Source organism: Trichosurus vulpecula, chromosome 5, assembly GCF_011100635.1.
Source record: "Trichosurus vulpecula isolate mTriVul1 chromosome 5, mTriVul1.pri, whole genome shotgun sequence".
Taxonomy (NCBI): Eukaryota; Metazoa; Chordata; class Mammalia; order Diprotodontia; family Phalangeridae; genus Trichosurus; species Trichosurus vulpecula.
This window is the reverse complement of record NC_050577.1, coordinates 39,524,055-39,640,937: the sequence shown is the minus strand read 5'-3', so window position 1 is coordinate 39,640,937 and position 116,883 is coordinate 39,524,055. Positions and strand designations below refer to the sequence as shown.

At 40.5% G+C, this 116,883-nt stretch overlaps 1 protein-coding gene across 1 annotated transcript; it reads right to left on the bottom strand.

The window, feature by feature from the left end:
- Positions 1-29,665: 29,665 nt before the first annotated feature.
- On the bottom strand, positions 29,666-115,653 carry COL6A5 (collagen type VI alpha 5 chain). Its single transcript, XM_036760491.1, has 39 exons — positions 115,581-115,653; positions 113,135-113,728; positions 109,219-109,827; positions 106,924-107,481; positions 105,548-106,102; positions 103,068-103,640; positions 100,666-101,244; positions 99,799-100,130; positions 99,601-99,688; positions 97,355-97,500; positions 95,416-95,508; positions 94,691-94,744; positions 93,472-93,543; positions 92,851-92,895; positions 91,549-91,602; positions 88,549-88,611; positions 87,100-87,165; positions 85,732-85,785; positions 82,201-82,236; positions 80,595-80,657; positions 77,008-77,070; positions 75,107-75,169; positions 74,449-74,511; positions 73,220-73,270; positions 73,063-73,098; positions 70,834-70,896; positions 69,112-69,174; positions 67,679-67,714; positions 67,535-67,571; positions 65,818-65,829; positions 59,304-59,779; positions 58,476-58,569; positions 56,005-56,667; positions 53,974-54,064; positions 51,138-51,346; positions 35,977-36,666; positions 33,564-33,660; positions 32,075-32,310; positions 29,666-29,774 (listed from the first exon to the last, which is right to left on the bottom strand). The coding sequence occupies exons 1-39, from the start codon at positions 115,651-115,653 to the stop codon at positions 29,755-29,757; spliced, it is 7,770 nt and encodes a 2,589-aa protein (XP_036616386.1). The 3' UTR covers positions 29,666-29,754.
- Positions 115,654-116,883: the final 1,230 nt, after the last annotated feature.

Below are 116,883 nucleotides of genomic sequence, written 5' to 3'. Positions count from 1 at the left end.
AGATTTGTATGAATTGCTGCAGGACCAAATAGGAGACCAAAGACTATAGGGACTAGAATGATGTCCTGTAAATGAAAGCAACATAAAAAGTCATTCAGTTTCTGATTTGTTATAATAACTGATCTCAGTCCCAGAGAACCAGGATGGGAAAAACACTTCCCCTGTGTGTGGGACGTTGGATGTGGAATGCAGTATACACTATATACAGTAGCTGTAAGTGTTTTTCTTTGTTGCGAGGATTCCCTGAGAGCTGTTGTAAGGGGAGAGGCAGTGATAAACTTTTTTTAAGGAAAAAATTGCAATTCGCTTAATGAGAAAAATAATAAAAATACCACTTAAGAGATAATTCTAGTGTAAGTACTTTAAACCAATATAGAGACTACCTCAGCTTTCAGATCAGCCTTTTGACAAAATGATTTGTAATTTAAAAATTTAAATTAAGATTAATAAATAAAATAAAATTTTAAAATAATGTTTGTCAAACCTGTGTTCTTCATATCATTTCCATTTTAGTGTCCTAAGTGCCAGAATCTGGGGGTGTGTTTTTAATGTTGCATAGGACTCTCTTATGCTACCCTTTGTCCCTAATTGCTTTGAAGAAATCTAGATCCACTGTGCCCAATCCATTCTCCCCGTATCTCCAGGCTCCCTCCCCTTTGTGTTTTGATTCCTGGCAGAAAATAACACACATGCACGCACACACGCCCCATCATGCTGGCTTCCATGTACAGAAATGTAAACACCCACTTTCTTGATTTTCCAACTTTGTCACTTTGACCTCTATAGATTTCTTAGAGATTGTGGGGGTGAGGTGAGAGGAATGGTAAGGAGGAGTGAGTAACTTGATTTTAATGATCTGTACAGTAGTCATTGGAAAACCAATATTTTTGCCCAGTTTGTCATCCAGAAAGCTTATAGAGAAGTGGAACATTCAGGCAGTGCATCCAAGGGGCACAGGCTTTGTTCCCATTATCTAATCTCCATTTTGAAGGGCCTGGCATTTTAGCAGAACTGGGTCTCACTAAAAGCATATCCTCTTAGCTTTAAAAGAAAACCAAAGATGGCCAGCAGAGTTTACTAGCTTATTTCCTCCCTGACTCTTCACAGACTGGTTTTAAACTAATATTTTACCATCAAGATGGGGAATTATATAAAGAAAAGCACATGGGTGAATTTCTTGTAGCCATCTCTGTGGACACTCTGTTTTAAAGGTTTTCTAAAATCAATTGAAGTACAAATCAGAACCAAAATTTGGATGAGATCTTTGGGGCTTTAGAAAATTAAGAGGGTCACTTGTAGCCTTTCAGCATCTATAAACAGTTGGGTTTAGGGCATACTTACAATAATTAATAAATTAACAAGTTTATTAAACACCTACTATGTGCCAAGCACTACCAATACAAATGCAAAGAACAAACCCTGCTCTCCAGGAGTTACCAGATGTCAGGCTTCATCCTTACTTCACCCAGTGTTTGCACCCCATGGAAACTCTTCTGGCCCCTTTGTTCCACCCCCCAAGCTATATACATAGGAGCCACCTTAGAAGTTACCCCATCATGTCCCAAGATATTCTGTCTCCTACAGAATAGCCAAGGTGACTTTGAGGCCAGGCTTCATGCTGCTCACCTGGATGGATCTCTTTTTTTCTTTCTTAATAGTATTTTATTTTCTCCCAATTACATGTAAAGATAGTTTTCAGCATTCATTTTTGTAAGATTTTGAGTTCCAGATTTTTCTTCCTCCCTTCCATTCCCCCTCCCCAAGACAGCAAGCAGTCTAATATAGGTTATACATGTACACTCATGTTGGCCATAGTTCTACATTAGTCACATTGTGAAAGAAGAATCAGAACAAAAGGGAAAACCCTCGAGAAAGAAAAAACAACAAAAAAAGTGAAAATAGTCTGCTTCAATCTGCATTCAGACTCTGTAGTTCTTTCTCTGGATGTGGATAGCATTTTCCATCATGAGTCTTTTGGAATTGTCTTGGATCATTGCATTGCTGAGAAGAGCTAAGTCTATCATAGTCAATCATTGCACAATGTTGCTGTTACTGTGTATAATGTTCTCCTGGTTCGGCTCGCTTCACTCAGCATCAGTTCATGTAAGTCTTCTGAGGTTTTTCTAAAATCTGCCTGCTCATCATTTCTTATAGTACCACAGTATTCCATTATATTCATATGCCACATGTTCAGCCATTCACCGGTTGATGGGCATCCCCTCCATTTCCAATTCTTTGCCACTGAATGCATCTCTTGTCGCTTGTCCCAGGAGCAAAGATTTGTTGTTACGGCTTGCTTTAACAATCTGGCTAGCAGCTGTTGTGGGGGTAAAAGACCAACACAGGCCCAACAACAAGAATGCTACCAGCATACTGCAAAAGCACAGGTTTTTTTGATCTGCTTTAGTAAGGAAAGCAATGTTAAGGGGTTAACAAGCTTATTTTAATTCAGCATACAAATACCATTCACTTAGTACAGAAGAAAGAGCCAGCATCCTGAACTTCAGAACAAAATACAAACAAAGTACAAACATTGACAGACAGACCTTGTCTGATTCAAATCCCAATACAGTTACCAGAGTTTAACAAAGTCCCATCATCCGGGTTTACGAGCTGGAGGGCTCTTAGCTACAGCTGCTCAGAGTCTCCACATCAGCACCACCATGAGTGAGAGCCCTAAACAACTTACAAACATCAACAGACAGACCAAATACAGATTCATAGTTACCAATATCTAGGTTCAGCCCGGGAGCTCATAATGAGGGCAGGCCCAGAGTCAATCCCACCACCACTGCTGTGGGTAAGAGCTCCAAAGAAGAGAAAGTCAGCCCCTGGTTTTATATCTTTTTCAGGGTCAGGGGTGAGTCACACATGCGACTCACCCACGTGACCTAGATTCATCACAAAGAGACGACTTAAACCCACGTGGTCTAAAAGCCTCTGCTGTCCCAGACATGTCACTCAAACTCATGTGTAAACTAGGCCCTTCCCTGAGGCAAGGGGGCACCAAGGACTCCCAATCTAATCAAGGAAACAAAGGCCAAACTCTTCAAGGGCACTTGGTTGAACTAAGTGCTAAGAGCCCATTTTGCTTACCAACACACGGCTCTGCTATGACTATGGTTTAAGGCGTCTTCCTTTACCTCCAGAAAATGAAGGTCTCCTCTTTTAATCTTCTCTCTATTGAACTTCAGAGCAAATGCTGGTATTGCCAAGGAAAGACCTCAGCAGAGACAAATTCCATACTTTGCAAAATGGGCTTCTAGTGAAATTCTTTAGAAGGAGGACTATGCTAGTAAGTATCAGATGGGATGGGACTGGACCCAAGATTTTTTTTTCAGTTAGGGAACTTCCAGTAAGGAAACTCCCCCTGTCAATGCAGATCAGCATTTTGTCTTCAATTTAAGAGAGTAGAGAGTTGCCTCTAACAGAAAGAAGTTACTTATCCAGGGTCACACAGCCAGTTTCCTGCCTCTGAGGCATACTCTTGATATAATCTGCCACATTGTTTCTTGATAGGATGTACAGTGGAATGTAGGCCATGGTGGGGGGCATGGTGCTGGAGTCAAGAAGATTCCTCTTTGTGAGTTCAAATCTGGCCTCAGATGCTTCCTAATTATCTGACCCTGGGCAAATCAGTTAACACTGTTTGCCTCGGTTTCCTCATCTGTAAAATGAGCTGGAGAAGGAAATGGCAAACCACTCCAGAATCTTTGTTAAGAAAACTCCAAATAGGGTTAGGAGTTAGAATAACTGAACAACAGAGGAGTATTTTTTCCCCAGAAGAACAATTTCCATATAAGTGGATTTCTTTTTTGGGGGTAACTGTTTGCATTTTACCAATTGCAATGGACCACAAGCTATTAGGATGTTCCGTTTCATTCCCTTTTTCTCAGACATGGAAATAACATAAATAATGCCTTCATTGGGCAAGTTAGCCTTGCTAGGCAGGTCTCCTTTTCCTTTCTTTCTTTCTTTTCTTTTTTTAGTTTTAATTTAAATTTATTTATTTAACATATTTAGTTTTCAGCATTGATTTTCACAAGAGTTTGAATTACAAATTTTCTCCCCATTTCTACCCTCCCCCACACTCCAAGATGGCATATATTCTGGTTGCCCTGTTCCCCAGTCAGCCCTCCCCTCTATCACCCCCCTCCCCTCTCATCCCCTTTTCCCTTCCTTTCTTGTAGGGCAAGATAAATTTCTATGCCCCATTGCCTGTGTATCTTATTTTTTAGTTGCATGCAAAAACTTTTTTTTTTGTTTTTGAACATCTGTTTTTAAAACTTTTAGTTCCAAATTCTCTCCCCTCTTCCCTTCCCACCCACCCTCCCTAAGAAGTCGAGCAATTCAACCTAGGCCACATGTGTATCATTATGTATAACCCTTCCACAATACTCATGTTGTGAAAGGCTAACTACATTTTGCTCCTTCCCAACCCATCCCGCTTTATTGAATTTTCTCCCTTGACCCTATCCCCTTTCCAAAGGGTTTGTTTTGATTACCTCCACCCCCATCTGCCCTCCCCTCCATCATCCCCCCCCCTTTTATTTTTTTTTATCTTCCTCCCTCTTCTTTCCTGTGGGGTAAGATACCCAACTGAGTATGTATGGTATTCCCTCCTCAGGCCAAATCTGATGAGAGCAAGGTTCACTCATTCCCCCCTCACCTGCCCTCTCCCCTCCTCCCACAGAACTGCTTCCTCTTGCCACCTTTATGCAAGATAATCCATCCCATTCTATCTCTCCCTATCTCCCTCTCTCAGTATGTTGCTCTCTCATCCCTTAATTTCATTTTATTTCTTTTAGATATCTTCCCTTCATCTTCAACTCACCCTGTGTCTGCTCTCTCTCTTTTACATATATATATATATATATCTATACACACACACACACACACACACACACATACATATACACACATATATACATACATACATACATACATATACACATAGATATATACATATGTACACATTCACCCATATATATATACATAAACATATATATATGCATATTCCCTTTAGCTACCCTAATACTGAGGTCTCATGAATCATACATGTCATCTTTCCATGTAGGAATGTAAACAAAACAGTTCAACTTCAGTAAGTCCCTTGCAATTTCTGTTTCTTGATTACCTTTTCATGCTTCTCTTGATTCTTGTGTTTGAAAGTCAAATTTTCTATTCAGTTCTGGTCTTTTCACTGAGAAAGCTTGAAAGTCCTCTATTTTATTGAAAATCCATATTTTGCCTTGGAGCATGATACTCAGTTTTGCTGGGTAGGTGATTCTAGGTTTTAATCCTAGCTCCATTGACCTCCGGAATATCGCATTCCAAGCCCTTCAATCTCTTAATGTAGAAGCTGCCAGATCTTGGGTTATTCTGATTGTGTTTCCACAATACTCAAATTGTTTCTTTCTGGCTGCAGTATTTTCTCCTTGATATAGGAGCTCTGGAATTTGGCGACAATATTCCTAGGAGATTTCTTTTGGGGATCTTTTTGAGGAGGTGATCGATGGATTCTTTCAATTTCTATTTTGCCCTGTGGCTCTAGAATATCAGGGCAGTTCTCCTTGATAATTTCTTGAAAGATGGTATCTAGACTCTTTTTTTGATCATGGCTTTCAGGTAGTCCAATAATTTTTAAATTCTCTCTCCTGGATCTATTTTCCAGGTCAGTGGTTTTTCCAAGGAGATAGTTCACATTGTCTTCCATTTTTTCATTCCTTTGGTTCTGTTTTATAATATCCTGATTTCTCCTAAAGTCACTAGCTTCCACTTGCTCCAATCTAATTTTTAAAGTAGTATTTTCTTCAGTGGTCTTTTGGACCTCCTTTTCCATTTGGCTAATTCTGCCTTTCAAGGCATTCTTCTCCTCATTGGCTTTTTGGAGCTCTTTTGCCATTTGAGTTAGTCTATTTTTTAAGGTGTTGTTTTCTTCAGTGTATTTTTCAGTATTTTTTTGGGTCTCCTTTAGCAAGTCATTGACTTATTTTTCATGGTTTTCTCGCATCCTTCTCATTTCTCTTCCCAATTTTTCCTCTACTTCTCTAACTTGCTTTTCCAACTCCTTTTTGAGTTCTTCTATGGCCTGGGGCCAGTTCATGTTTTTCTTGGAGGCTTTTGTTGTATGCTCTATCACTTTGTTGTCTTCTTTAGGCTGTATGTTTTGGTTTTCTTTGTCACCAAAGAAAGAATCCAATGTCTGAGACTGAATCTGGGTGTGCTTTCGCTGCCTGGCCATATTCCCAACCAACTAACTTGACCCTTGAGTTTTTCAGTGGGGTATGACTGCTTGTAGACTAACGAGTTCTATGTTCCACGTTTGGGGGGGAGGTGCCAGCTCTGTCACACCAGCACTCCTCCTTCCCCAAGAACCCTCAGCCCGGGCTGGGCTTAGATCTTTAGCAGGCTGTGCACTCCTGCTCTGATCCGCCACTTAATTCCTCCCACCAGGTGGGCCTGGGGCCGGAAGCAGCAGCAACTGTAGCTGCCCCACCTCCGCTGCCCCCGGGGCTGGACGCCGAACCCCGAACTCCTTCCACTCCCGCAGCTTTTCCCACTAACCTTCTCCACAGTCTTTGGTGTTTGTGGGTTGAGGAGTCTGGTAAGTGCTGCAGCTCACATAATCAGGGCGCTAGGGGCCCCATCCACCCGACTCCAAGTTTGGTTGTTCCGCGCCGCTCAGGCTGGGCTCTGCTCCACTCTGTTCCCAGCTCCCAGCTCCGTGTGGGATAGACCTCACCCAGAGACCATCCAGGCTGTCCTGGGCTGGAGCCCTGCTTCCCTCTGCTGTTCTGTGGGTTCTGCCATTCTAGAATTGGTTCAGAGCCATGTTTTATAGGTTTTTGGATGGTCTCGGTACGGAGCTCACAGTAGTCCCTGCTTACCAGCTGCCATCTTGGCTCCGCCTTTTTCCTTTCTTTCTAATTAGGATTATCTGTGGTAGGATCAAGTCCTGTCTCTCCAAAAGCAGCAAGACAATAAGTTCTAGGTCCTTAGGCAAAATATTTATTAAGAAAAAGAGTCCTGGATTCAAAGGGTCAGGAGGAAAATCTTGCCTCTGACACCTACTACTAAAGTTGTGTGATCATGGTGTTGCAACAATTGGGCTACAGCTGCTGTGGGGTGAAAAACCAACACAAGCCCAACAACAAAAACTCTTCAAGCCCAGGTTCTTTTGATCTGCTTTACTAAGGAAAGCAACGTCAAGGGTTTAACAATCTTACTTTAATCCAACCTACAAATATCATTCACTCAGTTCAGGGGGAAAAGCCAGCACCCTGAGCTGCAGAGCAAATACAAACAGAGCAAATCAACACGAATCAACAGACAGATTTCTGTCTGACAAAATCACAATATACAGTTACCAGAGAAGCGTCAACATCAAAGCCAGGGAGCTAGTAACAACAGCTGGCCAGAGTCACACACTACTCCTGTTGCAGCTCAGAGCTCCAAAAGAGAAAGCCAACCTCTGTGTTTTTATATCTTGTTCAGGGTCAAAGGTGAGTCACGCATGCGACTCACCCACGTAACCTAAAATCGTCACAAAAATTTGACTTAAACCCATGTGGTCTAAAAGCCTCTGACGTCACAAACATGTCACTCAATCCCATGTAAACTAGGCTTTCCCTTGAAGCAGGGAGGTCATAAAGGACACCTAATTTAATCAAGGAAACAAAGGCCAAGCTCTTCAAGGGCACTTGGTTGAATAAGTGCTAAGAGCCCATCTTGATTCTAGTGAATTACAAAACAAAGGTCTCCTCCTTCTTGGACTGGGGATGCTGCAATGAACTGAGATTTTGAAAGAACATTTGGAAAATTTGGAAGAAGGTACCCATAAACGAAGACACAAATGACTGGCAACAAACTTTAAGAATAATGCCAAGAAGGCGAAAGTCCCCCATGAGCTGAGATAGGGGTTTTTTTTAGTTTGTTTTTCAAAATGCTGAAGACACTAAGGTATAGTGACATTGTTTGTCTTTTTGTTGTTTTGTTAAAAATGGATTTGATAAAGAAGAAGAACTTCTTTGCAGGGGAGGGGAGACAGAAATATTGGATAGAGAGAGACAGAGATGGGGAAGGGGGGGGGAGAGAGAGAGAGAGAGAGAGAGAGAGAGAGAGAGAGAGAGAGACTTTGCTATTTTGTTTCCATTTTTTCACCAAGGAAAATATCCTTAAAATTGGAAAATTAGAACAGAAATCATTAAGTGAGAATTAAATCCCTTGGTAGAAAATAATAGAAAGAAAATACCTAGCCCCCTGAAGGAAGTGCTACCCTCCAGGTGAAGATAGAGTCCATCCTAGGATACTAAACAGACTTGCAGACATGATTACAGACCCCTGTAGATAAGCTCTGAGAAATCATAGAGGAAGGTTAACCTGATAAAAGATTAGAAAGAAGCAAACAGATCCAATTTACACAAAAGAGGATTATGAAAAATAAATTCCCATAAACTTGACAACAATCCCCAGAAAAATTCTAGTGTGAATTACTGAAGATGTGACTCATGAATTCTCAAGAATGTAGATTTTTAGAAAAGAAAGAGGTGATTATTAGGTTCACAAAAAAGCCTTGTCAAAAATAAACATATTTCCTTTTTTGATAGTGGTGAGTTGTTTGGTTTTTTTTTCCCTTTTGATAGTTCATCAAGGGCTGAATGGACAAATGATCTAGCTTGTTGAATTTGGCTTGGAAGATCAGTCAGTAAATGATGTAATAAGGAGGGTTTTTGGTTTCTTATGGGTTCTCAGAGCATGCAGACTTCCAGGAGAGGATGATGTGGCACAAGGCACAAATCCTAGGAGAGGTAGCTTTTGGACTGAGGGGAAAGATCCTGAAATGGATGAGCTGTCTCCAACATTGGAGGTCTTCAAGAGAAGGCTGGATGACAACTTATTGGAAAGGGTGAAGACGAGATCTCTGTTTAGGCATGAGTTGGAAAGATGACCCCCTGGCATCTTTTCAAACTCTGAGATCTGCGACCCTTCACATTAAGCAATGGTATTGACCCTCCAAAATGTGATAAGTAAAAGAATTAATAGCTAAACATAAAAACTGGAGAGTTGCTTATTATGTTAAAATGTTCACCCCTTCCCCTCCAAATCTACTAAATCATATTATCAATAGAGCTAAAATCCAAGAAGCACGAGTCTTTTCTATTATAAGACAAACCTTTAGAAACATCTAGATTTCCAAATGTACTTTTCTCTACATACAGGGTATTGGGGGCCAATATTATGTTTTTCTTTGTAATCAGAGCCTCTAAACTATCAGTGAAATAACATTTCCTTGAACATTAACTAAATTTGGGAAACAAGCAACTTAGCCACAAATTTGGTAATTTATGCTTTCCATTTGGAACCATTATGTAATAAGACAGTCATTCATATATATATGTACACATACATATACGTATATCTGTGTGAGAACCGTTTCTCTGAATCATGAAGGATTTCCTACTATCTTTCTTCTGGGATTTTATGATAAGAATTCTTTTTTGATCAGATTTTGAAATCCATTAAGAATCCATTCTCCCATCAAAACTCTCCTTTTGGATTATATCAAACTTTGGCCAGGGGAAGAGATCGTTTATAGTAGGTATTTGTTCATCTTTTTCTAGTGCAATAATTTATGGACTACTGTCTAGACTGAGCAATTTGGTGGCACGATAGATGACAGTGCTGACCCTGGAGTCAGGAGAACCCGAGTTCCAATGACCTGGAGTAAGTCACTTAGCTCTGCTTGTCTCAGTTTCCTCCTCTTCAGAATGAGCTGGAGAAGGACATGGCAAACCACTCCAGTGTCTTTGCCAAGAAAACCCCAAATGGGGTCACAGGGAGTTGGACATGACTGAAATGATTCCATAACAACAAAACTGTCTAGACAACCATCATAAGGGCCACAGACCAACAGCTAGAAGGGCCATCTAGTTCAATTCCGCCATTTCACAAGGTAGGGAACTGAGACCCAGGTTCAAATGATTTGATTGTAGCCCCAGAGATGGAAAGTACTTTCAAGAGAATTTAGCTCAGGGGTTCTTAACCTTTATTGTGTTTAAAAAAATACATAATATACATAGGATATTGACATAACAATGTAATTTTCCCCCCATCTATGCTCATGGAACCCCCAAAATCTAGCCACTGACCACTTTGGGGGGACGGTGGATTCCAGGTTAAGAACCCCTGAGTTAGTTAAACCTCCTCACTTTACAGATGAGGAAGTAGAGTTGCAGAGAGGGTAAGTGACTCATTGCAGGATCACAGATGTAGAACTGGAAGGAACTCTGAGGCCATCTAGGCTAATCTCCCTTTATAGATGAGAAAACTGAAGGCAGGGTATTTTTTTCTACAGAGAAATACCTGGACCCATAGATGATGAAAGGAACCGGCTGAACCACCATGTTCCATCCCCTCTCTACGGTTCTTGTCACATCTCCCTGGGGTTTTGAGAACCTATTACAACTCCACTCTTTTTTGTTTGTTCCAGGCCATGGGTCAGATCTCTGGGAGTCTAAGGGAAAATAGAGATAAAAGAGACAGAACCAGCATAAGTGTCTTATTATGTCCTTACAGTTCAGCCCCAAACTAGGGAAGCATCCACGTGAAAGAGTACAAGACCATGTTGAACTGATGGTGCATTTTGTCATAGTCTCCTCTTTATCACTTGCATTTCTCCATGTTTTATGTCCTCCCCCCTTCCTCTTTATGTTCTCCATATGATTTTTGGTCTTTCCTCTTACTCCATTTTCTGGGGCTCAGGGCCAGAATACTACATTTCAAGACCCTGGCCAGAATCTTGCTACACCAAGCTGACTTCCTGTCTGGGCCAGAAACCAGGTGGCACAGAGGATAGGGCACTGGGCCTAGAGTCAGGAAGACCCAAGTTCAAATCTGGCCTCAGACACTTATTAGCTGTGTGACCTTGGGCAAGTCATTAAAACCTCGTTTGCCTTAGGTTCCTCAACTGTAAGTGGGAATAGTATGTGACAATTAAGTGAGATACTATTTGTAAAGTGTTTAGCACAGAGGCTATGAATAGAATGACATGTTGTTGTTCAGTTGTCTGAGTCATGTCTCTTTGTGACCCCATTTAGGGTTTTCTTGGCAAAGCTACTGGAGTGGTTCACCATTTCCTTCTTCAGCTTATTTTACAGATGAAGAAACTGAGGCAAACAGGGTTAAGTGACTTGCCCAGGGTCACATAGCTAGGAAGTGTCTGATGCCAGATTTGAACTCACGAAGATGAGTCTTCCTGACTCCCGGCCTGGCGTCCCACACACTGCTTCACCTAATAAATACTGGTTTCTTCTCACTCCCTAGAAATTTTAATCATTTTATCTTTACAACTTCCACTCTGTGGCCCAGCAGCCTCATTAATGGCTGTCTCACCTAGTTTATCATTTCCAACAGATACGAGTCGTGTTTCTTCATTTCCCCACCCATCTTCTCAACAGAAGGGGTCTACCAATCTGCTCTCCTGTATCCTCACTCACCATCCCTGGAACATTCTGAACTGAAATGCCCACTCCTTGGCCCTTAGACCCCTAGCTATACCATCTCCTCCTATCAGAATGTAAGTGCCTGGAGGGCAAGGATAGTCTTTCCTTTTGCACTTTTATATATATACATATATATAATATTTGGTATATGGTATTTCCTTTATAAATAGTTCTTCATTCATTTGTTTACTCCTTAATACCTACGAGTGGTGAAGTCCAAACACCTTTCTTCATTGTTTCATGCATTGAAGAAATGGCTAGAGTTTTCTGCTGTTTGCTTATTTTCCCAGCCAATTACTTGACTTTTTAGCTCTTTGTTAAGGTAGGACTCTGCTTTCAGTGTGGAGCGCATACTGTCCCAAGCTTCAGGGGTTTTGTGCAGCCATTTTCAGAGATACTTCTAGGGACCTGTAAATTTTCAGCTCTTCCAAGGTGGTATGATCAAAGGAGAAGTGTTTACTCCTCCCCTGGCCTGTGCTTTGGTCTGTGAGTGACCACAAGCACTCTTTTCTGCCTTGGAACTGTGAGGAGGATTCCCTCTCCACTGCTGCCACAAGCTCCATGATGCCAGAGCTCCTCCTGACCCCAGGACTGCCACCCAGGACTGTGACTCAGATCCAAGCAGGGCAAAGCAAGAGAATCCTGCCTCAGTGCCAGAAAAGAGATCCCTGTAATCCCCCTATGATCAGCCGCTTGATCCACCCACTGTTGGTGGGTGAAGAGCACCAGAAGCAGCTTCCACCACCACTGCTGCTGCCCCAGGGCTGGGGAGACCACCCTCCTCTCTCACCCAGGTCTGACAGACCTTTCCTACTGACCTTCTAAGTTTTCTTTGGCATTTGTGGGTTGGGAAGTCTGGAAACCGCCATAGCTGCCAGTGCTTCAATCCTCTGAGGCCTGGGGTTTGCTGGGGCCCAGTCTATGCCAACATGGCCCACGCTGGACTGTGCTCTTCTCTCAGACTGGTGCAACAGACCTTTCCTATAGACCTGCTAGGTTGTCTTGGGCTGGAAATTTGTTTCACTCTGTCATTTGTGGGTTTTGCTGCTATAAAATTTATTTAGAGCAATTTTTTACAGGTATTTGGAGGGGTTTGGGGAAGAGTTCCAGCAAGTCCCTGCTTTTACTCCACCATCTTGGCTCCACCCTCTAGAGTTTTCAAAGGTAACAACCATCTTTAAAAAAATGTGACTCCATTACACTCTGACATTTCTCTATTTTCTACCACGGACTAGATTTTTCTGAGAACGGCTACTGACTAAGACATTCCCAGAATTGCCTGAAAAATATGGCAAAAATGTTTTGAACCATGTGTTATAGCAGAGAGACTTGCCACATGTCAGATAAGGAAAGTGTCAGGAATGTTAGCAAGATTTTTTAAAATTGTGTAGATTTCCCTGTGTGAACTTTCAGTACCATGAGCAAAGCCTGGCCCTTGTAGTTACTAAGTAAGTTAGATAGACCTAAGACATTTACTGACATCTTAAGGCCGCTCCATGGTAGTATATTTAGTCATTGTGTTAGAGTGGGTGATCTCCATCGATTAATAATTTTACTGATGAAGAAACAGAAGCTGAGAGGGGCTCAGTGCTTTTCCTAGTGTCACACAGCTAGTACTAGGAAGCCTTCCAAGCTTGGTAGAACTTCCCAGGTTTTGTGTTCCCTTGGAATAGACTTAGAGTACCCACTTAGAACACCCAAGGTCACCTCCATATCACAATGAAACATCAGAACACACTTGGGGGAGGGTTGCCCTACCTGGTCTTGGGTCACCACCCAAGACCTGTTTCTGTGGGGAAATGTCTGATGCTCATGTCCCCTTTTTTCTGTAACCAGGACAGGGCCCTCCACCTCTTTTTCATAGGCCTTCCCATTCTTCCAGGCAGTGAATGTTGGGACTTCTATTCTAGTCCCAAATTAATGGTAGCAGTTTCACAGCTTGGGGTGAGGGGTGGTTGGGGGTTCCACCTGGGTAGGTGAATTGTGGTGTGCTAGGGATTAGAAAATTAATGAGTTAAGCCTTTTGCCAGTGTAAGCCATAGAGGGTACCACTCATTTGTAAATTGTCTCCTCAGTTACCACCCACCCACTCCTTTCTTTTCTTCTTCAAGCCCCAAGGATTGACCTTCTTTTTTGGCATTCAAAGCCCTTCATCACCTGGCCACTTCCATCCTTTCTAGTCTTCATAACTTTACCCCCCTCCACATATTCTGTGATCCAGAGGCACTGACCCCCTTGCTGTTCCTCACGTTCAATGCTCCACCTCCCATCTCCAGGCATTTTTCTGCCAGTGTCCCATGCCTGGAATGCCCTCCCTCCTAATCTCTGCCTCCTGGCTTCCTTCAAGTCTCAGCTAAAATCCTGCCTTCTTCAGGAAGGCTTTCTTTCCCACTTTCCCCTTAATTCTAGTGCCTTTCTTTTAAGATAATCTCCCATTGATCCTGCATATATTTGAATTTTTTATATAGTTGTTTACTTATTTTCCATCCCTCTCCCCCCATTAGATTGTAGGCTCCTTGAGAGCAGGGACTATTTTTGCCTTTCTGTGTATCCCCAGCACTTAACTTTACAAATAGTAGGCGCTTAATAAATGCTTGTTGATTTGATTTGATTTGATTTGACTGGCCTTGACTTTCTGCTTCCTTTTCAATTGCCAAGGGTTAAAATCAGGTTGTGAGATTCAAATCAGCTGATGGATGTAAAGGACCTTGCAAACCTTAAAGTGCTATGTGAATGTCAGTTGGTATTATATATATATTATGTTATGTTAGATTTATTTTATTATATGATATTAATTATATCGTATTATATCATATTACATTACATTATATTATATTATGCTATATTATGTTATATCATGTTATATTATTATATCATATTATATCACATATTATATTAATAATATTATATTATATCATATTAAATCATATCATATATTATATCATATCACAATATATATTATATTATGTTATATTGTGTTATATTATATTACATTACATTATATTATATTTTATTATATTATGTTGTTGTTATTATTATTATCTCCAGTCTGGTCCTAACTTCATTCTCTGAGTGTTCTATTGTTTACAGAGCAGTACAGGGGTGTTCTAGCACATATTTAACAACACACACTTTAAAAGTTTAGTCTCCATTATTACACTTTCTTAAGTCTAGACAATCAATAAAACAATAAAGTCCGGACTTGCAGCATGAAATGTTCATACTGGAAGTTGAATAACTGGGGAGCAGGGTTAGAGCTGGCTCCAGCACACCTGTGGTGAAAAGGTTTCTTTCCCCCCAACCCCTTCTCTCTTTTTAACTTAGACGCAATCGGTAGCATTTTTTGTAGCTGTTGCTATAAGGGTGGGGCAAAGTCCTTTTCGGACCTGGATTGGCCACATTTGCATATGAAGGAGCCAAGACTGTAGTTGAGTCTCTAAACTTTTCTCTACCCACTCATCTACATTGGAGAACTGAAAAAAAATTACAGTTTGAGGATTTGGTTATCCTGAAGTCCAAATCTTTTCAGTAGTTATTGGGCAAATAATCATTACCTGCTTCATAACCTGGTCTTAAGGGATTGAAGATTGAAAAGTGTCTGGAATTGTTATCATTAGCTAGGGTAAAATCTCTGACAGAGAGAGTCAAGACCCTCAATGAAGAGAAGAGTCCAAATAAAAGTCTAGTTCAAAGATAGGGGATCTTAATTTTTGTATCATGGATTCCTTTGGTAATCTGTTGAAGTCTATGGGCTCCTTATTTTTTTTAATTTATTTAATATATTTAGTTTTCAGCATCGTTTTTCACAAAAGTTTGAATTACAAATTTTTTCCCCATTTCTACACTCCCCCCACTCCAAGATGGCATATATTCTGGTTGCCCCGCTCCCCAGTCAGCCCTCCCTTCTGTCACCCCATTCCCCTCCCATCCCCCTTTCCCTTTTTCTCTTGTAGGGCAAGATAAATTTCTATGCCCCATTGCCTATATATCTTATGTCCTAGTTGCATGCAAAAACTTTTTGTTGTTGTTGTTGCTTTTGAATGTCTGTTTTTAAAACTTTGAGTTCCAAATTCTCTCCCCTCTTCCCTCCCCACCAACCCTCCCTAAGAAGGCAAGCAACTCAACATAGGACACATGCGTATCATTATGTAAAACCCTTCCACAATACTCATGTTGTGAAAGATTAACTATGTTTTGCTCCTTCCTAACCTATCCCCCTTTATTGAATTTTCTCCCTTGACCCTGTCGCTTTTCGAAAGTGTTTGTTTTTGATTACCTCCTCCCCCTGTCTGCCCTCCCTTCTATCATCCCCCCTTTTTTATCTTCTTCCTCCTTCTTTCCTATGGGGTAAGATACCCAATTGAGTGTGTATGGTATTCCCTCCTCAGGTCAAATCCAATGAGAGCAAGATTTACTCATTCCCCCTCACCTGCCCCCTCTTCCCTTCCTACAGAACCACTTTTTCTTGACACTTTTATGCTAGATAATTTACCCCATTCTATCTCTCCCTTTCTCCCTCTCTCAATATATTCCTCTCTTATCCCTTAAATTGATTTTTTTTTAGATATCATCCCTTCATATTCAACTCACCCTATGCCCTTTGTGTGTATATACATACATACATACATATATATGTGTGTGTGTGTGTGTGTGTGTTATGGACTCCTTATTAAAGTAATGTTTTTAAATGCTTAAAATAAAATACATATGATTACAAAGGAAACCAAATATTTTGAAATACATTTGTCAAAATTTTTTTTTAAAATAACTAGTTCAGTTTAAGAGCCACGGTCTAAAGACTTTAACTAGTTGGTAGCAACCTCTGCTTTCTTAGGGGGCCATCTTCAGTTGCCCTGATCTATATCTGACCACTGGACCCAGATGGCTCTGGAGGAGGAAGTGAGGCTGGTGACCCTGTACAGCCCTCCCTCACTTAAATCCAATTCACTTGCAAGTTATGGCATGTCTTCCTATTGTCAGGGTCCTCTACAAGAATGAAGGACAAACAGTGACAAGAACAACAACTTCTTTCTTGGAAAAAAAAAACCTGAGGATCTCCTACTGGGAATACTAGGGACCTCAGCAGCCAACACTTTGAAGGGACAAGACAGTGGAGGCTTACTGTTAGTCCTAGGACAAGAATGTTCTGCCTTTTCTAAAAGAGCTAGGAAAAGCTTATAGACGCTAAAGAAGCATGAAAGCCAAGGAAGCCATAGCCAAGGATTTTAGCTGAGTTAGAAGTTGGAGTAAGCCAAGCACAACTGGCAGAAACAAGAGCTGAGCAAGCACCAGAAGAAACTACAAGTTGGGTCAAGTGGAGATGAAATAACTAGAGATAATTGTGTCTGGTAGGAGCAGTGTGACATCACTGAAACAAAGCAACATCAGAGGCATGAGCTGTTTCTCCATATGTATGCCCTGGTACCATGTGCTCTTTACCTATGTACCTTTCCACCTTTGTTCCCTACAGGGGTTGACTCTTCCAACTAGAGCTCTGTGTATGGAAGAGTCTGCCCCAGGTTTATGGGGGAAATGCTTTGTTGCTACTTTTTATTATCATGCCATTTCATTAAGTGATTTTTCTTTGATCTGATTGTATCTTCTGGCTTACTATTAAAGGTCAACATATCAGTTGGGGCGTGTGAGTTATAATTTTGGGGAATGAAGACCCACAGAGTACCTTGAACTTGGGGAAGCCATCTGAAAGTTGAGGGCTGCTCTATACTAATAATAACTCACACTTGAATAGTACTTTGAGACTTTCAAGTGCTTTTCATATCAGTAGCCCTATGTGGTAGCTAATGAAAATGTTATTGTTAATAGCCCCAAAAAGGGCTCACATAGGGAACTTTAAAGGGAGGGCACCTATAGATACAGGACCGGAGAATAATATGGTCTCCATTTCGCAGATAAGGAAACTAAAACTCAGAAAGGTTTTAGTAATTTGCCTAGGGTCCCATAGTCAGCATATATCAGAGGCAAATATATGTATGACCAACAGGTTCGAACACTAGTGTTTTTCCCTTATATCATATTGCCTTTATGTATTCCAAAGAATGATTTATGTACTTTTGAAAAGAAAAGCAAACCTAGAATATCCTATATACCTTATAGGTCAGTCAGTCAATAAATATTTATTAAGCACCTAACTGAGGCGCTATGCTAAGCACTATCACAGGAGCTGGAGGAGTAGGAGGGCTCTGAGAGAAAGAAGATGGTAGAAAAAGAGAAGAGAATATAGGAAAGGGTGTATGGGGGAAAGGTAAAGCAAGGATGCTTCCAGAGGAGAGTTGCTCTGGGCTTTGAAGATTTAAGATTAATGGGGAGGGGAATGTGCCTTTCTTTATCTGTAGCACTTAATTCAATGCCTGGAATATAGTAGATGTTCAATAAATGTTTATTGATTATGTGTATACACACACACATTTATAGATGATATATATTTTACACATACACACATACATATATTATGTATTTAGGAATTATATATATAAATTCCATTATGTAGTAGTTGTAATAATGATAATGATAGCTAACGTTTATAAAGCCCTTACTAGGGACCGGGTACTGTGCTAAGTGCTTTACAATTTTTAACTCACTCGATCCTCACAACAACCCTGGGAGGAAGGGGCTATCATCATGCCCATTTTACAGATGAGGAAACTGAGGCAAACAGAAATTACATCACTTACCAGGGTCATACAGGAAGTAAGTGTCTGAAGCTGGATTTGAACTCTCCTCCAGGCCTGGTGTTCTGTCCATTGTCCCACCCACACTGGAATGGTGTACGTATTTGTTGTTTTAAACATGCTTCCAAACCAGCTTTAATTTTGGAATGCTAGTTAAGTTTCAACAGATTTGGTCACAGCTTTCTCCTTGATAGCTCTATACCTAAAGTGTCTTAGATGGAGGAGAATGAGGTATTTATACATATTGCTTTCATTTCTTGGTTCCATTTGACCTATGGATTCTATCTCGAAACCTTCATTTGCTATTTTTCCCTGGAGTATGTGAAGAATTTTATACTTATCAAATCCAAGTGACATTTGGAGAAAAATAGCGTGAGATAAAGGAGCTGTTTAATGTGCTTTTCATATAGCTTGATGTCACCTATGTATGTCAAGAATCAGAATAATGATAATGGCTACCATTTATATAATGTTTACTCTGTGCCAAGCACTATGCTAAATGCTTTATTATTATTTCATTTGCTACAATAACCTTGGGGGAAAGGTGCTATTATTCTTATTTTATAGGTAAGGAAACGGGTTAAGTGATTTACCCAGGGTCACACAACTAGTGAGTCTCAAGGGTGATTTGAACTCAGGTCTTCCTGACTCCAGAACTGGTGCTCTACCCCCTGCACCACCTAGCTACTTCCTAAGGGGTGGGCCTAGAAAGTAGCCAGCCAAGGAAGGAGATGAATCATATGTTCATAGAGTTTAGATTTAGGGGTGAAAGAGAGTTTAGAGCCTGTCAAGCCAAACCCTCTCATTTTTACATATTTGAGGAAACTGAAGCCCAGGGAGGCTGTGACTTGCCCTGGATCACAAAGCCAGCATCTGAAACTGGATTTGAGCCTAGGTCTTTTCTACTTCAAATCTAACACCCTATGTACTTCGTGCTATGTAAAATTTAGAGGGAGTTCAACCTGCTAACTTTACAAATGAAGAAACAGAGGCACCAAGAGTTTACGTGACTCGCCCGCAATCACAGTTTGTAAACGTTAGAGATGGAATTCAAGCCCTGGTCTTCCTGACTTGCAATCCAACATCCTGTCCACTCCATCATGCTACTCTAAAATGTCAGCACATCCTTCAGGCTGGAGTCACACCAGCAACTTAAGAGAAGAGACAGATGAGATTCTCCTACTAAGTAGCATCAGGAAGGACTCCAGATTTCCTATGGCTGGTGTTTCTGTTCAGGATTGTATATAAAGAATGTTGAGAAGTTGGGGGCAGTCTATAATTTAAAAACAAATCTACACAGATGTTTTCAGAACTTTGAGTGAATTATTCAAGAGGAATCCTGAACTATCAAGCCACGGGCAATTACAATTCACGACGATGATGATGATGACGACCATGATAATGATGTTAGAAAACATACTAACTTTTTTATTTATGAAATGGATGGGTCTCAAGTTTGCATTTTATGAACATTGCACTTTGCTATTGGTCAACAAAAGATGTTGCTCCACCCATACTTCCATCATCCTTGAGTGCTATACACACACTTTCAAAGCTGTTTATAAGCATCTCTTTGTGATGCAGGTCTCTGCACAGCTGGCCCCAAATGTCTGTTGTGGAAAATAAACTGAGGTGGCGCCTTAGACTTGTCTATCAAAAGAGGTCAGATTTGTCATGTCTAGCTGCATTTGTACATTTGTTCTGTACATTTCTTCTCTCATGCACATTAAACTGCTCCTTCATCTCATGGTATTTTTCTCCAAATGTCACTTGGACTTGATAAGTATAAAATTCTTAATATACACCAGAGAAAAATGACAAATGAAGGTTTTGAACTAGAATATATAGGTCAAATTGAACCAATGGGTGAAGGCAATACATATAAATACCCCAGAATACATATAAATAATATTTAGATTCAATTGTATAATGAGCAGAGAAGGAGTGAGGGACAAGCAAGAAAATTGCCCCAGGGAATAATGTCGAAGGGATACAAAGAAGCAAATAATATTGACAGAAGATGTTTATAGAGTGCTTCAGAATTCATCAAGCACTTTCTAAAATCTGAATTGAGTCTGGGGCCTCCTATGTAAAGTCAGGGGTTTGGACTAGATGACGTAACTCCTAAAGTCCTTTCGAGTCTTAAATCTATCACCCTACTCTGGTCATCACTGAAGGCGGCCTCAGGTGGAGGAGGGGAATGGAGAACAGGGATCGGACTAGACAGAAGAAAACAGAGGATTTTAGGACCGTGGCCCTGGAAGCTAAGGTCAGTAGTGGTAGGAAGAGGTTTGGCGTTAGAGACTAGAGGGAAATGGATGAGGAGCGACATTGGGCAACAAAGGGGGAAGAGATTAGGTAGCTAGCTATCAATCAACCACCATTGATTCAGTGCCTACTATGACCACAATCCTCTTGACTCTTTACTCTGACTCTACACATTCAATACATTGTCAAACCTTGTCATTTCTATCTCCCCAGCATCCCTCTTACAAGTCTCCTCTCAGCTCATATGGCTTTCATCTTTGTTCAGACCCTCATTACCTCTCACCTCAATTGGCCTCCCTGACTCAAGCATCTCTCCAGCCCAATCCATCCTCCACTCAGCGGCTAAGGTGATTGTCCTGAAGCACAGTTCTGACCAGGCTCCCTGTTACCTCCAGGATTAAATATAAAATCATCTGTTTAGCTTGTATAGCTATTCACAGCTTGGCACCTTCCTTCCTTTCCAGCCTTTTTATACCATATTATACCTTTGTACCTTTTTATACCATACTCCCTACCATGCATTCTGTTAGCCAACCACATTCTTGCTCTTTCCCACTCAAGTCATTAGATCTACTGACTCCATGACTTTGCACTGTCTGTTCCTCACTCCTGGAAAGTTTTCCCTCCTCATCTCCATTTCATGGCTTCCTTCAAGACTCAGCTCAGATCTCACCTTTTGAAGGAGGTCTTTGCTTCTCTCCATACCCTGCCCCAGTGATTTCCCTTCCAAGATTACCATTTACAATTTATTTTGTATTTGCAGATAGATTTTGTACGTACATAGTTCTTTGCATCTTGTCCCTCCATTAAAATATGAGTTCTTTGGGAACAAGAAACATGGAACCATTTTTTTTGTCTCCTGTTGTATCCCCAGTACTTAGCATGGGTGGCCCTTTATAAATGCATGTTGACCTACCATGTTTCAGTCACCATTTTCCTGGTTGTTTTCTTTTTCATTTTATTTTAGGTAAAAATTGTTGGTTAAGATGGTTTAAGTCAATGTGGTACAGTGGATAGAGCCAGCTTTGAGACCAAGAAGACTTGGGTTCAAGTCTCACTTGTGCCACATGTTGCTAGGCTTCTTGGCTTTCTAGGCACATCATAAGACTATAAATTGGAGAGAATGTGTAGATTTGCATTGTTTCCTCACCTGGGAGTTTCTTATACCAATGAAATCACATGGATGGTCTCCAAACCTGCCTCAATACCCCAAATCCTCTCCCTTCATCTGTACCCTCAGCCCCTTCTCCTCCACATCTCAAATCAGGCATCAGATTGAAAAAAAAGCCAAATCAAATTTACAAAAGAGATCATGTGATTTGTAGTCATCTCTAATTCAGCACATCTGTGCAGTCATAACAATCACTTTACCAAAACATTATCCCAAGCCAGAAAAGCCAACTGTCCAAAAACAATCCTGCATGTAGGAAAGAACAATGGGTAATGTCTATTTTACAATTTTTGAGAAGTCTCCATTTGCAAATAGATTGATTAGGGCTCTCCATATTTGCAGTTTAATGAGCCCGTGTTAAGGTGGAAGTGCTTCAAATGAAAGTTATTTTTATCATTTTCTGGGTTGTATAAACTTGTAACTAAAATTTTATATTTTGTTATTCAGGGCCATGGGGTTGTAGATTTAGAACTGGAAAGTGTTGTTAGAGTCCATCTAGTTCAGTCTCTTAAAGATGAGAAACTGAGGCCCAGAATGGTTAAATAACTTGCCCAGGAACAGATTCAGTAAGTGGTAGACCAGAGATTTGACTCTTTCTTTTCTGCATGTCTAAAATCTAAGACATTATTTTCCTTCTCATTTTTCTCCATTTCAACCCTCCATTTCCAACTTCCCTGCTCATTTTTATGGCAGGACAATTCTCACAATCCCCTAGGCCTGAAACTTTCAGACTTATATTTGATAGCTCCTTCTACCTCTGACCTCATCCAAACAATTACCAAGAACTGTTCATAACTGCTGTATAATTTCTAGGAAAAGCAGCCATAGCACGGCAGAATGGATAGGGGTCTGGATTTGGAATTAGGAGATCTGGGTTTCAGTTCTACTTCTAAACTAGCTGCATCTTGGATGTTCCATAGGCATTTTATATTCAATATGTTCAAAGAACTTGTGATCTTCCCCCTCCCCCAACACCCTCTTCTTCTTCACTTTCTTATGACTGTCGAGGACACCAGTGGCTTGAAAATCTCATCCTTGATTCCTCACTCTCATTTACCCCACATATCCAATATGTTGTTGAGTCATCACTTCTACCTTCACAAAATCTCTTGTATTTGTCTCTTCTCCACTTTTTTAAGCTCCTACCTGTTTTAGACTCTCATCACCTACTGCAATCACCTTCTAATTGGTCTCTCTGCCTCAAATCTCTCTCCGCTCCAATCTATCCTTTGCTCAGCTGCCAAAGTGACTTTCTTAAACCCCAGATCAGGTCTGACCATGTTGTGACCCACCAAGTCTGCCTATCCCCACCCTCAAGAAACTCCAAGGGCTCTCTATTACTTCTATGATCAAATAGAAAATCCTCTGTTTGACATTTAAGGCCCTTTGCAGGATAGTGTTATAAATTAAGAAAGTGTCTTCATGTGTGGGATTTCAGGAATTGGAGGGTATAAAAGTATTTGGAAAGCATCTGAGTGAAGATTAATGGAGAGGAAAATTGGGAGTGTACCAGAAGGAAGGATAGAAGGAAGAAATGGACAAGGAGTTAGGAAATGGAGCAGAAGCTGCCATGACATGCTAGTGATAGAGGATTTTAATTCTCTGGACTAGGCTGGAGGTATCACTCTGCCAAAAGCCAAGCATCTGGCACATTCTGGGTCCGCCTTAATGATTATTTCATTGTTAAAGAGATGGAAGAAGTAAAGAGGGGAAATATCATTCTGGCCCTGAATCTTACCAACGAAGAAGAGCTGATTGAACAAAGCAGAAATGATGGGAGCCTTAAGAGGTAAGTGATTGCTCTATCTTAGAATTCATGAGAAAGGAGAGAAAAGCTGGACATTGTCTGACGTGAGCCCTAGTTTGGGGAGGGTAGATTTCAGCGTGGTCGGAGAAAGGATAGGTAGGATGCCGCAGACTGAAATTCTACAGGAAAAAATGGCCCCAGAAGGACATGGTATTCTTGAGAATGAAATGCTAAAAATGAAAAGAGAAATTATTCCAATGAGGGAGGAGAGAAAAACAGGAGCTATAAAAAGAGATCAGTGTGGATAGACAGGGAATTCAGGGACCATAATCAACAGCAGATGGAAGCAAGGGCAGGTTCCAGATCATGAAAACAAAAGCATAGCCCATGGTCCTGTAAGGAGAGCATCCAGAATGCTAACGTTCAGTAGTAGCATTAGAGATAGCTGCTGGTGCCATGGGTCACAGAGTCAGGACTGGAGTCAGGAAGACCTGAGTTCAAATCTGGCCTCTGACACTCACTACCTGTGTGACTTTGGGTAAGTCACCTAACCTCTGCTTGCCTCAGTTTCCTCATATGTAAAAATGGAAATAAGAGTGACACCTACCTCACAGGGTTGTGGTGAAGATCAAATAAGTTAACATTTGCAATAAGTGCTTAATGCAGTGCCTGGCACATAGTAGGAACTCATTAACTGCTTATTCCTTCCCTTCTCTTCCATCAAGGAGAATGGCCTTTGAACTAGGGATAGAAGACTAATGGGTAATGGAGGGTAGCATTTGAGCTGTTCTGTAAAGGATGGGTAGAAAACAAATAGGTGACAAAAGGGAAGGGAAATATTTCAAGCAGAGTGAACAATGTGAACAGATAGATCCATGGCAGAAAGGAAAGAAGAAAGGAAACAAGCACGTATTAAGTGCCTACTATGTGCCAAGTGCTTTATAAATGGAGGAAAGAAATCTTGCCACATTAGTCTTGTGCCCCAAAATATGCTGGTTATTTTTTATGGGAAAGTCCCATCTCCCACTTCATTTGTATCTCCCATAATTCACAGCCTTTTTCTAGGCATGCTTCTTATTTGGATGCCTTTGTGGACCCATGATCTTATTGGTGTGGCTACGACTTCCATTAGTGCCAATTACTGCCCATCTCTATATTCTCACCCTGTGTTGATACATTACCATGAATTCTCCAAAGATGATCTCCCCAAGCATTCTGGAGTATGTTTCTATATAACCTTCAGGCTTATCTTGCAATCTCACAAAATGACTGAAACATTTCCTTTTTAAAATGCTTTACAATCAAAACTGAATGCTGTGAAAACATAATGGGCAATCTGGGCCCCAAAGGAGACATGGGGAAGCACTTCTCCACAAGGAGCAGGGGGGAGGGAGGGGTAATGGGCATGCAGCGCTGCATAATGATAGAGTTTTCCTGTCAGTTGATCAGTTTTGCTGAACTTCCTCCCTGCCCCCCTACACCTCCTTTTCATTTTTTATTATAAGGGATGGCTTCATGGGAGAAATATAGGCTGAGAAATACAGGTGTTATAAAAAACAAACAAAATCAATAAAAATGATTTAAAATAAAAGGTGTTCCCCCTCACCTCACTACCATTGTCTCTTCCCAATCCAGTGCTTCTTCCCCTCTACCATGATGACATGTAAGTCATTACAATTTGCTGCATCCTACTACCACATGCTATCCATCTCTCCATTGTCCTCTGAGTCATCTATCATTTTGATTCTTCAGAGATTGCAACATTCTGAGATTCGCAGACGAATGCTACCATGGGAAGAATACTGGTGTTCAAAAGAGTTTTACGCTAGGAATGAGCTTGAGATCAGTAAAAGCATGTATAATTTAGCACATACTATGCAGTGTGTTCCCTTTTTACTCTTCATATATAGGCGTAGATCATTGCCCCCTTTTGCACCTACTCATGATAATAAGCATGAATGGACCAACTCAACAGAGTTGCCTTTCTAATTGCACATCCTGATTGATACATGATTTTCATCCACTTGGTTTTCCTCGGTAGATTGATAGGCCTTCTCTATTTGTTGTCTGTCTTTCAGTTTCATCTAAAGAGTGTTCTGGTGAGGATCTGGCTGGATTAGGTTTCACACTAAGCTTCCTGCAAGCTCTTTTTCAACTCCATTGGTTTTTGCTATTTTGTTATGGTAGATTCATAACCTTCAGTGCATTAGTGTCTTATATCCCCTCCAACATTTATTGTTTTCCTTTTCCGTCATATTAGTGAATCTGACAGGTATGAGGTGGTACCTCAGAGTTGTTTTAGTGTGCATTTCTCTAACAAATAGTGACTTAGAGCATTTTTATGTGACTATTAATAGTTTTGATTTCTTTTTCTGAAAACTGCCTGTTCCTATCCTTTGACAATTTATCAACTGGGGAATGGCTCTTATTTTTATAAATTTGTCTCAGTTCTCTATATTTTTTGAGAAATAATATCTTTATCAGAGAACCTTGTTGTAAAAATTTCCTCCCTAGTTTGCTATTTTCCTTCTAATTTTGGCCACATCAGTTTTATTTGTGTAAAAGCTTTTTAATTTCATGGAATCAAAATTATCCATTTTACATCCTGTGATCCTATCTCTTGTTTGGTTATATACTCTTCCTTTATTCATACTTTTGACTAGTACATTTTTCCATGCTCCCCTAATTTGCTTATGATATCATCCTTTGTGTCTAAATCGTTTATCCATTTTGACCTTATCTTGGTATACAGTATAAGATACTAGTCTACGGCTAGTTTCTGCCAAACTGTTTGCTGGTTTTCCCAGCAATTTTTTGTAATCAAATGTTGAGTCTTTAATCCAAAAGCTTGGATCTTTGGGTTTCGGGATTACTTTGATAATGTGCTTAAGCTATTCCACTGATCCACCACTCTATTTTTTTTTAGCCGCTATCAGATTGTTTTGATAATTACTACTTTGTAATATAGTTTGAAATTTGGAATTGCTGGGCCACCTTCCTTGATATTTTTCATTGATTCCTTTGATATTTTTTACCTTTTTCCTTCCAGATGAATTTTGTTATTATTTTTCCAGCTCTATAAAATAATTATTTTATTAACATTTTTGATTGGTGTGACATCAGTAAATTAACTTGGTTAGAATTGTTATTTTTATGATATTGACTTGGCCTACCCATAAGCAATTAATATTTCTCCAGTTGTTTAGAGCTGTCTTTATTTCTATGAAAAGTGTTTTGTCATTGTGTTCATATAATCCCTGGGTTTGTCTTGGCAGATTGACTCTCACGTATTTTATATTTTCTGTCATTATTTTAAGTGGAATTTCTCTTTCTGCTTTTACTGGTGGGTTTTGTTGGTAGTATACAGAAATGCTGATGATTTATATGGGATTGTTTTATATCCTGAAACTTTGCTGAAATTGTTGATTGTTTTAACTAGTGTTTTAGTTGATGCCTTAGAGTTCTCTAAGTATGCCATCATGTCATCTGCAAAACATGATAGTTTTGTTTCTTCCTTGCCTATTTTTATTCCTTCAATTTCTTTTCCTTGTCCTATTGCTATAGCTAGCCTTCCTACTACAATATTGAATAATAGTGGTGATAATGGACATCTTTGCTTCATTCTTGATCTTATTGGGAAGGCTTCGAGTTCATACCCATTAAGATAATGCTTGCCTTTAGTTCTAGATAGATGCCACTTATCATTTTAAGAAAGGCTCCATTAGTTCCTATACTTTTTAGTGTTTTTAATAGGAATGTGTGTTGTGTTTTGTCAAATATGGTTTTGAGACCTAAACAGGGAGAGCAAAAAATGGAGAAAGAAAATTATAGACCAATTTCCTTAATGAATATCGATGCAAAACCATATTTGTATCATAAAAGGAATTTGGCAAGACTCCTTCTTTACCTACTTTTTCAAATAATTTATATAGCATTGGGATTAACTATTCCTTAAATGTTTGACAGAATTCACTTGTAAATCCATCTGGTCCTGGGGATTTTTCTTACACATCTCACTGAAGGCTTGTTCAATTTCTTTTTCTAAGATAGGGTTATTTAAGTATTCTATTTCCTGTTCTGTTAATCTGAGCATTTTATATACTTGTAAATATTCATACATTTCACTTAGATTGTCAATTTTACTGGTATATAATTAGGCAAAATAACTCCTAAAATGGCATTAGTTTCATCTTAATTAGCGGTGTATTCATCTTTTTCATTTCTGATACTGGTAATTTGGTTTTCTTTCTTTTTTAAATTAAATTAACCAATGGTATATCTCTTATTTGAATTATTTTTTCATAAAACAGTTCCTAGTTTTATTTATTAGTTCAATGGTTTTTTTCCCTTTCAATTTTATTATCCTCCGCTTTGATTTTTCAGGATTTCCATTTTGCTGTTCTTTTTCTAGTTTTTTTTAGCTGTGTGCCCAATTTGTTCAGCTGCTCTTTTTCTCTTCTATTGATGTAGGCACTTAGAGGGATAGAGTTTCCCCTAAGTACTGCTCTGGCTGCATCCCACGGATTGTGGAATGTTGTCTCGTTGTCATTCTCTTTAATGAAATTATTGATTGTTTCTATGATTTGTTCTTTGACCCATTGGTTCTTTAGGATTAGATTGTTTCATTTCCAATAAACTATTTTTAATCATATTTTATTTTTGCCAATTACATGTAAAAACAATTTTTAACATTCATTTAATATTTTTTGAGTTCTAAATTCTCTTCCTCCCTCCTTTCCCTGCTCCTTCCCTGAGACAGCAAATAATTTGACATAGGTTACACATGTGTAGTCATGCAAAACATATTTCCATATTAGTCATGTTGTTAAAGAAAACACAGACCAGAAAAAAACACACAAAAAAGTAAAGAGAAAAATAGCATGCTTCAATCTGCATTCAGACTCCATCAGTTCTTTCCTGGGAGATGGATAGCATTTTTCATCATGAGTCCTTAGGAAATGACTTCGATCATTGTATTGCTGCGAATAGCTAAGTCATTCACAGTTGATAATTGTACAATATTGCTGGTACTGCATGCAATGTTCTCCTCATTATGCTCAATTCACTTTGCATGAGTTCGTAGAAGTCTTTCTGTCTTTGGCTTGAGAACTCCTGAAGCTGCTGCTGCTTCTGTCATCACCACCTAGTTCCACCACTGGTTTTTCGTCCATGTGTGCTCCCAGTCAGGCTCCTCCCTTGTGTCACAGATCTCTCTTTCTGACCTCCTATATAGTCTTGGGCTAGAAGAATGTCTCATTCTGACCTTTTGCTAGCTCTGCCAGTCCAGAATTCTATTTGAGGCATTATTTTAAAGTCATTTGGAGGGGGATTTTGGGAGAGCTTGGTTGAGCATTTTCTCTACTCTGTCATCTTCGTTCCACCCCAATTGATTCCTCATAATTTGGTTTCAAATTCTATTCTAATGTGCTCATCATCAGACAGCTCATTCAGAAATGTCTCCTATGTCAGTAACCAGCCATTCATCATTTCCTAAGAAATAGTCAAATTCTCTTTTTTTAATTGGTCATATGGCTTGGTACTTGCCACATGTCCTCTGACTCTTAAACAAAATGTCTGTGATATATAGGCATGAAATTTCTTAAGTCTCCAGATCTTTAGCCTCTTTTATTTCTTAATCTTCCTTAATTCTCCAACATTTTTTTACTATCCTCAACTGCGCCCATCTTTGTATTAAGTTATTGCACAAGGTAAATGTTGATTTGCCTTGGAGGCTGTTGTCCAATTCAGGGAATTTCTCTAGGTCTTCGTTCTCTGCAACAGAGATTGGCCCAGTAATCTTTTTGTTTATGCTCATCAGGAGCTCTGTAAGGAGAATCACCCAAGAAAGGATGTTTTCATTACTTATGTGATTTTTTTCTCTGTTATTTCTTTCCTTAATTATTTATTCCAGTTGTTTTTTTTTAACTTAAGGAAAATCATAGGATATGAGCAGAAAGGTATCTTGGTGGTTGTCAAGTCCAAACTTCCCATTTTACTGGTAAGGAAGCTGAAGCACAGAGACCTAGGTGACTTCCTCAGGATCACACAACTAGTCAGTGTCTGAAGCAGTATTGGTACCCAAGAATTCTTGACCCCAAGTCCAGTGCCCTACAGGACCTCCATTTAGGAAAGGTTTTTCCCAGATGCAAGATCACTTACTATATCTTGCCTATAGCACTAATCATCATTATTTTGGGGGCTGACCAAATCTTCCTATATACTATATTACATTCAATATGGGGAATCTGTGGTCTATATTTTTTGTCTCTCTAGATCCACAGGTCATCAATAGGCAATATAAAGAACGCAATTGCACAAGAACCCACAACATTCTGTAGACAAATGACAAGTCGTATCTTGTTTTTAATGAGGTTATCATCTTATGTCTTCATCATCTGAAAAAGAAAAAAATCCTTTTTTTCTAAGTGAATTAAGAATAGCCTTAAACACATCATATATCAAACTAATATAGTTATACCCTTTGTCCTTCCTATGCTTTTACTTCTCATAAGGGATATCCAGCAGAGGCTGATATTTTAAGCATCCAAATGGGAACTTTAAGACCCAGTGATAAAATGATGCATTAGCAGAAACTCAGGAAAGGTCAATTAGAGTATAAGAGCCAAAATCTTTTGATTTATATTGGCTACATTTTATAGAGATTTTTGAAGAAAAAAGACCAGAGAACCAACTTTAGGTTGGCACAAGATGAAAAGAAATCTGGTTTCTTTTCTAAAGATGATTGTTAAAACCTATAGTTGTATACATGTATCAGACATATCCCTTCAGCATGAACAAGTATGGAAATCTTCACAATGGGCAAGATGAGTAAAGTAAAACTAGGGCTCTGAAAATGATGTTAAATTCCTTCATAGAGAAATGACTGGATATTTTTAAAATATAATTGATACAAAGGAAAGAAAACACATATCCACAATGATCTTTTACTGTGGATTCTATCAAGGGGATCACCTCTAATTACACAATTGTCCATAAAATTTTGATGGGATAGGTACAGTAAAATTTCTTTGGGTACCATGCTTAGGGTAACTTTACTACTTATTGGTCCTCCAACCACCATCCACCTACTCTTCCCCACCTACTCCTGAGGTCTGACCTACCATTACTATCTCACCATCAGTCTAGCTTTAAAAGCAACAACTTGGCTCTGCTATATACACACCCCTTCTTGCTTCCTGGCCCAGTTCCTTCTATGGAATCCCTATGTGAAGAATTGCCCTTGCTGGAAACTGCTAGCTACCTGGCTCATCGGCACCCGCCTATCTGTGATATCATCAGTAGGAAACCACTCAGATATTTCTGAGGTAGGGCCTACCCCTCCCTGTGAAAGGTTCTAGACCCCGTCGATGCCAGCCACAAGACCTTGTTGGGCTGTCCCACATGGAAGAGCTTGGCATCACACGGATGTCTGCAGAGGGGGGCGCCTCTCTCATGATCATTCCTCTCTTCCTACTCTTTCGGTGGCATCAGGAGCATTTCACCCAAAGGCCAGCCTTCCTCCCAGGACAAATCCTGCTCCCACTGCATCCTTATCTTCCAGGTGACAGTTTTACTTCTGAATCCTTGATCCCTATTTCCTTTTCCCTTTCTTATGCCCTTTCCCCTAAATTTAGGTAACTTCTCTTATGGGAAGTGAAATTCACCCACAATAAGAGCTTAGTACTCTAAGTATCATTGGCTGGTTCACACTTTGGAAATCTCCAAGCCTTCCCTGAAAACAACTTACTTTATCCCAGCCACTTGTCACTCTAAGTACTCTCTCTTTACATTTATCACTCCTAATTGAAGTTCCTCATCTTTTTTTTCTTTTATTTTCTCTTTTCTTCCTTTTTTACTTTTTCACAATTCTTTTCCTTGTATCCCATCTGCATGCTTATCTCCTTTTTTCTTAAATCACTTAGGTTTCAATTCTGCCCCTTAGCTATCTTTTTAGCTTAATTCTCTCTCCCCCTCTTCTTTTTTCCATTCATTCCTCTCTCATTATTCTCCTCCCTTTCTCTTGCCTTCCTCCCTCCTTCTCTCTCTCTCTCTCTCTCTCTCTCTCTCTCTCTCTCTCTCCTCTTCCTTCTTCTTTCTCATTATCTCTCTGGAATTAAGTTCTATCCTCTCCTTCCTTTGTTGTTTAGTCATTTTCAGTTGTATCTGACTCTTCGTGACCCTTTTGGGGGTTTTCTTGGCAAAGATATTAGACTGGTGCGCCATTTCCTTCTCCAGCTCATTTTACAGATGAAGAAATTGAGGCAAACAATACTAAGTAACTTGCCCAGGGTCACACAGCTAATAAGTGTCTTTAGGCTAGATTTGAACTTGGGCCTTTCTGATTCCAGGCCTGGCATGCTGTCCACTGAGCCACCTAGCTGCCCCTCTCCTTCCTTATTTATAAAGCAACTTTTAACTTGAACTGAGAGTTAAGAAACTCAGGTACCTCTTGGGCCTTTCCTAGAACCACTGGAGATGTGTAGGGTGAGGTGAACACTCATATCCCCATAGCAAGATCAACTCTCCAATGGAGACTATGTTCATTTTGACTAGGCTCAAGCCTCTAAATTCCAGACATTCCTAGGTATCAGGCCACTCATTCTCCCTCATCTGTCTAATGCCTAAAAGAGATATACTAGTTTGGGCTACTGGGTTTTTTCCTTCTGGGATCCAAATCCTGGACATTGTTAATTACCTTTGTTAGTTTTTTGTTCATCTTCAATGAAGGTGGTATTTTCTTTTGAACGTGGTGCTTCCTGATCATTCACTGAGACTTCCCCAGGAGAAAAGAGACGGTGTAGCTCACGGATCAAGTTAAAAACGTATCCAGAGTTAATGCTGTGATTGCCCTCTAAAACAACCAGGTGGTGCTCTTCAGAATCATATTCATAACTGTTTTCTGCCTCCATCTCAGATCCCTTAAGAGAAAGGCTACACAGAGAGAAGAAATGAGAAACACAGGGCATGCATTCAGTCACAGATGTCAGCATACGTGATTCCTAATGATATAACACGAGTCAACTATTGTTGGTCCACATGGCTAGAACAGGCTGTTCATCATCCCAAGTCTGTGATCTGAATCAAATGAAATCCAAGAACATTCCAACAGGGAATGGGCCCCTCCCATGTCTCAGGGTTTTCCAATGTCAAACCATCATTGAATTTTTATTGAGTACCTGGCCCTATACTTTGCAAAGTAAAGATTTAAAGTTTTCCTGGCAGGTCCAACTTGGTGAAATGCTTCAAGTAATGTTTTCTAAAATGGCGTCTACTTGGCAATTGTGTCATTTCCCCCCCTTCCCCCCAGGCTCTTCCTGTCTTCCACGCCATACTAAATAGCTTCAGTGCAGGTGGCAAGCCTTTTGGTCATGGGTGGGTCCAAAATGATATTTCATTGGTATTGGGAGCTACTGGTATAGATACTCCCTTCACCAATGCAGACAGGCAACTTCCCCTTAACTTAGAGTTTCCAAGAGTTGCTTGCAGTCATCAAGAGACTAGGTAATTTGCCTCCAGGGGCACAGATGGTACAAGTAGGATTTAAACCTAGGCCTTTCTGAGCCCTCTATTATATCACAGCAAGTATCATAGGTACAAAATATTCAAACTAAAACAAACCACTGTAGTTTGAAAAGCAAAAACTCTCATAAAAATCTTTGAATGGACAGAAATTATGTTAGAGTAGGAAAAAAAACTAGTTTGGAGCCAGAAGACCTAGGTTCAAAATCCATGATCTTGGACAAGTCACTTGTCTCAATGGGCCCTACCTCCTCAATCTACAAAATGTGGGGGGTGGGTAGACGAGACTAAACCTCTTTTGTGTCCTGGACCTCTGTGGCAGTCTGGTGACGTCGATAGGCCCCTTCTCAGAATAATGTTTTTAAATGCATAAAATAAAATACAAAGGAAATACTAAAATATATTAATAACAACATGAATAAAAAATGAGTTCATGGACACTGAGTTAACAATCTTTGATCCAGTTGGCCTCTGAGACCCCTTATATCTCTGGATCTATAATCCTATGAAAATAAAGATTTTTTAAAAAGCATCTGGGAGATAACTCTACATCCTGGAACAAAAGCCCTCTTCATCTTGAAGGCAAGTCATTTCCATTTAGCCATCCCTGTAAAAAAAATAAAAAGAAAAAAGAAGGAATTCTTATAAGCATGTTCTCAACTCACAATATGGTGGGTTCTTCCTGAAGTTTCTTTGGGCTAGCAGACGTCACATTGATACATTTTGGAGCATAATCTGCAGGGGGATATTGGTTGACTGAACCTAATGAGAGAACAGGATATGGTTAGTTTTGTATGTGCTAATTCTCAAGTTCCAAATTATTTTTTACAAAATAAACTTGTCTTTTCTTCCATTGGCTTTTGTAAAAAAATGCATTGGCTTTCAAAACCTGCTTTTTATTGCTGCTGTTGTTCTTCATGACCCTATTTGGGGTTTTCTTGGGCAAAGGTACTGGAATAATTTGCCATATCCTTCTTCAGCTCATTTAACAGATGAGAAAACTTGGGCAAATAGGGTTAAGTGACTTGCCCAGGGTCACACAGCTAGTGTCTGAGGCCAGGTTTGAACTCTGGAAGATGAGTCTTTCTGGCTCCAGGTCTGGTACTACATCCACTGCTGTGCCACCTAGCTGCCCCCAAAGTTACTTTACTAAATACAATATTAGAGTTATTACTGACGAGACATCATATTCCCAGATCTATCATTTACTACTTGGTGAGTTTGGAGGAAACACCTTCCCTGTAGGAAGCTCTGTGATTCAATGGAAAGACCACTGAGCTTGGGAGTCAGAGGACCTAGGTTCAAATCCCACTTCTGCTACTTTCTACTTGGGTAAGTCACTTTTCTGCTCTGGGACTCAGTCTCTTTATATGTAAAATGGCGGGGGTGGGGGGCGGTTGGACTAAATGACCTCGAAGGTTCCTTCTTGGTCCAGATTTATGATACCTTTGGGCATTAGTTTCCTCATTTATTGAATGTGGGGATTGGAATAAGCTTTTTGTATTCAAAATCCTATGATCATCTAAGACTGAATTACCTCATGTTGGCAAGAGTCCAGTGGCTATAGCCCTGGGCAAGATACTACAATTTCAATCCATGCCCAATTATGCCCAAGATTCATTAATATGAACTTGTCTTCCGTCCTAGTATCTTAGTAACTCAGTGGCAAAATCACCAGATTTTTTTGAGGGGGGCTTCTACCCTTCACTTAGAGTCTCAGAGAGTTGACTAGATAATTGAGAGTGTTAATGACTTGTCTGGGGTCATAATGTCAGTATATGTCTGAAGCAGAGTCTTGAACCCAGGCCTTCCTTACTCCAAAGCTGGTTTCTTGTCAAATATGCCACTCTGTATCTTGAAAAATCAGATGCTTACTAGCTGACTGACCTCAAGCAAGTTACTTATCCCTGTTTGCCTCAGTTTCCTCATCTGTAAAACGAGCTGGAGAAGGAAATGGCAGACCACTCTAGTGTCTTTGCCAAGAAAACCCCAAATGAGGTCACAGAGAGTCAGACATGACTGAAAAACACCTGAATGACAACAAAATCTTGAAAATTAGCAGAGGAAAAATAGATTTGGACTCAGTTTTTCTCTTTCATATCGGGAGGAGTGGGGAGCTTTATGTCTCCTGGACACACAGAGGAAGAAAAACTTTCTCTCCACTCCATTCCAGAGTCTTAAGGTAGAGCCAGAAGAGGCTGGGTGGAGGCCTGGGAAATGGGCCCAGATATAGAATGTGAATAGTTGTGAGCCCTCTGGAAAATCTCACAAAGCTGGCAAACAGGCTGGAAATTGCTGAAGAGGGGCTTTATCCCCATGTAGGCTAAGCACCCCTTGGGGACTTAGCAGATGTGCTTGGAAAGGTGAAGCTACTGTCTGCCTTCCCTCCCCCCACTCCCCACCCCAACCTCTGACCCTGCAAATATACATTGGAAACCACTACATTTTTCTATGCATCTGCTCTTTCCTTGGAAGTCAGATTTAGCAAGCGGGGTATATCAACACTTCTTTGGCCCCATGTGAGCTCAAGGATATACAGTGGAATTTCACTCAAACCTCATTTTAACACCATAAGATCACAAATTTAGAGTTAGAAGGGATCCATGGGTCACTAAGTCCAAATCCTTTACTTTTCAGATGAGGAAACTGAGGACCGAACTTGCCAGAGGATACACAGGTAGGCAAGGGCAGAGTCAGGATTCAAACCTGGCTCCTCTGACATAGCCTTCTTTCCACCAAGCTCAACTGCAAAATACAGAGCTTCATGTGAAGGAATAGTTATTGGGATATCAAAACATCTCAACAGGACCAAGCCTAAGTAACACAAGAGGACCCAATGAAGCAATTTCATTCCTAGGAGTGGCTTTATGGATCCTGGATCCTGAGAGCAACAGTGCACCAAGGACCCGTGTTAACAGTCTCCTTCATGGGCTTCTCATTACCTAGTTCCTCCCCGGCCCTAGGACTCAGCAGTGATGACTTCCAGGAATCTTAGATTACTGAGCTGATCTTTTGGCCCTACTCAGAGACATTCAAACCACTTTAAAAACAAAAGAAGAGAAATATTTAATGACTTACGTCTGACTGCATGGAGAAATGGTTTAATGAACCTCACGATATAGTTAAAGTCAGGTTTATGAATTCTGCCCAGCTGGACCAAGTGATGATCCAGAGGTGGGCTGGCTAGCTCTTCTAACTCTTTGTCATTGTGCATGGGGCCAAAGGACAACACAAAGATGGCATAGCCTAGGCACCTGGCTCTCAGAGCTTCTTCCTTTAAGGCTTTTCGGTCCAAATAATTGGTCTCTCCAGCAGATATCACAAAGATAACTCTGTTTTTCCTCAGGTTGGGTGTGTCTGAGAAGATATTATCGATTGTCCACTTCAGGGCATGGCCGACAAAAGATTCACCATTCAGTGGTTGAAGAGATTCCCACACGTGGCTTTTCATTTGATGTACACTGTTATAAGTAACTAAATCAAACTCCATTTGGACTGGACATTCTTCTGTGTTGGGCATATAGCCCCGTGGGGAGTAGCTCAGGAGGCTTACTCTGTCTCCTACACGAGAGAACACTGGGTCTGGGGCAACGTAAAAGTAGTCAAGCACCGAAGCTATCAATTCTTTTATTTCCTGAAACTCGGAACTTCCCACATTCCGTGAAGAGTCGAGGAGGAAAGCTACATCTATAAAAACATCTTCCAGAGACAGAGTACCAGATTCCAAAGGAGGGCTTGATTCTTCTTTTCCTCCAAGATTATCATCTCCTGCAACAGAATTTCTTATTTTAAGTGGGAGAGTTCTTAGAACATCATCAAAGTTCATTCCATTAGAACATTTTGACGTTAGAACATCATCAAAGAAGCTCATTGACTTTCAGTGTTGAAGGGTTCAAGGGATCTCTAGATAGAAGAGATAGAGGTGGGGGAAGGGCACTGTAAAACGATGCACCATTTGGCAAATACATCAACATGAATCTGAATTATATACCTTGGCTCCAAAGGGAATGGGACACACGTCAGAGTTATCTACATTGCTGGGACACACACACATGCCCACATGCACATACATGTATACTTGTGCATATGCAACAAAATGTGGATATAGCTTGAACCATGTACTTTTTTCTCCAAGTTATGATGAAAATATAACATGGGATTGTCAAAAATTGATAAAGAGCTACTCTCTCTTTTCTTTGCAAAGATGGGAGACCATGGAACATTGAATACACTGTCCGGAATGATAAGTCGGTTAGTTTTTCTGAATTCCTCTTTTCCCCTTTTTATTCTGTGTTACAAGGGATGGCTAGATGGAAATGGAAAGGACACATCAACAAATGAATATGGTATAAAAATAAGTTACCAATAAAATTACTTTTTAAATTGGATACACGAATTGACTTTTCAACCAAATCTTCTTGCTCCAGGCCACTTTCTCCCTTAACCTCATCTTGAATTTCTTGAATTCTACCTATTCTTGAATTTCTACCTATTCATTACAACCCAGATCACATGGTACCACTCTCTGTGAAGTGGACTTACCTCTCAGAGCACACAACACTTTGTATCACTTGCACACTAAATAACTATTACTAAATTACTAAACACGATTACTAAATAACTTCTCCTGAGTTACTTATTAGTATAATTATATTATAGCATAGCAGGTTATTTTGTAGTATTTATGTCATAACCACCTGCTACACGTTAAGCTCCATGAAGGGAGGGCCTGGCATATAAACTGTGTATCTGTCCCAATGCCCATCATTTAATTGCTTACCAAATTGAATTCTTATTTTAAAGATGACTGATCATGGATTGTTGTTAATAAGTTATTTCATAAGAAATAATATAAATGAATTTTACAAACATATTTTTAGAGCTAAATTGACAATTTTCCTATATTCAGAGAAACTGGGATTCAAGAGTAAGTCAACATTTTTCTTGACCAATCAATCAATCCACGAGGATGTAAAGTCCTACCATGTGACTAGTATTGTGCCAGATAGGTAGATTACAATGAGAAACTCTCCATAATCCAGAATCTGAGGATTTATCCATAGAAGGGAACTTGAAAATCATTTTAGTCCAACTCCCTCACTGAAGAGAGGAGAAAGCCAAGGCCCAAAGAATGATGTGACTTACCCATGGGCAGATAGCCAGACCCAGGCTTCAAATCCATATCCGCCATCTCCATGTTCATTGGTTTGTCTGCTATAAGATATGGCCTTTCTGGATAAATGAGTGGATGAAAAGAAATTATTAGAAATTATGTGCCAGGTTCTGGGCTAAATTCTGGAAATGAAAATGGCAGAATGAAACATTTCTGTTTTTTTTTCTAAATTAACAATACTACATATCCAAAAATCATAGAAGGGATCTTGGTTATGATCTAGTCCAACCTCCTCAATTTAGGAAGAAGGAACACAAGACACAGAGAGAGGAAGTAACTTACCTACAGTCAAATAAGTCGAGTCAGGCTTCATACCCACTTCCTCTGACTCCAAATCCTGGGCGTTGTTTACTATACTTTCTGCGTGGAGGAATAAATGAATTAATGAAGGCATAGAAAAGCATTTGTTAGGCACATCTTACATGCCAGGCACTGTGTTATAATACAAAGACAGAAATGAATCAGTTCTGTTTTCTTCTTAATTAGCAATATTCCACACTCCAGGATCATAGGATTTACACACAGAAGGAAGAGGCCTTAGAAACCATCTATTCCCAACTCTTCATTTTACATAGGAGGAAACTAAAGCCTGGGGAGATGAAGTTTGTCTGAGGTCACATGCATAGAACTAGTCTTCAAACTCTCATGGTGTGAGTCCAGATCCAGTGCTATTACTCCATTTTGCATTTCTGCGTGGATGGATAAGTGAAAAAGCATTTATGAGATGCCTATTATTTGCTAGATACTATACTAAACACAGAGAATAGAAAGAAAAAGACAAATCTGTTCTTGTTTCTTCTCAATGGACAATGCTTCATATCATTTTATTTCAATAAACGTTGACTAAATGTTTGTTGATCGATTTCCCAACTACATTTTGACTTCATATGACCTTCATTTTACACCATGGTTCCAGGCAGCAGCCTCTGTTAATACTCTTTGCTAATACCCACACATAAAGCTCTAAATGTAGTGAGCCTTGGTGGGGCAGGGGCAGGGGGAAGTGAGAATGTAAAAGGACTCCCTGCCACAGACAATAAACAGCACTTTTTAGCTGATTGACCTTCAATAAATAAAAACTGCAACCTTATTAAGTGCTCATCTTCTAGCTCTTAGGCATTGTACAGACTAAATGGCTGAGCCCTTACTGTTGAGGACCTTAAAATTTAAGATTGGCTCGAAGACAACTCCAAAAGACTCATGATGGAAAATGCTATGCACATCCAGAGAAAGAACTATGGAGTCTGAATGCAGACTGAAGCATATTATTTTTACTTTTTTTTCTCTCATGGTTTTTCCTTTTGGTTCTAATTCTTCTTTACAACATGACTAATGTAGAAATATGCTTAATATGATTGTATATGTATGGCCAATATCAGATTGCACGCTGTCTTGGGGAGGGGGAGGAAATTTAAAACTCAAAATCTTATAAAAGTGAATGCTGAAAACTAAAAATAAATAAATAAATTTTAAAAAATTAAGATCATCACTTACCCAAGTGATGCTAACACCAAACCTCAAAGGAAAGATCAAAAAAGAAAAACCCAAGGAAGTGACTGGACCTATTCTGTGCTGCCAACCCTTTTCAAGGGAAAAACTAATATTCATTGCCTTTTTCAGGGCATAACATAGTGTCTTGGGCCCTAGGAAGTATTAACATACTATGTTATTTGGCCACTTTACTTGCCCATGAATCTCAGAACTGTCTACAATTTCTTATGTCTTCCCTTTACGAAAAGTCCAAACCTCAGTGTTTAAACCCAACAGTTTAAGAGGGCCTTTTATGCAGAGAGTTGTTTCCAGATTAAATATACACTCTGCAAGAAGAATGGAACTTCACAAAAATATTTCCCATTAGGAAAGCCTGGCAGGAGTATTGGCAACACACCTGTGGGTTAAGGCCATTCAGTGCATTTTCTGGACTGTCTCTCCAGCCAAATTCCCATCTATAATAATTCTGTGCATGAATTCCCTCACCCGCATGGAAGAACTGCCTCACTAGCCTAGGGACTGGCTTGGAAGATGTGATGAGGGGTCAGCCTAGATTTCCAAGAAAACTTTCCCAGAGCTTTGTCTTAATCTGGCCAGGGCTCATCGGTCACCCTGCCAAACTTCCCCCCAAACTGCTGAATTCAGAGAGAAGCGGGGGTGGAGAGCAAGTCAGGGAAGAAGACTGAATAAAGGGGAATTGAATTTCTCTCTCCTGGAGTCATTTGGAGGGGGGGTCCAGATGTTGTGGGACAGCTGGGCTTGCTCTCCGACCCTGTGGTGGGAAACTGCAAGAGTTTGCAAGATTACACAGTGGCCCATGCTTGGAATTCTCCCAGAGGCCACGTCCAATTAGATGCAGCAGATGAGGTGTGTTCTGAGTGCATTTGCCTATGAGGTTCATGTTACTTGTGAGCCTACACAAATCATTCCAGATTATTTTCAATCTCTTTTCAAGTGAGCATTTTTGATTGTTGATCCCCTAACTTGTTTCCATTGCCAGAATCTTCTTTTCTCCTCATTCTTCAATTATAGCTGATTTAGGATCACTAGTGTGGAATTGTCAGGCGTTTTAAGGCATTAGAGAGATGTCAGCTTTTTATTCAGAGGAGATGAGGGTGGGAAGCTGGGCAAAGGACACCTGAAATGTTCAGAAGGTCACTAAGGGCCTCTGTGGGTGACAGCTAGGTGGTGCGATGGATAGAGGGCTGGCCCTACAGTCAGAAGACCTGAGTTCAAATCTGGCCTCAGACACTTACTAGCTGTGTGGCCCTGGGCAAGTCACTTAACCCTGTTTGCCTCAGTTTCCTCACCTGTAAAATGAGCTAGAGAAGGAAATGGCAAACCACTCCAGTATCTCTGACAAAAAAAAAACTACAAATGGGGTCATGGATAATCAGGCATGACTGAAACAACTGAACAACAACAAAAAGGCCTCTATGATGCGGGTTGAAAAGCCTTTGGAGGCAGTTTTGGTGGCAGAGTACATAGTACGTTCGATTTGAAATTAGGTAGCCCTTCCTTACATCCTTCCTCAGACCTTACTAGCTGTGTAACTTTGGGCAAGTCTATCAGTCTCGGTTTCCTGCTCTTTAAAGTGGGAATGATAATAGCTCCTGCCTCACAGGAGACAGCATAGATAAAGGACTTTGAAAACCTTAAAGCACTATACAAATGCTGTATCGTCATCATCATCATCACTGCTATTATTCTCTAGATGCTTAAAAAGCAATGTGGCAGAGAAGATGAAATGATCTATTTGGAGTAGAGAAGTCCAAGGTTCTAATCCTGCATTTAACATTTATCAGCTCTGTAACCCTAACTAGATGCTTCCTAGCTGTGTGACTCTGGGCAAATCACTTGACCTCGGTTTGTTTCAGTTTCCCTGTTTGTAAAATACGGAGCCTAGACTCAATGGCCTCTAAGGTCCCTTACCGCTGTACATTTATAATCCTATGAATACAAATCTACACCATCTACAAATTCTACGCCATCAAATTGGTCAGCCTGAGAATAGTTTTGTTCCTACAGCTTGGCAATTCGAAGAACCATTTCCAAGTTTTCACCTTAAAATCCTGGATGCGATGCATGTCTTGAAAATTCAGACCATTTACCAAATAGAGACTCTCAACACCACTTTTGTGGTCTATTGTCCTGGCCTCCAAACTGATCTCTCTGCTTCTAGACATCTCTCTCCAGTCCATCCTCCATATTGCTACCCAAATCATCTTCTGAAGGCACAGGTCTGCCTATGACACTCCCCTACTCTAAAGCCGTACATGTTCATCTTTTGTCTACAAGAAAAATACAAGCTCGGGAAGCAGAATCCCCAAATCTGAGAATTTGAAGGGATCTTGGGGAAGGGAGGTATCCAATCCAGCCCCAAACTCCCAAAGGAATCCCCACTATCATCAAATCTCCACCCAACCTCTTCTTGATGACTGCCAGAGAGGAGGGGAGCGAGTTCCTTAGACTATCATTTAGGAGTCTCTATAATCTGACTCCAAAATCCCTTTTCAGGTGGATTTCATATTATCTCCCTTCCCACATTCTACATTCCAGCCAAACTGGATTACTGGCAGGTCTTTCAGTCCAAACACCATCTCCTGCCTCTCTGCATCCTCTGAGGAGCTCCACAGTGCCTGAAAAACACTCCTTGATTATCTCTGCTCCTCAGATTCTTTCTCTTCCTCAAAGCTCAGCTTCGAGGCCATTTCCTCTAGGAATTCTTGGATTCTGCCCCCCCAACTTCCTCTTCTTAAATCAAATTAGGACACTTTATTGAACTCTGCCTCCACCCCCATCACTTTGTACCTTGTATTATACTTATTTGAAAATGTTACCTCCTTATGGGTTTTTAACCTGAAGTCTATGAACTTGTTATTAAAAATACTTTGATGCTGAATTTCAATATAATTGGTTTCCTTTGCAATCCTGTGTGTTTTATTTTGTCCATTGCCTTCACTGCCAAGAAAAGGATACGAACCTTTGCCCTAAGTAGAACATAAATTTCTAGAGAATAAGGTATACCTCATTTTATCTATGTATCTCTGTTGTCTAAATGGTGCCTCACTTAATGGTAAATACTTTAAAAAAAAACCTAGATCTGTGATTTCATTAGTATAGGAAACTCCTCTACTAACTCCTTGTGCTGCAATTTGTACCTGAAAGGTATTAAGAGGTTAAGTACCTAGTTAGCTTTGAGGTGTTGAGAAATTAAGTGACTTACCCAGGGTCACACATCAAGGGTGTGTGAGAAGTGGGATAGTATGTGCCTTATACGTAGTCAGATAAACATTTATTGAATTGAGTTGAAATGTAAGTGTGAGCTTTGGTAGGAAAGGTAGGTAGATTATAGATGGTGCAGGGAGGTCCCTGAGAGTGTATCCTGTGAAACTTTTTTTCTTTTCATTGTGTAGAAAGATATAGAGGAAACCTTCACATTCTTGAGTGTGGTTTATACGTTTTTCAGATTAGCTCACAGTGACCCAGGACTTCCTCTCTCTGCCAGGACCCTGTCCAAGCTTCAAGGAGATCTGGACAGAGTATGGAAGGGTGGGTAAGCAAATGAATGTATGAATGTCACACTAGACAAATTCCTGAGCCCAATATAAATGGATCATGGATTATTTTCACCCCTTTTTCTCCTCCTCTCATTAAAATAGATAGATAAGTTCATAGGGCCATAGACAGAGAGTTGAAAGGGACTTTAGAACCCTCAAACTCAAATCTAATCTAACCCCTTAATTTTATAGATGACGAAACTGAGCCTGAAAGAGGTTAAGTGACTTACTCAGGGTCACACAGGTAATGTCTGGGGCAGGATTTGAACACAGTCTCCAGACATCCCAACCTCAAATCCAGTGCTTTCCAACCACTGAATCACCTAGGAGTTTCCTATTTTCTTCAAGCAGCAGAATGACTATTTTAATTTTTTAATTCAGCTGGATCTTGCTAGTGCTGCTCCTTGGATGGAAGTAAGGTTTGCAGGAAGGTGTGGTAAGTCCTGGGGACCATTTTGTTCGTGGAAACAGTAACTTGGTAAACGGCACCCTAGAGCCTTCTAAAAGTAACTTATGCCTTTGGAATTAAAGAACTCTCAGCACCCTAACTGTATTTACTGGATTTTTTCTGGCTCCAGAAGCATCTGGCTGAGTTTATAAACATTGTACTATAAAAAGAGAATCAGCAATAATCACATGACTTCATTTCACCGGGGTGAGTCCTCTCCTCTACCAGCACAGATGGTGACCTGCTTAGGACTGGATAGACGGTCTTTGAGAGTCATGACTGAAAAGCTCATCCCTGCCAGGGCCAACAAGGGGCTGAGCTTCTTCTAGCTTTGCTAGGCTGATTCTCTGATGACAGAGAGCTAGGTTGTCACTGTCAAAGACTGCCCACTTTGGCAGGACTGGCCAGAGCTTCTGTTTGGCTGGCAAAGCCTTTGGGAACCAAGTGTCCCTTCCTCAACAGGAGGAGGACTCAGAGGAGGAGCAACAGAATGGTGCAGTGAGAAGCCTTAAGAGACCCGAGCTCAAATCTTGCCTCCCACCTTTAGCAGCCATGTGACAGTAAGAAAATCACCTAACTTCATTCACCAGGTCTCAGTTTCCTCATCTCTAAAATGGAAATAACAGCCCCACCTTAAGAAAGCTGTGTGAATCATCATCATTATTATAATAACTAATATTTAAATAGTGCCTACTATGTATCAGGTATTACACTAAGTGCTTTATAATTATTATCTCATTTGCTCTTTATGACAACCCTGGGAGGTGGGTGCTGTAATTATCCCCATTTTACAGCTGAGGAAACTGAGGCATACAAAGGTTAAGTGACTTGCCCAGGGTCACATCGCTAGAAAGTGTCTGGGGAGGGATTTGCACTCAGGTCTTGCTGACTCCAGGTCCAGTGCTCTCTTAGTGCACTACCTAGCTGTACACTCAAGGTCCTCCTCAACCTGATTGCAATTTAGTTCTTCAGTTTTATCTTATGCCACTTCCTTTGGTGTCTTAGCCAAACCAGCCCAATCTGTTTGTCCTTTCTTCCCCCATCTTTGTGTCTTTGTTCGTACTGTCACCTATGCTTGAGACGGACTCTCTTTCATCCTCCATCTACACCTGTCATGATTCCTCTCTTCTTCCAGGGTCCAATACACGTGCTGCCTCCTCCTAGAAACCTTCCCTGATCCTCATCGGAGGAAAGAAGTTAGAACTAATTCCATGACAAGTGCTGTACCAGCACCACCTCTAATTCTCCCTGGACACCTGCAGCTCTCAGGTATGAGGTCTCATTCCTCAACTTCTACCGTCCCCATCTCCCCCTGAGATGCCTATGGAGCCAAGGCTGACTTAGGAGAGAAGAGAGTTATTAAGCTTCTCAATCGATCGCAAAGACACTGTTGGTGCTTTTCCATCTAAACCTCCTGAGGGGTAGAGAGCCCCTCAGCACCAGGAACGATGAGTCACAAAGACTTCCATTACATTGTTCTGCTGGTGGTCTTCACACCCTCCTCAGTTCCCACTGAGGATATCACTGAGTAACTCCCCAGCAAGGACTTCCCACCAGGACTTCTTGCACTATCTCTGAGGGAACTCAGGTGATTAACTTGCATTGACTCTATTCTTCAATGTATTGATCACGAGCAGTCTGTGTATCTTCCTTCTGGAGAGCCCTCAAACTCATAAATGCCTGTACAGCTGGTCTGAAGGCTCAGGCCTCCATTCTCTTGGGGGCAAGTGATCTCTTCCTCCTGAAATTCCTCATAGTGAATGGGACTTCCCTTTAGTACTTTTCATATTGCCTTGTGTCAGTTTGATGAATGAATGAACAAACGAATGGCTGAATGAATGAATGAAAAGTCACTTATTAAGCATTTGCTATGTGCCACACCATGTCCTAAGCACTGGGGTTACAAATACAAAAGAGAAGAGAAGCTTACATTCTAATAAGGGGAGACAACACATGCCGGGGAGTGGCAGATGGGGAAGGGTGTTTTGGTTTAGCGAGTTATTACCAGGTGGTGGATGGAGCCACCCAGGAATATACTGTTAGTGGAAAGAGCGCTCAGTTTGGAATCAGGTCTAAGATTCAAATCCCAGCTCTTCCACTCACAGTCTGTATGACATCGGGTAAGTCTCTTAGACCAGCTGGCCCTCAGTTTCCTCACCTGTAAAATGAGGGGCTTGGACTAGATGAACTGTAAAGTTCCTTCCAGAACTGAACTTAAGATCTTCTATTTATTTGTGCACCTGCCCCATCGTCCCACTCTGAGATTATAAACTCCTTGAAGGCAGGGACTCCCAGTCATTTCATTTGTGTATCCCTGATGCCTACTTACATCCAGTACAGTACTGTCACATAGTAGGCATTTAATAAAAGCTTGTTGATATGTAAATGTTTTTGTTAGATTGCATGGAACCTACTCTTGGCTTTGGCAACATGGTCACATGCAAAGATCCCTTCATTCTGTTAGAGAAATTGCTTCATGAAACAAAACACAACCCAGAGAGCCAGGGAAGTTGCTTTATTAGTCAGTGCAGCACAAGACACATGGAACATTGATGGGAAAAGTATTGTTTTAAATAGTCCACATACATTGACCTCAGATGATATTGGATGGGGTTACAGACAATAAGACATGAAATGAGGAAGGGACCCTGGAAAGGTGGATTCCTCTGTATTGACTCCCAAGCAAAGGGAAGGCTGACAACTTTGGGAATGACTTTAAAATGAAGTATCTTGGGACTTCTGACAGCCACACACACACCCTTCCCCCAACCATGAGAATCAAATTAATTATTTTTTAGCTATTTTAAGATTGTGCCATCAATTACTATCATTAAGTGCTCAACTTACTCAGCAATTCTGTGGCTGTTTCACTTTATTTAGGAACTTTAAAAAAATTAGCAGAGTCCATTCTCATTCTATTAAAAAAATCATTCAGAACCAGTAGTAGGCAGCCAGGTCATCTAGGCTCTGGAGGGCCAATAGTTAAGTTTTCAGTGTGAATATTCACACCTAGGAAATGGGCAAATGCTACAAATTAGGGCTTGATTTATTGTTTTGTTGGCTGTCCAGACATAAGAAAATGGTGGGGAAAATGATAATAATGCAGATTGCACTTAAAAGTGAGTTGAGCATGCATTTTTTCAGAGTGCATGTTGTTAAAAATGTGTGTGTGAATGTATATATCAGAAACTCAGACATTGTTAAAGTTAAAAATCAAGTTTCCATTTCTCAGAGATAGGGTGTTACAATGGGTAGAAAACTAAGCTAGAGCACTCTGAGGTTCTGTCATGAACTAGTTGTATGACCTTGGATAAGTCCTATAACTTCTCTCAGCTTTGGTTTCTTCATCTCACAAGGGAGATGGACAAAGTAACCTTTAAGGTCCCTTCCAGCTCCAAAATTCTTTGGCCTTGAGTTGAAAGGTATGAATCAACAGAACACAATCTATTAACCATTTATTGAGCTCCTACTGCTTGCAGAGTGCTGTGTTCCTATAAGATTTCTCAAGGTACATCTCTAGATAGAAATGAGACCAACATTTTTAAAGCACAGAAAATGACCACAAGTAAAAGTCTAGTTGGTTTGGTGGGAGGGAATAATTTATCTTAAATTCCCCCATAAAATTTTCCATAAAAAAGCAATCTAGAACCATAAATATGTGTGGGATGAATGAATAAATAAGCTCAGCCGACACTTAATGTGACTGAATTTAGATTAAAGTATACTGTCATTTTGAGTTGGAATTCTGCCCCCTTTTTGAATTAGATAAAATTGGAAATTTGGATCCCATGCACAGTCTATTAAAGAATACATGAGATCCTATGTTTCCACAAGGGTAAAATTCATCTCCACATTAAAGGTAACCACCCATGTTTTAATGTTTTAATATATAATTCTAGACAAAAGCAAAGTCTACCAATGGATGCTAGCTGGCACAATGGACACAGTGGTTGACTTGGAGTCAGGAAGAACCTGTGTTCAAATCCCACTTTAGACATGTATTAGTGAACCTGGCTAAGTCTCTTAACATCTAGCATCCTCAATTTCCCAGATGCAGAATGGAGATTATAACAGCTTCTACCTCACAACAATGACTGCATTTTTACAGGGCATTTTTTTCTAGTTTAGACACACTAAAGCATCTAATGCAAAAGGTCACCATGCACTTCGCACATAGCAGAAACTCAACATTCATTGAATGAATGTATGAAGGCATGTTAGAGCTCTTGGATAAAGAGGAGAATACTTGAATTCAACTGAATTCACATAGGACAGTTCTTATCTTTGAGTCCCATTAATTCAACCACCTGATTATTTCTTTCCACACCAAAGATGTGGACACAATTCAGGGAGTCAATACTATATGCAATGGGGAGAGACACCGGGAGGAGATGGGGATGGAGATGATCTGGAGGAATAGCAGAGATGCCAGCAGTTAGGAAGAGGCTTTAGACAGGAGGAAGGTTAATGGAAATACATATGTGATAAGGGATTTGTTCACAAGATTCCAGGAATGTTTAAGTTGAGTAAATTCTTTGATTTAATCCGGAGTTTCCATTGAAGAATGAGTTTATCAGTCATTGTTCACAATGACTACCTCATGAATTGCAACAGCAATCCAGATATTATGGAAGTACTTGGGTCAGTTACCAACAGTCATTATTTGTGCAATACATCTGGGACTTATCAAATCCAATCTCTCAGAGGTTGAACAAAAATACTTGAGTCAGAGTTTCTTCTCCAGAAGGAAGCCACATTATATAGAAAGATAACACAAGTAATTCTTGGCAACTATTCCTGCTTAACAGAAAGAAAACTATAGCACTATATTCCTAGAAAACAGGCCCAGTCAGAAACTCAGCTCTTGGTTTTGGTTGGTTTGCTTTAAAAGGTGGAAAAAAAAGTTTCCCTCCTCAGGATTGAACCTCTTACTGCGACCACTTGCCCTGATTTTCCACCAGTCTTTCCCCTTTCACCACATTATAGGAGGAAACACAGGGAAGGGGATACCTGATCAAATACATTGTTTTTTACTAGAGCCTTGCAAAATTATTTCTTCAGCCCAACTGGACCTGATTCTGGCTAAGATAATCATCGTGACTCCCAGTCATCTGAAAAACCAAATGGAAAATCTTTCTTTTACTGATGAAGAATGGTAATTAAAGATGACTTCAAAGACAAGTTTTAATCTGATCACATCTGTCTTTCCTGAAACAGTTCACACATTTGTATTAATAGAACAGAAAATATGTCACTAACAAAACAATCACAAATTAAGGCTTTGCTATTTTTACACCATCCCAAACCCACCTAATATTTTCAATAGTCCTAATAGGCACTTAAGTGTTTGTCAATAATAAATTTTGCAAAGTCCTTGAGGTCAGGGAACTTTTGTCTTTATATTCCGGCATCTAGCATAGTCCCTGGCATATAGTAGATAATTAATAACGTTTGCTTATTGATTTAGGTAGTTAGGAGCTGACAGTGGATGGAATACCAAACACGAAATCAGAAAGACCTGGGTTCTAAACCTGCCTGAGACACTTAATAGCTGAAAGATACTGACTCAACCTCTGAAACACTCTGTCTCAGTTTCCTCATTTGTAAAATGGGGATAATAATAACACCTACTTCCCAGATTTGTGAGGTTCAAGTGATAATACAAATATGTGTATGCATACATATGTATGTATATATAGATTTATGTATAGCTGCTACTATTTTTATTGATTAATTAAGGCTACAAAAGGTACTGCAATATAGACGTAGCCAAAGTAGGCACACAAAAATGCACCACTGGCCACTTTTGATTTAGAAGCACAAGAAGCCAGTCTACTTGGCAGAGAATATTAGAATGAAAAATGAGAGAACCTGAATACTTGGTTGCCATGGCACCAAACACATCTATATGCTGACTGATTCAGTCATTATTAGCGAGAGAATTTGTTAGGAATGATTGGCACAGTTTTTTTCATTCTGAATTTCTACATCTACAAAGGCAAGCTTTTGCTGTCTTAGAGTTTAAATGCATTAATTTTCCAGTGAGGGAATGCCCTTCAGGTATAACCCGCCTACAATGTGGAGTCTTAGAATGTTGCCTGGGGTGTAGAGGGAAGGAAGAAGTGACTTGTTCCATGCAGCTGGTAAGTTTCAGAGACAAGACTGGGACCTAGGTCTTCTTCATTCCAAGCCTCACATTTTATCCATTATATTATGTGGCTACCAAGGTTTCAAGTTCAAAAAATCATTTTTTTAATAAAGAAGGCATGGAAAAGCAAAAGAACTGCCAATGGGAATGTGATAACCAATGATAACCAATAAGTTGGGGGCGGGGAGGATGAAATTACATCAAGAGAAGATACTAGGTATGAATATGGAAGAAAATCTGTGTCTTTCCTTATTATAACCCTGTGTAGTATCTTCCACTAGGCTATGTACCTAAGAAGTTTTTTTATTTTTTTAAAAAGGGAACATTTATTGGAATGCTTAATTATTATGGAACATTATTTTTAATTTATCACACAGAACTATAGTTTAAACTAAATTTTGAAAAATTAACAACTAAACTTTAGCTTTCTTTAGAAACTTATGCAATGAAGCCCAAAACATTTAATTTTTTTCATGACATTAGGGTGTTCCTGCTCATATCCTATATTTCCTTATGTGCTCCTTATGCTTTTTATATATATCATATCTATGAAATAATACTTAAAATGCTTGTAATGTGGCTAAACAAGTGTTTTGGAAGAATTTTGGGAATTTTCCAAAAGAGTACCTCCCCAAATAAAATTTCTTTGGAGGGTTTGAATTTTTGTTACATAAAGATGAAAATATTTTATTTTGATAGAAAAAATGTTGTCATTACTTAAATTGACTTTCTGATCTTTAAGAATCAAACACACTCCCTGAATACACTGAGAGGGATCATGGGTGATTGCACATATTGTTGGGAAAAGATCTCTAGGGGTGTGTTTTATGGCTCAGCACCCCAATGTGCCCATAAGAGGAATGCTTTCATCTCTTGTAGATTTCACCCAAATTCAAGAGCACAGTCAACTTTGAGAGGCTTCTTTGACCCCTCCTCTTCTCCAGTTTGTTTTAGATTCTCCTCGCCCAGCACACTCAGTTGCTTTATCTTGTGATTTCTGATAAAAGCTAGTGTTGTGGTTATTATTGTTGTTATCACCAGGGCAGGAAGGCTAGTTAAGAAAGGGACTTAGCTCTAATGCCAGTGGTCACTTTAGTAGGGCCTCTCACACAAAAAGATCTAGGGGATCCAGAAACTCCAAGGATATAAAAACATTGAAGGATGCAGTGTTTACTATAACCCTGAACTTAGAACTTTAGAACGTCAGAGTTAGAAGGAAGCTTAGAAATCACATAGTCCAATCTCTTCATTTTTCAAGTGAGGAAATTGGGGTTCTAAGTTTTCTTCAGAAAATGGATCTATTCCACTATCAACCAAAAACCTGTACTCTCTTGGAAATCTGGTTCTGAGATATCAAAACCTTTTGACAGTTGTTTGACATATTTTAGAAAGTTCTAGATGAACATTTTACTTTCTTACCTGAAGTAAGAGTTGTTATTTCTTCTGTCCCCATTGTTTCAGGATATTTCACTATTAGTTCCTCTGGCATTGACATTTGGTTGGGAAGGTAGACAACTTCCTCACTTTGATTGTCTTCCAGTAAATTTGGGGAATGTTCTGGCTTCCTTGCTTCTTCATTTAACAAAACATTTTCACCAGAGGAGATATCGTAAATGTCAGAAGTAAAACTAGAATGAAAAAATAGGAAAGATTTTAGGTAAATGTAGGTGACATTTGTGAGTTTGGGGAAAACAACATGACAAGTTTTATGATAGTTTACAGTTATTAATTATTTCAAGAGAAAGGTATTTTGGGTAAATTTTTTTTACAAATTAATGTTAAATTGTTCATCCACATGGTGAGAGTTACCTCACTAATTAACCCCAGACAACTGAACTCTAACAGTGTCTAGCAAGCAAAGGCTATGAACAATATATCTGACAGCTAGACCAGTCTCTCATGCATCTTGGGGCTTCCTATGGGAAGAAGATTAAAGAAAGAAGAAATAGAACACAGAGTATTTTTAAACTGGTCCTTCTACTTATGCAGAGCTGATTCTCTGAGGACTGTGAAATAGAGAGGTGTTGAGACTTCATCAGTGAAGCAGTGTAGTTTTAGGGGGAGGGAACAGGTTGCCGAGGGACTTTCCCTGAGTTTCTGAGATGGTGTTTTACATTGTGTGTCCACAATTTCTTGTGGAGGAATGTGTGCCAGTCTGTGCTGCGGGATGCCTGAGGTCCTGGGCACAGAGAACACTCAATGGTTTCATAGTGATGAGTCTAAGTCATGAGGTCAATGACAGTTAATCTTGTGAGGATGGAGTCCTTCTTTCTTTTCATCATTGTGCCCATATTAGAAGTCATGGCAGTAGACTTTTCACAGGGTCACAGGAGTTTAGAGATGGGAGGGATCTTAGCGTCATCTTAGTCCAATCATTCCATTTTATAGATGAGGAACCTGGTGACCAAGATGTTAAGTGACTGAACTAAGATCACAGAGTTAGTAAGTGATAATACTGGGATCTAAACTTAGATCGTTGGATTCCAAATTCAGTGCTATGTCCATTACCAAATATACCTCACTTGTTTTAACCTTTTTGACATTCATTAAAAAATCACAAATACCATCAGGTATAGTGGCACACATCTGCAATCCCAGCTACCAGGGAGGATGAGCCTGGCAGAGCTCTTGAGCTCAGTGAGCTATACTGATTGGGTGTCCACACTAACTTTGGAATTAATAGAGTGAGGCTCCAGGGTAGAGGGAGGAGAACAGAGAAACTAGGTTGCCTAAAGTGGGAAAAACCAGCCAGATCAGAAATGGAGCCAATCAAAGCCAGATGTCATGCTGGCCAGTAGTGGAACTGGGTCCGTGAGTACTTCTTGTACTTCCAGCCCAAAAGAGAGAAGGAGACCCAGTCTTTAAATAAAAGAGGTGAAACTAATAAATAAATTCTTTGTATTTATTTATTGATACCCCTCCCCCTACACACACACATACATATAGACAAACAACATGGTGTAGGGGGTAGAGATCTAGCTTCAAAGCCAGGAAGCCTGGGTTTGGTTTTGACATATATTGGCTATATGGCCATAGGCAAGTTACTTAAACTCTCAGCTTTTTGGACAACTCTCTAAGACTATAAGTTGTGGAGAGGTACCAATCTGTACTGGTAGGGGGAGATTCCTCATCTGGGAGTTTCCTTTACCAGTGGAATCACAGGTCCAGTGCTTTCCCCTTTATCTACCTATGGCTAATGAAGTACTTTATTATGGGATAAAAACAAGCTCTAGAGTTTTGGGCAACTAGGTGGCACAGTGGATAGAGCACTGGGCTTGGAATCAGGAAGATTCATCTTTATGAGTTCAAATCCGGTCTCAGACATTTACTAGCTGTGTTACCCTGGGCAAGTCACATAACCCTATTTGCCTCAGTCCCTCATCTACAAAAATGAGCTGGAGAAAGAAATGGCAAACCACTCCAGTATCTTTGCCAAAAAAAAAAAAAAACAACAACCCAGAACAGCGTCATGAAGAGTCAGACTCAACAACAACAAAATAGAATTTTAAAATGTGAATGCCAAAGAAATTTGGTTCAAGAGTATTTGGGTAAAATCCTATGTTTACTGAATTGTGCTGGTTCTCTGATTGACTTTGATGAGCACATATAGCAGATGGGACTCAGGTTACCAAGAGATTTTTCCAGAACAAAACTGCACACATGTCTCAGATTGATATTCAATACCAATACTATGTTTTCCATCAGAAGCTGTTTACTGCTGGACAGTTCCCTGATGAAGCATGTGAAATCTGAAGATGCATCAACTACAAAGGACTTTCTCCCTAACATAGATAAAGCTGAGAGGGCAAGGTCTTGGGGAAATCCAGCCTGAGGACTCCCTGAGAGGCTGGAATAGTCATGGGGTCATTATGAATACTCAAGGTCTACCCAATCCTGACAAAAGTGCATGCTGATCTTGCACACATATCAGAGTATCAGCCCCCACCCAATTCTGCTAAGGATCCACAGGCTTTGGAAATTAGAATGGCCCTCCCTCATTACATTTGGAAGTGATAAGAATGAATTGGGGTACAAAATAAGAAAGCTCAAAATAAAAAACATTCGAGTTCCAAGGCTAAAGACCCAATGAAAATGTGGATTTCACTACGGAAAATGAAATCTAATTTCACCTAGGGAAGATGTTTTATTCGAGTCCCTCTGTTAGTCTTTGTAATCTATTAATCAACAACACTTTATATACATGTTCATCCATCATAAATAAACCCTCCCCAAAAACCAGAGTTTTCCAACTCACATATTATTCCTGTTTAGAGAAAATGATGGTTCCGACAAGATGAGTCTACATTGTCTTTCCAATGTTGTAGGGGGGTATTTATTGAATCCTCCTATTAAAAGAGTGAAAAAATGGTTAGTTTGGGCCTTTAGACTTGAAAGGGATTTTATAAGGCTGAATTACATTCTCTCCAGCTATGCTCTTTGTAGAATAAGGGCATCTAAGATAAGGTATTTGGGCGTCACTTATAAAAGTATGTGGAACAAGTGTTTCTTTAGGGTCTTTGATCTATGCTAATTAACACATATTTTTATTACATTGGAAAATGGGCCATGGCAAGAATTTCAGCTTCATAGCCTAATTAATATGAAACATATTGCCTTGAACATCATTCCATGAGATGGCAGGCCAAGATATGGCTAGTTTGGTGATTGCTCTTTTGCTAGAGCTGTCACCCTATATAATTAGTTAAAAGAGCTTCTATTACAAGAAAGTATTCTGCCATCGAAATAATAAGTCTTCCATCGAAACTTATTCAGAATATCTCCATGATTCTACAACTAATATCTCTAAGGAAGTACATAGATACTATCTAGATTTCCCTTGTTATATAGGGTCAGATGAGAGGTGGTGGGATGCTGAATGATGCAATGCAGCCCAAATTTTGTGCTCATATGGTGGAAGGCAGTATTGACTGCATCTTTAAATGTTAAGGTTGCTTTGGAAGATGAGTTTTGGGCTATGGGATGCTAGTTTTGGGCTAGAGGGATACAGGGTACCTATAAGGATAATGATTCCAACCCAGTCTGGTCTGAAGGATTTTTGTGGGATAAATTCAATTCAAAACTTTTTGATAAACTAGGGCAGTATGTACTTCATGGGAAGGACCCCAAGTTATCTCATGGCCTCTCTCTTCTGATTATCTAGAAGGGTTGGAAAGGAATCATCTATAGAAAATATAATCCAAATCCTTACTCCAGACTGGTTTTGGAGAGTAATAGAGGGTAGGTGTTACTGGTTTTCCTGACTTTTGGAGCCAAAATACTGTTAAAAGGATAGCTTACCAACCCATAGCCCATTAGCATGAATTAGCATGAATATCTATCTATATATATATATGTATATGTATATTTATATATATAGTGTGTGTAGATAGATAGATAGATATACACATTTTAGCTCTTTGAGTATCCCATAAACTTCAATGGTTCTCTCCAGGATAAAACATAAAATTCTGTTTGTCTTTTAATGCCCTTCATAACCACCCCCTTTCCTACCTTTTCAGTCTTCTTATATCTTACTTCCCTCTATGTACTTTGTGATCCAGTGACATTGGCCTCCTTGCTGCTTCTCCCATAAGAGACTCTATATCTTGACTTCTGGCATTTTCACTGGCTCTCTGCCATGCCTGGACCTGTCTCCTTCCTCATCTCTGTCTCTTGCCCTCCCTGGCTTCCTTCAAGGCTCAGCTAAAACCCCACTTTCTGCAAGAAGCCTTTCCTGGTCCCTTTTCCTTCTGAGATCATCTCCAATATATCCTGTATATCTCATCTTTGTACATAGTTGTTTGCATGTTGCCTTGCCCATTAGACTGTAAGCTCCTTGAGAACAGGGACTGTTTTTGCCTTTCTTTGTATCCCCAAAGTAAAGTGGCTGGCATACAGTAGGTGCTTAATAGTTGCTTATTGACTTGATTTGACTTAACTTGTGGTGTGCTCTTGGATTAGATTAGAAATAGGAGATGTTGTCCTCCCAACCTCTCCTCCCTCCAGTGTCATTTGGTGGCTAGGACTTTTCACTGCTTTATGGAATTCTCAGGGAGCAAGCTTCTACCAATGCAGATCAGCTACTACTTTACAAAATGTGGCATTCCCTGGGGTACCAAAGGTACTTAAGGTCATAAAGCTGCTATGTGTTAGAGGCACTACTTCATCTCAAATTTTGCTGACTCCAACAATACAGATATCCACTCTGCCATGCATAGTGGCATTACTATTGCTAATGAACACATTCTTCTCTGTAAAAGCAAAAAAATGGAACTTGGGGACTTACGTCTGACTGAGTAGACAAAAGGTTTAATGAACCGCACAGCATAGTCCAAATTGGGTTTGTGAACTCTGCCAAGTTGAATCAAATGATGATCCAGAGGGAGGCTGGCTATGTCCTCTACTTCATCTTCATGTGTGGATCCCAAAGAAATCACAAATATGGCATACCCCTGACATTTGGCCCGCAGGGCCATTTGCCTTAAGACATTCTTTTTTTCATTATTCTCTCCAGCAGATATAACAAAGATGACCTTGTTTTTCCTTGACTGCTCTGTACTGGAGAAGATCCTCTCTGTTGTCCACTGCAGGGCATGGCCAACAAAGGCTTCTCCGTGAAGCTGCTTAAGGGAATCCTGGATATACCTCTTCATTAGGGATTTGCTGTTATAGGTGGTAAAGACAAACTCTTCCTTCACCGGAGTGCTTATCCTTCTCCTGGAGAAATCCCCTGGTGAATAGCTTAGCAAAGCCAACCGATCGCCTACATTGGATTGAAGAGGGTCTGCAGAAATGTCAAAACTGTCGAGCACGGAGCTCAGGAAAGATCTCATTCGCTCAAACTCATCTCCTGTCACGTGCCAGGAACTATCCAGAAGGAAGAGGGCATCCATGTACGAATTTATTTGATCAACTTGCTCTTCTGCACAAACATTTGGGAAGCATTTGTCTGCAGAGAAACAAAACTACTCATCACTTACATAGTGGAATGGTGGCCCGAGAAAGGTTGGAGTCTGAATTAACAGGTCTGCTTTCGAAGTCTTTGAGCCACAAAATGACCCATAACTCAAAACCTGAGATTTTAAATATCTATCTCAATAGCTGACATTTATTTATATAGCACTTAAAGTATACTGAGCATTTTAGGTTCATGATAGCTCACAGGAGATAAGTAATATGGAAACTGTCATCATTCTCACCATTCAAGTGGGGAAACTGAGGCTCTCAGTTAAATGACTTGTGCACAGTCATATAGCTAATAAGTGGAGGGCCCCCCTGCTCCCACCACCAAGTCCAGGGCTGTTTCTATTATATCATACTCCATTGTTCTTCTACCACAGTACCCCTCCTCCCATTCTCCTTTTTATACTGACAGAGGTGTTCATTGAAACTATGGATTAAATGAGTTTGGAGCACTGCTTTCAGACTTGAGCATGATGTCTGTCCATAATAGCTAAAGATAGTATGGGAGAGATAGCAAGGCAATGCTTAGTATAGTGCCTGGCACAGGTAGGTGCTTTATTGTTGTCCTTTGTTCTCAAAGAGGACCGAAATGACATCACTATTTTAGAGTCGAGTTACAGTCTGGCCGACTGTGGCTGATCAGGCCAATTGAGCTTAGAATGCTCTGCCACAGGCTGGGCACAAATAGTCCACGTGAACATTTGGGGTGGATTCTCTAACTTCGGGCATCTTGTGCAAACAAATGTTCATTGACTATCATAGTAGGAGAAAAACCAGATAGAGACTCACAAGTCCCGGGTTGAAATTTCAGTTTCCTCTGGGATATTAGGCAAATCATTTTGCCACCCTGGGCTTTGATTTTGTCATCTATGAAATGATGGGGTTGGTTTGGGTGATCCCCGATATCCCTCACTGCTCTGCCTTATGATCTGATGATTGCCTAGGCTCAGCCAGGCATTGTAAGCATTGCTAGTTTCATGCCAAGTAGAAAACGGAATTTCAGGGCTATTTAAACTCTACTTAACCACCACAATTGAAATTCAAGAAGTGGTTGGCATGATAATATTCGATTTACAACTCATATACTTGGCATATATTATTTTGTATAATAATTATTCTCGTTTGTATCTTACAAACTGTAAGTTCCATGAAGGAGGGGGTGAGATAACATAAGGCAAGACCAAATTCTGGCTGAGCTTTGTATCCCTATCTCCCACCTCCAGGACCTATAGTAAGATTCTGCCAAAGTTATATTCTTAGTAAATGTTTGTTAAATTGAGTTGTTTTTTGGGGGTCAGGAAACATTAAATTTCTTAAAATTTAATATTTTTTTCAACAAACAAAATTGATTTTTCTTCTTTCCACTTCCTCCACAATTTAAAAACGAAAGAAAGAAAAACACAAGTCTTACAGCAAATACATATAGTTGAGGGGGGGGGAAATTCCCACATTTGACCATGTCCAAAAAGTATTTGACTCAATCTGCCCCCTGAGTCCTCCTTGTCAGGAGGTGGGTAGCATGCTTCATCACGGGTCCTCTGGAATCGAGGCTGCTCAGCACGTTGTTTAGAACGCTCCCTCACCCCTGTCCTTTTTAAAGCTCATCTTTCAAATAGCAATTTGGGGAGAGGCAAATTTCATGCTCTGAAATTCTGTGCCAATCACAGCCTTGCAGATCAAATTCTTACCTAGTGTGTTCCCCAGTATGCATCTGTAAACGAAACTACAATTCCCCCTAAAGCCAGGCCCCATAATCCAAACTTCATGATGCTATTTTTTTTCCATTGGTCTTACCATAGCAAAGTGTGCATTGACGAAGTCTTTCTATTGGCTCAGAAAACTGAGAGGGTAGAACTGGAATGACTTGATAGGTGCCAGTGTCATCAAACTATTTGGAAGAGAAAAAAATGTCTTTGATTTCTCTTTTGTTGAGATAACCGCAAGTCTGGAGTCTCCCTACCTCATGGATTAGCTTTTTAAAAAAAGCAACTGAGTTCATGGCCCCTCAGATAAGAACTTTGGGTTTGGGTGATCATCTGTAAGCATTCATTAAATACCTCATATGTGCATGGTATTAGCCTTGGTATTACGGCTACAAAGGTGAATATGTTTGGTCCTTGACTTGAAGAGTCTTATAATCTAGTTGAGGAGATAGAAAACATTTATATAAAGATAAACAACAAAAGGTATCATATGCCAAGGGCCAAAGGACTGATGCAGAAAAAAGGCTAAAAGAGTTTGGAGAAAAGAGCCCAATGTGGGTAGCAGACCAAGTATTAGGACTAGGAATCAGGGAAACTGGGTTCAAATCTCAGCTCTGCTAATTACCACCTGAATGGCTGGAGAAGTCTCTTTTTTCTCTGAAGTTGTCTCTTTATCTGTATCATTAGGGGGTGGGATTAAGGTAGCTTCCCCTCCAATGTCCTATATAGTGCTGAGATAGTCAAAGAAATTTCTTTAGATGAGTGCCAGTGGTTCTGATGGCCTTAAAAATAATTAACTATCTCCCTGTGTTATCCACCAATAACAGAATGCTGCTTTGAAATCCATAAAGGAGGTTAGCAGCTTGCATTCCTAAGAATACATAGATGGATAAATATAAGAGCTAGGAGAAGTCCTTACCTGGAAGGCCTGCTCAAGAGCAAACATTTCATTAAAAGCAAATACAGCTGGAATGATATTGAGGCCGCTGAACTCCATGGTGGCAGTGATGATCGATGACATATCTGGAGATTGACTGTCACTAAAAAACACAGTGAGCCTCCTGACGTTAGGTCCTGGTAAAGTTCGCTTGAAAACATTTCTGGCCACAAATACCATGGCATCGCCAAGATCTCTAGAATAGGAAGGTCGTTCAAATGTCATTCTGGAGAGCTTCTGGAGGAGTTGCCGCTTGCTGGAATAGTCTGACCAGCGGATAAGATACCTGCTGTCAGAACCGTAGGAAAGGACTGCAACCTTTGCTCCCACAGGGCAGTTGTTTTCCCTAATTTTAAGGTCCTTCACAATGGAAATGGTCATATTTTTCACAACTTCAAATCTCTGTCTTGACACATCCAATGCAAATACCAATTCTGTTGGGTAGACAGGGCATTTGCCTAAAATCAAAGAAATAAAAACCAGACATTTAGGCATTCTAGATCAATGGCACCAAGCAGATGTCAATCACCCAGATGGCATTCCTTGGACTTGTACATGGAACAATTTAAGAACAGAGTCTCTAGATTAGGGGGCTACCACCACCTAGCCATTGCTCCTAATTCTGCCCTCCATGGTGAAGAACTCTTCAAATCTTTCTTCTTCTTGACAGCTTTTCAACTATTTGAATATTCAAATATTTCTCAAGACCAAATATCTGTAGTTAAAAGATCCTTATATGACATTCTCTCAAGGCCTTTCTCTACCATGGGCACCCTCCTCTGTATACTACACAGACCTAAAGCCCGTGCGAATACCACCATGTTGAATGATCTCATAGAATCACAGAATCTCAGAGTTAGAAGGAACCTCAGAAGCCAGAGAATTTTGGACAGGAATTTTCTCTACTACATACCCAACAAGTACAAGCCTTTGCTCAAAGATCTCCAGTGAGGGTAGCTTAGCATCCCATTCCACTTTTGGGTGGCTCTATATTAAGGCAAAACTTTCCTCTCTGTCATTTCCACCTATTGTTCCTACTTTTGCCCTCTGACTGAGTAAATAAATGAAATCCCTTTACCACTCTTCAAATACTTGTAGACCTCCCCTAAGTCTTCCTTTTTCTGAGCTAAATCTCGTTAGTTCCTTCAATAGATCACCATATGGTGTCTTAGGAGCAATATCCTAACCTTCCGTCCCACCCCCACCAGGCAGGTTAGGTCAGTTTTTCCTTAAAAGATGTGGAGACATAACAGGAGACTGGGTTGGTTAAAGGGACTACAGGCTCAGATTGTTGACATCACTGCCCCCTCATCTAAGGATAAAGTAGCCATGAGGCCGACCAGGGGCCTCTTGGAGGTTTGGTTGGTGGATCACAATGGATAATAAAGGCAGGGAACCTTTGTTCAGCTGAATAGAATTGAGGTGTCCTCAATGTGTCCTTGCTAAACGTCTTTCTCCCGAGACAGCTATCTAAATCTCCCTTTGTTAACTAGTGAAAGACTTATGAGTATCTCATTTTGTTCCAATGTCTAAATGAAATTACCAGGGAACTGACATAAGTCAGGCCCATCCAAGAATATATGGCCTACTTTCCAGTTCCTTTGTTATCTTCATCTTTCTTGTCTGGATGCTCTCCAGTTTATCATCATCCTGTTTAAAATGTGGTACCCAGAACTCAACAAGCTATGTGATCTGAGAAAGGCCACCTCAATTTCCTAGGGCATTTGCAATCCTTCCTCACCCCTCCAAATCTCAGCACAATATTTATGTAAATTATAAAGATTGAAATGGAGAGGATAAAAACCATTGATTACCAAAAAGATGGCTAGAGGAACATTACCTCTGTCTCCATTTTAAGTCCTAGCACCTCCAAAAATAACAACAAAAAAAGTTATGTTCAATTCTTTGGTGGATTAAGTTGGATTAGGGACAGGACCAAGAGGAAAATAGTAAGGGAAAAGCTAGCTGTCCTAGATGAGTTCAAGTCATCAGACCCAGATGAACAAGAATAGAAAGAACAGGTGGTGACTATCAGTGAAGATTGTGGGTAGGAGGAGACCTGCTACAGTTCTGGAGAAGGGTAAAAGCAGGGTGCTTACAAGCATATGCCAGTGAGCTTGCCTTCGATTCTTGGCAAAAATGTGAAATCCTGAATTAGAGGGAGAATGAATGAACATCTGGAAGCTCATCAAGAACAGGTCATGCCAGACTAACCTTCATTTCCATTTTTGACAGATTCACCAGACTGTTAGATTGTGGGATGTTGTAGCTATAATTCGTCCAGATTTAAGCAAAGCATTTGACCTACTCTCTCACGTTATTCAGGTGTTCAAGAGGATTAGGAATGGCTAGGTGATAATACGTATAGGCAGATTCAGAAACTGGCTAAATGCCTGGACTCCAAAAGTAGTCATTAATGGCTCAATTTCAACTTGGAAGGAGGCTCTCCTGGTGGTCTGGGTTTGGCCCAATACTGTTGAACATTTTTATCAATGAGTTGGATAAAGGAATAGACGGCATGGTCATCAAATTTTCAGACAACGCAGTTTGGAGGGTTGCCTGACACACTGGATGACAGAGTCAAGATTCAAAGAGATTCTGACAGTGTAGATCATTAATTGATTCATTTATCAATGCCAGTGGCTAGGTGTTCTTTTGATGTTGTGCCCATATTTCTGTTACTGGTGGCAGATGCTGTTGCTGATGGTGTTGGTTTTGTAATGGGAATGAAGGCATAATTCCCTTAAAGTTCTAAAGCTCAAATCTAAAAAGATGAATGTATCAGGAAAAATGGAAACTCTTACATTTAGATTTTTAAAAATCAACTTAATGGGCATAAGGGAAGGGAAGCATTGCTATATAGCAGTTTGTCTGGAAAAAAAATACCTGGAGGTTTTAGTGGATTGAGTCAAGAACCGATATTTTCTCACTCTATGTTTATAGAGGTATAGTATCCAAGACTGGGTGGTGGACTAGGCCCACTGTACTTTGTTCCAGTCAGACACCATAAGGAGGACCATGGTGCTTTCTAGGTGTCTCATTTTAAAAAGAAATTAATCATTGAGAGAGCATCGATATATTTGGGAAAGACCCCGAGTTCTTGGCAAAAGAGTATTGACTGAAGAGATTGAATTCATTATCTTTCCCCCTAAATCCTCCCCTCTCCCACCTTCTCTGTTACTATAGAGAGCAATACCATCCTCTCGTCCTTCAGGCTTACAAACTAGGGGTCACTCTAGACTCCTCCCTCTCTCTGTCTCTCTGTCTCTCTGTCTCTCTCTGTCTCTCTCTCTCTCTCTCTCTCTCTCTCTCTCTCTCTCTCTGTCTCTCTCCCTCTTTCTCTCTCTCTCTCTCTCTCTCTCTCACACACACACACACACACACACACCCTGCCATATCCAATCTACTGCCAAAGCCTGCCGGATTTCACCTTTAAAGTGCATGTCTGATCATGTCATCCCCACGCTCTATTCAGTAAACTTCAGTGATTCCCTATTGCCTTGCAGATTGAATACAAAATGTTCTGTTTGGCATTCAAAGCCCTCCTACTTTTCCAGCCTTTTTATACCCTACTCTTCCCCACATCCTCTTCCATCCAGTGATACTGACTGGCCTTCTGGTTGTTCTATGAACAAGACCCTCCATCTCTTGACTCTGGGCATTTTCTCTGGTTGTCCCCCATGCCTGGAATGCTCCCCCTTCTTCCTTCCTCCTACAGACTTCCCTGGCTTTCTTTAAGTCCCAGCTGAAATCCTACTTTCTACAGGAAGCCTTCTCCAACCCCTCTGTTGATTACTTCCTTTTTCCCCCTATATGTAGCTTGTTTTATATGTATTTGTTTGCATGTTGCCTCCCCCATTAAACTATGAATTCTATAGAAGCAGGAACTGTCTTTTGCCTCCTTTTGTATCCCCAGAGCTTAGCACAGTGCCTGGAACATGGTAAGTACATGTTTAATTGGGTGACTGATATTTAGTCTGGAGAAGACAATCTTTGGAATAGGGGATGGGATGATAATTCTCTTCAAATAATTGAAATGCCATTATGTGAAAGAGAGATTAGACTTGTTTTGCTTAGCTCCCACAGGTAAAGCCAGGAGGACAAAAGAGTCCAAGTTGACTTAATGGGTTTGGGGGAAGGAAGACTTAGCTAAACAAAGAACACCAAAAGAAAAGTCTCGGGAGTACAATAGGAAAAGTAAAATTAATGTTGTTTTCTCTCATTATTTGGTAATGATTGGAGGAAAATGCGCTACTGTGAGGTGCTTGGGAACCACATCAAGAAAGCAAGACTCATCCTACAGGACACGCAGATGTTAGCATTAGGCTTCTGGCCAAGTTAAGAGCACAGGAATACGGCTAAATTTCTCATGGGTCTGGGAGACCTGGGGTCTGCCACAGATGATACAACCAGCTTTTTGAAATATTTCATTAGGGCCATCTGTGCACTACACATGAGGAACAAGTGGCAAGGCAGCAGGTTCCCCGGGAAGCCCAAGTCTGGACCTATGGGATGGTCATACAGTCCATAGACCAGCAGGAGACGTTCATGGTTATTCTGGACGGGCTGAAGTGTGGGGACCAAGGGACAAGTGGAGAGAATCAGCACCATTGGAAGGACTCCCTGAAGGCAACATTAGGCAATGGGGTAGCAGCTGCTCTAGACTGATGGAGAAGGAAATGGCAAACCACTCCAGGATCTTTGCCAAGAAAACCCCAAGTGGGGTTGACCGAAAAACAATGACCACAACAGCAGCTGTTCTCTGAAACAGCAGCAAACAGGGGAGCCTGGTGTGCACCAGCCAGGGCCATGAGGCTATAGGATGGATATTAGGGATGGCAGGGCTCATCTTCCAGCCTGGGAGGCCAAGGAACAAAGCTGCCAACAGTGAGGGAAGGATGAAGGAAGCAGGCAAACTATGTATACACTCAGGCTGGAAAACCATAATAATAATCAGAAATGTGCCCATGAGTAATGAGATCCCACTGGAGGTAACAGTAATAGGTGATATTATGTGGAACTTTAAGGTTTACAAAACTCTTCATACATGCATACATACATACTTATACATACATACATACATATATATATATATATATATGCATGTGCATGTATTTATATATCCCATTTGGTTCTTATGTTGACCCTGAGAGGTTGCTGTTATTAATTATCCACATTTTACAGAGGGGGAAACAGGTTCAGAAAGGTCAAGTGATTTTTTTTCAGGGTCACAAGGATAATCAAATATCCTTAGTGGAATTTGAACCCGAGACTTGTTGATTCCAAGTTCAGTGATGTATCAACTATGCCCTTCCTTTATGAGATTCCCTTTTGCTTGTGGTCCTTGGAGCCTGCTAGGGATATTGTAGATGGCATTCTCAGTCAGGGTCAGATCAGACTAAAAAGAAACTCTGAGGCCTAAGTTTCCAACTCTACACTTCCATCAAACCAGCATAGGGTTGAGGAGTTGGATTTCCTTCTCATACAAAAACAACACCATAGGATCTAGTACCAGGAGCAGCTGTATGGGCATAAAACCAAACCTAGCCATTGGCATCAACCATGTGATTGAAAATGAAAAGGTTCCCATTCTATCAGAGGAAACATCTATTCGTGTGTGTGTGTGTGTGTGTGTGTACACAGAGACACATTCACATACCTATGTATATGTACACATACATATACACACACGTATGTGTGCAAAACATATAGAAAGCAAATACCAAGTTAATTTGGAAGGGGAAAATACTAGCAGCATTGAGGGTCAAGAAGGCTTCATTCCAAGGTGGTGCTCGAGCTGAGTTTTGAAGGAAAGAAGGTACTCATGGAGGCAGAGTGAGAAGGCAAACCAGTATGAGGGCAAACCAGGGCAAAGCAGGGAGATAGGAGTGCCTTGTGTGAGAAAAGCTAGACCAGGAGTTTTTTACTTTTTGAAGGCACAGACTCTTTTGGAAGTCTGGGGAAATGGATGGATCTTCCCAGAAGGATGTTTTTAAATGTATAAAGTAAACTACATAGGAGTACAGAGAGAGCCAATTATATTGAAATACAACTGTGAAAATATTTTTTAAAACCCAATTTCTCAAATCTTAAATTAAGAACCTTTTAGTTAGAAGGTCAGTCTGAAGGGATTGCAAAGAACAGGAACTTGTGAAAAGCTTTAAAACCCCAAAAGAAAAGTTCACATATGATCCCAAAAGCAATTTGGGATTTACTGGGTGGGGGAGTAACATGGTTAAAGCTGTGCTTTAAGAAAATCATTTTAATACTGTGTGGGGGTTGGACCAGCATAGAGAGAAGCTTGAGGCTGGGAGGTCAATTAAGAGGCCTTTGCAACAAGGGTCCAGCTATGAGAGGATGAAGACCTGGTGGTGGTGGCCATGTGAATAGAGAGAGGAGGAGGAAGTCAAGAGATGTTATAGAAGGAAAAAATGATTAGAGTTGGCAATGCAATAACTATTTCAATGAAAAACAAAGCATAATAATGAAAACTTACCTTCCCAACAGGCTGTAAAAAATATGAGAGAGAATATTAATATTTTAGAAATAAAATATTAAGAAAAATGATTAGAGCCAAATTTTCCTATTTTACTATTACATTTTTTCTAGCTTTATGTGGCCCTATTTTTTAGATGCATGAAAACCAAGATGAGATTTAAAATTATGGGCCCAGCCTTTCACTGAAATTTAAATTGATTTTTCTCCCTTCCTTATAAGCTATGGCTAAAAGTGTTTTCACAGGATCTTGCGTTGAAAAGTGAAGAACAGCCATTCATCTTTTAAGCACAATCCTAAGCTTCTGATTTAGTGACAAGGTCTCTAAAATTCAATTCACTTGATTCCACTCTACACATGTGGGCCTTTTGAGACCAAGGCTCGGCTGCAATACCAAAATCTGTCATCTAATTGTCTTCCCTGAAGAACACCCAGACAAATTCTATTCTCCCGAGGAGCCTCAGGGAATTCCAAATGAGCTTGTGTTTGGCCACCAAGCTCCCTTCGTGTGGTGGAGTTTTATTCCCATCCTGCAGAAATGAGGAACCTTCCCCAGAGTTATTTCCATCAGAACAGTCTGTGCTCCCCTTTACACTTTTTAAAGTCTAAGGTAAAACAAGAGATACAGTTGAAAAAGCTTACAGAAAAACTTGACCTAGGTATTTTTCCAAGTATATTTTCTTAATTTTTTGAGAATTGAGAAACATTTAGATTTTACAAAAGACAGTCCCCAGCAGGCCTTCTTTCCATGTGTCACATTCAATCACCACTAGGTCCCAATTAATGAGAATAATGCATCCCATTATTTCACATTGATTATTGATTGGTTGACACATTATTAATCATATTGGAATTCTCACTGCATATTTCCACTGGGCCATCTTTTACATAATTATAACCTCTAACAGTGCAATTTTGAATACATGCAACCACTTCAGAGGATTCATTATTCGCACCAATTGGGACCTAGCTGTAAATTCAATGAATGTTTATCTTGATAAAGATACTATGTACCATCCACTGTGCTAGGTGCTGGTATACAAAGATCAAAACTAGAAGTCCCCTCCTTCAAAGAGTTTAATATAAACATAGTTTCTTCCTTCCTTCCTTCCTTATTTCCTTTCTCCCTTCCTCCCTCCCTTTCTTTCTTTTTGTCTGGACCTTAGATTTCATCCATTCGGGGAACTTCTGGTGTGGAAACTCTCTCTTCTAATACATATTGGTAGCTTGTTTGACCCTTATAATCGTAAAGAGTGCCCTAGAGGTAATGAGAGGTTAAGTGGTCACATGCCCTAGTATCACTCAGAGTCAAGACTTCCTGCCTTCCTTCCCCTGTTCCCCACACCATGCTGCCTTTCCATGAACAGAATATCCTAATATCAATCAGGTCGGCATTTACCTGATTCCGTCATAAATGAGCTACTAAGAATCTGAATACTATATTATGTTTGAATGCAAACCACCATTTCTCAGGTCTTCCTGACACCAGGCCCTTTGCTCTATCTACTGCACCACTCAGCTAAATCTGTTATGGTTAGATTTGGCTCATTGGGATGCTTTTTAGACAGTGATTGCGTCAGCTCTCCCTTCTTCCTGTCATCTGTACCATCTCCAAATATGACGAGCAGGCCAGCTATATTTTGAGCCCTACTGACTTCCATGTGCCTACGCACTAAGAATTGATGTTTTGGTCTCATTTGTGAAATGAGAATACTCACGACTGTGGTCTCGCAGGAAATGAATAAGTTCACATTCCTGAAAGACAAGAAAAGGGGGCAATGAGCCCACAGAGATATCATGGGTACCGCTTGTGAATGGATAGATGGGTTGGAGACAAAATGCTGGATGAGAGAGATACATACTGAACTTAGAGGTTGTCCCTTCATGCCTTTAGGACCCTGTAAAAGCAGGAGGCAGGTTATTGGTGTGTGCGCAAGATAAATTTGTACAAATTCTTAAGCTTTAACTATGCAACTGAAGGGGATAATGCAATCTTGATTTTGACCAACAATGAGCCCTCTCAAAGCACCCAATGCAATGTCTTGTGCATGGTTGCTGCTCTTAGGATGAAAGATTTCGAGATGGAAGGTACATGAGAAAACATCCGGTCACCCTGCCCCTGTACCCCCTTCCCCATTTTACAAGTGATGAAACTCAAGCTAAGAGAGACCCAAGATCACAGATTTGGAGCTAGAAGGACCTTAGAGACCACTGAAACCAACAGGGAGGAAGCTCAGGCTCAGAGACCCCCGGGATCGTCCAGTTAGGAAGTGGCAGAGTCAGGATTAGAACTCACCTAACACTCTTTCCACTGTTCCACACTGTCCTTCCCATATTTAGTATTTGCTAAATGAATACATATCAGCCAGCACAAGCTGTATCAGGGGATAACATGTGAGGCCTTGGCTCAGCAAGGCTTTGTCCACACCAGGTAAGTGTATTTCACCATTCTGGGTCATTTGGCTCACCGTATCCCCTCTCCAGCCTGCCCACCTTGGCTCACTACCTAGACTATAGATGATGCACTGAAGCGAAGAGAATCTGCCGCTTGGCTTAGCAGCATTGTCTAAACGAGGCAATGCTTGGAAGGAACAACATTCAAGAAACAAGCCTAAACATTCCAAGTTGTAAAGACAGAGGAGTACCAAGAACTGGATTTGAATGGAAATGAAAATGGGTGGGCATAATCACAAAGCAAGAGTTAAAATTAGAGAAGGGGGTCACTTTGAAAATTTTGCAAGTTTGACATAAACACCTATTTTGTTTTTATTATGGAGTCAATTTTAGGCAAGAAAGTCAAGGGTAGTTGCAAATCAGAGAGTAAGCAGCCCAGAGTCATTAGGTGCCAGGAGATCCAAGTGTTAATGGTACAAAAATCAAAGAGATGCTTAGAACCCAGCTGAAATTAATTAGAGAAGGCTTCCTGGAGTTAGTGAGTACACACTTATCTCAAGAAATACTGGACCTTTTCTTATCCCCCTTCCTATTCTCTTCAACCAGGATAAAAAAGTAAAGTAAGTGAGCATTCTCCCAGTGGCCCTCACTGTTTCTTTTCATAGGAAAGGGAACAATAATTTCAAGTATTGTAGTATCCCAGATTTGGAAGGGACTTTGAATGAAAAAAATATTTTTAATATATAAATTATATATATATAAATCATATATATATATAAATTATGTATGTATATGTATATGAATAGGCAGATAGGTAGCTAGATAAATAAATAAATAAATGGATTAATAAAGAAACAAATAAGTCACCAGACTATTGTTCACTAGCTATGGAAATACTTACCCTTGGCCCTGCAGGTCCAGGAGTGCCGGGAAAACCAATTTCACCCTTTGGACCCGGGCCAAACTACAGATGAGAACATGTTACAAATATCATCAACCCATGTGGCTTAATGTAAATATAAAGATCCAGAAGATATATAAGGAAATATTAAAGAATAATTATAAGGCAAATTATTAAGGGCAAGCTGTTTACTTACGATATATGAAAATGTTATCAGTGTGCTTGAAACTCAGTTACAAAAAGACTTTATAAACACAAGTCACAATTCTTTCAGGGCAAATAAAGTGCTCACTCAGAAAGCCAATAGCCATTCCTAAAAATCAACAACAAAACCCAACATCCATGTTCCTTTTTCAGGTTTCCCCGACTGCTCATAAAGCAATGTGTTTTTGGCTGCACATTTGCCACATGATTTTTTTTAAGTAGACAAAATGAATGAAAGAAACAATCTGACTATCATATGAAGGGACCTAATAAAAAAAACCTCCAACCTGAAAAAAAATGAAGAAAAAGCATCAGTCACCAACATAAGGAGGGAAATGGAAAGGTCAGCCATTTATACAGCTCAGGATGATGGACTTGAGCACTAATGAAATTTATCCAGTGAAGTGGAAAACACCTGGCTGCTGCCAACCTTTTCACTCAAACAATGATGCCCATGACTGAATTCATATGTAAAAATGAAAATGCGCCTTTTATCTCTGTGCTTTTCTTATTGGAAGGACGTTCTTCCCGAAAATGAGTAAGTGCCTGGCCTCACCAAATAACCTTGGGTTAAGGAGAGTAGAATCATCAGAAAACCCTCAAAAGACGGAGGAGGAAAGAAGGCAGCTTCCCTTCTATTCAGATAGATCTCGTTTAAAGAGACAGCATTCAGAATATGGTACAAAAGTCAAGAACTTTGTTGTTGGCAGAAATATATACACATTATACACATAAACACACATGTGATTTAATGAAAGCAGGAATGTGGGGGGCGGGGTGAAGGAAGAGAGTAGGATACTAGAAGATGACCTTGGCTTTTCCACCTAAGTTTTGTTCTGGTCTCTAGCTTCATTTGAATGTTAATCAAGGGAGATTTTGGAAGTAACTCAGCTTCCACATAACCCTTAAGTTTGTTTGTCTGTTTGTTTTCTAGCAGAGGTCCCAAAATGGGTTGGAATCTACAGGATCCCAATCAGGGGTATAATGCAAGTTAAAAGGAATTTCCTGTATGTTTATCGGGCTGTTGTCTGAGACCATAGGCTTTAAATCAACATTAATGCTTACCATTTCAACACTGCATAGATTCATAGAACATAGATTAACAACATTAGGATGAGGATAGTCTGGCCAACTTTTGCTGTCTTCATAGTTAAATTAGCTCAGCCTCCCTTTTCAGAGAGAGGCTTTCTAACCACCACTACAGACAATTTTATGTTCTGGAAATTAGCATTATTACCAAAAAAAACCCTCAAAGATTTACCATTTCAACACTGCATAGATTCATAGAATTTTGGAGCCCTTAGACATCATTTAGTCCAAACCAAATTGATACAAATGGATGAACTAAGACCTAGGGAAGCTGAATGACTTGTCCAAGGTCACGCAGCTACTTCATGGCAGTTTAGATGCCCTGGGGAATGATGAACAATCTAAACTCTTCTTTAAATGTAACAGCCAGAATTATTTTATTAAAAAATAAACAAGAACCTAACATCCCAGGGAAGTTAGTCTACTTACTGTGAGTCCTCTGAATCCTTTAGGTCCAGGTTCTCCTGGAATTCCTGGGTCACCAACATTACCCTAGTGAATCAGATATAGTAAAATTGAAGTATTGAAACTATTCATGCTAAGAGAGGGAAAAAAGACAGTATCTTAAATAATAATAATAACAATAATTGATATTTATATAATGCTTTAAGGTTTGCAAAGTATGCAGCACATAGTAGGCATTTAATAAATCCTAGTTGGCTGAATAATTGAAACAGATAGTCATTATTCAAACTCTTGGTTTTTTAAAGCTTTACAATAATAACAATAACTCAGTAATCAAGTGAGATGACCAGAATGAATATTGTGATTAAGGTTAAGTACTTCCTGCGTTGGTGTGGGGTAACTCTTCTGGTTGGTTAAAGTTCTCCTTCTGGCATGTGATTTATTGGAGATGACAGTCCCCAAGGCTCCCCAGATGGTCGATTGCTCTCCTTATCACCTAGCCTTCTCTCGGTTTTCACCTTTGGGTAATGAATGACCTCCTCAATGTGATTCTTCAGCATTTGATTCTTTGGAGGCTGAAAACACTTGCTCTGCGGCATGTGGAAAGCTTCTGACATTTACTGATCGTGTTACCCCATGCAAATCGCTTAACCCTCTTGACCTCAGTTTTGTCATCTGTAAAATGAGGATAATAATAGCTCTTGCCTTCCAGAGTGGTTGTGAAGATAAAATGAGATAATGTTTACAAAGCACTTTGCAAACCTTAAGGCATTATAGAAGTGTTAGCCATCATTATAATCCTAATTATCCTTAAATATGGATATTTTTGCCTATTGATATTAACTTTCCACCCCATCCATTTCTGCTGTTCAGTCGCGTGCAACTCTTCATGACCCCATGGACCATAACATTCCACAGGCCCTTCTATGCTCCGCTATCTCCTGAAGTCTGTCCAAGTTCATGTTTGTTGTTCCATGATACCATCTATCTCTGATATCTCTCATGATACCATCTCATCCTCTGCCATCCCCCTTTTCCTTTCTCCTTCAATCTTTCCCAACATCAAGGTGTTTTCCAATGAGTCCTGTTCAACTCATTATGACCCCTTTTTGGGGTTTTCTTGGCAAAGACACTGGAGTGGTTTGCCATTTCCTTCTCCAGCTCGTTTTACAGATGAGGAAACTGAAGCAAACAGGGTTAAGTGACTTGCCCAGAGTCATACAGCTAACTAAGAAGTGTCTGAGGTCAGATTTGAACGCAGGAAGATGAATCTTTCTGACTCCAGGCCCACCACTCTATCCACTGTACCACCTAGATGCCCAAGGATAGATTACTAAAGACCAAAGAAATTCCATGGAGAATTTGTTGAAGGAAAAATTATTTTCTAAATCTTTCACTAAAGTTTTCCTTTGATACCTCATTGTGGCACCAAGGTGGCTCTGGCTTCCAAGGACTATGGTGGTAGCATGGCCATAGACTGCGCGCGTGCGTGCGTGTCTGTGTGTGTGTGTGTGTGTGTGTGTGTGTGTGTATGTGTGTGTATGGGTGTGTTCACCTGTGAAATGTTCATTGCCATCATTCTCCTTCTCCACTGTAGGGAGACCTGAGTTCAGATCCTGCCTGAGAGATTTACTAGCTGAGTGAGCCAAAGAAAGTCACTCCTTTAGCTTCAATTTCCTTATCTGCAAAATAAGGCACATACGTACAAGCGGAAGACCGTGGGCTTTTTTTAGGCTAAGGTCTTTTCTGGGAGAAGTAGATGAGAAGGAAACACATCTCAGGGAAATAGCAAGCAGGCCAATTTTTATCGGCAAAAAGAGTGCATAAAGGGTAGTAATATGAAATAAGACTGGAAAGGTGGGTGGCAAAAGAAAATGTAAATTTAAGAAAACCCTTTCCTACCTAGAAAACAGTGTTCACCACCAGATACCCAGGGCTGTCTTCTGCTCTTTTCCACTATGCACCCAGGAGGAAGTACCTCTGGCCATTTGCCCTTCCCCTCTGCCCTCAAAGCTAATCTTCAGGGGGCAGCTAGGTGGCGCAGTGAATAGAGCACCGCCCTGGAGTCAGGAGGACCTGAGTTCAAATCCGACCTCAGACACTTGACACGTACTAGCTGTGTGACCTTGGGCAAGTCACTTAACCCCAATTGCACTGCCAAAAAGCAAAAAAAAAATGCTAATCTGCCTACACAAGTAGATAAATACATGTTTCCTATTACAGTCATTGCAATTTAAGTGAAGCTCCAGGTACCCGGTTCCCACTGTCTCCTGGGTGTCCTCTTGGGCCCTGTAATTTGTAAAAAAGAAAAAGAATAAACAAGTGTAGGCAGATCATTACTCGGTGCATTTGTACGCGGGTAGCTTTTGATTCACCAAGTGAGAAAAGCTGTAAATCTTTTAGTCGTTACCTTCGCTCCTTTCCTTCCCTGGCGCCCGTAGCCTGGAATGCCCAAGTCTCCCTGTGGACACAGCAGTGAATTTCAGATTTACAGCATTAATTGTTTTTAACATCTCACATGCAGATACACCTGTCCAGGAAAAGGAGACCCTGGCAGGAGTGGTCTTTAGCCAATTAACATGGTGTCAGAAAAGTTTCTTTGGAATAGTCATCCAAGGACCTGCTCAGTCAACTCAAGACCACGTCCATGGTGAAAGGGTTGGAGGAAGTGATGGAGGGGATCATCCAGGATAGCTGGATGGCAGAGCTGCCTCCCTGGAGACTATAGATTTGTTCCAGGAAGCCGCAGCCCAGAGATACCAAAGGAAAGGATACCTCCGGGGAAATTTCTCCCCTCCTAGTCCAGACTTGTTTTTTTTGCCATAATAAAAACTGCTCCAAGTGCAGAGAGAGGAGACTAAGACACCCTGGCAAGCTTTCCAACTTTTCATCCTAAAAACTCAGTATCTCTCCCTCTAATTTTGTCCCATGAGCCAGTCCTGATCACAGATTTAGAGAACTGAATGAGACCTGGGCGACCATTGAGTCCAGCCCATACATGAAAAGAAATGACCACTAGAACATACCCAACAAGGGTCAACCAGCCTCTGCTTGAATGCCTCCAAGGAGGGGAAACCAGCACTCCTCCAGGCAGACCATTGAGACAGCTAACTGTGAGTGCAGCAGGCCTAAAGAAAGACTCACTTTCCTTCCCCAGGCCTGTCCATCTCCTTTCTACCATCCTTTTGGTCTCTGGTTGGATGTGGGAAGAAAAAGCAATCCTTTATTTTCCTCTGAAAAGCAGGTCTAGATATGAGGGTAAGCAACATGACTTGTAGAGGCCCTAAGTAAGGGTTCTGAACCTTTTGTATGTCATGGGCCCCTCTGCCAATCTAGTCAAGCCTATGGAACCCTCCTCAGAAAAATGTGGGTAAATATATCAAATGAAATACATAGGATTGCAGAGGAAATCAATGAGGTTAAAATGTAATTTTCAAAGTATTTTCAAAAATAATTTCACAGACCCCAGGTTAAGAATCCACACCCTAAGAGAACAGTTTTACAACCACTGCCCAAATCCATCTGATGCTCAGAGAACTCAAGGTCCTCAAGAAGCACAGACTCTCTCAGGTAGGCCCCTTCTCCTTCCCGTCTCAGAGTAGAGGATTGTTGACAAGAAAGTAACCCCCAGACTCAAACCTGCATTCCACGTGATCCGGTTGACCCCATGCTTCCTTTATCACCTGGAACTCCAGGTTCTCCCTATGGCATCAAAAGAGGACAATGAGAGTATGATAAACAGCGACCAGGCTTTCAGATGAGGGTTCACCAGAGGCCCTGAGGACAAGTGCTCATGGGCTCTCTTGGTGCAGGGCAAAGGGCTCTCTAGCTAGCACTGGGAGGCCTTGACAAAGGGACTGTCACAGATGGGCCAGAAGGGTTACTCCCTAACACCCTACAGGGTGTATCAGTACCTTGTAACACACAAATATTGCTGTTCTGAGTATTAAAATTTAAAAAAAAACAGGAGGAAAGAGAGAATTTGATAATCCCAGGAGAAGCTTCTTGGAACTCATGCCATTGCTTCAGAAGTAACATGGATTCATGGAAAAGGGAGATCTGGGTGTCTAGTCTCAGCTCAGCCCCTAACCTAAACTTGAATTTCTTCATCTATAAATTGATTCTTTTAATAATTCTGTGAGGTGGGTCCTACTGTCCTCCCTAATTTATGGATGATGAAACTGAGGCTGAGAGGTCACACAACTAGTAAAGATCAACATCGGGATTCAAACCCAGATCTTCCCAAGGGCAGTGGGCTACCATACCATCTTCCAAATATAAAAGGAATAAGACCTACCTTCCTTCCCAAGCTTCCAGGTTTTCCAGGACTCCCTTTAGACCCTGCCAGTCCAGAAGGCCCCTGAAAAGGCAGACAAGATACAGAACATTTGTGAAAAATAAAGCTTTAGAAAAAGCACTAGAAATTCTTCCCTTTATTATGTTTGTATGCTGAGAGAGTACTTACAAGCCTCCTTCAAAAGGAACTATTTCCAGCTAATGAAAAGACCTGATGAGGGAAAATTGCTACCATGGATGGACTTCTGACCCAAAAGGAAGAAAAGGAAGGAGACTGAAGGTAGCAGGAACCTTGGAAGAATGTGACCTTGCCACTGATGAGAAAGAAGGCCTGTGTTCTAATCCTGCCTGTTAGCTAATCAACACATGACATGCTTCTCTCTTTACCCATCTGTAAGGTGGGATCAATTCTCACCCATTTCTAACCCATCTCAATAGGATCTTAGCAAGATAAACCAGCATATGGACAATTAACTCTCAGTCAAATAATGCCCAGGCTAGATGGCGATGGTATGGATAAAGCAAAATACCAAACTCTCTCTGCCTGTGTCTCTGTCTCTCTGTGTCTCTATACATTTATACATATACACACATATGTATGTATGTGTGTATATATATGTATATATGTGTATATATGTATATTCATGTGTATATATAAATATATGTGCATGTATGTGCATACATGTATATACATGTGTGTGTGTATACACACATACATATTCATATATACACACACACATACTTTTTTAAAGCCTCTTCTTCTATGTGGCTTTGGAATGACTGACGTTAAGTAGTAGGATTTTTACAAGTTCTGCTTGGGCTAAGGTTAAACTGGGTTTGTGTTCTCTGAAGGCCTGTAGCCTGGGGCTACCAGGCTGAAGTGGGAAGGGTGTTTAGGGGCAGGGTAGAGGTATCCTATAGAAGAAGCCAAGAGCCTACTTCTGGGAAGGCATGATAATGTGTCATGGAAATGCCTTAGAGCATGTACAGACATTCTGTACCTGGTTCCAGTCCACTCTGTATTAGTGAGGAGCAGGCTTATTGATTACCTGTGTAGTTTAGGACTGGGGTGCTTTCAAAGAGTTGGCTATGGTCAGTCTCTTGGTGTGGGCTCTTGTCTAGACACACTGGCATTGTAGAAGGAGGATGAATTGCTGAGGGCCTCTGGGTAGGGGCAGTGCCTCAGGTGCCTTCTCACCTGGAGTGGGCATGAAACCCACAGTGCATGGTCCTGATCTTGCTTCTCTCTCTGTTCTGCTCACAGATAAAGGAGATTTGGCTACATACAGTCCAGTCAGTTTTGAAAGGTCAGGAGATCTGAAAGGGGAGTCTCCGTTGGGTTTGGTTGGTTCACCAACCAGGTCAGCATTGAGTCTCCAAGGTAAGGAATGACCTTCAGGACCCAGTGCAGTGGGAGCTGGGAGCTGAGACTCAGACTCATCCAGAAGTGATACCACAATTGGACACAAACTCAGTGGGACCAAAGCTGGCTTAAGTCTAAGTCTACTTTCCCCAGAGACAGAATTGGTATAGGGCAGAATGTATCCCCAAGGTATTATAGGGATGTGTCTGTACTTCTGCTGTTGTTATATCTGTGAAGTAAATATCCCTTTGTCAAAGCTAACCATTGTAATTAGTTTAATAGAACTGGAATGTTAATCCCTGGTGGCTAATGATAGGGGTACGTTGGGGGATATACCTGAATGCAGATGGCCTTATGGAAAGGCACTCTAATCCTTCATGGATATCCCTGGCACCCTGAAGGGGAGATGTATGTCCCCCCCCCCCGCCCAGGGAGAATAAGGTTAGGGCCCTTACTACCTAAAAATGGATGACATGTGAAATAAGAGGAAAATCAAATCTTTGTACATCATTGACATAAAGTAAGGCCATCTTGCCTACCTGAGGCCCTTTATTTCCAGGACTTCCTTTTTCTCCCTTCTGTCCAGTGTTTCCACTTTGTCCCTGGTTATGACATTTGACACAAAAAAACACAAAGAATATTTCTTCTTAGCCAGTAAAGTGTGATGGGCAGAAGTGAAAAGCTTATTTTCTTGATTGATTCTTCAGAAAGCACACCCTAACCCCACCACAAAACTCCACCCAGCATTCCTTTTTAAACTGTCCTGACATTGAAAAGCAATGGTCTGGAGTGCCCAATTAAGCATCTCATCCATTCATTTGACAGACACATGTGCAGAGAAATTCAAAGAAAGGAGCCAGAATATAAACCCCAAGCCAATGATGGTCTCTCATTAGGGTATCTGTATCACTGCTGCCTTTCTAGGGCATCTTGATATTCCAAAGGTAAAAACATCCTTAAAGTTTGAATGTTGGGTGGCATCCACAAAGGTAAACCATCTCCTCCATGAAGCATCCCTTGATTTCTCCTCTCCCTCAGTAGTTGTTCTCCCCCTCCTCAGATTATCTTTTATCAATTTATGTCTGCATAGGTATCTCCTGGTTGCATGTGTGAGTTCCTTCAGAACAAAGACTACTTTTTTATCATGGGTACCTGACATAAGTCAATGTGTAATATTTTTTTTTAAAAAGCTGAATTGAAAAAATAAAGTTCAATAAATCCAAGTGAAGACCATGATCAGGGTGGGAAGGTTTCTTGGGCAAAGTTGGCAACAATTAAATCTTAGTTCTAATGCACAGAGACAGAAGATGGGCTCAGTCAACCTTGGAACCTGAAGGGTGTGGAGGAGAGGAGTGTAAAGTGGTAAAGGTAGGTTGATGCTAGGCTTCGAAGGGCTTTAAATTGCAAGGTAAGTGGTTTATATTAGATCTTAGAAGAAATTAGGGAACCACTGAAGGTATTTGGTCAGGACTGTAACTTCAGCAGACCATACCTCACGGAGAGTATTTTGAGCTGTGTAGAAGGTGGGATGAGTAGGAGAGATCTTGGGCTTGGGAGAGCTAGTTATGAGGCTGTATCATAGGCAATGTGTGAGGTGATAATGACCTGATCCCTCGGGGGAGTGCGGATGGTATCCCATAGCTTCCAGGAACAAGGAGGTGATGGGTCTACTATTTTCTGGCCTCACCAGACAACATCTGGAGTAGTATATTCAGTAGTGGGTGCCACAGTTTAAGAAGGACATTGATTAAAACCAGAGGGAATCCAAGGGATGGTGAAAGGCCTTGAGTCCATGACATATGAGCATCATTTGAAGGAGCAGTACAGGTTTAGGCTGGATAAAAGAAGGCTTAGAGTGACATGATAGCTATGTTCCAGTATTTGAAGGACTGTCATGTAGAAGAATTAGACTCATCCAGTTTGGCCAGAGAAAACAGCCAGTCAGTCAAATGCCTACAATGCGCCAGGCACTGTGCTAAGTTCTGGACCATGCACAATGGGCAGAAGTTGCAAAAAGGCCTATTTAGGCTTGATGTGAGGAAAAACATCATAAGAATTAGTTGGAAATGTTCAGAAGTAGAATGGCCTCCCTTAAGAGAAATGGTACGTCTTCCCTCTTTGGAGGTCTTCATGTAGAGGTTGAGTAACCATGTGTCCAGTATGATATAATGGGGATTCCTTTTGGGAATAGGGTGGAATAGATAACAACTGAGCTCCCTTTCACCTCTCAAATACTGTGATGCATGATTCTGCTGTAAGGTAGAAGAGATCTTGGAGGTGGAATCAGCAGGGCCTAGCAATGTAAGAAACATAGAGGATGAAGCAGATGGTCAAATGTGACCTCCAGGTTTCTCATCTGACTGACTTAGAGGGTGGTGGCCCCATTCACAGAAATAAGGAAGCTGGAGGAAGGTTAGGTTTATGCAGGAAGATAATTGGTCCAGTTTTGGACATGTGTGGTTTGAGGCCTTGGAGAAACATCCAGGTGATGATTGCCCATCAGGCAATCAGAAATGCAAGACTGAAACTTGGGGAGAAGATTAGGGTTAAATAATAATCAGATTTAAATATTGGTGATAATTAAACTCAAGAAAGGAGGTGAGATTATCCAGGAAGAAAATTTAGAGGGAGAAAAGAAGGAAAGAAGAAGGAGGAGATATCCACACTGAGGGGATGAGAGGATGATGAGGAATCAGTGAATGATAATGAGAAATAACTTTGTTTGGGGAATAAGGAGAGAGTGGTATCACAGAGTTATGGAATCACAGAGTCTCAAAAGCCATGCATGAACCCAACCTGTGCATGAACAAAAATCACCTCAACAACATATGAGTGGTCATCTAAGTTCTGCTTTGAAGATCACCAGTGATGGGAAACCCACTATCTTCCAAACCAACTTGTTCTACTTTTCTACAATTCTATTCATGAGGAAGATTACATCCATGAAGGAGAGAGAATCGAGGAGGGGAGGGTGGTCAGCAGTTTCAAGTGCTACAGAGAGGCCAAGGAAGATGCTGCTTGGGAAAGGGACATTAGATCTGGCAAATGATTTTTGAGGTCAGAAATGATTTTTGGGGTCAGAAGCCAGAATGAAAGGACACAAGGAAAGAGTGACAAGGAAGAGGTGAGAGTAAGTGCCCAAGTCTTTTTCTATCAGTTTAGTAATAAGGGGTAGGATGATAGCAATACCTTGAGGGAAGGACAGGGTCAGGGGGTGGGTTTTTGTTTGAGTATATAGGAGACATAAACATATTCCTAGGCAATAGAGTAGCAACCAAAACAGAGGGAGAGACTGAACATAAGAAAGCCATTTATGTTATTATGACAACATTTCTTCTCTATCTGTGGTTTTCTTATATGTGACCCTTTCAACATTTTTCCCCAAGGAGATTCTGGCATTCCTAGGGAGGATAGGATTGGATTGGTTGAACAACCTCCAAATGCTTAAATTCCTAATTGAATTAATTTTGAGACCTTTATCTTGTCAACACCTGGGCCTGGAACCCTGGTCAGGAGAAACTGGTCAAATTTGATGACCCACTAAGCATCAAGTTGGGTCTCCTTTTCTACATGAAGGTTCCATGTGGGCTCATCAATGCTACCATTCCTGGAAATGAATTGTCAATCAATTTCCCATCACTCTAGTCACTATTCCCTTTGACATCCCTGCCCTGACCCATTTGGGTGATGAATAAATGCTTTTTCATTCATTCCATTCATTTATTCATTCATTCATTCATCAAGTGACCTAAAATGCGACAGAGGCAAATACAATGGTAGACTAAGGAAAAATCAATCTCATCTCCCTTCCTTATATGTTCATTTTATATACTATTGGTAAGATCATGGATCTAATCCAATTCTCTCTCATTTTACAGCTGAGGGAAACTGAGGCCCGGAGACATTGGATAACTCAGCCAGGATCACATAGCTCATAAGTGGCAAGGCCATGATTTGGACCAGATCTAGAACATTTTCCACTATAGAGAAAGTAGGTTTCTAGGAATATCAAAAGAATGGACTGACATTTTTCATTTTGTCTTAAAACCAATACATGCAGAAATGCCATCAATCAATAAGCATTTATTACTTTATTCAGGAATGTGCTCAGAATATTCAACTGTACCTCAGTTCCTCTTAATCCTTCAGGTCCATCTTCACCCTTTGGGCCAATGTTTCCCCTTTGGCCCTGTGTGATGAATGTTCAGCATTAAGGCTTTCCCCAAAGCAGGATGCTAATAACAACAAACACGCACACTGATGTAGCCCTTTGTGGTTTCTAAACCATTTCCCTGACAACCCTATGAGGCAGTTAGTACTCCTCCATTTTACAGCTGAGGCCCAGAGGACTCAGGTGACTTGCTCAGAGTCAAAGCAGTAAGTGTCAGAGGTGCAATTTGCCCTGATATGTAAGTTCTTTCTCCTGGGCCACACTGTCTTTATCTCTCTACTTAATTTTTTTCAGTGGTGTTTCAGAAGATTTGCCCAATTCAAACATAGCTTGCTGTGTTCATATTACTGATATACTGATACTGAGGAGCTAGTCTAACTCCATGGGGCTCAGGCTGAAATTCCCTCTTTTCTTTTTTAGCACCAAGAAATTCGGTGTCCTGGACTTCACCTCCCCCTGTCATTCTGTTGATGAATTTCTCCCTCTTATTTCCCATTCAAAAGATCCATTTTTAAAAAAATCCCATTCTAGCATATTTACATGCAGCCAGATTCTGCCTATAAATCCAGTTGGCTTCACTCTAAATGGGCCCTGCCCGAATACTCCCACCTGGGCAGACAGGAGACTGGCAGATTGCTACCAGTGCATGGAACTGTAAAAAGAGGTAAGTGGCTGAGTCAGAGAAGCAACCATTTTAGAGCAGAAGGAAGGCACCTTACAGATTAACTGTTTATTGGATCACGGCTTTAGAGTTGGAAGAGACCTCAGGGGCCATCTAAACCAGAAGACCTTGACCTCTTTTGTGTCACATACCCCTCTGAGAATTTCCTCCTAGAGTAGACCCTCCCCTCTTCCTAACTTCCCTGTTACTGTTGAGGGTACCCAGAACGGCAGCCTCGGGGTCATCCTCAAGTCCTCCCTTTTTCTCACCCCGCTATCTGATCAGCTCTCAAGTCCTCTTGTTTCTGCCTTTATAGCATGTCTCATGTAGGTCCAGTCTCTCCTCCAACACTGGCACCACTCTAGAGCAAGCTCTCATTATCTTATCCCTGAATGGTCCCAATAGTCTGCTGCTTGGTCTTGCTGCCTCAACTCTCTCCCTATTCCAATCCTGCCTTTGCCAGACTGACTGTCAAAGTGATCTTCCTAATGCCTCCCCTTGAGATACTCCAGTCTCCCTGCTGCCTTACGCAAGGCACTCTCATGACTATGAACGCTTTCACTGCTTCTTCCCCCTCCCTGGAATTTTCTCTCCCCTCATCTCTGCTTCCTGACTTCTTTCTAATCTCAGCTGAAGCCCCATTTTCTGCACGAAGTCCTTCTGAATCATAGTGCCTTCCTTCTGAAATTATTTTGAGTAGTTAGGTGACTTTCCTAAGACCTCATACATAGCAGAGCTGAGATTTGAACCTGTGTCCTTTGGCTCTAAATACAGTGAACCACATTGTCTCTCACAAGATCCACCCATAAATTCAGATCAGCTCATGCCCTACACCACCTGCATTCTGGAAGGCTCTTTCCTCATATGTGCAATAAAGGGGAAGTGATGCACAACGTGTACCTTTGGTCCATGGATCCCTCTTCGGCCTGGTGGGCCCTGAAACAGAAAAGACAATGAAAATGTCCCTTTAAAATGAATCCGAAATCTCTGGTGCTCGAAAACTTGCCTGATTGACACACACAAGGAACATGCCCTGAAAGATGTTGCCCTGAGGTGCTTTTTCTGTAAGCATTTCCACACCAGGCACTTAATTACGTGCTAATATTTGGGGGATTGATTGCAAACCAATCTAAAAGTCATTACAGATCCAGACAGCATCTAACAGCCACTGCCAATTATCTGGGACGCTGCTCTCTAGGAAACAAATGACCATGGGGCTCAGGTTCTCCCCTCCTGTCTCAGAAGAGAGCCATGGGGCTCTCTCAGCTCACTGGGCTACTCAGGGGCATCAGCTCTAACTCAGAATGACTTGCGTTCCAAGGCTCTCCCCTGCTCCTGGTCACCTGGTCCCCAGTTCCACTGGGGCTTTTTCTCAGCCTGCTGCTATGCTTTGGAAATTGCTGATGGAGAAAGGCAAATCATGCTTTGGCACAAAAGCCTCCACCATTTTCATCAGAGAGCAAAGGTTCAGTCAATTCTTCATTCCAGGGAGTTTCTCCCCTGTTTCTGTCTTAGGAGCGGAGTTAAAGGGCTGAGCAGATATAATGGCTCAGCATCGCCATCTGGTGGCCATTTTGACTTTTCCAGTTTGACTTGTCAATCATAAAATGACCAAATTGGAAAAAAAAATCCAGATCCTCTTGTCCCTGGAAATATTTCAAGTGTAATTATTGAATTTCAGAGCCAAAAGGGGACTTTAAGAAAAAATTGAACAGGATGAGAAATAGGTGAAGGATATGAGATCTGCAGGAATAGAGAGTATTATGGCAAAGCACCTCTAGGAGATGAGGCAACGTCTATGCCTTATCAGTCATTTACACCTTAGTATAAATGAGCCTAGCTTATGCTGCCTTGGACACAGGCATTAGCAAGGGAGAAACAGTATGGCATAGGAGGAAGGAAGAATGGGTGAAGAAAGGGGAGGCTAAAGGCCCAACTTCATGATTCTGTCCAGGATCCTCTCTGCATGTCTGTGAAGAAAGCAAAAACAGGAGGATTTGTTTCTCTAAGGTCCAGGGTCCTCCTAAATTGAGTACCCACTACTGTGTCCAGTCGTACCATTAATTATATCTAAATTGACATGTCTATGTTGCCATCTAAAGTGACATTTGGTCATTCAACGCAGTACTCATGACGACAATAGTGTTTTGGTTTATGTCAGTGATTTTATAAACTTTTATAAACTCTTCCCACTTTTGTCCCTCTGATTTGCCTGCCTTACATGATTCACACACCAAAATAGAGAAAAATAAAACCAACGACAGCAATGATAAATGGCATACAGTGTTTTAAAGTTTGAAAAAACACTTTATACGCATTATCTCATTGGAGCATCACATCAAGCCCGTGTGGCATGTACTCCAAGTATTATTATCATGCCCCTTTTATAGACTAGGAACTTCAGGCTGAGAGGCTGTGTGAATGCAGGAGTACAAAAGGATTCATTAAATGTTTACTATTTGCCAAGCACTTGGCTACATGCTGGAGATGTGCGTAGAAAGTAATAGCTAATACTAATATGAAGCTGACATTTATACAGTGCTTATTAAGTGCCAAGCACTGTGCTAAAGGCTTTATAAATAGATCTCATTTAATCTTCACAATGACCCTAAGAGGTAGGTGCTGTTATTATCCCCATTTTACAGATGGGGAAACTGAGGCAAACAAGAGGTTAAGTAACTTGCCTAGGGATACCCAGAAAGTGCTTGAGGCTGGATTTGAACTCGGGTCTTCCTATCTATTGTACCCTCTAGCAAGCTAGTTCCTACTCTAAAAAAAACTTATATTCTACTGAGTAAGATAATACATAAAAAAGTTCAGCTTCAGGTTATATGGAAAAGCCCACAAGCTGTAAGGGTCCAATGACAGGGCAGGTGGTAAGTTCCAGAGGCCCTTAGGTGACTTACCTAGAGTCATACTTCTTTCTAGTATGAGCAATGATAGAACTTAGCTCTTTATAATTCCAAGTCTGGTGCTCTATTACTAAAAAATAAACCAAGGCATCATAGATTTCTAGGTGGAAGGCTAGAAAGTCTGAGGTTCAGAGAGATTAAGTGACTCGCCTTAAGTCACACATCTAAGTAAATGTCAGAGCTGGAATTTGAATCTAGGTCTGGAATCTAGGTCTAGGTCTGCACATTTAGAAGTCTTTCTATGACAACACCATCAGTCATTCTAAAGGAGGAAGCAGAGAGCTCTTCTCTTAGAACCTAAAAGATATGAGGCTAACGAGGAGGGATGAGAATGAAATGAGGTGATCAGGCCATAGATAATCAGAGCAAAAGACAAGAGGGGCACCGTGGGGATGTAGAAAAAGAGCCAGCTGTACTAACTCCTATCCCTTGACGTAGCCTCTGAAAAATTCTGCTGGAAGGGACACAATTAATGACTTTGATAACCTCTGAATTGGTTCAAATGAAAACATTTTGTCTTCTTAAGCCAACAGATATCCATACACGTTAAAATCTTCACTAAATGAGGATTCTTTGCTTCCTCTTTTCTCCCATCCCCACTTCCCCTAACAATTTCTGTTTCCTCTTATTAAATTTACATTCTTCCTGTACAACACAGGGCAAAGATTCAAAGATATTTCACCAGAAGCAGGAGAGAAGCCTCACTAAGACGATTACATGGTTTTTTTCTCTTGACAATTATGATTTGAGATAAACATGGTCGATAGGAACTTAACCAGATTTCTGCACAATTTATTCCTGTTCATTTCCCTCTGGAATAGGGCGTCCAGCAGAGCCACTAAGAAAGGGTGCCAAAATTTGTCATTGACAACCAAGCCAAGTAGCTTCATTCCCTCCCTTGAACCAAAGCGCCAAGCCAAAGATAGGAGCCTTTGCCCATCCCCTGGATGTTGCTAATGAAGAACATATGATTTTCCCCTTTCACAATCTCTGCACTTCAAACAAATAAGGTCATCTCTCAACCCTGTTATTCTCTCTTAAAACACACACACACACACACACACACACACACACACACACACACACACAATCCTAATCTTCCTTCCCCAACCCCATCTCGTGCTAGGTTTACTATTAAGTAAGACACAGCAGGATTACATAGGGCTATTTATCACTGTCACCAACTTGTTCTGATCCTTTCAAATCTTCCTTGATTTGTTTTTTCCATCTGCCAAATGGTGGGGGGCGGAGAAGGAAGTGGGTAGATAAAGAGGAGTAGAAACTTTTCCTCATTTTGCAGGAATTTTGTGAACTTAAAAAATTCAAAGTACATCTGGCCAGCACAGAAGGAACTTTTAGAAAACCTAAATTTATTCCAAATCTCTTCAGATTTACCCAGCAACATCTTTCCTAGATGCTAGAAACTATGTTTTGGATCATGGATCCCCTAACGCTCCATTTTGGATTAAGCTATAACAGGTATGCCAAGACAGGGAAGTATAGAATGTGCCCCTCTTACTGTATTTCCTCTTGAGTTGGGCTCGCCATCTATGCCTTTCTGCCCTCTTCGACCCTAGAAATGAAATAATGGTATTCAGAATAACATTCTCAGGTGCTTCAGAATCAATCCCGCTTTCCCCAACTTCAAAGCCTGCCATTCTAGAATTCTTCTGTGTATTGCATCTACCAAGTATCCAACAAGATCATAGAATCATAGATTTAGAGAAGGAAGGAACTTCAGAAACTAACAAGGCCAACCCTCTCATGTATAGATATCTAGCCTGGGGCCTAAAGAGATGAAATGACTTCTTCAAGGTCACACAGGGACTAAGGCAGGGTTCGAACCCAGGTCCTCTGACTTCGGAGCTTTCCAAAGAATCCTTAAAACATAGTCTCCGTGGCCTCTTATAGACTATGCTGGCTGGAAACTTAATAGTTTCTTCTCCAAGTGTTTATTCTGAATTTAAGGAAATCAGAAACATTAATAATAATAGCTACCATTTAAATAGCACTTTAAGCACTTTAACTTTTAAGCTTTGCAATGTACTTTACATATATTAGTACATATACACAGAGAAACAAAACATTAATAAATATAAACAAATATGTAAATAGAATAATATATACATGTAATGTATTGCATATATTAAATAGCACTTTATGTATACAGTTCTCCCTTCCACATCATGACTTTCCTCATCATGGTTTTGATACATGGCGGGTCGACATAAGAAATTAAATGGGAGCTTTTGGAGAGTTTTGCAGGAGCGGCAGATGACACAGGAAGGCCAGCAGAGGACACCAACCCTGTGACCAAATACTTAACCCAGATTTTACAATAAAGAATTGTAAATACCCCCTAAAAGAAAAAGAAAACAATTCAGACTTCTCTGTACAAAGGGAGGGCTGAAAAAGCTTATGTGGATTTTCCAGACGGCGGGGGCACTGCTCCCTTAACCACCACGATGTGGCAGGGAAACCGTATTATCTCAACTGAGCCTTACAACGACCCTATGCTTTGGGGCTGTTATCATTCCAATTTTATAGATGAGGAAACTGAGAATGGGAGATGAAGTAAGGCAAGTCAGATTTTGAACTCAGGTCTTCCTGACTCCTAAGACCAGTGGCTCTATTCACCATACCATCATAATATGAATTTACAAAAGATAAATAGAGAGGTATTGCTTAATAGATTTCCTTTAAATAGTCAACCCCACAGGGGAAGTTAAATTTAACTTGATTTCTAAAGAAAGGTTCACCTACAGCTTTTCAGGATGATTTTTGTGTTTCTATAAAGACAGACACATGTATTCATTTCTGTTCAAGTCATTACATAAATTTCAATCCAAATGAATCATTGTAGGAAAAGTACAATCTGTAATATTACTTGTCTTCCTTGCTCTCCTTTGGATCCCTTAGATCCTCTGAAGAAATTGTCATTTCCAGGTTCACCCTAAGGAAAGATGAGAGCAGAGATAGAAATAGCATGAATTCTTCAGGACTTTGCCCCGATGCCCACATGGGGGAAGAAGCTTGTGTTTCCTCTCCTATCCCTCCACCCCATGGAGTGCTAGATTGGCCCATTTCCTTTCCTAGATCCTGGGCTGCCTTTTCTTAGTGTCTCCACTTGCCATTCCTTAGGGGCCTATGACCAACATGGCCCTTTCCTGTAAAGGCAGTTGTCACCTCTCCTACTCAGCATAAACTCAGCTCTACCCCTCCCTTGTCCCCATCTTCTTTTGCCTTCCCTCCATTGTGCCTTCTGGAACGCTCTCCTATTGTTGACAAAATCCCCTTCACCATGGTCATCCCTTCCTATGCCTTCCATCTTCTGATGCTCCCTGAAAACTAGCTTCTTTGTAAGGCACCACACGCCTTGGCACTGTCTCTATGGGTGGTTGCTCCTTTTCTATGCCACCGGGAGAAAGAATTGGTCATGGCCACTTGCTGACACCATCACCCTGCAATCATCTTTCTGCTCCTTTAAAGATGGTGCCACCCTGTCTAGATACTTGGTGCTATCATCAGTGGACCTCCAGCTCACTCTTCCTCTTTGCTGACAAGTTCAGTAACTGACTCACTGTCTTCTCTACCCCAACCCCTGTCCTCTTCAAACACCTTGGCCTTCCAGTTCCTCAACCTCCTGTACTTCCTTGGTCTTTGTCTCCATCACATCCCCACCTAACATAGGTGTGGCCATACCTAAGACCATCTCCCTCCTGATAAAACTAAAATGTCCCAGGTACTAGAATTCCTAGTTATAATTCTGGATAAAGTAAGTTTAAGACCAAGTTTACTCATGTTTTCCCCAATAAAAATAAACCCAATAGTCATTACTGAGCAATACATGGGAAGAAAAGTATATGATCTTCTAAACTCTCAGGCTAAGAAAACACACTAAAGAAAAATATATCTCTTAAGAGGAAGAGATTCTTCCTACAAGGTTATAAGGTTTCTCTGAAGCAAGGGAACACCCTCTGGTAACAAATTCTCAAAGGCCCATTTCCTCCCAGGACTGACTTAAGCCCAGCCAGTCTTGACAGAGAAAGGAAAGGATCCATATCCTGATTTCCCAGTATCCACAGCATGACCAATGATGCTTTTATCACAGACAATGGTATCATTTCAATGTAATGGGTTTCCAGGTCTGACATGCTAATCGCCATCCCATAGCAGATCTTGAAAAAGACACTATTTCTATTAGAGTCTCTAAGTCTTAACTGGGCTCTTTCCAAAGTTCATTTATCAATATGGCAGCATGATCCATATTGAGTATTGAAATGGAATGAGAGTCCCAACTGTACAATACAGAGCCAACATAGCCCCTGAAACTTACAGGATCTCCTGGAAATCCCTTTCCACCATGGACACCAGGGATGCCTCTGGGACCCAGACTTCCCTGCAAACAAGAAAGTTCTAAGTGAGAATATGGGTCACTTTTAGGACAACATATAGCACATCCTTTTACAGTAAGTTTTGCCCTAAAGACATTAAATGCCAGCAAATCCTATGTGAAAAGGAGAACTAGCTTTCCAAGTCACCAACACCTCAATTATTCCATCGTGTATGAAGTGCCTACTATGTGCCAGGCACTATGCTAAGCATTAGAACCCAGTTCCATGAGGCTTTAACAGTCCATGGTAAATTCTCAGGGTCAGTTTGCCTGGCAGTTGAGAAATTTGACTTAATTTCCAGCATCACAATAGGGAGAAATTAAAATGGAAAAACTACAAGGTGAAAAAACGTTCATGAGGAGGGTAACATTTGCTGAGGCAGATGTCTTTTGTACCTTACCTTGACATGAGATTTGCTTGTTCTTTTAACAAATATTTTTAAAACCCTGTTAAATACAATGCATTGTAGGGAAGCTAAGGAAGCTTCATCTTGCATCTTGCCATTTCCCTGTAGGTCATCTATAGTTTGATTCTTCTGTGATTATGGTATTATCTGATTGGCAACTATGGTGAGCTTACTTCAATACGTTTGCGATCTTACAGATGGTGCAGCTTACAATTAATTGATACCTCCTCCTGGTTCATGACTCTTATTCATATCCTCCTTCTTTAAATCCTCTGTATGTGGTCCACCCAATATGCTGAGCAATGGGTGGATCTCCCTCCTAGTTACATTACAGGATTCTCGATAGAGAATATGAGCTGTCCACCTTTCATTTCCCACTCTTCCATGTGACTATCCCACTTCCTTTTTAGGTTCTATATCTCCTTGATAGCCTTTATATTGATTTTGGTCTATAATTCTTTATTGCTAATATCATATAGCCTATTATGACCGCATTGTATCTTTCCATTGCCTTTATCCCTCAAACAAAGCTTTATTTAAAGAAAACATTATTAAAAAATTTTAGTGATTCTAAGTGACTGCAGATTGTGGAATACCAAAATCTCCACAGGGTTGTGGACCCCTCATCAGGAGATTATTGATTTTCAAAAGAGGAGTTTTTGTTAAAAGGAGAAGCTTGGAATCATTGAAAGCACTACTTAATTTAGCCGAAGATCTAGCCCATCTTCTCCTCAATGTCCATCTGCAATGACTATCCAAGACATATGTACCAACGGTCTAACTGAACAGACTACCCTCAAAACAACATATAATCTGGATAATATTCACTCTGCATTTACTTAGTTTTTTTCCTAGGGTGGATTGCTGGGTGGATCTCTTTAGGGGGACCATGGATCTCATTGAACAGGTCAAATCCTGTTCCAGGGATTGATATAAACATCATGAAGCCATCTACAAAAAGGGGCATCTGGAGAATCTTGCCATTTGTAGGGACTTACTCTTCTCTAGGCATCTTTGGTGAACATGTGGCTCCCTGTTTTATGCCTTATTTGAAGTCAATATTTAAAGAATAATTGAATGAGGTCATCTCTATAATTGCACTTACAATCATGGATTATCTTAACATATATGGGAAGCACATTGTCATAAGAGAGACTTTAAGACTGTATGTTGCTCTACCAAGTCAAAGGTTCATAATAAATAAATTATAATAAATATAGAGGAACTTTATATTTTTTATACTTCTCAAATGTGTGACTATGCAAATTTGGTCTGCTACAGAAAATCATCCATAGAGCCTGCCTATTCCCTTCTCATATTTTTGTTAAGGGTATCCTTACTTTCTGCACAGACCATTCTCATAAAATCCTTATAGAAACCAGAAAGTAGAATAGGGTTAGGCAGCTGCCAATATCTCCCACACCTCCTTTTGGGGGAAAGTAATAGTATCTTCTATAATCTTTGCCATTCATTTGGAATCTTCTTCTCTCTGAGAGATATTACAAGTTGATCTCCAAGTGTCTTTAAAATTCTGCCACTATCCAGACTGATTTCTTCTGTAAGTGTGTGGTCTGGCCGAGTCATTTTCTCAATTTCACCTTAAGTGCCTTACATGGTATATTGGGTACTGAAGTGGTGGAATGCAAATATGGCAACTTCTACCACCATGAATGATGAAATTAGATGATCATAAATGCAGTGGGTCCATTCCATTTGGTGTCTATTATCTTCCCAACAATTTCTTCTATAAATGCTTTTAGGATGAATGGATGTGTGTCACAAGCCAAGCTTTATTCAAATTTATCTTTTTGTCCCCTGATTTTTTATTTCTTATAAAGGGATATTGGTGGTAATCTTCCAACTGTGAGGCATGAAAGGACTGTAGACACACACATCAAATACCACTGAGTTCTCTGGATACTTCTGTCTTAAGTATTCTCATCCCACTTTGGAGCTAAGTGTCATACTTTAAAGCCACCAGAAGAAACACATTCATTGTTTTGTCATAGTGATAATCACCTTGCCATAAACATTTAAGGATTCCCATGCATTGTAAATAAATATATGCATATCAGTAAGTAATAACTGATATTTCTATAGCACTTTCAAGTTTCGAAGTGCTTTCTATACATTATCTCATTTGAGCCTCACAACATTAAAACAAACAAACAGCTGGAACTGTGATTGCCCAATGAAGAAACCTCCTCTGCCAGTGGAGAGGGGTACCTGTCCTGCATAGAGTGTCTGGGACACTGAGAGGTTCAATGTGAGCATATGACTGAGGCAGGACAAGAACCTGGGTCTTGTGCCTCAAGGCTTGCTCTGGGTCCACTATACCATATTGCCTCTCACTACAGATGATAATACCCTCATTTTGAGGATGAGGATTGTGAGGCACAGATGTTACATGACTTTCCCTTGGTCACACAGCTAGTAAGGCTAAGGGGCGGCATTTGAATCTGGTCTTCCTGACTCTGAGTCCAGTGTTCTATCCATGACAGTGCCCTGACTTCTTGTAGGTGTTAGCAAACCTTACCCGGGATCCTGGGTCACCTTTCTCCCCCTTCTTCCCTGGAGTTCCATGGAAGCCCTGAAAACAGAAAAGAAAGGGAAATGTGTTTTTTCTTCTTTTTATGTTGCCAAGTTAATGCTAAAGAGCTGGGCTCATTGCCTGAAGTCTCATCTCTGTGGAGACTGATCATGCTTTGATACTCAACACCTCCTCTGCTACCTCTCTCTTCTGACTGGAAGCCTGGAGAATGAATGCCTCCCCAAACCTCCCTTTACAGAGGGCTCAGAATTTTCCAGTTAACTTCATTTCCCATCAGTTGCTCTTCCTCCTTTTACCTCCATGACTATCCCCATCGCCAGTCTCTGGCAGCACCCTCCTCCTTTCAGCTTCTTTTTGTGTATTGTCTGCCCCTTTTCAATTGTAAGCTCCTTCTTGGGAAATAGTCCAACCATACTAGAGAACAATTTGCAATTATGCCCAAAAGGCTATAAAACTGCATACCCTTTGACCCAGAAATACCACTACTAGGTCTGTGTCCCAAAGAGATCAAAGAAAAAGGAAAAGGACCTATTTGTACAAAAATATCAATAGCAGCTCTTTTGTGGTGGCAAAGAATTGGAAATCAAGGAGATACTCATCAACTTGGGAATGGCTGAACAAGCTACAGTATCTGATTCTGATGGGATACTACCATTGTGCTATAAGAAATGACAAATGAGATTGTTTCAGAAAAACGTGGGAAGACTTACATGAATTGGTGCAAAGTGAAGTGAGCAGAACCAGAACATTGTACACAGTGACAAAAATATTGTATGATCATTAATTGAGTGAGTTAGCTATTCTGATCATGACAACCATCCAAGACAATTCCAAAGGACCCATCATGAAAAATGCTGTCCACTTCCAGAGAGAAAATGATAAACTATGAATGCAGATTGAAGTATACTTTTGCAACTTTATTTTTCTCCCTTTTTTGGTCTATGTTTTCTTTTGTAACATGGAAATATGTTTTGCATGACTTCACATGTATAAGCAATATCAAGCTGTTTGCTTTCTCAAAGAAGGGGGTAGGGATGGGAGAAAGGGAGAGAATTTGGAACTCAAAATTTTAAAATATGAATGTTAAAAATTCATTTATATGTAAAATTGGTAAATATTTAACAAAATAAATTGAAATATTTTGAAAAAAAAGACTATAAGTTCCTTGAGGGTAGGGACTATCTTTTTCATTATTTCTACATTCAGCACTTAGTACAGTGCCTGACACATAGTAGGCTCTTATTGATTGTTGTTGACTATTGACTATTGGATGAAGGGGAAAATTACCTCTTCTCCATTTATCCCATCAATTCCGTAATCTCCTTCTTCTCCCTAATAGATCAAAAAAGAAACAAGAAGTAAATGTCAGAAGTCATTCTCTCTACATTCTTTAAGAAAGTGTGGTCTGTGACCATGATTGATAGAACATTCTTGAGAACAAATATACAAACAAAAGAATCAAATTTAGAAGGGAAATTTCACCATACCTCAAATCCATTCATTCCTCTGACTCCCTGAAAGAGATTAAACATTAGTCATTTACAGATACAGATGGAAAATAGAGAGGCAAAGGATTTTAGAACCCACTCATTTTATAGATCGCAAAACTGAGCCCTAAAATAGATGATGTTGCTAAACTAAGATGTCTTAGAGTTTTATAGATTCTATTATTCTGTAGAGACCCTAAGAGGGATATTGACTTGAATAAGAGTCAAGAGGAAGATGGACTGTGATGAAGACAGAGGAGGAGGGAGAGGGAGGGAGAGAGAGGGAGGAGAAGGGAGAAGGAGAGGGAAAGAAAGAGGAAAAGGGAGGAGAGGGAGAGAGATGGGGGAGGGAAGGAGGGAAGGGGAGAGGGAAAGAAGGAGAGAGGGAGAGATTTAAACAATATTTCCAACAGATTCTTACCTTAAGGCCCTTGTCACCCTGACATCCCTGAGCACCTCTTTCTCCATCTGGCCCACTGTTTCCTCTTGTCCCCTGAGAAAAGAAACCAAAAACACTTAGACAAATCCCATCCATTAAAATGAAGCTGGGCTACTACTACAAACCTGACTTTTAGAAGAATTAATAAGGCCTTGGAGAGCCCCCCATAGGGAGTAGATGCACAGGCAGACAAAGCTACTTGTAAAGCTAGTGCAGAAAGTCTCCCCAACACCCCCAACCTCTGCTCTGTAAATGACATTCTCCAGTGATAGGGATGGGGCCGAATCTGTGATTTCAGTGGTTTGGGGAACTCCCAGGTGCATTTTCCCACCCTCTACCAGGGTAGGCCAAGACCTTCTCCACAACTTGTAATGTTGAAGAGTTGGGTTGAGCACTGAGTGGTTAAGTGATTATTAGTCCAGGGTCACACAACCAGTGTGTGTGAGAGGTAGAATCTGAACCCAGGTCATCTTGACTTCAAAGCTGGCTCTCTATCCACCACCCCATGCTGCTTCAGAAATACCACCAAAGAATGCAAATGGATGCTTGGGCACTTCCCATGAAACTTATGCTGTTGCCCGAGATCTAGAAGCTATTTCATCTTGTGCCCACCCTCCCAGGGCTCTCCAGGAGCTATTGGGCAGCACTTGCCAGGAATGGTCGGTCATATTGAGCCAACGGAGAGATCATGGCTAATACAAGAATCTGGTCCACATGGGGGCCCTTCGTGCAACAGAGATTGCTAATTGAGAATGATTTAATAATAGGGACCATGGAAAGGACTTCCATCTGGGGAGCTTTCAGATGAAGTAAGGGCAACCTCAGAGAATGTGGGGTTGGGGCTGTACACATTCTCCCTCACCCCAACTCTATCCTTCTTCCTCCCATGAAAATATATTTATATAGGTGAAATTGGGTTAAAATGAACACCAAGGAGAGCCCAAAGGGGCTAAGGCACAAATGGGTAGAATACAACTTTGCAAGCAGAAGGGCACAGTGGTGCCATAACTGTCAGAAACCTTGGGATACCATGAGGCTAGTGCTGGGGGAGGAAGCCTGAGCCAAGTAGGAGCTCCAGGCCACCCAGTGATCAGATGGAAGCCAGCTGGCTTTGCCACAGGTGTTCACCCCATAGACCCTGTTGGAAGGCCGAAGTCCTTCCTATAAGAGAAGCAATCCATGAGGAGCCATAATGACTCACAGGTTCTCCGTCTTCTCCTCTGTGTCCTTGGCTGCCCTTCTGACCCCAAAATCCCTGTGGAAGAAGAAAAGAGAATAGCACATAAGTCATCATCATTGAGCTGAGCCCATGAAATCATTAGGAGTTTGAGTCAAATTCCTTGTTCTAGCTTCCTCCCTGTGCTAGGCCTGAGGCAGGGACTAGTCAGCAGATCCCCCTTTTAGAAGATGAAATCTTTGAGCTCATCTATGATTGTCATTCCTGTATAGGACTGAGCATGAAGGGAAAGGACATGCATGAGGTACATTTCACACCTACAAGCAACGTAGAAATGCTGGCTGTTACTTAGGTCAGACAACTGCCCAGTGACATCAAGTGACTGGCCAATGTCCACAGAGGCAGCAAGTGGAAAAGTCATTAGTTAAACTGAGGCTCCTGGACTTGTCAAAAAAATCCATAAGGAGCGGGGTCTCCCTGAAGGGCTCTGTTGGTCTGCATAGCCTTTTGGCAGTTGTAGGCTCTGCATGGAGTCACCAAGACATTGGAGGTCTCTGATGAGTCTTGGCCTCAGACAGAATGCTCTGAGACTCCATTTCTACCTGAAAATCACAACCAGTCATAACAACTACAGCAGAAGTCAATTGTGCCCCACAGGACTCTTGGTACATCATCCACACGGAAAGAGAGCAGCGGAGAAAAGCAACCGGCAGGCAGGATTGAGACCAAAATCAAAATTCCAGAAGCACCTTTGAGCCTCTTGATCCTGGTGATCCTGGTGCCCCTGGAGCCCCTGAACACTTGCAAAGGGCACAGCAGCAATGTCTTTCTGCGATATTGTCCTAGAGAGAAGGGAAAGTGAGTGAGCATCCTTCTTCCAGAAAGGGAAGGGAATAAGCATTTATGCAGCACCTACTGCATGTCAGGCACTGTGCTGAAAGCTGTGCAAACGAATGGCCTTCATCTGATCTTCACAACCACCCTGGGAGGTAGGTGCTGTGATTTATCCCCATTTTATAGTTGAGGAGGCAAACAAAGGTTAAGTGACTTGCCCAGGGTCACACAGTAAGTGAGTGTCTGAGGTCAGATTTGAATTCAAACCTTCCTTACTCTAGGTCTAATGCTCTCTGTCCACTGCACCACCTAGTTGCCTCTTAAAAAAAAAGACATTGTCTGGGTTAATGTCCCAAATGGAATCAGACCAAATGAATCTTTATCAAATGCCATGTACCAACATGCCCTAGTCCACTAGACCCTAGGGATGTAAAGATGAAATAAGACGGTCCTTGTCCCCTAAGAGTTTACATGCTACTAAGGCAATGAAACACATTCACAGGTACATAAACACAAGATGTATACAAAATAAATACAGCCTGGACCCCTCCTACCTTTCTAGTCTTTCTGTACCTTCCTTGCTCTTACAGACTTTACAGACTCATCAATCCAGCGCCCCGACCTCACTACTTTTCCTTGAACAAGACCCTCCATCTCCAGAGTCTGGGTATTTGAACTGGCTGTTCCCCAGGCCTGCAATATTCTACTCCTTCATCGTTCCTTAGCTTCCCTGGCCTCCTTTGAATCTCAGCTTCTATGGGAAGCTTTTCCCAGTTCCCTTTATTGCTACTGCCTTCCCTCTGTTGATTATCTCCCATTTGCCCTGGGTATACTTTTTATCTATTTGTTTGCATGTTGTCTCCCCATTACACTGTGAGCTCCTTGAGGGCAGGGACTGTTTTTGCGCTGCCTCTGTATCCCCAGTGCTTAGCAGAGTGCCTGACACAGAGTAGGGTTTAATAAATGCTTGTTGACTGATTCACAATGATGGGGAGGCATTGGTGATTATTCCCAATCTTCGCCAACCCTCCCAATGATTGTCCTGTCTCTTGAAGTGGCCCTTTAACTCTGCTCACCATCCTGGAGCACCAAATATGACCCTTCGTCATGGAGGGTCCTGGAACTCCCTCCATGCATGGAGAACTGGTCTAGTCAGCTTATTACTGCTTCTGTGATTCCTTTCACACTCACAAGACTTAAGGAAATCTTTGTGCATAGAAAGCAAAAACAAGTATCCATCTTTTACATCAGGAAAACTTTATCCTCAGAAGAACCACTTCTCCCCCACCCCAGTTGAACCCTCCAGATAAGAAGATCATTAGGGTTGGGGAGTGGTCACATTGAAGATGGCAGGAGTTTGCTCTGGGGACGAGAAACAGGTACTGACTTATCCCCATAGGGAGGGGGCAATGTCAGTGACTACCAGCCACTGTCTCTATCTTGCATGTACTTAAGTATTTCCTGAATGTAAACTCCTTGAGGGCAAGGTTTGTTTCTGCCTTTCTTTGTAACCCAGTGCTTAGAATGGTTCCTCACATGAATGCTTATTGACTTAGCTACCAAAATGGCTCCTTGGCCCTTGGTCAAATGTGAAGAATGGTTAGGAACACGTACTTTACTTTTGCTTTATTTTGCCATCCTATATGCATTTGAGTAGCTAATGGTCATTCCTATGAAAAAGGAAAGGTTGAGGAGGAAAAGATATTCAGGTCCCCAAAGCTTCTCCACTCAATGCGGGGCATCAGAAGGACAACTCATTTAACCAAAGCCAATAAAAGGCAGTCCTATTATAAATTGCCACTCCTAATATAAATGTTTAAATCACCTTAACTTTGGACAACCAAAGTAACTCACCAGGTACTTTGTCAGTGTGCTGCTCAGATCTCTCATTCCAATGCTTAAATGTGTCCTGTATTCGAAACCTTTTCCAAATTCAATGGTTGAAAAGTCTTCATGATGAGAGGTGGTATTCAGGGCAACAACAAATAAACCCAGCAACCCTTATGAACATAAATAAGAGAGACAAAACATAAGTGGGTCCAAATGAAAAAAAAAAACTAAATAGATGCCTTTCCCATAATAAGACCCTATGCAGTAGCAATTAATGCATGTCTACTAATCAATTAATCATGAAACAAGTTTTTTTAATCTCTTACTATAACCCAGGCACTGTGCTGGGTGGAATGTGGTGTAAGATGTTGTTCTAAGCCTAATTTTCTTCGACAATGCTTTCCATTTTTCCTAGTTGTTCTTATGAAATAGTGAGTTCTTTTATAGGTAATTTATGTTTTCAGATTGGTCAAATACCAGGTTGCTGAGCACCATTATTTCTTATTCTCTCTTTCATTATCTGTCCCATTAGTCTACTGTTCTATTTTTAACCACTTCCAAATAGTCGATGAGTCCTACTTTATAATATAGTTTGAAATCCGAGAGTGCTATCCCCCTTCATCATTCCTACATTTTTGCATTTTTCCCTTTCATATTCTAGTTCCTACAAATGAATTTTGTTGTAAATTTGTCTAGTGCTGTAAAATATCTCTTTTATAGTTTGGTATAGTGTTAAATACGTAATTCAGTCAGTCAAAAAACATTTGTTAAGTGTCTACTATGTGCCAAACACTGTGCTAAGTGCTGGGGATACAAAGAGGGAAAAGACAGTCCCTGCCCTCACAAATAAGGGAGACAACAAGCAAACAAATATGTACAAACAAGTTATATACAGGATATATACATGTATAAATATATATATATATATGTATATATATATATATACACACAGGATATAAGTGTGTATGTATATGATATAGATAGATACAGGATACATATATATATAGAGAGAGACATATGCATATACACACACACACATATATATATATGTATATATATATATGAGGGAAGGCATTAGAATTAAGAAGGATTGCAGAAGATGAGCTTTTCGTTGGAACTTAAAGGAAGCCAAGGAATCCATTTTATTTATATTGCCATTTTTAATTATATTGGCCCAGTTCAGTCATGAACACAGTCATGAGCAACAAGTTATTTATGTTGGTTTATTTTCTTTCTTCATGGAACACTTTGTGACTGAATCTATACAAGTGTTGAGTGTGCTTTGGTAGATTGACCCCAAAATATTTTATGTATTCTGAATTTATTTCGAATGAGATTTCCTTTCCTATTATTCCTTCTTGGATTTTGTGATTCTCATGTAAAAAGCTGCTCACTTTGGTGGGTTTATTTCATAGAATGCAAATTGGCTAAAGCTATAAATCTCAGTGTTTCTTCACTGATTCCTTAGGGTATTCTAAATAAACCCTCAGATCATTAACAAAGAGGGACGGTTTTATTTTTGCCCATCTTTACCCCCTTTTTTCTTATAGGTTTGCTAGCATTTCTAGAATTATGTCAAATAGTGATGTCAAATATTGCTTAAGGGAGACAGTGTATCTTTTATTGTGTATTTTTAGTGTATCTACATCATGTGACTCCTAGAGAACTCATAAAGAAAGTAAGCTGCTCGCCATTAGATTAGGGGTGGGAGGGAGTTCTGAAGTTTCAGAGAGCTAATTTAATGACAAATTTCTGGACCTTCATCTTTCAAGACCTGCACAGAGGGAACAGATCTAGTAGGAAGAGATTCCCATTTGACAAGTCCACAGTGACCCAGAGATTCCAGACTGAACTAGAATTGCATGATCATAGAATACTCCTTCTACTGCCCAAATAGTAACCCAAGTCAAGCCAAACCAATGTTATTTTAATAAATAAAACCTCAAGCTAGAACTGAATCCTCTAGAGATATGGTTCCTGGGATATTATGGCTGTGCACAGTTCTGTAACAAATACAAGGATTTAAGCCAAAATAAGACCATCCCTTGTGCTACAGAGGTAGGACCAGCAACCAATTGCTCTTTGCAATTCCCTTCATAAAGAGTTCTAGCACATCCCTAAAAGAGCTGCATAAGAGGGGGAAAGGAAGCCCGCGGGACATCTTTAAAGGTCTGATTTGCTACTATTTCAGCAAATTCCAAGATCCAGAGACGCCCTGGAATGCAGGTTGAAAGGTTGAACAAATCCCACGACATTTTTCAGTAGGTTACCTTGTTCTCTGAGCTCATCTGATTTCTTTTCAAGCCTCCAGAGATCATCAGTCCCATGCTGGAGACCATCAGAAAAAATGAGTATCACCTAGAGAGAGATAAAGCAGGAGAAAGGGAAGGTTTGGCAGCTAAAAACTAATTACAGTAGGGGAGGAAGAAAAGAATACCAAGATTTTGGACCCAGAAAATAGTAGTTACCTTTCCATGATTTTCAGAGTGATTAAATAGACTCCAAAGTGACTCTAGATCAGCCACTTGAAGGTGAGATGGCCCATTGACCGTGACTTGTCTCAGGGTTTCCATCATTGTTTTTTCATAGATCTGGAACCTGGGTTCAAAACTGGCATCAGTGTTCACCTTAAATGCCACACTAACTTGGGTCTTTCTCCCACAGCTCACCCCTCTTAGGGAATTAATAGACTCTAGGAGGCCTGGAAGGTAAGATTCAAGGTGTGGTTGACCCTCAAATAAGGTCTGCCCTCTCTGATGGGTCGAGATGTCAAAGCCCACGACAGTATCCACAAAGCAACCTGGAGATAGAGGGGGAAAATAATCACCCATTAATGTACAGACCCAAGAAATGATAGGAGGGATAGGAAGGAAGGGGGAGAATTAGCCAATTATAGAATTATGAATTTCTTTTTTAAAAAGCATATAAGGCATTTGAGACTACTGTGATCTTCTCAATTTACACAAATAAAAGAACTTTAACTCAAGTCTTCCTAACTCCACGTCCTATCTACCTTCCTCTGGGTATGAGAATCGATGTGTGTGAGTACATGAAATAGAAAACTGGTCCTACCTCCGCCATGTGCCAAGGGCATTGGTACAAAGGAAGTGATTGATGACAGCTAGATGGTGATCTAGCTGAGGATAGCTCAGTGCCTCTACCACAGTTTTGAGCAGGTCAGCTACCTCCTTACCCCTCTCCGAGAGCATAACCTGCTGATGACAAGTTTTCTAAGGAGTGGGGAAGAGGGATGCCATGGAACGCAGTCAGGAAACTGGAAACTGGCAAGACGTCCAATAAGACTACAAAAAGCAATGGGAAAGGGGTACACTTACTCTTTTGCTGACAATTGTTACAGATTTCCCGGATGACCCTTTTTTTCACATATGCTTCCTTCAAGTTATCAAAATTAGACACCGTGATAATCTTCTCAGGGTTGTGGGTGATATGGAGAAACTCATCATTTCGAACATTCCCAATGCCCAAGGCCATGATACACACACCAAGCTCTCTCAGCTTTGCCACAGCCTCAGTCACCATGGTCATGCTTCCCTTTGGCTTCCCAGATAGAACAACAAACAGTATCTGAGGGACTCCAGACATGATCCTGCTCCCAGAAACCAACGTGTCCTTCATGTGGCGAAGCGCATCTTCTAGCCGAGGACTTCCATTGCGCTTTAAAGTAGCCAAAATCTTAGCTTTCCGCTCATTTTTATCCAAGGTATCATTCAGTTGGATTATTTCCTGGTAAAGGGTGCCTAACTGGGACATCCCAACATGCGTGTTTTCAGATGAAACATCAAGATTATCAATGATGTCTGCCAAAAAATAAACCATTTTGCCGAACTCCAGCTCAGTTACCAAGTCAGAGCCATCGCAAAGGAAAAACACATCTGCTTTTTCTGTGTCACAAACTGAAAAAAGAAGGAAACAAAATTCTATATTATATATGTATATATCGAGGGAGGGGGAGAGATGGGAGGAAAGGGAAAGAGCGAAGGGGGAGGGAGCAGAGGCAGCACCTTTCCTAAGCTCATATGACTCACATTCCACAGATGGCTCCACCAAGGAGCAAAGTTGGGTGAGAGAGAGAAGAAGAAAATTTGGTGCACAGAGAGTGAGGGGAAAGGGGAACGAATGACAAACATCATCATTATCATCATCATCATCATCATCATCATCATCATCGATAGCATTTTTATAGCTTTAACATCTGCAAATCACAATCACTTTACAAATAACTCATATGATGGTCACAATAACCCTGGGAGGTAGATACTGTTAGTATCATCCCTATTTTACAGATGAGGAAACCAAGGCATACAGCAGTTAAGTGACTTGCCCAGGATTACACAATTAATAAGGGTCCGAGGCCAGAGCTGAACTCACATCTTCGTGACTCAGGCCCAGCGGTCTGTTCACTCTGGTGCCACCTAACCGCTTCCATTTTAGAATAACTAATATGGAAGGCCAAGGATGATCACCAAGTGAAGGGAAGTAAGACATGACAGAGGGATCCGATTGCTAGAAGCCCTTCTTAGACACTTACTGGTTTATTTAAACTTTCTCAGCCTCAGCTTTCTTATTCGTGAAATAGGGATGATGGCACCTATCTTGTCCAGTAGTTGTAAGGATCCACTGAGATGGTATTTGTCAAGCACTTTATAAACCCCAAAGCTATTGTTTTTATTATCTGAAGTGGCTGTTCATATGGCAATGCTCACCAGAGGCATTTTTAGTATGAAATGTGGCCATAACAATAGGAGGGAAATCTAAAGTTCCCACATGGATACACTGATGTTAAGTTCCCCAAAGAGAAATGGGAAGGTGTTTGATGTGAAGCTCTTCTAAGGGAATGGATTAGGGGGTGTAGAACTGGTAGAATTCTTAGAGATCATCTAGTCCTATCTCCTCATTTTATAGATGTGGAAACTGAGGCTGAGAGAAGAGAGGTGATACGATTAAAGTCACACAGGTAGTAAGAAGAAGAGTCAAGGTTTGAATGTAGGTCCTTCTGAAGACAAATTTGGTTCCCTTTCCACTATGGCGGTAACCCAGGGGCACTGGTTACTGAAGTCTGAGAGCACACTAAAGGCATGAGATGCGTCAAGAGCCCAAAGGCTTAAAAGTGAATTCAATTTCAATCAATTCAACTTTTAAAAAAAGACAACAATCACCAACTATGTGTAATACACCATGGAGGGCACTATAGATGGCAAGGCAAAAATGAAATAGTCCTTGCCCTCATAAGGGGTTATAGCTTGTTGGAATGAAGAGCAGGTGAAAAGCTGATCTGTTACCAGCTACAAACCTTCTCGCTTCAGTTGGGTCTCAAACTGACCAATGATACCACAAATCAACTGGATCAACAGAACATCAGGAATGGAAATGTAATAAGCTAAGGACAGAGAAGGAAGACAATGGAAACTTCCCTCTCTGAAAAGAAAGAGAGACCCTACAAAATAATGAGGACCTCTGAGATCCACGTGCATATTGTAAGTCATTCTTCCCTTGTAGACTCAAAGGATTAAGAATTGGAAGGATCACAGAATCAGATTTAGAGCAAGAAGGAACCCTAGAGGTCTTATATTCCAGCCCCCTTAGTTTACTGATAAGGAAATTGAGGCCCAAAGAGGTTGAACCAAGGTCACATGGATAATGTGTGGCAGCCTTAATGTCATTGTTTCACATTAGTTTCAGACAGATCTAGTATGTGACTTTTAAAGTAGGAACTTACCATCAAGTGAATTGTCACAAGCTTTTTTCTCAATGGGTAGGTAAATTTCTTTCAGTTTTTCAAAATTGTCTACCATGAAATAATTGTCTTTTGAGCCCGTTATAACAAAGAGTTCTTTCTCAGAAGCACCATGTACACCCACTGCATAGATGATGATGTTTTTATCTCTTAGTGTCTTGGCTGTGGCCTCAAGATCTTTACTATCATGAGACTCCCCATCAGTAATCACAATGAGCATTTGCTTTACACCGCTGTTGATTCGACTGCCATTTTTCTCAGTAAATAACTCATGGGATTTCATCAGAGCCTTGGCTGTGTAAGTGTTTATTCCTCCTCTTGTGTAGTTAAGTCCCTTAAGGACACCTTCCTTGGTCTGGTGGGTATTAAGGTGGAAGAGGATTTCAGGATCATCTGAATATCTGAGGGCTCCAAATTGAACATGGTCTCTGCCAACATCCGCCTTGTTCACCAGGTGCATCGTGAAGTTTATCATGCTCTGATGCTGAGAATAGCTGATGCTTGAGGAATCATCCAACACAAATACGATGTCTAGTTTTTGAATCTGTTTGCATTCTGCAAGAAGGAGAAAGGTTTCATAATAAAGGCCATGCAGTCAACACCCTGTAGCATCTGTTGGGAAGAAGCAATTCTCATGGAAGACTGCACACGGCGGACACTAAAGAGATAATCCCAGAGCTGGAAGAAACCTCAGCTGCCAACTGATACTAGAAAAAAAGGATTCCCACTATGAAATACTTTACAAGTAATCACTTAGCTATTGCTCAAAGATGTCCAGGGAGGGAGAACCCACAACCTCCCAAGGCAGCTAATTCCTCTTTTCGGCAATGCTACTCATTTGCAAGATTTTCCTGAGATCAAACCTCAAAATGTTCTTTGTGACCTTCTGCTCCTACTTCTGTACCATGGAGTCAAATTTAAAACCTACTTTCACAGATGGACCTTTTGAGTATTTGAAGACAGCTGTCATGCCCACTCTGGATCTTTCTCCATCCCCGAGTTCCTTCCATATTCCACATGGATTACTTTCCTTTGCCTTCCCTCTGAATATCTCCTTCAGTTGTCTGTTCTCTATACTGTGTTGTTTCTAAACTGATATTTGAGGAAACCCTAATTATTACTAACTGAAGATCAGCATTTGAAATAAGATATTTCATTCATTTATACCCAGAAAAACATACACATATCGGAGAAAAGAAGGCATGGCCACATGGCTAAACTTGCCTTGGCTCTGAAAAGTTGGATTTACAGAACTGTTGGCTCAGTTCTTTAATCTGTGGCACCCACAATATACCATTGGATTCTCCCTCTCTCTCAAAACTGGATGAACCTCATGGGGTAAGTTAAAACCCACAATTGCCTTTAATTTGTATGTTGATTGATGTGTTCCATGATTGCTCTCTTTGGCATTAGCTGCCAGTGAGCTAAACACTACATGTTTTACAAATAACTGCCTGATGGTTTTCGAATAAGAAAGACGTGAAATGGCTTGAAACTATAACTTATTCTCTTCTGTGGACTCAACTGGAAGACAAATATATAAATATAAAATCTTTAAAACTAGAAAGGGAGATCTGTGTTCAGGTCATCTACAGGAGAATGCAAAAGTAGAAAGGAATAGGAGAATTTAAAGGTGATGAGGGAGACTACCTTTCCATCTCCAACACCATACTACTCATGGATCTCTCTAAACATGTCTATATATTTCAATACTACATCCATACATATCTCTTCTAAGACTTGTAACTAACTCTTAAAAAATGTTGGAAAACATCAAAGCCAGATTTTAGGTCAGTATGTTTTTTCCCCAAGACCTTATGATACTTTGTTGTTGAGTCATTTTTCAGGCATGTTCAACTCTTCATGACTGCATTTGGGGTTTTCTTGGCAGAGATATCAGAGTGGTTTGCCATTTCCTTCTCCAGCTCATTTTACAGATGAGGAACTAAACCAGAGTTAAGTGACTTGCCCAGGGTCACCCAGCTAGTAAAGGATTGAGGCAGGATTTGAACCATTAGTTCAAGTCTTTCTGATTCCAAGCCCAGTACTCTATTCACTGTCCCACTTAGCTGCCCATAAATTTTTTTAGTTGTTTTTCAGTCATGTCTGACTTTGTGATTCCATTTAGGATTTTATCGGCAGAGATATTAGAGTGGTTTGCTATTCCCTTCTCTATCTCATTTTACAGATGAGGAAACTGAGGTTATTTCGCCCAATTCTTAATTCCTAATACCCATGGCTACCAGAGCCTTGGTTAAAAACATATAGAGTGAAAAAAATAGTATTTTTCCAAAGGCAGCTTTAATTATGTCCAAGGACTGGTACAGAATTATGAATTCTAGCTTATTATTACCATGATTGTGATTTTTATTATTATAACAAAACTCATTTAAGAAGTATTAACATCCCATGTTCTAGAAGACTACATTCAAGTCATTTTAGGGAAAATGGGGACCACTTGCCATCAAGAGTGCAAATATCAAAAACCAGCTTATCTTCAAGTAGCTTTTGGTTATCAAATCTCTCAACATAATAAACCAAGTTTGCATTCCCGGTGATATGCTCTAGCTGAGGTGATTTTGATCGGAAGATCGCAACCAAAAGGATAGTGACTCCTTTATTCCGAAGATCTAAAGCTGGTTGTTGAAAGTTGTCATGTGCCTTCCCATCGGTGATGAGGACAAGAAACTTCTTGACCCCCGAACGTCCTCCCTTCGAGGGTTCAAAGTAATCAGACGCAAATCTCAGTGCTTTTCCTGTATAGGTTTTTCTTCCAATGGGATTCATTCTGTCAATTGCATCAAAAATGTCATTTTTGGTCATATATTCAGTCAGCCCAAATTCTTTCTTGGTAACATTGCTGAACTGGATGACACCAACATGGCCTTGATCAATGCCAACATGAGACTTGTCCACCAGGTTTTTCATAAATGCTTTTATTTTACCAAAGGTAGCGGCTCCTATGCTCCCGGAACTATCCACCAGAAATATGACGTCTGCTTTTTTGTCTTTACAGTCTGTAGGTTATTAAAAAAAACGGTGTTAATCCAGATAACCATTTTCAAACTAAAAAGATAGCAAAAACAAATATTATTAAAATATTAAATCATGTTATAAAAATCAATTCAAATTGTATGATGCATTCTTTCCTTCAGGTCATGAGGGTTCCTCCCTCATACATTAACTCGATGAAAAGTATTCCAGGGGTCAAAGGATATGAACAGGCAGTTTTTGGATGAAAAAAAAATCAAAGTTCTGTATGGTCATATAAAACTGCTCTAAATCATTAGAAGTGCAAATAAAACAACTTTGAGATATCACCTCATACCAATCAAATTGGCTAAAATGATAGAAGGGGTGGAAGAAGAAAGAACGAAAAGTATCCTAGGGGCTGAAAGAGTATATACTGCGTCATTTACTCCAAGCAGTATTTGATGTAATAGAAAAATATTATTCCATATCAGCACTCTATAACATCTTTTTCTTGAGTTTTCCAAGGAGAATTCATAAATCTACCATGGAAATTCAAAGAATCACAGAATCTTAGAATTGGGCGGAAACCCAAAGAAGGTCTTGTCCAACCTGTGTCTGAACAAGAATTCTCTCTATAACATTCCTAACAAGTAATCATCCAGCCATTGTCTGAGGACCTCTAAGAAGGAAGCAGTCATTATCTTCCTAGGAAGTCCATTCTACCTCCAGTCTAACTGTTAGGAAGCTTTTCTTGACATTGAGCCTGAATCTGCCATATTGCCACCAGGCCTATCTCATAACTTGATCATCTATCATCTGGAAGCCATTTGTGAATAAATGTGTGGGATCGAGTGATTTCTCTTACCTCTTTCATGGCAGATGCTCCGAACAACTTCATCTTTTATGCTTTTTAAAGAGTCAAAATTATGTACAAATTTAACTCTGTCCTTTGATCCTGCTATGTCTTCTAGCTCACTTATATTAGCTCCTTTGACGCCAATTGCATGAATGATGACGTCTTCCTCCATTAGTCTCTTGGCTGGTTCTGCAACTTTATCCCTGGACTTCCCATCTGTTAGGACGAGGAGATGGCAGGGGATGTTGCTGGGCTGCTTCTTCTTGGAGTCCTGTATCACTTGGAGCATGAAATTCAGGGCTGCCCCTGTATTTGTTTTGTGTCCCATCTGTCGGATATTGAGAATGGCTTTGCCTAAGTTCACCTTGTTAGAGTATACGCCAATGCCAAACTCCTCTTGACTTTCAGTTGAATACTGCACTGCTCCAAACCGGACCTTCTCCGGAGCAACAATAAACATTCGTGTCACCTCGATCATGAAATTCTTGATTTCTCGGAAGTATTTTTTAATGCTTCCTGAGCCATCAATGAGAAAATAGATATCAGCCTTTTCTGTTTCAATGCAGCCTGCAAAGGAATGATAAAAAGTTTATGCCTTATTAATGTTGGTGCACTCAGAAGGAGCATCTGACGAAAAACATTAAGACTTTGGAAGTTTTAAAGAAAGGCTTCTTCAGCCATTTTTCTGGATCCTTTACATGATATCAATAGATGTGGAAAAGGGGATCATTTGAATGTTGGAGGCCTTCTATAACTCTAAAACAAAAAGGACTAGGATTGTATTTAAGAGGTACGTACAGATAGATATACATAGTCAGGTGTCCACATGGGAAGTTAAGTTTTTAAAAGCAAACAATTAAGCATGTATTAAGCACCTACTTTGGGCCAGGTACTGTGTAAAGTACTAGAGATTCAAAGGCAAACTTAATTAGTCCCTGCACTCAAGGGTTTTATATTTGGTCTGGGGATACAACATATGCACAAATAAGTATGTATAAGATATATTTAAAATAAATATAAGACATACTTTCGAAGTTGTTATTCATTTTAGAAAATAGAAATGGAGTGAAAAGGAACCTAGTGGAGGCCATGTCCAGTTAAGGGAAAAATGCTGGTGACAAATTAATTCTTTCCAAATAACTTAATCTCCTAATAACTTTTTTATAATTTATCACTGTGGAAATTCCTAATTATTCAACTCTAGTGAGTGTATAGAAAATGATTTTTCCTTTGAAAGTTTGCAACATAAAACTTTTGAAGGACTTGCATTGATGGAAGGAATTTCCTCATCTAATAATTCATTATGCTAGTGAAATCACAGATCCAGTCCCTATCCATTAATGTGCCACAATTTATTTAAGAATTCCCCCTTTTTTGGAAGATTGCTTCTAGTTTGGGTTTTTTGCAATTATTAATAAATGTTTCTGTGAAAATCTCTGAATGGATATCTCTTTTCAAGTGTTACTGGGTTTATTCTCAACAATAGAATATTCCATCAAGGGGTATGATGATTTTTCCCTGACTTTTACTGCACACTATTATATTGCTTTTCTTTTTTTCTTAAATGGATTTTTTATTGTTATCATTTGGTTTTCTATCATCTAGATTTCCCCCGTCTCCTTTCTCTTTCAGCTCTTCCCTTCCAAAGAGTTATCTCTTATAGCAAAAAACAGATTCCTTTTCAAAAAGACTATACAAATGGGGATCATACTGCTTGCCTTTTCAATTGGTAGGACAGGAATTAGGGCAAGAGAATTAGGAACTCAAAATTTTAAAAGCGAATGTTAAAAAAATTAACATGGCAATTGTGAAAAAAATTATATACATGGGCAATTCTTCTAGCAGTGAATGAGTGTGTCTGTTCCTCAACAACTTTGCCAACAATTTTCCTTGTATTTAATAATCTTTGCTAATTTTATGGTAGATGATGTCCCCAAGCGGCTTTAATTTGTATGTCTCTCTAAGTTTAAAGCTGCATGAAGACTTTTCAGACACCCTGTATGAATAGACAATTAAAAAAAAAGGAACAAGATTAACAATCACTTGGTGGTGAAGGGAGAAAAAAGCAGGGAGAGGCACATTGAAACCACAAATTAAATAAAGTTTTAATACCTAAAATCGTACTAAAATTGTTGGAACACCCTGTATTCATTGACCATTGTCCATTGTGGGTGAGAAGTATCTTTGTGAATGAGCTGTTTTAATAACAACTCACCAAATTTAGATACCTCTACATTTCACCTGGGGCAACTAGAATCAGAGCTATGGCAGAATAAAATTGAAAATGCGGAGCTGAAGACATACCTGTCCTGTAACGTTCCGTTTGTTCATGTTGGACAGACATCCTGTACTGTATTTCATACTGGAGTTTGTTTAGAAAAGTGATACTGTAAGGTTCCAGGTCTGTGTAGCTCTTCTGGATGGAAATATAATGATCTGCAGGGTAAGACACTATCTGTTCCAACTGGGTGATGTTGTAGCCTTCAATGCCTATGGCAAAGATGGAAACATCCTGCAGGAGAAGGTCCTCAGCAGCTTCATTCACCTCGTCTTCTGATGATCTATGAGTGACCAGGACAGCTATCTGTCGCACGCCCTGGGCCTTCCTGCTGCGGCTAAAGACTTCTTCTCTGGCCTTTTTCAAGGCTTCCCCAATATAGGCCTTCCCATCTCTTAGAGAGAGACTCCCAATGGCTTGTATGATCTCAGCTTGGCTCATGTGGGCTTCCAGAGGAGTCACCACCTCTGCCGTGTCACTGAACCTCAACATGCCTATCCTGGTACAACCTTCCCTCACATCCATGGAGACTGTGATGTTCTCCAGGAACCTCTGAAGGTCTTCCAAATGTCCTCTGACCTCCAAGGACTCATCCAACAGGAAGACAATGTCGGCCATGGAATCTCTTTCACATGCTGTGAGGACAAAGGAAGAATCCAAAGGTTAATATAGCCTGCTTATCTACTTTGGTGAAGACAACATTCAGCTACTTGAAAGACATTGTAAAAGTAAAGTTCATTGGATATCTGGAGTCCAAAAGACCTGGGTTCAAATCCTGCCTCTGGTACTTACTAGCTGTGATTGTCTCAAGCAACTCTCTGAGGTTATAAATGATAGATGAGTTGCAAATGGCATCAGTTCTCTTGACACAAATCATACATTCTTAATGTATTGTTGATCTCACAGAATTGTGGGGCCAAAGAGAGAGAATGAATGCAACCTTAAAGTGTGATAGAAACACAAGCTATCATCATTGTAGCTAATTCCAAATTAACAGATAAGAACAATAAAGGTGCATCAAATCTAAACTCGGGTCTTCCTGATGCCAAGTCCAGTACTCCAACACCTATGCCCATAAAAGTACTAATTAACAGGGCAGAAGTCATTTCTAAATTAGTATGATAGCTGTGTGCAGTCAGATTACTGGCTGGTTACAGCAACATAAAAAAACCAAACCAACTGGAGTTTCTTTTGTTATGGTTTTCCACAGGGTCATAGATTTGGACCTGGAAGGAAATTCAAAGGTTATTTTGTCCAACTGCCTCATTTTACAAATGAGGAATCTCAGGCTCAAAGTTAAAATACTTGTCAAAGGTCACATAGTAAAGTGGAAAGGCAGGATTGGAACCCAATACTAACTCCAAACTGAGTACTCATTCCACTGCAGAAGCAAGGATTAAAATTTTAAAAAAAATAATGCAATTACAGCGGCTCCAACCCAAAATGTAATTCTGTCAGATGATGGTCTCTTCTGCTAAAAGGTACTGCAAATGAATTTAGACTCTAAACGGGCGTTTCCCTTTGCTACCATGTTATCTCTGCTTGGCAAGGAGATTGAAGAGACAAAATGACTTATTTGCTCAGAGTTGCTCTTAAAACAATATTAAAGATTGCTGTTACTGTACACAACATTCTCCTCATTTCACTCTTCATTATTTCATGCAAATCTGCCCATGTTTTTCTAAGATCATCAGGCTCATCATTTCTTATAGCACAGTAGTACTCCGTCACGATCATGTACCATAGCTTGTTCAGCCATTTCCCAGTTGACGGGCATCCCCAGTTTCCAGTTCTTTGCCACCATAACGAAAGCTGCTATCAATATTTTAAAATTTAAGTGTTCTTTTTCCTTTTTCCTTAATCATATTTGGAAACAGACCTAATAGTGCTCTGTTAGTAACTTAAAAAGGCCAAGGTCTCCTACTGCATCCAGGGCCATCTCCAGTCGTCCTGATCTATATCTTGCCACTTGCTCTGGAGGAGAAAGTGAGGCCGGTCACTTTGCACAGCCCTGACTCACTTAAGTGTAATTCACTTGCATGTCATGGCATCACTGTTATGGTCCTCTTTGAGAAAGAAGGACAAATGGTGGCAGCAAATGAATTAACAGCAAAGATAACCATGTCCTTAGAGAGGCTGCTAGGTGGCACCATGGTGCACAGATAGCTGGGCCTGGAGTGAGAAAGACTTGAGTTCAAATTTAACCTCAGACACTTGGAAGCTGGGTGACTCTGAGCAAGTCACTTACCCTCTGCCGGTCTTTCTTCCTCAACCATAAAATGGGGATAGTAACAGCCCTTACTTCCCAGGGTTGTTGTGAGGATCAAACAAGATAATCTTCATAAAGCACTTAGCACAGTGCCCAGCACATAGTAGGTGCAATATAAATGTGTTTCTTTCCTTCCTTCTTTCCTAGAGACACCATGTCTTAGAGAAATTTAACTTATTCAAAACAACTACCCCAACGAGGGATAGAGAAATCCCAGTAACTGCCTCAGGCAACCAATATTTGCTCTCCTTGCCAAGCAGAGACAAGGACATGATAGGCAGGGGCACAATACTTTAAAATATAAATTCATTCGCAAAATTTCCCAACCGACAATTACAGAAAGTTACCATCAGCATCACCTCACAAAACAGTGAAAAGAAACTGAGGAGGAAATGAAAAAGAAAAAATCTGTAGATGATATTGGAAGCAAGCTAACAAATATATGTGAAGTGGAACATACTGTTTAAGTTTTCTATGGTGATTTTATTCTTGTTAGCAACAAACATGGAACCACTTCATTTGGATTCCACCATCTCAGTGAGTTACTAATAATGATAATGAATTGAAATTAGGAAGTACAGCTGAGGCTGACCCGACCAAATACATACTGGTTACTGTATATATTGAAGAAATCCATGCTGGAAGCAACACAATTTTAAAGGAACCAATGGTTTACTCTTCAACATATTTCAAAGAGATGAAGATTTCGAAAGAATGGAAAAGATTATGTATTTTATTATTATCCAGAAAGGTGATCAGGAAGAAATCAACTACTGCAAAAATCTGCCAAATTCCTCATCTTTTATTGTGAACAATCTACGCACCCAGTGAGGGATCCTTGACGAAAATAAGAGATGAGAATAAGCAGGCTTTTGCAGATGATCTTTGACCGTGGCCCACGTCTTCACAGGCACAGTTAATAGAGAGATATAGGGAATATAATATCCACTTGTGTCTATTGTTTGTAGATTTCTTTTAAGAGCATATGATTTGATGGAGCAAAACGTGGACTTAAAATTTCTCCAACAAGGTATCTTTCACACATTAAGACCATACAAGGTTTTGTTACAGATGTGATCAAAGTCCTTCTCTAGCTCATTTTATAGATGATGAAATTGAGGCAAACAAGGTTAAGTGACTTGCCCAGGGTCACACAGATAGTAAATGTGTGAGGCCAGATTTGGACTCAGGTCTTCCTGACTCCAGGCCCAGGGCTCTGTCCACTGTACCACTAGCTGCCCCATATCATTATTATAAATACACCAATCAATAATGACGTGTATAAGTGGATCAAAGGCATGGCTAAAGACATGTAGGACCAGAAAAGGAATTGGGTATGTACTAGTATCTAGTAAATATGGAAAGAATCTTAGGATGCACATGAAGGATTTAAATAACAGCCATACATGTTGAAAAAAAGGTGAATAGGCTACAGTTTACATAGATGGAAGGAGTGATTGCATAATAAGATCATGGACCTATTAAGTCTTGCTCTATCAACCAACAAGCATTTATTGAGTACCTACTGTATTTTTAGGATTCACAATGCGCCAAGGAATAGAGAAATGTGATTCTAATATATTTTATTTATGCAGCTTTCAAAATTTTTAAATGAACTCTGGTTTCTCCATGGAATTAGATATCTCTCATATAACTTTTGTCAACTTACTCACCTCCTTCATCAACATCTTGTATTCGTTCCTTGTGCTTTATCGTCTCCTTAATGATCCTGGTCATGTTGTCTGAAAACATGCCCACATTTCTGGCTGCCTTAAGGTTGTAGTGATACTGAGAAGTGGCCATGGCTTTTAGGTTTTCTTCAGAAGCATCTTGCATCCCCAATGCGATGATTTTCACCCCATCTCTCTTCAAGGCTTCTGCAGGTCCTACCACATCATCCTCAGATTTAGCTGAAGCCAAAACAACTAAAATCTGGGGAAATTGTTTCTTGTCTCTTTCACTCTCTGGCCCTGAGAAGTAGGTCTTGTGGACTTTCTCTAGAGCATTGCCTATTCTCAGGGACCCACCAATGTAGTCAAAGTTCTTCTTGAGATGGTTCAACATGGCGTTCTTGGTCTTGAAGGTGCTCAGCAGGAACTCCTGGCGTAGATCATCGCTGTACTGGGCAAGGGCAATCCGGAACTTGTTGGCTTCAATGGGCAGACTGTTGATCATCTTGCTCACGAAGGTTCTCACAAAGGGGAAAGACTTACTCCCCAGGTGATCAGAGCTATCCACCAGGAACACGACATCAGCAAACTCAGGACCTGCAAACCCCAAGTCAGAAACAAAGAAGAAAAGAAACTTATTATAAGACCCGGATCCTCAAAACCACAGGGCACTATAATAGTGACTTAAGAAGCATATTGTCATATTGGATATAAACCCTAAACGCAAGGAAAGCATCGTTCTGTGGTGGAAAAATCCTGGAAAAGTATCCTTAATATTGCTCTAATATTCCAATTGGAATTTAGCAAAAGCAATAAAGAGCAGGGGTACCCACAAATGGGGGAAATGATTAAACAAATTATAGTCTATGAATGTGACGTAATACAATTATGCGGTAAGAAATGATGAAGGGAATGGTTTCAGAGAAACCCAGAAAACTTGTATGAACTGATGCAGAGTGAAGTGAGAAGAATCAGGAGAATAACATTAACATTGTGAAAATGAATCAATTTTGAAAGACTTGGGAACTATGATTCATGCAATGATCAATCATGATTGAAGAGGACTGATGATGAAGACTGCTGTCCACCTCCCAACAGAGAGAGGATACAGGTGTGGGGAACCTATGGCCTTGAGGCCACATGTGGCCCTCTAGGTCCTCAAGTTCAGCCCCTGGATAGACTAATATGCAGAATTAAACACCCATTTTTGGACATGGTCACCATGGACACTTGTTTTGCCTGACTGTGCTTATTTGTTACAGGGTTTTGATTTTCTTTTTTTCTCCCCATGGTAAGTGGGGTAGCAGGTGGATGATAGACTAGAGAGAGACAGAAGGGGGAAAAACCCATGACGATTGAAAAAAATAAAATTTAATTAGCAAAGAAAAGAGGAGGCAGGGAGAGGCTTGTTTTTCCTTAACACTATGCCAGTGATTTTCAGAAATTGTTCACCATCTGGAGCCACCAATCCTTGATGTAGAGTTGAAATTAGGACAAGGTGGTACTGCTCCAGAGGAAAAGTGGACAATGAAGTGGACTTTGAAAGTGGGTTAGGATGAACAACACTGTCCTATGGAAATCTTCCCAGGGGCTTCGCATCTTGACAGTTTGCACAGACTGCCTTGTCTGTGTGTGTGGGAAGGGTATGGGGATGGGGTGGGTTTTGTTCAACTCTGGACATGAGTCAAATTAACCATGCTGAGGCATAAACCCAATATACTAGAGCCAGGTGTAGGAGGGGTGACTCTCCTACCCCATCCCAAGATACCTAGTCTCTGCTGCTGATGTTGCCTAGCATCACCTTACAAGTGGTTGCTCATTAGAATATATTGCAAGATTACTATATTAGGTAAAATTAGTATATATCATAAGAATATTAGGATATAATGTAAGATTCTAACCTCAAGAATTTCAAGAAGGTTGGGATGTTGGCTTATGGGAGAGGTTTTAAAATTATCTCTACCGCGACCATTTTTAAAGGAACGTCAGAAAGGAAACATTCATTTTGAGAAAGGTGGGGAGGAGAACTGAGTCAGGAGCGCTGAGGCAGAGAGGGAGAAGTGATGGGATTTTTTTTTCACTTGTTAAATTTCAGATGCAGTCTAACCTGCTTATTTGGGCATAAATAATAATGGCAGATCTGGATTTAGGAGACAACTTAGACCAGAGAAGAGAGTGAAAGGCACAGTCTTTTAGATTTCCCACAAATCATGGATTCTAACTACATCTTTGTTATCTCCTAATGTTTAGACATTTTGATGGCGCTGCATACTTACTGCTGGCTGTGATGTTTTCTTTTTTTAATAGACAGCCACTTTATCTGATTGGGTTTTTTTTTCAGTCTTTAGTTTTCAGTCTATCCCCACCCCTTCCTTCACTTCTGAAAATGCCTCCTTATGCATCCAGTGGTGTCCCATGACAAACATACAGTAACAGAAACCAAATGGACAAATACCAGGGCTCTGATCAGCTGATGTTCCAGCCAAGATGATTAAGGCCAACGAGATTAGCAGCATCTTCATTTTGTAGAATGTTTTTAAGCTTGGACTCTGGGGAGGAAACAAATTTATTTATAAGAGATAAAAATAAGCTTACTACATACAGGAATGTTGAGCAAAACTGGGTTTTGGGACAATGTATGTCTAGAAGGACTACATATGGGGCTCAGCAGTGGACCAATGGAATATATAATAAAGAAGAGAAATAAACAGATTTGTAACAAGGGTGGGTGGTCAGAAGTTTGTCCCAGGCAGGGCACCACAGCTTAGAGGATGCAAAAATGTTAAATAAAGATTGCACAAATTTATAATTATGACATTTACATTATCTGAGGTCTCCTCTTCATGATGTTTAACTCAGCTTTGGATGCTCAACACCTTCCCAATTCCCTCAGCTTCCTCTCTCCTCTGTTTGGAGGGTGGAACACTCAACTCCTCCCAAAGCTTTCCTTTAGAGAGGGCTGGACCTGGACTCTGGCTCACTCTCCACCACCCTCGCCAGTCTCCTTTTGCATGTCTACTTCTTCTAAACTCCCCTAAGTCTCTAAGTTCCTTGAGGGCAGGAAGTGTCTTTTTTTTCTAATTTGTATTTGTTGCTTTGGCTTTTAATGTTTACTGAATTGAAATGACAGCATTTTCATTCCTTCAGCATCACATAAACTACTTAGTAGGAACAGTAAAATCCAGAAAGTTCCAGAGAGTGCACTAAAGCCTCCACAGCTACAAACCAGGTAAGCCATTCTCTGCTCCTCTCTTGTTCTGTTCTTCCCTGGCAGATGGGATCCCCAAAAGGAGCCTTCCAGTTTCCCTGGATCTTTCTGAACAAGGGCTGCTGGCCCTGAGTTACCTCTAAAGGGTAGTATACTGGAGTTTTCACCAGGGAAGGTACTACAGGGATTAAGATCATTTGTGGGACAGTGTGGCTTGGGGCCGAGGCTTAGGAGTGAAGAGGAGAGCCCAAGGTTGGGACCCCCCGAGATACACCTCAGAAAATAATAGTAAGAAGGACCTGAGGCTTGGGGCATCATTCCCCATAGCTCAGGACTACAATTTGATTACACTAATAGCCACTAAAAAACAAAATAAATAAAATTGAGTTAGCAAAGGAGAAAGAACGTAATCAGAGATAGTTACTAGGGAGATAGAGAAGATCTTAGTTCATATTCAAAGGAAGATAATAGAGCTTAAAAAGCCACTCCTTTTTTCAATGAAAAATGTCAATTGGTCCCAAGTACAAAAAAGAGTTCTTGGAAG

Coding starts and splice junctions, on each gene's coding strand:
- COL6A5 (XM_036760491.1), bottom strand. CDS start 115,653: ATGAAGATGCTGCTAATCTCGTTGGCCTTAATCATCTTGGCTGGAACA. Junction 73,271..74,448: donor CCGGATCACGTGGAATGCAG/GTTTGAGTCTGG, acceptor CTGTGTCCACAG/GGAGACTTGGGCATTCCAGG. Junction 58,570..59,303: donor CTCTTGAGCAGGCCTTCCAG/GTAAGGACTTCT, acceptor TCTTCCAAATAG/TTTGATGACACTGGCACCTA.